Here is a 144,179-nt window from a genome sequence, read left to right as displayed (position 1 = left end):
CGCCACATTAGTAAAGTGTAGTTTCGTTCCAAAAATGTACAGTAGCTCCACTACAGTTTCGTGTAGCTCAATTCCAAAATAGTACATTTGTGTGGAGAATTAGAACTCTGAATCATGAAATGTGCGCCTGTTCACTTTGGCGCGAAAGTGTGTCAACAGTCGTTAATAGGAGGGTGGGCCAGATCATTTGCTACAAGGTACGAGTAAATAATTATACGGTAGTGCATGAGTGGAACATACGAGAGAAATAATCTTGTTTGTCACAATTTTTGCATTTCCGTTGGCTACCTCAACTTTGCCACGTGTGTGAACTAGTATCAAGGTGATGATTAGTAAAAGTTTCTTATGCCCTTCTATAACTATTTGATTCACTTGTAATGAAGTGTATTACATAAAATACTCAGGTTAAACGATTGTGTCTCTGAGAAATCCCTATTTTAAAGCCTGTTGATGAAATGGAGACTTGCTTGATTTTTCCCACCATTTGATAGTAAATGTTTCTTGTGGCCCTATAACTATTTGACATGCTTATAATGGAGTGTGTTACATCAAATATTCGGGTTAAACTGTTATGTCTATGAAAAGTTTCTATTTTAATGCCTATTGATGAAATGGGCACTTGCATAATTTTTCTGCTGTCTGATAGTCAGTGCTTCTTGTGCCCCCACAACTACTTTGATTTAAATACACTGAAGTATGCTACCAAATATTCAGGGTAAACTATTGTATCGCAGAAGGTTGCGATTTCATTGACATTTATTCTGTTGAGATGGAGACTTACGAAATTTTCCTGCAACATGATAGTAAATGGTCTTGCGCCCAATTCAGTTAGGTGTTGTTGTTTCGGAACGCATGATTAAATCAAAATTGCCGTTCACAGTCAAGTAAACCATTTGCTACCAGTCTTTGGCACACGTTTTAATGAAGTTCGAAATAGTTAGCCAGATACTCTTCCGCCCTGAACCAGATCACTTGTAGTGCCTTTTGCTGAACTTGCTCTGTGTGACCTATAATAATTAAATTTAACATCAATAGAAGGCGTGGGTTTAGGTATAATTGTGTCTGCATAAAATTCCACTGACGTCAGGTCTCTGCTCCCCTCTCCCTTTCTATAACTACATGGCGAAAGTAAATCCTGTGACAATAATATTGTCTTGGAACTCTTCCATTTGGTCCGTATTTGCATAGAAAAACAGTAATATCAGAAACTGAGTCTTTCTTGATGCAAAACACCTTGTTATTCTTTTATTTCTTTATTATCCCAAACTAGTTTCGGCGACAAATATCACTATCTTCAGTGGGCTTTTTTCATCTAAAACATGCAGAAAATGGTATGGTTGTACAAACACAGTAAAACATTATTACATTTTTACAAATCGTCTTTTGAAATATAGTTTTATATTGATATTTTTATACTACCTTATTTATCTTTTTTTTCAGCAATTATTGGCGCTGTTTGTGACACATTTTCTGTGCTCTTTTTTTTCTGTTGCCGTCTGTTTACTTAGCAAACATTATGTCATGTGAACGGCTGTTAGTAAACAAATACTAAAAGGTGAACTTCGTATGTCAGCAGTAATACGTGGGGTTGTGGTAGTGTTATGGAAACCAGTTATTTTGGTGTGTATTGAGCTGTTGCTTAGCTATCCGTGTACTCACGTTCGTTCGATAGTATGTGCCTGCTTTTTGCACAGAAAAACAAAACCTTTGCACTTTGCTTCTGCTCCATAATATTACGCCATCTTGCTGTTCGCGTGTGTCGCGAGAGGTGTATCACACGTGGCGAGAAAGGCTATGAAAAACTGTAGCGCGAATTACTACCACTTCTGTTCATTATTTATGTCTCTGTGTGTGATGGGGAAGTGGTTCTTTTGCGTGTGTGTGCTTTCTGTTCTGTGTCTCTCAGAGCACTAAAGAGTGTGTTGTTGCAGAGTGTTGTGATTTCATTTATTACATTTTTCCCTTCGACTATAGTCTTTTGTGTATGGTAATTTTATTCTATTGTTAGTTGTCGGTATAGACTGTTGCTGTTTCTCAGAATGCGTAGATCGTTTTCGATATTAGTGGGGCAATGGTTTTTGTTCATTAGACGTTCTGCAAAAGTTGAATGTGTGCTGTTACTTCTTAGAGCTCTCATGTGCTCTGTGTACTCCGTTCGAAAATTTCTGCTTGTTTGTCCTATGTAGTGGGCCTGACAAGAGCTGCAAGTGAGTTGATATATTCCAGCGTTGCTGAATTTGTCTGAGGTTTTTCTGACTGGTCTTAATCTTTTCTGAACTGTATTTTTTGTTCTGAATGTTATTGGGATCCCTTGCTTTTTAAAAATGTTTCCTATTCAATGCAGACACAGACAACACAGCAGACCACACCACTTCAGAAAAAAAGAGAGAGATGGTACACACTAACATACAATAACAAAATATCACACCTAACTTATACAAACCTCCCTAGAAAATGGAAAACAGGAATTGATAAAATACCCCTTAGATGACAGGTGAACCCCAACAAATTAGTCCCAACCTCAACCGCATGTTGAATCAACAAATGAAAATAATATGAAAATAATTAAAGCTCTATGCTCCCTATCAATCCCTGCATTGGTGCCTTCTGTAGTGGTTACAAAGATTGCGTTACCTGTTGCCTTCAAATTTTTACGTTTTAGTTAAACCCATCCGCTAAAAATCATTAATACCCCAGCAGTAACCCGCAGGGTGCCTGTAATTTAGTGGAGCATATGAGTTTTGTAAAACAGTACTACAGAGGGTAACTTGCAGAAGCATTAGGACATGATAAGCAATTGTAAACATCCTACCAAGTAGAATTTTATCAGTACCATTGGTAGGCGTGTTACGTTGCAAAATATTTGAATCTTGGGTGGGGCAATGACTTACATAGGATGTGACGCCAATGTCTGGTCTGTCACAAATGAATTTTGGATCACACCTAGTTAGACAACTGGAAGTTAGTGTTGCTAGGCTCCACAGTTTGCGTCTAATTTGTATGAGCAGCAGCGATAGCTAGCATTACCTGTACTATAGTATAATTCTCACAAGAATAATCAATAGAACTCCATCTCTCTGCAGCAGTGTGTTTCATAGATGCAGCTCAGGGCTCTACAAATTAGTTATTCTATGTCTATTATTTTAAATTGATCTGCTATCTTGTGGGAATATACCAGGTGGCCCACACAAGCCATCTTCAATTGACTTCAGTTACTCCCAGATACTCCACACGCTGAAACGTTTGCCGATGCAGAACAGGAAAGGAGACTCCACACCAACAGAAAGAAGACCCTGCTAAACGTAAGACCTGTGCCTGAAAATATACGCTTTACAGCTGTAACTGGTCCTATAGCTCGTCGCTAGAAAATTTGCTTGCTGTAGGAAGGGCGCCAAGTTCAATTGCTGGGCTCGAGAAAACTGTCTGTGTAGAAGAATGACTATCCCTGACCAAAACAATAAGTTTAAGTGCCAAAGCATATTAATTATCTGTTTCAAGGCAAATCAACATATGACAGCTAATTTATTAACAACGTATAATCCACCAATTTTTGCTTCACAGTTGGTGATATTACATAAATGATATTATATCTTTGATGGTAATAAAGAACAATGCATATAATGAATATCGGGAAATGATGTTCCTTTAAGCCTGTTTATAGACTGACATATCCTTATAGTTGCATTACACATAACGCAAATGTTCAAATGCATGTTCCCCTTGTGGAGACACTGATGTAAGAGCCTCTCGTTGTTAGTATGTACACCTTTTAACATTTCTGCAGACACTGCAGTACAAGTATGGCGTATTCGTTCTTTTAACACATCTCGATTTTCCGTAACTCCTGGATTTGATGAAAACCCATTAAAAAATATCCATGGGGGCTAAATCAGGCGATCTCGCTGGCCGTCGAATGCAGCCACCACGATCTATGCACATTCTTGAGACATTCCCTACCACACGCTTATTACAGCCAGACAAGTTAGCTGTAGCCGAATATTGTATTGATACATGGCATTCCATTAATTCTTTTTGGGAATCTTTCTTCAAGGAAGCTACAGAGATTAGATTAGCTAATAATTTAATAAATATAGATCGTGGTTTTAATTTGGACAAAGCATGTAATCCAGCTCTTGGGGTAATTAAACTGCAGGTCACACATCGATAAGCGAATCGAATGTCTGTACGCCTTCGCCACAGGCGGCGCATGTGTAAACGTATTTCTCTGCCGCCGACCAGCATCTGTGACTCGCATGCGCAGTACCGCTGCCATGGAGCAAATAAGGCCGCGCTTGGCATCTTGTCGTCAGCCTTGTGACTCACTCTGAGGGTGGCCGGACAACACGCGGCTGAAATATCAGTGGAGTAAATTTTATTTGCGCAGCTGCATATCCGAAATTTAATGGACTATTCATTACGCTGCGACAAGTTGAAAATGCACATTCCCTAACCTCTACAGTAATGGGGTGGTGCACCATCGTGCTGAAACCAGAGAAGTGGGATGTCTTCTAGGAGATGCCTAAGATTCAGCTCATTCTGTAGGAACTGCAAATGCAGCTAAACAGTTCGTCTGGGAGCTAAATAAACTGGTCCAATGATGCAGTCTCCTAGAATGCCGCACCAAACGTTAACATCCGAGTGTGCTTGCACGTGATGTGGCCGTAGCCAACGAGGATTTGCGGAAGCCCAGTAATGTAGATCGTACATTTCGACGATTGTGTCAATGGCGAAATACCATTCATCTTCCCATAAAATCTGCCTGATGTAGTCAGAATTTACAGTTGATTTATCTACGAGACGTCTGTACAACGATATCTGATTTTGGAAATCGTTTCTATGTAGCTATTGGTGTAAATGCAGTTTAAAGGGATGCAATTTTTGTTCCTCCAGAATCCTTTGTACTGAAGATCTCAATCTTTGTTCTAATTACGATGAGAAATGGATACTACTCGACGACATCTAATGACTTTCATAGTATTAACAATAATGACCATAACAGTGTTATTATTATTATTATTATTATTATTATTATTATTATTATTATAGGTAAAAATAAGAATGCATCCTAAATGTAATAGCAAGATAACACTTCCATATATATTACATTGTACTTAATCGTTATTTCCACTTTCAGCATGCTTGCCGTGCTTGGTGTGTGCTCCAGGATACTCAATAATATTACGGGCAACAGCGGGTGCGTCGCAGAGTAGTCTTTCCACAACACATTGTACCTGGGAATCCCCTTTCGGTCCCCAGCTGCATTGCGATGCATCTCCCCATAGATCAGAATCATATCTGTGTAGTCTTCACTTGCATTTGCAGTGCATTTGTTACCTGTTTGGTTGTGAGACCTGACTCAAACTACAAACAGACGGCGAGAAAAACGCATGCAGATGGTGGCACAGTTCGGTGGTGGCTCGCTTGTTTTTGAACTTCCCCTTTGGACAGCAGTGGCAAGGCCACGCTTCTTGCAATAATGCATGTGGAAAGCATAAAACTACAGAGAACGGCACGTGTGGGCCACCTGGTATTTTTTCATTATGGTGGCAACTAGTACAAAATGTAACAAATTAATGAAAATAACAGTCAGACATATGAAGTGGGAATTCTAACGTCAAAACGCCAACCCAAGGTCCCTTTACGACGATTTTATGGTGGTTAGCATCCATTCAGAACAGGAAAGATGTCATCAGGTGTAAATTTATTAAGTCACATTTATAATAAAGTAGGCAAATTAATGGATAAAATAATCGACATTTTTTAAATGAACAGATTTATGATGTTATGAAAAATTTCACAACCAAAGTCAGTGAAATCAGAATAAGAATCGTTAATGTAAATTGCTAGTCTATTGCGCTAAAGCATAACAAAAATATACCTTCAACAGGAGGGAAAGACAAAGGAAAAATTCTTTGTGGGGTTATTAACATCGTCAAACATAAAAAGATGAGCAGGTAGTACAACGTGTTCATGAATATGTACAAGCTGCAACAAGTAGTCGAACTATAGATACTGTAAGAAATGATGATAATTATTATTGTATCCCAAAGAACAATTTGAAGGCATACCAGAGCAAGTATCGACTGATAAACAAAATGTTAATTAATGCTCTGGTGGAGCTGCAAGCTTGCTAGTATGAGTCATGTGACCTAGACTGATTTCATACTGCGAGTCCACCTTCGGAATATCACAATCAGAATGTATATCCACTGCTAGTGGAACTCTGCCAATCACATCGTGTGCAACAATAATTACGAACCAGTTGTAGTTACTTGAGGATTTTGAAGCGTATTGCCCCAGGCATAGACAGATAAGCGAAAAGCCTGCTATGTCATAGGATACATTCAAGGTGATGGAGCCCTATGGCTGACAGCAACAATAGATTCTGTACAACATACGAGGACTTTGAAAAGACAGTCCTTGCAAAGCACTGCCTGAAAGGTGTGGAAGAGAGACTACGAAAAGAGGTGTTCATTCTGGACCCCTTTTCTTTCATCGATAGTCGTCTGCCGGCCGAGGTGGCCGAGAGGTTCTAGGTGCTAGTCTGGAACCGCGCGACCACTACAGTCGCAGGTTCGAATCCTGCCTCAGGCATTGATGTGTGTGATGTCTTTAGGTTAGTTAGGTTTAAGTAATTCTTAGTTCTAAGGGACTGATGGCCTCAGAAGTTAAGAGCCATTTGAACCAATTGATAGTCGCCTAAAGTGGTACTCTGAAAATATTTTAACAAAACACACTACTGGGATGAGCTCACAGTATCATTTGAAGCCTTTCGGACACACTGCCAATTCAGATTAGGGAAAAACTAATATGTACCTCTGAATGAAACCTAGAAAAGTTCATGGCAGTGTTTGATTCAATTGATTTTATTCAAGAGGACTTGAACACCACTCATATAAGATGTTGGGCTGGGTGTGATTAATCGTCATGATTCAGCACAAACAGAAAACCAAAATTCAGAATACACGTAAGTCCAATTAAATATCATAACACAAACAAAGGGAATAGTAACGGAAACAATTTCAGCCAGAAATGTAATGAACAAAAAAGGTAAATAGACGATTTAATCCAGGTTATATGCCAAACAATCTCAACCCGCAGTTACAATATAGCCTAATGCCATAATGAGCAAATCAGAATACTCAGTGGCAATATAACCTCCCCACAGTTATGGAACCGGCAGTTAAGATATTGTCAACGATAACAATCGTTCAATAGAACACAGGCCACTAAACCAGACATGACAGTATCTAGTCCTGGAGTGTCTCTGATAACACTGTTCAATTCTTGAATTATAGTGATGGTATAAATATGAAGGAAGTTCTCTGCTCTCATTTAAATAACAGCAATAAGGAATATTTTTCAGTACGACAATCAGCAATCAAGGCAAAAATACAAGACACTTCTGTGACAATTATTCTGCATGCTGGTGCAGCAGTCAGCATCATTTCTGTCATTTTTTCTGACAAATATCAGAGGGAACAACTGTATCATTTTTTCCATGAATAATTGCAGGATATTTGGAGTTGTGGGCAGCCAATCTAAGAATATGAAGTTACAGATGCACTTAGGAGTTAAAAATATGTAACCATGAACTGCCCATTTCTAGTAACCAAAGGGTTAATAGTTGACTGGATAGTAGACTTTGAGCTTACAAGGAACAAGGACACAAATATTGATATCTCTATGGGCAAGGTTACATTCTTAATGGAGGGTGCCAAAATTATAATTTATTTACTAAGGAAAGAAGGTGGCTGCTGTAAGTACTGAAAAGAATTCTGCATAAAGTGATTGCCAAATCTCAGTGAGAAATCAACAGTGACACTGAACAAATCTAAAAATGACCTTGGATTGAAAGCCCAGGTCCAAACAAAGTAGAGAAACCAGATAATTTGTCTGAAAAAGAAACTAGCTATTCTATCTATTAAACAAATGTATCAAATTCATCTACACAAGAAAATTAAAATACAAGCATAGAGATTGATGTAACTAATTTAAGGAAAATTTGATAGTAATTAAACAAATATATTTCTGTGTTTTAAGGGTAACCTGGAGCGACCAAATGTTATTTTTGTCATTTAGATGTAGCTCCGCTCCGCATAAGACATATTGTGGAAGTTTCTATCCCATCCCATGGTAGTAGAAGAAAGCGGTAGAAGGGGAGATTCAGAGAAAGAAAGGCTGTAAACTAATCGAACCTTCCTACAGTCCAATGAATAAGTAGCGAAAAGACACTCTAAAGAGATGGGCTTTCCACCTATGATTTCTTAATATAACTCTTTATATGTTTCTCCTGAACTGTGCTTAGTATGTGTATTAAGGTAAATAAGAATGTATGTGATATGTATAAGACATATGTATAAGACATAAGTGCTATACTACCTAATTTGTGACAACAATCTTGGATATTTTCTTTTCCTTAGTATTAGAAACATTAGTTATTAAAATTTGAGTTTTTGGTAAATCACATTAATTTTCTTTGTAATAACCTCCCATATGAACGACGTATTTACTCTGACAAAGGGTACTGGAATTTTAAGTTGACAGTTTAACCATCAAGATAATCTGACCTGTAGTCAGAGAAAACTAAGCTTGGTACAGCTGGAGTTAGCTGAGAATGTTGATATATTGGATTCAGCACTTTTGTTTCTCTCCACTTTCCTAATCATTTTTTAGGTTTATGATGAGCGGTTTGGTGTGTGGTTGCAAGGAAAGGTACATGAAACTGATAAAGTAGAAGAACTACTGTAAACTAAATGTCCCTGTTTTCACACTACTGAGCTCATTCTGTAGGTGGTTTGTAGATAATGTATCTGCGTATATGTTAGAAAATTTTATGAAAGAAATGACAAGATAGACAGTTTCTAATGAAGCAGATGTATTGCACAGTATATACATTTATAAGTGCATAAACAAACATGAGCATATTGCATTGTCATGATAAAACAAAGAAATTCAAGTATGCCCAAAAATATCTCTAGCGAACATCTGATCTCTGGAGGACTTCACATGACAATCAGAATGCGAAATAGTATTGTTGTTCCAGAGAAAGCGAGTTATTTAACTGAAGGTTCGTGTCTTAAATTTGTATTGTCTGAAGGGTGCTCAATAACATGCAAAGAATGTAAGATAAATTGTTTAGAATATAATTTAGTGAATGAGCAATAGATTAAAAACCCAGTTGGAAGAATTTATGTAAATTACTTCTCCCAGATCAGATGAATGCAGGGCAGCAGATGATGTCACTTAATTAAAGAGCGCTGTGTATACCTGGAAAGCTGCTATTTTGCATATAATCCTTTCGATTTCAGGTATTTGTGCCTTCTAAATTTTGCTCATATCCAAATAATATTTTTCATGTACATGCACCAACGATTGATGATGCACTGTATTGAGTTCAACCTTGTAATCATACAGGGACACCAACCCATATTCAATCCACATCCATCCCTTTCTGAATTAAAGAATGGCTTCAATGCCAACTTCCCCAGTTCTACACCACCATTGCTCTGTTCATTATTGAGAACATCGATTTGATGCAGTTAAATCAAGTGAACTTTGTTGATTGTGTATATTTATGTATTTTGAGGTGTGATTTAAAATTCATCAACACAATAAAATTAAAATACAAGCACAGAGATTGATGTAACTAATTTAAGGAAAATTTTGATAGTAATTCAAAACTTAACTAGCATTTATATGTATAAATGTACTAACAAGCTGTACTTGATTCACTACATATCGTTTAAAATAAGTCAAGCTATATCTATAGGAGTTTAACATCTTGTCATCTTGACAAGAATTAGCTTGATTCATAGTTTTTCATGCTTTTTTACTCAGACTGTAGGCTGAATGAGGAAGCTTTAATTAAAATTAAGGCTAATAATGAGAGAATGTACAAGCAAACATGATGTCAGTCTTGAGATACTTAGGTAAAAAGTTGTGGTGACACTACACAAATAAGTTGTAACTATGCTTTGAGCAGTAGTAATAGTAATAATAATCCTCTACTTGTTCATGAGTGAAACCTGAGTAAGAAAGTTTTCCTTCGAAAGAATTACTTTTTCGCATCGCTCTTGAACAAAGTATGGTAGCAAATATTAAACTGATTAAGATTTTTGCTCCCTTACAGAGCTTTGTAATATATCATATGATAAAAGTCGCATCACAGACATTATTTAATGGAGAGTAGTTGGAATAGTGCCTGATGTTAGATTTTCTGTGATTGTTAGAGACTTAATGCTTTGCGAAATTACGATTACTCTTCTCTTATGTTCTTACTTTTTGTGAAAAGAAGGTTCACCTAAGAGAGACCTTATTTGAGAGAGAGTAGTAATTGTCTGAATGTGGATGTTAAAAAGGTAAGCACACAAACAGATGGCCTGATTTATTGCAAAGATTCAATTAATTAGGCCTACTCTTGATATAGGTCAAATACACCCTCAATTAAATATTTCCACATATCAGTTGTTGTCAGACATCATTTTAGGGGATCAAAGATAATTAATTACGTTAGACACTAGAAAAATATAATTGTTGATATTCATTGTCAGTTATTATTTTTATTGCAAATGACTCAGGCCTAGTCAACAGTATTGTGACCTGGAGTATTAACAAATCAGAAAGATAAATTAACCCATGATTAAACAATTTATTAGAATCCATAAGTCATTTGTCATAGAAAAAATAAATATTTAAAAATCATTTATGTGTGCAATTTAATTAACAAATTAGTAACATTTGGTTGTTAAATAGGATTTTCATTTAAATACTACTCCACAAGGCTTCAAAAACACACAGTAAAACAACTACTGGTTTAAGCTATTGTTGACGAAGTTCCTTGTCCCCATCAACAAATAGCTGATTTGGTAAAACGTTCAATGTTTGATATAAGTACCATAGCGTAAGATACAACAAAACCTGAAATTAATTATTTTCACATCTATGATGCTTGAATTCTTTTTTGAAAATCTGCAAAAATGCTTTGCTGGCTCAAAAATTGTGCAGAAACCATGATTGTGAACTCTGAAGTACCCCAATGCTTCTTTTGTACCTAGCCTCATGTGGCATGCTGAACAGGCAAGAGAACTCCATATGGAATATGAGAACATCTATGAAACATGTTCTGAGTAAATAGTTAAAAGGCAATGTTTCTGTACTAATATAAAATGAGAACACGTAATATGAGAACATGTGTAAAAACTACTGCCCATATATATTCAAAAAGCAATGTTTGCTTATATACTGTAATTAATAAATTAGGAACATGTGATTCTCGAGGATGAGTTTTATTTCAAATATTATTTTGCAAAACTTAAAAAATGCGGAATAAAATCAACAACTCCTCTGAGGTTGCCATCAACAACATTCATGGCCTTAGACAAGATCAAGCTAAATACTATTTTATATTACATAATTGCTGAATCAGACAATCCATCTGGAGTTATAGCCTTCATCACATCACTACCCTAATGCTATTCATTTTTGTTATCTTTCAGATGGGTAGAAAATATAAAGGGAAGACAGAAAAGCTAAATGGACTGTAGAAGGCAATAAAGACTGTCCATCATTGATCATTGTTCAAAATTGATCAACCACCCACATCATTGACCAATCCAGTGACCATCACTGACCACTGACATTATCATTGATCAGTGAGCATCGCTGACCAGTCTTCTGATCATGACTGGCCACTGATCATCATCATTGTTGACCACTGACCATTGTTGTCCAATAAAATGCTCATCATTGACCACTAACTACCAGCATTGGCCAATGACCAGTCTAGTTGTCATCAATGACCAGTGATGATCATTAGCAACTGACTATCTTTGACCACTGACTGCCACTGGTCAATCCAGTGATCATCATTGACCACTTATCATGAAATAGTTTATTGGGTTTGAGTTATTGGTTATGAGTGCTGTCTTTTGGGTTTCAGGTTATGGAGCTTAACATTTAAGTAGTGTCAATAATCAAGCTGTGGGTATTTTAGTAAGTAATACAAACAATTCTGTAGAGATATGTTGCTAAACTTGCATATTATAATCAGCATTTCAGGTGTGCTTTTTATGTGTGTTTGTATGTGTGTGTTTTTATTAGATTTGATCTTACTTAATAAATGGTTGTAGGAATTACAGTCTATAAACTATTAAAAAGTCTTGACACAATAGTTTTCTTTGTTAAGTACTGAACTTTTGTTCACCCCTTAGTTATCTTTGTAATTTCTAATACATTTTGCAGTAAAAACAGTAACTGTCAATCAGTATCATCGATTATATTTTTCTTGTGTATAATATAGTTCATCATCTTTGTCCGCCTAAAATGGTGCCTGACAACAACTGCTAAATATAAATATTTAATTTTTGTGTGTGTTGTGAGTTACATCAAGAGTAGGCCTAATTTTTTGCATCCTTCCTATAAATCAGACTATCTGTTTGTGTGCTTGTCTGCTTTGTATAGTATTTTAGCTGACACATATATTCTGCAGTTATCAGCCTGGTCAGATCAGTTTAAAACACTGATCCTTTTGGCCTAACTTGTAGTGTCAACTATTAGTTCATCATGTTATCTGTAACTATTTAGTCGTTGAAACAGCATTTTAACACTCAATTTAAAGTTGAAAATTAAGTTTTAAGCTGTAGTTATACAGATCCATGTGTATGTGGAAAACAACATTGCGATATTTGTCACAGATATTGCATTTTCTTCATTGCTGACATATTTCTGCAGACATTTTAGACTTTAAGAGAACACTGTGACAATTGAAAGTATCATAGGTTTCGAAAATAGTTTGATTCTCTGTTGTGTCTGAAATCAAGTGTAGTATCACCTTGAACAATGAACATCTCCAGTTATTACTAATGGCAAGCTTAAAGGGGCAATTGCTTTTAGTTTGTGTTTCTTAAATTTTGTGGGATAGTATTAAAAATATAACTCATTTTCTATAACCATATCATAATATTAATAAGTGAACATCTAAAATTGAATTTCCAGTTTTTATATAGATTATTCAAGGAGGCCAAGGAAACTTACATAGTCTAAAAGTGCTTTGTCACAGATACGCACAAAAAGCTCACATGTGTACATAGCTATTAAAAGAGGTAAAAGGAAGTGGTCATACACACATCAGAAAAGTTATCCTCTGTCTCTCACACTGCAACCTGAAAAACTGATCGAGTAATATACTAGAAGCAATATATGAAAGTAACAACGATTAGTGAAATCTCGTTCTATGGGCTTTTGAGTGTGACAGGTGGTTTGTTTGAAGTGACACACATGTACTGGGCATCTACAATGCCACAACTTCTAAGACGTTTATGTTGGTAGTGGTGGACAATTAAACATAGTTGTAACAAAGCTCTTGGGAGCAACAAGGCAGTACATCAAATCGTTTATTTGTGTCTTTTCTGTTTTCATTTGTGTAATGGTAACTGGAACTAACTTCATGTTCATTTGCCCACTTTACCATACGATTTGAACTAAGTTAGTAACTTTCAATTTCTTCGTTTTGAATAGCTACATTTCTGTTATGCAGAAACTATTCATTTTGAGCTATGCCTTGAAGAACACTAATGGGTTGGATTGAAAGACGAGGAACTATGGAGACACAATTTTTGCATAGTCAAAGCAGTAGGAATAATGTGGACATTGATAATGATAATTCTATTGTTGTTTTAAAAGACATTGAAATCAGCAATGAATGCAATTCTAAGTAATTTTGTGAGTTATAGTTGTGGTTTAACGAATTGCAAGTGCAGATTTTGTAATGCAAAACATTTTGCATTTGACATTACTTTATGTGACACAACAGCATTCACATAGTGTTGCCATAAGAGAAAAGTTAAATTGCTACTTTTAACACAAGATTTATTTTTTAACACACTGTATTATGGATTTACTTCAAATGATTGGGCAATGCAAGAGAAATCAAACAATTATTTAAATAATATTTCTATCTACAAGGTAACATTTGCTATGGCAACTCTGAGGCTAAAATTTCAGATGCAGATTCATGTGTTCATGTGAAATGTATCACTTTAAAGTACACTGAATATTTTTGCATAGATCCAATTAATCATATAAATAAAATTTGAGTTTCCTTACTTTGTACTTATGTTGCATATTCAGAAGTTGTTTCTCAAATAATTGAAAATCCAGGATGGAATGTAACAATGTTATGAGAAGGATAGTTGCTACTCAGCATGTAGTGGAGATGCTGAGTCACAGATAGGCACAACAAAAAGACTCTCACAATTAAAGCTTTTGGCATGGTGCTTCGTCAAAAATAGATACACGTACTCACACACACACACACTTATGCAAATGCAAGTCAAATGACTGAGACAGCAGTCATGTGTGCGTGTGTGTGCGTGCATGTGTGTGTGTGTGTGTGTGTGTGTGTGTGTGTGTGTGTGTGTGTGTGTGTGTGTGTGTGTGTGTGTGTGTTTGTTTGTGTGTGTGTGTGTGTGTGTGTGTGTGTGTGTGTGTGTGTGTGTGTGTGTGTGTGTGTGTGTGTGTGTGTGTGTGTTTGTTTGTTATAAGAATATTGTGCATTACACCAGGTAAGCCATTTGTTGATGAAGAGAAGTGTAGAGTCCCCATACGAAAGGGAAGTGAAACTGTGTAAAAAACCATCAACAAGAATAATTATGATATGTATATGATGTACAGTGTGTTATGTATGAGGAAAATTATGTGATATTTGTAATATGAGAGATGTTTTTGTGTGATAATGATTATCATAGCTATATAATATACCAGAGAATAAAACATGTACTACTGTTATGTTAATTGCAGAAAAACAATTAGTTATTACTATCTGACATTTCCATACGATTCATATTGTTAATATCGCCATTAAAAAACATCAGTCTGCTGTTAGTAGCTGCCTCAGTGATCAGTCAAATGTATAATTAGTAAAGACTGCTGTACAACAGAAGGTGTGTAAAAGTTGCCAATATTTTAACATACGAATTAAAAATATTGTTGTAATTATTTAATGAATATTGATAACATTCCATGTCAAATAATCCAGCCATTTTCAGAATTTAAATCTATTTTCAGCAACAGAAGGAACTGCAGTCACCATCGTTATACTGTACATTTGGAATTATTTCACCTACACAAAAGACACACAACTTGGTGTGAAGAAATTTAAACGTTTCTATCTTCCAGAACTGTAGTACACAAGAATATTATCTTTTCAAATTATTATTTTCAGTTGACTTATTAAAATGGAATAGATAGGCCTTGTCCTGAACTTACATAGGAGCATGGAATCTTGTCTGGAGAATTTGAAGGTGTTTATCAGTTAAAAGCATTTACAGAAGAAAATTAGATTAGTAACATTAGAATTTATTATTTTCGTTGTATTTAGTCAGAGTGATATAAATTATTCATATACAGTTATAGTAGAAGATTTTACTCCTCTCCAATGTGTATATATTGTGCACTATATAAAATATAATTTCCCTCTATCAAGGAAAGACTTTATTTTCATTTCAAGAATTACTCTTATACAGAAGAGATTTTTTATTTATTTTTAATTATTGTTCCGTGGGACCACATTAAAGAGAAGTCTCCATGGTCATGGAACGAGTCGATACATGAAATTATAACACGATTGTAGAAACAGATAAAATGAAATATAAGAAACATATTGAGTTGTAGAGATAATACTAATATTACTAATACTAATAATACTAATATTACTAATACTACTAATATTACTAATACTACTAATAATACTAATATTACTAATACTAATATTCATTTTAATTAAGTTTAAAAATTAGTTTTCAATTAGTAAACTAAAAATTAAATTTTGAGCAGAAACAGGAGAGACAATATAAACTGTCACACAATAATATAGAGCAGAAATAATTGTTTTTTATGACAGTATAGTAATTTATAAATTTATGTTTATATATATATATATATATATATATATATATATATATATATATATATATATATATTGTATTAATTTTGACTTAATTTTTCTTTCACATGCATCCTATGAGCGTTGTTTACTAAGGAAAAGTTTCTTAAATAAAAACTCTGAGAAGAGCTGCATAAAGATTTTGTGAAATAAATAATAAGCAAACATAAGAAAACAAACTGTAGCTAAAAAAATGAGGACCACAGTGCATAACTCATGTTTTCATATAGAATTCTGGAAATGAGGGTATACTAGATTACTTGTGGTGCACAATAAATTTGTAAAATATTTTATTATGTGAATACAAGAGCCTTCCTGTATTTTTTATTGTCATGGTGTGTTTCATGTGCAATTTTACATCAAGTGCAATGACTGGATAGGAGTGTAATAGTCTATAAATCGATATGGTGGAAACTAGTAGAATGGTACAATCAGCAGCTAACTCAGATATTTATTGCAAGGGAATATTCACAACGTAGATAGTGACGAAAATTCACTAGCCACTGCTTTGGCAAATGTACAACTGAATGCATGAGCCATGAGTTTAGGAGAAAGACAGGTATCTGACAGCCAGAAAATGGGAAGTGCAGCTCAGATAGCACCCACTACAGTAGAAGTAGATTCACATCTTGACAGTGTAGGGAATGTACCTGTCTGTTTACCTATTCCTGATCCTTTTGCAGAATTTTTTCATAAACTAGAAGCACACGATAAAGAACGAGAAAGTCAATTAGAACAAAATTTGATTACATGTCATAAAGAACTAGATAGTTGTGCTGGCATTTTCTATTGCCAGCACACCATATAGCATAGAGGTTACGAGAGATCGATCGAGGCCAACGACAAGACTCGTTACAAAAGTGCCGCCAACGCCCTCTCAGCCACCAGTATTTAGGATCGCCGCCAAGGACTGGAGGGCCAGTTTAGCCAGTTTGTTCTAGCCTGTACGCCATGGAGTTCCAGACTTAGCCTGTAACACAGAAACATACAGCACTTAGTAACCTTATACTGAACGTAGCGGACTTCTACTTCAATGGCATTGAGGCTACATGGACTATACAGAAGAGAGCTTGTACAACAGGAAATACAAACTTTAAGTGCAGTAGTTTTTTGTTCATGAATAAATAAGACCTGAGTGGAAACAAGGCCCCGGGAGTAGACAACATTCCTTTTTTTTTTTTTGTTGCTATAACGTGTTTGTATAAACCATGACTACCCCTCCTCCTTCACCCCCTGTCCCCACACCTCAGTCGCAGATGGCAAATGTGGTGGATTTAACACAAGCTTTTCAGTTTCAGAAACAACAAATTGCTGGGTTGATGATGACGGTACAACAACTTCCGGCTGCACAAGCAACGGAAACCGCACAACAGACCGACCGACATGGCCAAGTGCCGCAGTCCAACATACCTACGAGGGTAATCCCAAAAGTAAGGTCTCCTTTTCTTTTATAAGTACATAGACCTGTTTATTTCTACAGTGGTTTACATCAGTTTACAGCTTGAATATTTAGCTATTTTTCGACATAATCACCACTTCTGTCAAAAGAAAATTTCGACGGAGAGCGATTCAGCTCCGACGACGAGGTGAAAGAAGAAGTTCATAACTTTCTGAACAGCACGGCAGCGAGTTGGTATGACATAGGCATGCAAAACCTGCCACAGCGTGTACAAAAGTGCATCAGCTTAGGTGATAGTCACTGGGCGCCAAGTCAGGACTGTAGCGTGGGTGGGTGTCTATGTTCCACTGAAACTGTTGCAAGAGAGCAACGGTTTGCCGAGTGATGTGTGGACGAGGGTTGTCATGGAGAATGTGTACGTAATTGCTCAACATCCCTTTTCTCCGAATATGAATTGCCCGTTTGAGTTTTTCAGAGTCTCGCAGTACCTGTCAGCGTTAATTGTCATGCTAGAGATTCAGTTCCGACGACGAGGTGAAAGAAGAGGTTCATAACTTTTTAAACAGCATGGCGGCGAGCTGGTATCACATGGGCATACGAAAACCGCCGCAGTGTCTACAAAAATGCATCGACAGAAATGGTGATTACGTCGAAAAATAGCTAAATGTTGAAGCTGTAAACTGATGTAAACCATTGTAGAAACAAACAGGTCTATGTACTTATAAAAATATGAGAGACCTTACTTTTGAGATTACCATCGTACGTTCCGGCAATTTAACGACACGGGAGTGAAATGACACGAACACCTGACGCAGTTCCAAGCTCACTGTGCAACTCATTGCCTTCGAGATACTGTGAAGCTACAATACTTCCTTTCGATTGCACCGTCCCCAGTGTTCAAGTTAATACAGAAACTATTTCCAAATGCGTCTCCCAACAAACTCCTTTATCACGAAATAATGCCTGCATTAACCAAGTACTACGACCAGCAAGTTCAAGTAGCTGCAGCCAGATATTAGCTTTTTCGTTTGCAGGAAAAGCCGGGACAGACGTACCGTCAGTGGTATACAGAATTAACGGGAATGACTAGGAAGTGCAAATTTAAATGTAGTTACACCATCTTTCTCAGTGACCTCATGATTCGAGACGCTATAACGTTCGATGTCCCCAATGGTAGAATACGGTAACAGATCCTAAAGTACTCTGACCCTTCACTTCCTCAAATTTTGCAAGTCTTAGATCAATATCATTCGGGTGTCATAGCGGCTGATAAGTTTGACCAGACCCCGGCCAGCCAGTGTCGCCGTGCGGTTCTAGGCGCTTCAGTCTGGAACCGCGTGATATCTACGGTCGCAGGTTCGAATCCTGCCTCGGGCATGGATGTGTGTGATGTCCTTAGGTTAGTTAGATTTAAGTAGTTCTAGGGGACTGATGACCACAGATGTTGAGTCCCATAGTGCTCAGAGGCATTTTTTTTTTTTGTTAAGTCCCATAGTGCTCAGAGCCACTTGAACCATTTTTGAACCAGATCTCGATTTGTCGGTTCGAGTCGCCCCTTGATCGCGGCCGCTCCAAGCAGCCGCAACAGCGAGCGCGTACACAGCCGCACGGACCGCACGTAATCACATTAACAAACCTGTGAAAATAGTGAAGTCTTGTCCCTGCCATAAAAGACAGGAATGCCCGTCACGTAACGCAAAGCATTACACGTGTGGAAAAAAGGGCCATGTTCAAGCAGTTTGTTTGCAATGGAACAAAAACGCCAATGTTACCCGCTCCCCCCACAAAAAAAAAAAAAAAAAAAACCATTGCTAGTGCACTTGGCAGTGAAAGTTGTTTTCCAAAGCTACAACAGGTTCTGACAAAAGTAAGATTACGTTTGTGCATCCTTCCCGCCCTAGTGATGTGCAACGACGTTCTAATAAACTACTGATCTCATTACGCATTGCTGGCTGTCTTGTGAACTTTCAGTTAGACAGAGGTGCTTCAATAACCTTGCATAACCGTGTCACGTACGAACATTTAGGCTCACCACGCCTTTATACACTACTGGCCACTAAAAGTGCTACACCAAGAAGAAATGCAGATGATAAACGGGTAAAAATTGGACAAATATATTATACCAGAACTGACATGTGATTACGTTTCACGCCATTCGGATGCATAGATCCTGAGAAATCAGTACCCAGAACAACCACCTCCGCCTGTAATAACTGTCTTGATACGCCTGGGAATTGCCATTGGATGGCGTGTACAGTTACAGCTGCCCATGCAGCTTCAACACGATATCACAGTCCATCAAGAGTAGTGACGTGTATTGTGACGACCCAGTTGCTCGGCCACCAGTGACCAGACTGTGGTGTACTTACTGTAAGACCTTCGGTACACACACCATCAGATTATCTGACTTGTCGCTCTAACGAAGTAGGCGAGTGTCAGCAATATGTCTCGTGGTCTTATCGTGGCGTGTTTATCTTCTGCCGTTAGGTCAGACGATAGAAATGCCACTTGCACGCTTACAGTAGCAGACTGACTTCGTCGAACTGTTCGTGCAGATCGTTGTTGTCTTGCAAACGTCCCCATATGTTGATCGAGACGTGGTTGCACGATCCGTTACAGCCATGCGCATAAGAAGCCTGTCATCTCGACTGCTAGTGATACGAGGCCGTTGGGATCCAGCACGGCGTTCCGTATTACGCTCCTGAACCCACCGATTCCATATTCTGCTAACAGTCACTGGATCTCGACGAACGCGAGCAGCAATGTCGCGATACGACAAACCGCAATCGCGATAGGCTACAATCCGATCTTTAACAAAGTCGGAAACGTGTTGGTACGCATTTCTCCTCCTTACACGAGGCATCAAAACAACGTTTTACCAGGCAACGCCGGTTAACTGCCGTTTGTGTGTGAGCAATCAGTTGGAAACTTTCCTCATGTCAGCACGTTGCAGGTGTCGCCACCGGCGCCAACCTTGTGTGAATGCTGTGAAAAGCTAATCATTTACATATCACAGCATCTTCTTCCTGTCTGTTAAATTTCCCGTCTGTAGCATGTCATCTTCATGGTGTAGCAATTTTAATGGCCTGTAGGGTACAAATTTCAAACTAGGACAGTGAATTTAAGGGTGCTGAAATTAAGGGACAGTGAGAACATTTTCGGTTTAGATGCCATTGATTTGTTTTGCCTTAGCATCGAAGACAACATACTTTCTATACCGACTTGTGATCTAATACACAGTGTCGCTAGCTTACTCAAAGAATTTCCTGAACTATTTTCGGAATGTATGGGAAAAGCTAATAACTTTGTTGTGCATGTTACATTGAAACACAATGCACAGCCTAACTTTTTTCGCTCTCGCCCCGTTCCAATTGCATTAAGAGACAAAGTAGCCAGTGAACTGAAAGAATTGCAAGATAATGATGTAATTAATCGCATTTAAGCTAGTCAGTGGGCGAGTCCACTAGTTTTGTTGCCTAAGCCTTCCGGTCGCATTCGCTTTTGTGTAGACTTAAAGTCTACACACAGCAGTCTACTCACAGATAGTAAGATAGTAACTGACACCCGTTACCTCGTCCTGAGGAATTCGTGGATAGGCTTGGTGCAGCACGTTACTTCTCTAACATAGGTCTGCGCGATGCCTATGTGGAAATTCCATTGGATGAAGAATCTCGGGAAGTGTTTGCTGTAAATACAAACTTAAGACTGTTCAAGTATTTGCGTTTGCCTTTCGGCTGTGCTTTCGCACCCACCATATTCTCAACGTTACTTGGTACAAAAAAAATGGTTCAAATAGCTCTGAGCACTATGGGACTTAACATGTGAGGTCATCAGCCCCTAGAACTTAGAACTACTTAAACCTAACTAACCTAAGGACATCATACACATCCATGCCCTAGGCAGGATTCGAACCTGCGACCGTGACTATATTGCCGTCTCAGGTCGTATTCCAGAGGAACTCATTGCCAATTTGCCTGCCATTTTTCGAGTGTTGTCAGAACCAGGACTCAAGTGTCGTCTCGAAAAGTATTACTTTTCTCAAACTGAACTACTATACTTAGGTCTTGTGATAAACAGTCACGATGTGCACCCCCTCTAATCCCATTTACTCTCAGTCCGTCAGTTGACTGTTCCTCGCAGTGTGTCTGAACTGCAGTCGGTACTAGGCAAGATGACCCACTACATTCGGTTCATACCGAATACAGCTCGCGTCGCAAAAATGTGCCGTTTGCATGGTCTCGCTTAGTGACAGATGTTTAGTGCATTGTGACCCTGCCAAGTCAGTACTTATGCAAGTTGACACTCTTCCTACAGAATCAGCGCTGTGCTATCATACAGAATTGGTGCAGAAGACAGACCTATTGGTTTTTCCTCAATGTTGTTAACTCATACACAGTGCATTTATTCTCCAATTGAAAAAGCTCTTCCTATTGTGTACGGTGTGGCAAAATTCCATCACCATTTGTACGGTTTCAAGTTCTACACACATAAAAAAAAGTTTTGCATCACCACGATTCCGAGAGTTCCGGAACCTGTGCAGAAAATTGGAATAGAGATTGACATAAACGTCATTTCCGCCCTTTCTTTTTTGCTCATGAAAACCGTACGTGGCATGTTGTACCACCGTACAGCGAAACCTTCAGAGGTGGTGGTCCAGATTGCTGTACACACCGGTACCACTAATACCCAGTAGAACGTCCTCTTGCACTGGCGCATGCCTGTATTCGTCGTGGCATACTATCCACAAGTTCACCAAGGTACAGTTGGTCCAGATTGTCCAACTCCTCAACGGCGATTTGGAGTAGATTCCTCAGAGTGGTTGGTGGGTCCATAAACAGCCCTTTTCAATCTATCCCAGGCTTGTTGGATAGTGTTCATGTCTGGAGAACATGCTGGCCACTCTAGTCGAGCGATGTCGTTATTCTGAACGAAGTACATCTACATCTACATTTATACATCGCAAGCCACCCAACGGTGTGTGGTGAAGGGCACTTTGCGTGCTACTGTCATTACCTCCCTTTCCTGTTCCAGTCGCGTATGGTTCGCGGGAAGAACGACTGTCTGAAAGCCTCCGTGCGCCCTCGAATCTCTCTAATTTTACATTCGTGATCTCCTCGGGAGGTATAAGTAGCGGGAAGTAATATATTCGATACCTCATCCAGAAACGCACTCTCTCGAAACCTGGCGAGCAAGCTACCCCGCGATGCAGAGCGCCTCCCTTGCAGAGTCTGCCACTTGAGTTTGTTAAACATCTCCGTAACGCTCTCACAGTTACCAAATAACCCTGTGACGAAACGCGCCGCTGTTCTTTGGATCTTCTCTATCTCCTACGTCAGCCCGATCTGGTACGTATCCCACACTGATGAGCAATACTCAAGTATAGGTCGAATGAGTGTTTTGTAAGCCACCTCCTTTGTTGATGGACTACATTTTCTAAGGACTCTCCCAATGAATCTCAACCAGGTACCCGCCTTACCAACAATTAATTTTATATGATCATTCCATTTCAAATCGTTCCGCACGCATACTCCCAGATATTTTACAGAAGTAACTGCTACCAGTGTTTGTTCCGCTATCATATAATCATACAATAAAGGATCCTTCTTTCTATGTATTCGCAATACATTACATTTGTCTATGTTAAGGGAGAGTTGCCACTCCCTGCACCAACTGCCTATCCGCTGAAGATCTTCCTGCATTTCGCTACAATTTTCTAATGCTGCAACTAATCTGTACACTACAGCATCATCCGCGAAAAGCCGCATGGAACTTCCGACACTATCTACTAGGTCATTTATATATATTGTGAAAAACAATGGTCCCATAACACTCCCCTGTGGCACGCCAGAGGTTACTTTAAAGTCTGTAGACGTCTCTTCATTGATAACAACATGCTGTTTTCTGTTTGCTAAAAACTCTTCGATCCAGCCACACAGCTGGTCTGATATTCCTTAGGCTCTTACTTTGTTTATCAGGCGACAGGGCGCAACTGTATCGAACGCCTTCCGGAAGTCAAGAAAAATAGCATCTAGCTGAGAGCCTGTATCTAATATTTTCTGGGTCTCGTGAACAAATAAAGCGAGTTTGGTCTCACACGATCGCTGTTTCTGGAATCCATGTTGATTCCTACAGAGCAGATTCTGGGTTTCCAAAAACGACATGATACTCGAGCAAAAAACATGTTCTAAAATTCTACAACAGATCGACGTCAGAGATATAGGTCTATAGTTTTGCGCATCTGCTCGACGACCCTTCTTGAAGACTGGGACTGCCTGTGCTCTTTCCCAATCATTTGGAACCTTCCGTTCCTCTAGAAACTTGCGGTACACGGCTGTTAGAAGGGTGGCAAGTTCTTTCGCGTACTCTGTGTAGAATCGAATTGGTATCCCGTCAGGTCCAGTGGACTTTCTTCTGTTGAGTGATTCTAGTTGCTTTTCTATTCCTTCGACACTTATTTCGATGTCAGCCATTTTTGCGTTTGTGCGAGGATTTAGAGAAGGAACTGCAGTGCGGTCTTCCTCTGTGGTACAGCTTTGGAAAAAGTTGTTTACTATTTCAGCTTTACGCGTGTCATCCTCTGTTTCAGAGCCATCATCATCCCAGAGTGTCCGGATATGCTGTTTCGAGCCACTTACTGATTTAACGTAAGACCAGAATTTCCTAGGATTTTTGGTCAAGTCGGTACATAGAATTTTACTTTCGAATTCACTGAACGCTTCACGCATAGCCCTCCTTACGGTAACTTTGACATCGTTTAGCTTCTGTTTGTGTGAGAGGTTTTGGCTGCGTTTAAACTTGGAGTGAAGCTCTCTTTGCTTTCGCAGCAGTTTCCTAACTTTATTGTTGTACCACTGTGGGTTTTTCCCGTCCCTCACAGTTTTACTCGGCACGTACCTGTCTAAAACGCATTTTACGATTGCCTTGAACTTTTTCCATAAACACTCAACATTGTCAGTGTCGGAACAGAAATTTTCGTTTTGATCTGTTAGGTAGTCTGAAATCTGCCTTCTATTACTCTTGCTAAACAGATAAACCTTCCTCCCTTTTTTATATTCCTATTAACTTCCATATTCAGGCATACTGCAACGGCCTTATGATCACTGATTCCCTGTTCTGCACATACAGAGTCGAAAAGTTCGGGTCTGTTTGTTATCAGTAGGTCCAAGATGTTATCTCCACGAGTCGGTTCTCTGTTTAATTGCTTGAGGTAATTTTCGGATAGTGCACTCAGTATAATGTCACTCAATGCTCTGTCCCTACCTCCCGTCCTAAACATCTGAGTGTCCCAGTCTATATCTGGTAAATTGAAATCTCCACCTAAGACTATAACATGCTGAGAAAATTTATGTGAAATGTATTCCAAATTTTCTCTCAGTTGTTCTGCCACTAATGCTGCGGAATCGGGAGGTAATTCATAAAATGTCCACGGTGGGGGAAGGGGGGTTGTTGACAGCCCTTCCTGGCACAAAGTAACAGTGCGGACGCGATGGAACCATGGTATTGACCGTCTAGGCATGGTGACCTACAGACAATATGAGCCGTGTACCTCCTTCCTAGCGGAATGACTGGAACTGATCGGCTGTCTCACCCGCTCCATCTAATAGGTGCTGCTTATGCATGGTTGTTTACATCTTTGGGCGGGTTTAGTGACATCTCTGAACAATCAAAGGGACTGTTCTCAGTGATAAAATATCCACAGTCAACGCCTCTCTTCAGGAGTTCTGGGAACCGGGGTGATGCAAAAACTTTTTTGATGTGTCGATTTAGTGACAGATCACAAACCTTTGCAGCCCCCGTTTCATCTCTTAAAGCCGGTTCCTACACATGCTCTTCAAAACTTGTAGCTATGAGATTTGTTGCTTTCGCAGTATCAGTATGAAATTCTGCACAGACCTGCAGCTGACCGGCCGGGGTGGCCGAGTGGTTGTAGGCGCTACAGTCTGGAATCGCGCGACCGCTACGGTTGCAGCTTCGAATCCTGCCTCGGGCATGGATGTGTGTGATGTTCTTAGGTTAGTTAGGTTTAAGTTGTTCTAAGTTCCAGGGGACTGATGACCTCATAGTGCTCAGAGCAATTTGAACCATTTGAACCTGCAACAAAGCATGGCAATACAGACGCCCTATCTCGCCTTCCGATTGGCACTGACTCTGATTTTGATGCATCTGCCGCATCTTGTTGCCAAATCGATGCACATGACTCTGAAGTGCTGGAATCTTTTCCCTTGAACTACAGAAAAAATAGCACAAGCCACAGAAGCAGAACCAGACCTCAAGACTTTGTTGCATTTTATTCGCATGTCTTGGCCTTCTTCATTGAACAGTATCCAGAACTCAGTTGTACGCCGATATTTTGCACGCCGACATAGTCTTTCAGTTCAACAAGGTGTGATTCTAGTTCAAAATGACAGTGGACAATCCCGTGTGCTTATTCCAAAGGTGCTGCAAAAGGACCTGCTTCGATCGCTCCAACAAGGACATTGGGAATGTTTTCGTGCTATACAGTTAGCGCCCCAGCCCTGTATTTATCAAGGCATGGACGCCCACATAGACAGGTGAAATGACAGTGTTGCGCATGCACAGGGAACCAATCCGCTCCTCCATAGACGTTTGCAGCTTGATCTAAGACTCAATCGCCCTGGCAACAACTGCACTGACTTTACAGGACCATTTTGAAACGTCGTTGCCTCACAGTGGTAGACTCTTTTAGTAAGTTCTCATTTGCGATGCCTAAAGCGTGTACCAAGTCACGTAGCACCACTCAAGCTTTGTCCTCAATATTTTGCATCGAAGGTTTGCCAGACGTACTTGTGTCGGATAATGGACCACAGTTCACTTCACGTAACTTTGGGCAGTTTTGTGAGCGCAGCGGCATTCGTCATCTAACAAGTGCTCCGTTCCACCCACAGTCCAACAGAGAAGCAGGATGCTTCGTACACACTTCCAAGCAACAGATGGCCAAGATTCGCACCACCCACACATGGGAACAGGCGCTGCAACTCTTTCTCGCCTCGTATCGCTCCCACCCACAAGACAGTCCATCACTAGCGAAACATCTGTATGGCTGGCGCCATCAGACGCTGCTATACCTATCGCAGCATCCGGCGCCACCAATGTTCTGCACGTATTGTTTTGCGTCTTGCAATCTTGTTCTTATCAGGGCGCTGGGAAAGAGTCGAAATCCAGGAGCACATTGGCTCATATATGTACTTAATTGTAAGTCACGATGATTTTCAGTGCCACCATCGGGACTGAATTTGCTCATGTCATTTGCCCCGTGATTCTGCTACTTTTCTTCCCCCAGATTCACGGCTTCACAGAACCACAGAGCCTTCACAGCTGGCTGCTGGTTCCTCCAAGGCACCCCAGAAGGAGCAGATGGGCGATGCACACTCATCCCTTCGTCCCCACTCGCCAACCTCGTGGACCTGGACCTACCACCGCCGTCATCGTCGCCGACATCACCCCAACACACACCCTCTGGCCTGGACGTGTGCCATGGCATCAGGTTTCCAGAGGATGTTTCTGTTGCTTCGCAAGCCTGATGGCGGAGTACAGTCGGGAGTCCGCGGTTGCCCAATCACAGCTGCCGGCCTATCGCGACATCCAGCGTCCTGCCTCCCTCCCCACTGTCTTTTGCAGCCTCATTACAAGACAATGGTGTGGTATTTTGGTGGGGACAAATGTGCTGGCGTACGCTGGCCCAGCACTCCATGCAGCATAGAGGTTATGAGAAATCGATCGAGGCCAGTGACACGACTTGCTACAAACACGCCGCCAACGCTGTCTCAGCCACAAGCATTTAGGATCGTCACCGCAGGCTGGAGAGTCCGTTTAGTTCGAGTCTGTAAGCCGTTGAGTTCCAGCATGTCACTGAGATGGAGCTGCAGACTTAGCCTCTGGCACAGAGACAGGCAACACATAGTAGGAAATTATACTGATCATAGCGGACTTCCACTTAAACAGCACTGAGGCTACATGTAGAAGAGAGGTTGTACCACAGTAAATGGAAACTTTAAGTTAAGGAGCTCTTTGTTTATGAATAAAGATCCCAGTTATTAACTGCATGCAGTTTGTGTTATATAACCATGATACCGCCCACCAGTCAACATCCTCTCCTTGTTACCCATGGTACAGCTCTACTAAGACATCGAGACGACATGAAAGCGGCTAAGAGAATACAACAATCGTCAATTAGAGTAAAAATTAGCTGAATGTGACCAAGCTTTTGAATATAAATGGAGACTTGACAAAAAATACAGAAGATGAAGAAAACATGTGAGGGTATACCAGATGTGGTTCATAAAATAGCCAATGGAATGCAAACAGTGCAGTCTTCACGTGCTGTGATGAAAGACGAAGTGCAGTGCATATCTAGTGGCTCAGAGATACTTGCTGATCAGGTAAAAAAGGTGGAGGAGGAAATGGATCAACAGTTAGAAAATGAAGATACTGAAATAGCTGAACATGTTGACACTCTGGTAACGAAAGCTACGCAGAAAGTCGACAGTGAAACAGTCTTCAGGAATAATAAAAATACTGATTCTATGATCAGTGAAATAAATCAGATCAGAGGTAAATTGGAGACTGAGTTACCATGTTGGCAGACAGATGTCACCAAATGCGTCTGAGCTGGAAAAGGAATTAGGAAGCAGTAGACGAACAGAAGATACTTACATTCCAAGAACTAATTACTTAGCAGATGCAGATCGCTTTCCAGGCGTATCTGAGCATTCAGCTGCGTTCAGTAGTGGGAACACTAGCCTAATACCCCATTTCGCTCAATTTTGTGTATAATCTACCATGCATAGACGAAATCTAACGTGGATTACGTAAAGCGAAGTACTTTTCAACAAAGGGATACAATCAGGTGAAAACGAGAGAGAAAACACAGCCTTCAGTATGTCATATGGCCACTATGAATACAAAAGAACACCAGTTGGATTAAAAACAGCTCCTAGTAAGTTTCAAAAATTAATGATCTCCATATTGACATGGTTACATATTTGAATGAGGTTTTGGAGATAAAGTTAGTGAACTGCTTATAGATGTTGACTCTGACGTTATTGGTATACTGGAGCACCACTTAATAATTAGACAGTTCAGAGGCATCCTTTATCAGGATACAGATTAGCTGGCTGTTTTTCAAGGAGTTCCTTGCTGAGTGAGAGAGTGGCCACTTGTATAGAAAACAGTATTTGATTGGAGTCCATGGACCTATCACATAATAGAAATGAACAGGTATTTGAATGCTGTGCAGAGGCAATTGAATTTAATGAAACTAAACTTCTAACTGTTGTTATTTATTGGTCCCCTAACACCAGATTCAAAGCATTTCTGCTCAGGCTAGAGACCATTATTAGTTCAGTTTATAGAAAATACCAAAAATTAGTTATATGTGGTGACTTCAGTATTAATTTCGTGTAAGATTGTGCAAGAAAAAGGATGTTGGAAGACCTCCCAATTTCATACTATCTGATGCAAACTGTGCTTTTTCTCAACCAAGGTACAAGGGAACAGTAGCACAGTCACAGACAATATTTTTTTCATCCTTCATTACTCGATAGGCATTATTATTAATAATATTAATAATTTGCTTCTGTATGTGAGAATAAAAATACAGATCAGATAATCAATAATATTTCAAAGTATTAAGATTAAACAATATTATTCTCTCACACATTGTCTGGCATGTGAACAATGAAACTGGTGGCTGTGGTCACGCATTTGCTGAGTATTTTCTGCATTACTGTGTGAAATATCAGATTTCTTGCAGTACAATTGTTGTGAAGATTGACTTATGGTTCTTTTATGTTAGGACTTCGTAAATTTCCATCAGGTTGCACACAAACCTCTGCCATGTCGCAGCCACTTACATCATTGCTACACAACTAAAGTGAAAAGAAGTCATAGAGATCAATAAAACACATATTCAAAAAATCACATAAATACATAAATTATGAATAGGCACTTACATATAAACAATAATTGTTGCTTTGCTGTATATTAATATGAATGAGTATGTCGATGCACCTCTTTAAATCTGCCTGTGTTCAGTATTTAACAAAATGTCTGGAGTTATGGAGCAATGACAAAATATGTTCGTACAGAAACAGATTATCTCACCACTCTTAGTGGAGCGAGAAGAGAAAGAGCTGAAATACAATATTAAAGCATTTACTGTTTCTTCACCGCAGCTACATGTTGTTTATCGATAGTGGTTCATATCCTGTGTTGGCAGCGCAAAAAAATTATATTATCGCTCTCGCGTGCAGATCACCCTTTAAATTGCCCCCTAAATTGTGAAGCTGAGGTACTTAATCTGCAGGTGAGCAATTTATTGAATGAAATTTACTGTCAATCGTCATTCCTGTGAGATAGAGATGGTAAAATGTACAAAATGAGGTTTATTTACATGTGAAACATCACATGTAAAACAAAGAAAAATATAAATAAATATTACAAAAAATGAGAAAATCCATAAAATTGTCTTGTATCTAAGTCATTGTGATCATTTCATATCAATAAGAAATAAAAATATTTGCCTTCACTTGGTATAGAGCCTAAGTCATTTGGTATTACAGTCAATCACTTTACTTTCTTTTTAAAATTATTATTCCACAAAAACAGTAACAAAAATAGCTAGTTTACAATGAAATGACATAAATAAGATGACAGGTAATTGCAGTCATAAATTACAGCATTCACTGAATGAGGAATGAAATCCAGTCTTTAGCAGCAGCACACATTTAATGTCTTCACTTTCACCTTGAACTAGTGGCAGTTCAGCATGCACATTTTCTTTTTCTGCAGCCTGAGGTTCCTCATCATCATTTCCCAGACCCAAATTAATCATTCAGTAAATCCTTTATGTGTGTTCCTAAGTATTTTCCAGGGTAAATTACGTTGACAGAAGAGCAATCACAAACAGCAAGTCCCTCACTGCCTTGTTATTTTTTGTCAGTTTCAGCCTACTAAATCCATCCTTATGAAGTTCAAGATCTTCCCTTATAACAAACACCAGATGCTTGCTGTCATGTTCCTGTATCTGCTACACTACTGATTCATTTTTTATTTGTGACCTGCAGGTGAGGCTAGGGTTGGGAAAGCGCTGCGACACAGCTAGTGCTTTGTGGCCTAAACCATCCCCTCTTCACGAGGAATCCATGTGTTGCTAATCTATATACATTCTGTTGAAGACAATTCGGAGCATGTTACCATATTTGTTAGTTTGATTCTGATACTTAAGTGTTTTCTCGAAGTCATGTTCCATATACATCTTGTGTTCAATACGTTCATCACTCCCAGTTTTGTTAAAAATGTAACTTGTTTATTTCCCAATTAACCAAATCATGGAGTTATTTTTTGCCTGAGGGTAGTAACTATCTTCTGGTCTGAAGGAATTGTTATTTGGTACATTGTTTGCGGAAGTTCTTGTTGTTTGAGCAGTTTCCTTTCTGGTCCACCTCCAGTTGAAAATCTGATATCCACATGTGTACCGATGAGGCAAATATCAACTTAGATATTATGGTTCACATTAAATGGACTTTCATGAACAAGCATATGTATTACAAGGTTGCATTACATGTGAAATCTAATATATGAAAAATGAACACATTTACAAATTTAATGGAACTAAACATTAAAAATGAAAGGATCAGAGATTACAGTTCATTTGTGCAATTATTTATGTGTTTCTCTTTCTTATGAATGTTTGTTTCCATCAAAATATGCACAGTAAAATGTGAAGACCCATAGTCATGTTCACAAATATTACAGTTTTCAACATAAGAAATGACAGGTCAGTTTTGTTAAAAAAGTTAATCACTAATATATTTGTTGCTTATTTTGTCGTGGATTTGCACTACTAGAGCGTATATTCACATGGCTGTTAGCACACATAGCTTAATACCACTTGCACTTTTTGTAGATGATTGAATACTTTTGGGAGAAAGATTGGCCCTGAAGTGAGTGGATGGGAATTTCCATATATCTGCTGATGTGGGAGGTGTGGACATATAATGGAATCTCCATGGCAGCATTACTGATGACCATGTCCTTCTTCAGGTGGTATCTAAATAAAAGCCTCTGTTGTACGATTCTCCAAGTTACCTTGCTGTATACAATGTCGTTTTACAATAATTTTATGCATAATAGTTCATAGATTTGATTCACTTGCAGTGATACATAAATATAGTGCAAAATGTTCCAAGAGAGACAGCACATGCTGTGTTTTCATTATAAATATTAAGTCTTTTTTGCAATGGCAGAGAAAAATGGCACAAATAGAAAAACATTCATAAACACAAAATATTCATATTGTCCACTAGTTCAGCTGTATTAGCAGCATTAGTCAAATTCTGATAGCTAGTTATGCTCAGTTACATTCTTCATGTCATAGACTTGGATTTGCATAGCAATGACAGGATAATAACATAGATATATAAATACATACATGCGCAACATAAATATATGGATACAAGAATAAAAGAAATAATAGAGCATACAATGTTATAAAATGCCACAAAAGTAAAGAATATTACATAAATATAAACGTTTTCATTACTGCCACAAGCAGTGTTTATTTACTTTTCCTTCATGAGGCTATAGTTTATATTAACAAAATAGTTACATATTGATACCTTTGCCTCGTACTTCATTCCATGTAATATTTTGGCTTCTGGAAATAAAAGGATTTGCAATATTTGAATGGATTAAATCATGGAGAAGCACTGACATGAAAAATTCAATGACTGGTTAGACACAACATCAAATGTAACATCTGAATTCAGTTCCAAGTGCACATTTACAAAATGAAAACATGAAATATCTCAGTGAAAAAACTGTAGCATATAACAAACTTCAATGACTCTATTATGAAGAGTGTTGTGAAAATGAGTGCCTACTTGGATTGTGTTGTATTTGTACTGTGGTTTGTGTCTAACATAAATTGTGAATATTTGTAAGGTTGTACAGGTGACTTGTCAGGCTGTCGCTAAGTCTAAATATGTTTTTTCTCTCTTTCTTCTCTCAGTCTCGTAATCTGCGGTTATGCTAAGCATGGTGCATGATGTACTGAGCATTTTGGAAGATGTATCCACTTCTTTCTTCTATTTCTGATGCTGATGTTCTCAGCTGCTGAAATGTTATAAATCCTTAAAACTAAGGTTGTCGGTATGTTTCTCTTCTTCTTTTGATCGTCTTCAAGCACTTACCTGCTTGCTGGTAGCTGTTTTACTGTTTGGCATAAAATGTTTTAAGATCTTTATGAGGGTGTAAGGCAAAAGTTCTGTTGGTTCTCGGATTGTGTAACAAATGAGCTCCTGGATGAGATATATCAGTCATTGTGTGTGGAACTTTAAACATCAGATGCCACTTGGCATTTCTTCTCAAAAGTACTACTAGCAAACATAAAAGCGGTATACTTCTTGGAGTCAGATGTGAGAGGTACCTGCCACAACGAATTTGTCAAGTCAAGTGAAGAAAAGTACTTTACACAAAAATCGTTGTAGGTGTTCCTCTAAAATCTCAGGTTGTGTTCTGACTCGTAATGTTATCTGGTTAATAGCTCTGGCATCAAGTGCAAGATATATGTTTCCATTAGATTTTCTCACTATGTGTAACAGACTAGAATAGGGTCTTGTGGATGGCTCTGTAATTCCCCCATGTTAGCATTTGCTTTAACTCATTCCAAACTGCAGATCATAGAGATATAGGTATGTTATAAGACTTATGGAAACATATTTGGTGAGGCTTCACTTCGGTGGTGTATGTGTAAGTTTTGATCACACTGGGGCTTTCTGTGAATACGTTCATATTTTTCACTAGAATATCCTTTAGCTGTGACTCTTCATTGATCGCTTTGCATTCTGAAAGCTTAGAATTAATTTGTGTTAATTCATCTTCACATTCATACTCTGTCATGATGTAGGTGTAGGTGTGCAGTGTTGATCGGTCTCGTGTATCATCTGTAGTTTGTATCCAGTGCCGTGTTTGTCATGTTCAGCTGTTCTTGTGTCTAATTTCGCTCAGGTTTCACAGTCTTCACTTAAATATTGCATATACCATTGGAGAAATCTATAGTGAAGTCTCTCTCTCACAAAAATGTATACCTAAAATACAATTCGTAGATAAGTGTGGAACGACAAGGAATGGCCATTGTGTAGTCCCATTACCTACGGCCAACTTCACAAACACTTGTTTACTTACCCTAGACTTATTATCTAATGCACTGGGTATCTGACACTTCTGAACAGGAAATTTTGGAACTTCGCTCACTTCATTCATCTTCACATAAAAGTTCTGTGGTACTACTCTGACTGCAGCACCTGCTTCAATGACAGTAGTAGTGAGTAATCCTCCTGCTGTACCTGTAGTGGATGATAGCACAATTTGTTTCTTCTTGGATCGACACTGTGAGTTATCACTCATTAGGTCATCAGCCAAGTTTCCTTGTTCGTTGTATCTCAAGAATAGTATGTGTGATTTATGTGGTGTGAATCTGATCGTATTACTGAGTGGTGTGTTACTCATTGGTGTGTCAAATAGTAATTGTGTGTCGAAGCTGCCCCCAAATATTCCTCAGTCACGCCCTGGGTCACACTAATGACTGCATCCAATTAAACTCTCAGGGCGTTAAATTCTTTTTGTCAGTATTAGCTGGAGGTGGCATTTCGCTTTGCATTTCAATTATATTTACTTGTGAGTACTGGCGTCGCTGTTCTCTGGGTTGATTTTGGTGTTGTTGGTGTTGCTGTCGTATATGAGATGGTGTTGGCATGTTTTTTTGTTTGCATAACTGTTCTGTTGTATTGGCTGTGGTGGTGGCTGTCAGTGTTGAGCGTAATGAAATTGCTTTTGCGGATAAAAGTTTTGGTTTTGCATGTGGTTTTGTGGTGCTGTGTAGTTCGTAATTTCCTGTTTGAAAAATGAAATGGGGGATATGGCATCACTGGCCATGAGGCACAGAAGTTTGGCGGCCAAGTGCAAGTCTTATTTCAGTCGACGCCACATTGGGCGACTTGTGCAACGGCGCTGAGGATGAAATGATGATGAGGACCACACATCACCCAGTCCACAAGCGGAGAAAATCTCCAACCCGACGAGGAATCGAACCTGTGCCCACTTGCATAGGATGTAAGCATGTTACCACCCAGCTAAGGAGGCAGACACCTGTTTGAAGATTGTCCATTACAGAAGTCGTTAGCGTTTTGTCTGTATTGGTTATGATTTGTTCTCGGATTGAACCTATTAAGTTTTCGTCTTTTGTAGGGATTGACCCCTTGTGTAAAGTTGTTTTGGTGACTGTAGTTATTTGCATTGTATTGTGGTGGTGACTTTTGGAAATTATTCTGTGTATTTTGAGGCTGCACAAAATAAACGTTTGACTTCGTGCCTGAGTAGGGTTGTCTATCATGCAAGTTCGGCATAGCTGCAACGTAAATATTATGATTTATGTTCTGAGACTGGCGTTGTTGGTTCTCTTCATAGAGTAAAACAGCTTTCTAAAAAGCATTCTGCTTCTCATCAGGGAGATGGACTAATATTTCCTTTATGTGAAATGGCAGTTTGGATTTGAGTTTACAGGTTATGTCACGCGGTGCGACTGATTCGTCGAGGATGTGGATCAGTTGAGATATTTCTCAAACTATCGTCTCAGGTTTCCGTTTTTTGGATTGAAGTGCTCAGGTTCCATTACTTGTTTCCTAACGCGCTTCTGAACAGTCTCTGGCCAACATCTATTCAGGAATGCATTTTTAAATTGCTCATATGTGTTACATTTGTCACTCCTTGTATACTCCGACGGCAGATTCGCTCTGAATGTAATCAACAATGTGGAAAATTTTCTTCTTATCGCTCCAAGAGCAAGGAAAGGCGTTTTTGAATGCTTTGAGGATTATGGCAGTGTGTATGGTATTTTTTCCTGGAATAAAGGCTTGAAACTTTGTGTGTTTAAGCAGGCTACCTTCTTCCTTATAAGCATTGGCTCTACTGCGATCTGAGAATGTGTAGTGTTCTTGTGGGTGTAGTGAATATATATCTTCTGAGCAGTAATTGTAATTGTAATCTGGTGTCATGTGCCAGTTCGGGTCACTGTTCATATTTGGTGCTCCTGTGTGCTGCGATTCGTGACAATAAAATTGTTCACTACCAAATTTTGTGTTTTCGTGTATCAGACTGTTGAGTAGGTGAAGAATAGTATGTTTGTCTGTTCAGATGTGGTATATTGTATTGTGTTGTCGATCACCTGTTTTTGACATATAATCAGTCACTGTGTCTTCCACTAAGGCAGACAAATTCTCATTCAAACATGTATTGAAATTTTTATTTGCTGTGCTGTCCAAGTCCGAAACTGCTCATTGTAGTTTGCGAATCAGTTTCTTTCTGTATAGTGTCATATATAAGTGAATGCACCCTATTGAGTTAACATTCAACATCCTGCACTCTGGTGAGTGTTTCTTCATTTGTATGAGTATTAGTCTTAATCTGAGCAACCCAATTTTCACAGACTGTGACTAGGTCTTTTATCTGTTGTTTGACTACAGTGACATCTGATACAGTCTGATCATGCTGCAAAGTAAGTTCTGAGAATGTCTCCAATAAGTCGTTAACTTTCTTTGTCAAACGAGTGTTCATGTTGTCAAGTAATTGCGTCAGTCTTTCTTTGGGCTTTGTAAGATGGTTTGCATTCTCTTTCACAGAGAAATGTGTTCGTCAATCTTTGTCTGATTTTCATTTAGGATAGAAATTCCTTTCATGATTGTGTTCAATATTGCAATAAAATTTGTGTTATATAATGTTGCTGCCCCCACTGTGTTATTAGCTGATTGGTGCAAACACAGATTTGGTTCGGAATTTCATCTCTTGGAAGTTGACGGCAAGGAAATGAAATTATTTTCTGTCAGAATCTGATTTCGTTCAAATGGTTCAAATGGCTCTGATCACTATTGGACTTAAAATCTTAGGTCATCAGTCCCCTAGAACTTAATTACAACTAAATTCGTCATAACTAAATACGTAAGTGTGAAAACCGTGTGTGTAATTCCTATAATAAAGTCACTGACCCTGTTAATGTGAATAAATGAAAGCACATCTTCACAGCAAAATTTCAGCCTTGCTAGCTTATCGACATGTTATAGGCAATGAAGTGGAATACAGCCATTTTATGTATTGAAAAGAACCTGTTATTTAAGCTGATAACTATTGTCGTACATTCGATGCACTCGTGCATTCTCAGGAAATGAAATAAAATGAAACGAATCTGAATTTTGAATGAATTTAACACTGAATTTAAAGATGGATTGTGCACACTGTAAATTAAATGCAAATACGATTATACTGTGTCTTACTGTAATCTGGAATTTGGATCCACAGATTACAGTTTTGGCCAGGTCTTGATTGTTTTCCAAATAATGCTTGGTAATTCTTCCTCCAGTTGGTGTTCGTTGTCATAGAAAAGTGAACAGTTGGTATAATACATAACAACAAGGTCCTAACATGCAGTCGCCAATCTAAATAATATAAATAACGGTATTAAGAACTTGCTTCTGCATGTGAGGATAATAATATAGATCAGATAATCAATAATATTCAAAGTTTTAAGATTGAACAATATTATTTCCTCACACATTGTCCAGCATGTGAACCATGGCGTTGGTGGCTGAGGTCATATGCTTGCTAAGTATTTTTTGCATTACTGTGTGAAACATCGGACTTTTTTCAGTAAAATTGCCATGAAGATTGACTTACGTTTCTTTTATATTATGACTTTATAATTATAATTATAATTAATTAACTTGCAAAGTGACTTTTCTGTAAAGCATACCACAAGGTGAAGTCTCTGGGACCCCTATGTGTAAACCGAGATTTACGGCATAAAGCGTTTGAGATTTTTAATTTATGCAACATTTATTTTTACAATTATTTAAGCATTGTTTACATGCTTATAGTTTATTTTTTTTGCACTACATAAATCCTTCAGAGTTTTACTATTAGAGTACTGAATTTTACATTCTGAAACATTATGCAATCTCTGTAGATGATAAACTTTCAAATAAAACTAAATTCCAGAGTTTAAATGTGCACATAAAATTTCCGCCCAGTAGGTACAAAATGAAAGTTTGTCAAACTGACATCAATTGCTGGGAACTACATTTTTTGTTATCACCACTCAGAACACATTCGATTTTAAAGTATACTTGAAGTACTCCATTGAAAAGACAGACAAATCCCTATCACAACTTTCCTAAAGTTCTTCCTCTGAATGATTCTCTTGTTCGCTAGCAGAACTGTGATCACTGGATAATGTAAAATCGTCTTTTTCGCTTTTTTTCTAAATCTATATAACTCACATCTTCCTCCATAGTCAGACTAACAGTTTCATAAAACATGAAAACTTCAAAATGACACATTTTTGCCAACAAATTTTGAGCTATACAGTACCGTACTGAAGAAAACAGGTACTATTTTGCGAGGCGCCGTCTAGGAGACTCCAACACAAATCAATAAGATGTGTCAACAATAAACACAGAAGGCGATAACGCAACAGACAAGAAAACATCTATGCTTGGCAATTTAAAGAGGGTAGGGGTAGTATAGAAGCATTCCACCACAACTGACCTTCGAGAGCGAGTTCGAAAACTTTCGCGCCGTCTGAGAGACCATACCTCTTTGAATTAAGGGTTAAAAATACTAAATTGAACAGAAGGCATAGAAATTAATAAAATATATATTCAAGAAATCACATAAATACATAAATTATGAATAGACACTTACATATAAATAATAATTGTTGATTGGCGGTATATTAATGTAAATGAGTACATCGATGTGCCTCTTAAAATCTGCCTATGTTCAGTATATTACAAAATGTCTGGAGTTATGGAGCAATAATAAACTGCATCTATAGAGAAAGAGATTATCTCACCACTCTTAGTAGCATGAGAGGAGAAAAATTTGAAATACAATGCTAAAAAATTTGCTGCTTTTTCACCGCAACTACATATTGTTAATCGATAGCGCTTCATATCCTGTATTTGACAGCGTGAAAAAATTATGTTATCGCTTTTGCATCCAGGTGAGCCCTTAAAGCAATTCCATTAGTAAAAGTGTGAACAGCATTTCAGATCATGATGCAAAATTTTTAACACTAAAAGGTTTTTGTAGTCTAACAAATATTATATATAATTACAAGCTAGACAGATAAGCTAATCCATTGGCAGTAGAGAGTTTTTCAAGCCTCTGTAAGGAACGAGAGTGGCAGGATGTTTATAGTGCCGATAACATGGATGACAATTACAGTGCTTTCCTTAACATATTTCTCATGCTCTTTGAAAGTTACTTTCCCTTAGGACGTTTTAAGCAGGGTACAAGCAGTAAAAGGCAGCCTTGGCGAGGATAACATATAGAAGAAAGTGGGAATTGAATCAAAATGTTAGAAGTAGTCACAACTGAGCTACAGTAGCCCATTACAAACAGTATTGTGAGGCACTTAAAAATATTATTAGGAATGCAAATAATATGTGGTAAACAAATAGAAAAGCTAATTTACAGGATAAAATTAAAACCTTACGCTCAGCCATGAAGGAAGTGTATGATCAGCAAGACAAGGTCAGTGATACAAAGTCAATTCATAGTAAAAATACTTCTGTTAGTGACAAGTCAGTGTATAACAACACTTTCTGAGCATTGCTGGTGAATTAAATAAAGACTTAGACTCTACAGGCAATCATATAACTCTCATGGAAAATGCCTTTCCAAAGCTGACATCTGAAATACACTCCTGGAAATGGAAAAAAGAACACATTGACACCAGTGTGGCAGACCCACCATACTTGCTCCGGACACTGCGAGAGGGCTGTACAAGCAATGATCACACGCACGGCACAGCGGACACACCAGGAACTGCGGTGTTGGCCGTCAAATGGCGCTAGCTGCGCAGCATTTGTGCACCGTCGTCGTCAGTGTCAGCCAGTTTGCCGTGGCATATGGAGCTCCATCGCAGTCTTTAACACTGGTAGCATGCCGCGACAGCGTGGACGTGAACCGTATGTGCAGTTGACGGACTTTGAGCGAGGGCGTATAGTGGGCATGCGGGAGGCCGGGTGGACGTACTGCCGGATTGCTCAACACGTGGGGCGTAGATCTCCACAGTACATCGATGTTGTCGCCAGTGGTCGGCGGAAGGTGCACGTGCCCGTCGACCTGGGACCAGACCGCAGCGACGCATGGATGCACGCCAAGACCGTAGGATCCTACGCAGTGCCGTAGGGGACCGCACCGCCACTTCCCAGCAAATTAGGGACACTGTTGCTCCTGGGGTATCGGCGAGGACCATTCGCAACCGTCTCCATGAAGCTGGGCTATGGTCCCGCACACCATTAGGCCGTCTTCCGCTCACGCCCCAACATCGTGCAGCCCGCCTCCAGTGGTGTCGCGACAGGCGTGAATGGAGGGACGAATGGAGACGTGTCGTCTTCAGCGATGAGAGTCACTTCTGCCTTGGTGACAATGATGGTCGTATGCGTGTTTGGCGCCGTGCAGGTGAGCGCCACAATCAGGACTGCATACGACCGAGGCACACAGGGCCAACACCCGGCATCATGGTGTGGGGAGCGATTTCCTACACTGGCCGTACACCTCTGGTGATCGTCGAGGGGACACTGAATAGTGCATGGTAGATCCAAACCGTCATCGAACCCATCGTTCTACCATTCCTAGACCGGCAAGGGAACTTGCTGTTCCAACAGGACAATGCACGTCCTCATGTATCCCGTGCCACCCAACGTGCTCTAGAAGGTGTAAGTCAACTACCCTGGCCAGCAAGATCTCCAGATCTGTCCCCCATTGAGCATGTTTGGGACTGGATGAAGCGTCGTCTCACGCGGTCTGCACGTCGAGCATGAACGCTGGTCCAACTGAGGCGCCAGGTGGAAATGGCATGGCAAGCCGTTCCACAGGACTACATTCAGCTCTCTACGATCGTCTCCATGCATTGCTGCGAAAGGTGGATATACACTGTACTAGTGCCGACATTGTGCATGCTCTGTTGCCTGTGTCTATGTGCCTGTGGTTCTGTCAGTGTGATCATGTGATGTATCTGACCCCAGGAATGTGTCAATAAAGTTTGTCCTTCCTGGGACAGTGAATTCATGGTGTTCTTATTTCAATTTCCAGGAGTGTACTTCTCTGTAATACAGACAATGGGGAGATTGAGTAAATAATTAAATCATGGGAAACTAAGGACTGTCGTCGATATATGGAGTACCAACAGAATATTAAAATGGTGTGCCGCATGTGTTAGCCCTGTACTTGGCCATATTTGTAATTTTCCCTTTAAGAATGGTCAGTTTCCTTAACGATTAAAATACACAGTAGTAAAGCCACTTTTTAAAAGAGACAACTTTAGACATATATCTATGCTATCAGTGTTTGATAAATTTATACAAAAGGCTGTGTGGAAAGATAATCGATCATTTTATTTCACATAATTTGGTATCAATTGTACAGTTTGGTTTTAGAAGTGGTACAACTGCTGAAAGTGCTATATAATCTTTTCTCTGTAACTAAGGCTTTTGATTGTGTTGATCACAAGATGTTGCTCCAGAAGTTGGGTCATTATGGAATACAGGAAGCAGCTCATAGCTGGTTCGTCTCTTACTTAAATAACAGACAGTATAACATCTTTCTCCACTGTGCTGCGAATGGCTATGATGTGGGGTCTGAGTGGGGGGGGGGGGGGGGATCAGCGCTGGGACAACAAGACCTGTTCCTTATTTATATAAATGATCAACAATCTAGTAATACAGGTGATTCTAAAATATTTGCTGATGGCGCAAGCTTGATTGCGAAGAATGTTGTGTGCAACATTGGCACTGTTTCAAATAGTGCAGATCTTGACGCAAGTTCATGGCCTGTAGAAAATAAACTAACGCTAAATCACAGTAAGACTCAGTTTTTGCAGATTGTAACACACAATTCAACAAAACTCGACATTTCAATTTCACAGCATGTGCATATGATTAGAGAAAATGAACCGTTCAAATATCTAGGTGTTCAGATAGATAGTAAACTGTCATTGGAAGCCCACATTCAGGATCTTATTGAAAGACTTAATGCCATCATTTTTACTATATGAACAACATCTGAAGTCACTGATAGTTTGACATGAAAATTAGTTGCTTTGCTTATTTTCATTCACTTATGATCTACGTTATTGTATTTTGGGGTACCTCTTCCCATTCTCAAAGGATATTTTTGGCTCAGATACAGGAGGTTTGGGCAACACGTGGTGTAAATTCGCTACCCTCTTGTTGAGTGGGTATTCTGACATTGGCCTCTCAATATATATATTCCTCATGTCTTTTCTTGTTAACGATATCAGCTGATTCCCAAGAATCAGCAACTTTCATCTAGTTAATACTAGGCAGAAATCCAATCTGCATTTGGACTGCTGTTCCTTGACTCTTAAGAAGAAAAGTGTGCATCCATTTTCAATAAGGCATCTCAAAAATATAAAAACCTTAGCAGCAATCCACGCGCTTTAAAATCGAAACTGAAAGGTTTCTTCATTGGTCACTCCTTCTATTCTGTCGAGGAGTTCCTTGCAAAATTAATCTGACTCCTGTGTTATATTGTTGATTCCATTTACATAAACTTGTGGCTTGCCTTTTTTGGGTACATAAACATTTTATTTTTTCTGTAATTTCATGTACTGCCAGGTTTCATGACTTTGGAGAATTGGGCCCATGGAACTATACGTGTAAAATAAAAAATAAAACACAGGTGATGGCTCTCCTAGTAAACAAGACAGGGAGCATGACATGAGCGAAGCAAGTTTGTTCGCCAGAAAGGACACAGCGATCCAATGACACATGGCTGAGTGGAATCGAGAAGCTAAGCTGGTCGCCAAGGATTAGTTAGCCATATTAAAACAGTACCATAATTTAACAATAAGAGACAGCCAGGGAATAGGCCACACTTACAAGAGAATCAAAATATTTTACATGTAGGAAGTTATGAAAGTTCATGTTGCAGATTAAATTCGTTGTTGCAAAATTTGTCATAAAAATATGCTGACAGGAAGCCATATAAAGATGCCCTTAACAATCATACCACAACTCGTTTTTGAGAGGTGTGATACAGACATTGTTAGCCCAGTGAATCAGATGCAACAAGGCAGTTAATCAATTTAACTTCCCAAGATTCACTAAAGAAATTTGTTGTTGCTGAACCTACTGAGAAGCAAGATGTAGATACAATAGGAAGGGTATTTGTAAAAAGATACTATTAAAATTTGGAACACCCTCGACATTGGCAAGTGATATGGAGAGTAATGTTGTTAGTGACACAATGAAAAGGGTACGCAAATTAATATATATTGATACAATTCAGAGCACAGCTTATAGCCCTCAGATGAATGAATCACTTGAAAAAGCTCCTAGAAATCTTATAGAAATATTCATACAATATGTAAATCTTGCTCAAATGGACTGTCATACCTAGATCCCATATGCCACTTTTATATACAACTCCTCCTAACTTGACAGGATGTATCACCCATGAATTATTCTTTGAAAGACAGTACAGTACTTCCGACATTTTTCAAATAGATCCTGAAAAACTCTTATAAATTATGATGACTGTGTTACAGAGTGGAAAAAATGATTGTAATGTGTACTTCAGGGTGACAGAGAACGTAATTTAGAATGCAAACAAAGGAGCTAAGAACAACAAAACACAAAACCCCGAATACTTCATGGGGAAATGTTCACGAAAATGGCCAAAAATTTGAAAACGTGTCCTTGGCCTATAGAAAAGTGCATTTCATGCTGATGTGTAGTTTATGGGCATTATCATTTTCCGTTCATTCTAAAATTGAGGTTGAATGTAATGTTGAACAGGGGCCACGAACATTTGTCTGTTTGAAGTGCATCAGAATATGAAATGCATATTTTGTTCTTCTGTTTTTTCCATCGTTAGTTATGGTTCGTTAACACAGGTGTATTCTAGAAGGCACTGACTCCTAGAACCAAAGTACAGGCATGTCTAGAAGGCTACGGTTCAAACGTAATCAATATCTGAAAATATATGAATTTGGAATTTGATACATGTGTAGTTTTGTAGTTATTGGGTGTTGTTTTGTTTCTCTGTGTGTGTTTTATGTGCTACAAATGCAGAGAGTAAAGAAATTTAGTCTTAAACGAAAGTTTTGCGGCAACCAGTTCCAAACACAACCAAATAATACACATAAATTGCTTCAAAGTTCGCCCACAGAAACTATGTCTACAGGCAGATCTTGTAGAAGTAAACTATCGCTTTCTGAATATAATAAAAACAAATGTTCAAATGTGTGTGAAATCTTATGAGACTTAACTGCTAAGGTCATCAGTCCCTTAGCTTACACACTATTTAACCTAAATTATCCTAAGGACGAACACACTTATCCATGCCCGAGGGAGGATTCGAACCTCCACCGGGACCAGCCACACAGCCTAGGACTGCAGTGCTTAAGACCCCTCGGCTAATCCTGCGCGGCATAATAAGAACAACCCTGGTAGTATTGTGGGCAGCAATAACGACAGAAATGTTATTGTGAACCTAAACCTGTGACGAGTGCTGTGAAATGTAAGTACTGCAGTTGTGAAGGTAGTATTGACGTTTCTGAGGACATTTCAGCAAGGAATGGTCTTTCAAGTCGGTTAGAGATAGCCTACAACTCGTGTAAGATTCTCAGTGATACTATGACATTGCCAGTATCTCATTTTCGGCATTACAGTGTAAGTATTCAGCTTGCTTATCCAATGCGATGTATTGGAAGGGGAAGGAGAGCTGTCCAGACCTTTTGTGCAGTAACGGATTTGCCTCCACCTCCACTGAGGTTTGACAGATACACTAAATTAATACATAATGCTTTTGTGGTGTAAGTGAACATTCAGTGAACAGAACAGCAGAAGTAGCAGTAGCCTTGTCTGAGAATACAGACATTGTGGCAGCATTTGATGGATCTTGGCAGAAGAGAGGTCATACTTCTCTGAATGAGTTTGAAACTGCCACATTTATTGAAGCTGGTAAGATACTAGATTATGAATGTCTAACAAAGCACTGCCAGGGTTGTTCAAGTAAATTTATTGGCAGCCATGTTTGTGTAAATAACTTTGGTGGCCCAAGTGGAAACATGGAAACGAAAGGAGCTCTAAACATTTTTAGAAGATCAGAGGTCAGTCATGGTGTGAGATTGTAAAGGACACACAACAGTTGTTAATGACAGACCATATGGGGATACTCTCATAGAAAAGCTGGAATATGTTGGGCATACAAAAAAGGATCGGAGCTCAGCTGAGAAGACTATGTAAAGACTTCAGTGGAAAAAAAAACTGTCATATGGAAAACACATAGGTGGTCCACGTTTTCTTACAAAAAGTGAAATTGATTCTTTGGCTCAGTATTATGGACCAGCAATAAGGAGAAATGTAGGAGATTTGGAGAACTTGAGACGAGTTCTTTGGGCAACATGGTTTCACAGAGTGTCAACAGATGATACCTCACAGAATGGTTAGTGTCCAAAAGGGGAAGATTCGTGGTGCAAGTCCTGGTTGAGCGATGCTACAGGCATACAATATACTCACAAGCATTACTTACTACTTGCTGTAATGGAGGCAATTAGGCCTATATATATAAGGATCTAGCAAATAAAAATCTACTTATGAAATGTACGCATGGTTAAGAGGTTCCATGCCCTCTTTTACATGTCTCCTCTCATTTTCATCAATTTTATTCATGTTCTATGTGATTGCACGGTAGTAGCAGACTGAATAAGGTTATTGTAATGAGAGTATTTGTACTGAGAGCTCAAAAATACTTTTCACTTGATTCCTAAACATGTTGGGTTACTTCCCTGTGTGGCCTGTGCGAGGCGAGCATCGGAGGACGCGGCACATGGCATTACCGGTCGGGGGCTGCACTTCCCTGAATTCTGTGGTGTTCGTACAAAAGGCTTAAGCGTCTGGTGGAACGACTGACGTCGGTCGAGTCTCGCCTATTGCATGCTGGGCGAAACGACCTGCGAGACATCTGTGAGTTTCGTCGCAGTTTATGTGTTTACCGTTTCGGCGCGCCCGGAACAAAGATTCCTGGCACCGATTGACTGCATTGTCGGCATGATTCTGAGAATAGTTGTGGATTGTGCCCTGCTGGATGCGACTGGCTGGCACTGGATGGCCAGTGGTCTAGGCAGGTTCTTTTTGTAGCCAGTCAAATGGCAAGTTCAGTGCTCTCAGCTGAATAGTCGAGGCATAACTGGTCAACGTAAACTGAGGCTAGTTGACGTCATAAAACCCTGATCAAAATTGGAGGGAATGGTCGCTATTGGCGCGAGACAGTGTGGGGGAATTTTGGAATCAGCACTGAATGCTGATTCGCTATTTTCGAGGACAGTAGGGAGTTGAGCAATGCTGGCTTCACTGCTTGCATCGCATCACAGAAGGGGATTCGGGATCTGACCTTCGTCAGAGCCGGACGGTCTCGTCTTCGGAAGAACTTAGAATTCTTGGACAGCCTACGAGGCCAGGGGTTGACACAGAGATGCTGCACGGCAGAAGTCGGCGCCTACATCATCATGACTCTGCCTACCGACGTTCTGCTGCAGATTTCAGTACTGGTGCAGTACTTTGCGGCTCCAGCATTGTAGGACCTTGCTTGTTTCTCCATGTGATCCCGTTTGAGCTCTCACTACTAACTGAGATATTGGCATATAGTCAGGAGATTAATATTTGATTCATTAGGACCTCAAGTCATTATTGTCGATCGTTTGCATCACAGAGAGTAGGAGCCCCTTGTTCTCGAGCCAACTCTTATTCTCATATTATTTCAGTATATCCTGCCCTTTAACCCATTGCTTGTGTCGATAATCATGTACATTTATGTTCTGATGTATAATAAATCTCATTGTAATATTTAATCGGCATATCATTTCGTAGGTATATGCAGAATCCAAATTCGTGTTGTTTATTGTGATAAAGTTCTCTTTTTTCTGAGCAGATTACGATTTTTGTTAAATTATTATGAGCGTGCACTCCTTATTTTACCAACTAGCATGGTCCACCATCATTTCTTAGTTCTTACCATATACTACAATTCCACCATAAGTTATTCCACTAACTGTAGTTACAGCTGACCTTTCACTAATAAAAGTATCTAAACTGTACATTTTTCCCTTAGTAGCTAGTAGGAAATCTGTATCTGCTTCATGCTTGTAGTCTAAATCTTTTTCACCTTATGCTTTTTACAAGCTCCATCAAATGGAATAATATGTTTATCTCATCTAACCAATCTTTCTTCTAGTTTAGAACAAAGAGTACAATAATTATATTCAGATACTTATATAGCAACAAGAACATGAGTAATCAAACAATTTGCTAATCCCTTACTATGTTTCTCTGACTTCCATTACATAATGCTGAACTATTTAAGAAACTTATGAACATGAAATATTTTTAGGTTTAATGAAACTAATAACAATACGTTCAACAATTTAAAATCTGTCTGCATTTTCACATTGACAGTTACTATTTCCAGCCAATTGTTCTCTGTGAATAATCACCAGTCTTTTTATTAATTTTCTAATGCTAACCATTAGAAAATATATCGTTGGTCTTTGGTAACTTTTTAATCAGTCTGTTACTTTTCTTTAACATAGACATCAAATCATTAGAAGTTGATTTTATTCTTATTGCTTTTGGGAAATTACTTCCAACAATTTACTTACAAAATATTTTTATATATTACCTTCAATAGATTTAAATCTGTTTTACTTATTGGCACAATATGCTGCACATAGATCAATTAATACGCTTATATGCTTCCATCAATCAAAAGTATTAAATTTTAGATTGAAGTGGACTATAGTGCATCCAGCTGTCAATGCCTTCATAAGTTACTTCATCCATTGTTAATTTATCTCCATTGAATTCTGTCAATAAGGTACCAATAAATTGAAAAATACCATCAGCTATTAATCCAAACAACATATCTGTATTGTTTAGGTACTTTCATATTTACTCACTCATATTTACATTTTTTAAGTTTTATTTTTTTATCTGTCATCTTTTTACATTCAACCTGTTCTTTACAGTTCTTCAACAGATCCTGTACTTCTCATTCACTTACTGCATGATCATTCTGATATATTGATTGATCTAAAGACGATGGGTTTCTGTTGAATGGTACATGGTGTGTGTGGTATTCTTATATAACTTTAAACATATTTTCATCTAATCTTATAATTTTTCGTTTAATTGCTCTGATTACAATAAATGCAGACTATATATTTCTATGTTTCTCATTGTCTGTTCTTGGTTATTTTTTCTGTGTATGGAAATCTTCTTTTAGCTCTCCTTTTTTCTGCCTAACTCTTTTTGATTTTTTTACAACCTATTGATACAACTTTTAGGGAAAATATGAATAATGTTTAATATTTATGATTACCATTTAGCTTTTACATTGGGAAAAAACGTTTATTTTCTTGTAAGTCCATTGCAACAAAAACAAATTAATCATTCCAACAATTACTACAACTTTTTCAACAAGTCAAATTTGAAATCTCCATCTACAGACATGTACAAATTATGATTTAAATTCATATGATCCAATCAAAAGATGTTCTAAAAATAGTTTTTTCTCTGATTGACTTATTTGTAACATATTAAAATAGAGATAGAAACAATACACTCTTTTCTGTCTTCCTCTAGTAAACTACTCACTAACTATATTGTGGTATTAAAAATGAAATCATCAAATAAAACAACTGAATTATCTTTCATTTCATCTAATGGAATAACTTCATATTTATTTTCTGTAAATATGGTTAATTTACTATACAGTTGATCTTCAACTTTATTTCATTTCTCTTAAAATTTTTGATATATAGATTCATATAAACTTGGATAAAAGCACAAAGTGATTTTTTTCTAGATTAACCATACGAGTACTAAAAGAGAGTTTTAATAATTAGAATTTTTTCCACTTCTACGGTGTGCTATAATCCATTTCCTACTGAATTAGATAATAATTTAGCATGTTTTTGTTTCATTTTATTTTCCTTTACCCTAGTATTTGGTTCCTGAATTGTTTTATCCATTTACTTTTTAGAAATTGTTTACTTTGTAAATGAGGAGACTAATTCTTTTAAAATGAGACTTTAGTTCTGAAAAAAACTAAGAAACGAATTTGAACAATTTACATAGGCTAGAATTAATTTCTCATGTCTTATTCCAAAGTATACATTTCAAAATTATAACCAATGCTGCATTGGAGAGACTATTGTTACCTGTGAAGTTCAATACATTTTAAAAATCTAGAAAATGTTTCACCCAAAGAAATGTAATACAAGTGATAATGCAGAGGTACTTCTAAATATTAGTAATATTCAGAGAGATGTTACAATACAAGAAAGAAGTGTGAAGAACCAGATCCATTAGAAATGCTTGGAGGATTCCTTACCGGTTATAAAGAAATTTGTGTTAAATAACTTTTAATAAATATTTTATAGAGCTCAACTACAGCAGGTAAATAAGCAACTGACACTGAAATTCTTGGAAAACTTGCAAAAAGTACAACATAGCTTTAGAATTACAGAAATTTGTGTTCCAATACTAAACTAACGTCTAGAATGTGTATTTGAATAGAAACCAGAAACACAAAATATCTGTTTACACCCTTCTTTTCCATGATTTACAAAAATATTTTACCAGATTAAGAGATAGAAATAATTTTGAATTAGATGCAACAAATTACTATAGATCAATATGTCTTGGCATGTCTTATTTAGGATTTGTAGTTTTCCAAACAGATAGGAAGAATAATAATCTAAGTGAGTTCACAGTTTGACCATCTTCCACTTCAGGATATTTATATAAGGAGTAGTTCTAATGATATTTTCCCACAAATGTGTAAAAATTGGATCTGCTACATAGGTGTCTGAAGGCATATGATTCATTTAATGAAATCAATCACCAACTGAAAGGAGACATTGATGTGAATCCATGCAATTTTATTCTCACTTATGCTGTTTATGTCGTAAATATAACTTACAGGAAGAATATTTAGCACTTTAGAAAACATCTATGAAACTATATATTGTTTTTAACGATAAGATACCCAAACACACTTTAGGTTTTATAGTCACCTATAGGACAGGACTTTAATTAACGATTTTCAGCATAGGATACTTACTACAAATTATAAAATGGATAAATGACTTGTTCAACTTCTTGTGAAGTACTTTGAGACAGATATATCTGCTAAGCATTACATTTTTTCTGTTTTAAAATTTTAACTATTTTTTATTATTTAGATATTTTTAAAAATATCTGCTTATACATATAGTTGTAACAATTTGAAATTTTGAAATTAGCTGATATTTGGCTCATAAAGGAAGGTGTAAAGCATTACTTTCACCTAGTGTTTTTGGAGGTAGAATAGTTGTTCAAAAATGCTGTCAGAATTGAATTATTTTCCAAAAATAAGAATACTCTTAAAAATTAAATATTTGATGAACCTAAACATACGCAAGCTAACTAGCATGTCAACTGAAGTCTTTCTGTGGTCAAAAGTGTTGAGTGAATTACCTTCAACTGTAGTACCTTGAATTTAAATTGCGCATTCTGTGAATAGTAGTGAGACCCAACATCATATAATAATCTAAAAATTAAGATTTAGTTCTTCATTTTCAATTTTCTCTCAATATATATCGTATTCAATGTTGAGCTGTATCCTGTTTCTGGTTCTTCATTTTCAATTTTCTCTCAATATACATAGTATTCAATGTTGTGTTGTGTCCCGTTTCTGGATTAATCGTTTGAATAATATATCATCATATATTTCCTTTTCTCCCTTTTAGTAATAAATGAATTGTTCCTGAAATTTGTTAAAACAGTCTTGAAGAAGCCTTTTAAACCAGTATCAGAAAATCTAAAACTTTTATAGTGCCAAAATCAGAGTGACAACTATACCAGTTATGCTTTTGATACAGTCGACCACAAGATTCTATTAAATAAATTAGAAGCATTAGGAATAAGAGGGGTAGCTAATGACTGGTTTCGATCATACCTAACAGATAGGGTACAAAGAGTAGAGATAACACATACTTCAAATAGATCTAAACATTTAGTAAAATACTTATCAGAACCAAAACATATTAATATAGGGGTTCCACAAGGTAGCATATTAGGACCAATACTATTCCTGATATACATCAATGACTTTCCCAGTAGTGTTACTCATGGTGAGAAAATTCTCTTCGCTGATGACAGCAATATTATAGTCACTGAGAGAACAAGAGAACTCCTTACCGAGAAAGCAAATGAAACTCTCAAGGAAGTTTACGATTGGTCAATAAGCAACAAATTGACATTAAACATAAAGAAAACTAATGCCATGAACTTCAGTTTGAAGAGGAAAAATGACAATGTTAAATTAAATGTAGATGGCACCTCTATAGACTGTGTAACAAATGCAAAATTTCTAGGAATGAATATTGACTCTCAGCTGAAGTGGTGCGAACACACAAAGGTACTTGCAAACAGAATGTCATCAGCATGTTATGCCCTTAGAATTCTATCATCTGTGTGTAACATGCAGTGTCTTTTAGTTACATATTATTCATATGTACACTCAATTCTTAGCTATGGCATTCTTTTTTGGGGAACAAATCCACAAAATATGAACACAATTTTCAAACTCCAGAAAAGAGCCATAAGAATAATAACCAGAAATAGTAGTCGAGCTCATTGTAAAGATCTGTTCAAAACACTGGGAATTTTAACTGCTCCATGTGAACACATTTACCAGTCAGTTGTACACATCAAAAGTAACATTGGCAATTACTGCACAAACAGCTCTGTCCATGACCATGCAACAAGAGATAGACTCAACTTACATTTACCAAGAAAAAATAAACATAAAACTCAAAACAGCATTTTCTACCAAGGAATAAAACTGTACAATAAATTACCAAAAGAGATTAAAGAAATTTCAAAAATACACTTATTTCAGAAGGCAGCTAAAAAGTACCTGTTATGCAATACATTTTATACATTGAAGGATTACTTAGATAAAGCAGAGTAGGGGTTTGATAAAAAAATGTTATACAAACAAATAATAATAATAATGATGATTATAAAACATCCAATATTCCACATAACACCTTCACTTTATTATTTTTCTTCTTTTTTCCTTTCTAGAGACACTCTCCCCTCAAGCTATGCATAGCACAATACTAACACCTCTTCCTCTTTCTGAGCTCAACATCTCACTTATTATGAAGGGATGCTGACTCAGTTTTTCAGGATAGCAAATGGGAACTTGCAGTACAGAAAATGGCCCAAGGATCACCTGTGTGTGTGTGTGTGTGTGTGTGTGTGTGTGTGTGTGTGTGTGTGTGTGTGTGTATGTAGTGAGTGAAGTGTTATGAAACAATGTGTGTATAGTGTGTGCAGTGACTGATAGTGAAATATGAGTGAATAGTGTGGCATTACATTATTTAATGAGTTATTTGTAAATAAATTATTGTATACCAGGAGTAAAATCTAATGATGGTCTCTAACTAGAAGTCTGTAAATATATGTGTATACGAATTAGCTCTTCCTCTTCCTCTTTCTGAGCTCAACATCTCACTTATTATGAAGGGATGCTGACTCAGTTTTTCAGGATAGCAAATGGGAACTTGCAGTACAGAAAATGGCCCAAGGATCACCTGTGTGTGTGTGTGTGTGTGTGTGTGTGTGTGTGTGTATGTAGTGAGTGAAGTGTTATGAAACAATGTGTGTATAGTGTGTGCAGTGACTGATAGTGAAATATGAGTGAATAGTGTGGCATTACATTATTTAATGAGTTATTTGTAAATAAATTATTGTATACCAGGAGTAAAATCTAATGATTGTCTCTAACTAGAAGTCTGTAAATATATGTGTATACGAATTAGCTTATTGTAAATTGATCTAAGCTTGTAAATACTTTGACATGTCCTATATCCTTGTAAAAAGAGATCTACGGATGAATAAAACTACTACTACCACTACTACATAGGATGATACAAATATTGCTGTTCACTAGAGTGGCAAATTTGGAAAATCATTTCCATCCTCAGTTATGTACAACTTATTGTTACCTTGTGCAGTTCTAGAACCAATGCTCATAAAATTTTCCATCTTTTAGACAAATTAAGAAAGTGTTCTGTTAGAGGCTGTTTCTGTGTCACTCTGATATGCTGAAGGTCTGACACCTGAAACTCCTGGCCTTGAGTTTACTATGCTGTCTGAGCTTGACATCAGGAAGAGGTGTCAACTTTCTAATTCTGAGACTGCTGGAGCCAACTGTAAAAAGAAATTTGATAGTATTTAGATGTCAAATATAAAGTTAGTATACTTATTAAGGGTATATGTAAATGTGGTTAAAAGATGTTAAATCATATACCGGCTTTTATAACATGCAAATTTGGAAAGAATAGTAGGTCCATCCATGTAATTGAATTATGTTGATGTGTTAACTGGTCTAGTTTTCTTTTTTCATTTTACTTTGTACATATTTGGTAACATTCGTTGTGTTTTTATAAACTAATTGATATTAGTAATATTTTATAGTCTGTATTTTAGTTCAGATTCATTCAGAAAATAGCTTGTTAATCTCTCAAGTTTGATTTATTTTTAACATACTTTAATATTTTACTTCAATTTGTGATTATTTCATTCAGACATGTTTGAGTATCTTCAGGTTTTCAAAAAAGTTTGTGATTTTGAAGAAAAATGAGGATGTTAACACAATTCTGAAAGAAATTTAGAAAAAGTCGACAGTAGTTCAAAAGTCCAATAATAAATCTACTTCTATCTGATTCATAATATACTGAAATCTAGTAGCTTGCAGCTTTACTACCCAAATAGACGACAGTCTGAGTTGCCAAGCGACCTACCAAAATTTGCTCCCCATAAAGTGGTCCATCAAGATGTTTACCTTTGATTTCTAACAGCTACATATCACAATTGTACACTATGAAGTTGGTTTTAACCATATATTTCATTTTTTATGGAAATTTTAGTTTTCAAATGAAACATTATTTAGCAGTTTGTAAAGTTTCTGTCGTTATAAATTGGTATATCTTCCCAGTCTTCACATGTTTTTGACACTGCAATTTACACAACGATTTAATTAACTTTTAAAAGTTCTGATACTGGTTTCTTTAAGTGATGCAAGAAATATAAGGTTTCTTATCTTCTATACAAATAACACAGCTGTAAAACTGTCGAGTATGTCTGTCTGTTTCTTTAAACACGCTAATCATCAAAAGACTAAACAAATTTTCATAGGCTTTTCACGTATAACTTGAGCAAAGTTTGGAGTAAAGTATAAGCCTTATTTCATCAAAATCGGACTTCAGAAAAAAAGATATCGGAATATAATGCGTCTCAGGAAAACATATTTACCCTTTGAAGAAGCTGTTTACACTCTCATGTTTGAACTGTATCATATTTGTGAAACAGGATAATAAGTTATAAAGTCATTAATACAATACTTACACAATCCTCAGTAGGTTTACTTCATATTTCCATGCTAATACTATTAAATGGGAAAGTAACTCTGTTTGTTATTTTTTCATAGCTAAACTTGTAAACTTGTTTGGATGAAATTTGGCATGGTGATATCTTGTACCATGAGGAAGGCATAGACCCCTTTAGAACAATCGATACATAAGAGTGAGAAATAGGAAATGGAACATCTGTCTTTTGCATCAGTCAACAGAAACTATATTAAGAAGTTATTAAATCTGTTGGATAATGTCTATGTTGCATGGTGTATAGTTACTACAATAGGACGATTCATAGATGTCCCTCTACTCAGCAGCACCCACCACCACTCATCATAACGTAGTGCGAGTGGAGTCACAGGTCTGTAATATACCTCTTGGCTCCTAGAACAGTTATTATAAAGATATCTCAGTTTCAAAAAAATATTGGTATTTTGGTTGTATATTCTGATCCTTCGACAAGTTCTGAGGCCTCAATGAATGGTCTTGTTTTATTTTCAGCACCAGTATTTCTTTTAAGCTTATGTACACTGAGATGACAAAAGTCATACGATAGCGAGATGCATATATACAGATTGTGGTATATCACATACAGAAGGTATAAAAGAGCAGTGCTATGGTAGAGCTTTGGTTCATGTGAAAATGTTTCTGAAGTGATTGTTGCCACAAGACGGGAATTAACAGACTTTGAATGTGGAATGTTAGTTGGAGCTAGATGTGTGTTAAATTTCCACTCTGGAAATCATTTTGTAATTCAGTATTCCGAGATTCAAAGTATCTAGAGTGGAACGAGAATAGCACATTTCAGACATCACTTCTTGCTTCAGTGGTTGATGGCCTTCATTTAACGACGGAGAGCAGTGGCGTTTGTATAGAGTTGTCATTGCGAACATACACGCAATATTGCATCGAATTAGCACAGAAATGTGTGGGACTTTTGGTGAACGTACCCATTAGGGCAGTGTGGCTAAATGTGGCGTTAAAGGGCTGTGGCAGCAGACCAGCGAAGCGAGTGCCTCTTCTGGGCTTGTGACCATATCGGTTGGCCCTAGACGACGGGAAAAGTGTGGCCTAGTCAGATGAGTCCCTATCTCAGGTGTTAAAAGCAGATGGAAGGTTTCGAGGGTGTGCAGACCCCACGAAGCGCTCGGCCCATACAGTCAACATGGCACTGTGCAAGCTGATGGTGGCTCTGTAATGGTGTAAACTGTGTTTACAAGGAATGGACTGGGTCCTCTGAATGTTCTCCTACTTGGAGACCATTGGCAGCCACTCATGGACGTCATGTTTCCAAACAACAATGGCATTTTTATCGATGACAATGTGCTTTGTCACCAGGCCACAATTGTTCGCAATTGCTTTGAAGAACTTGCTGAACAATTCGAGTGAATGGTTTGGCCACCCAGATTGCTCAACATGAATCCCATTGAACACTTATGCAACATAATTGGGAGGACAGTTTGTGCACAAAATCCTGCACAACAACACTTTCTCATGTATGGACGGCTGTTGAGGCAGAATCGCTCAATATTTCTGTAGGGTGTGAGGTAATGGGAGAGTTGTGGCGCCCTGGAAATATTATATGTTAAGAGTTGAGGCGGCCACACAGGATGCTCAGCGGGCACAGGCCACTGGGCAGACCGAACATTTGGTGCCGGACGTTGGCTGAAGCAAGAGGGGTCCAGCGGCCATGTGGTTGAGAATTCCATGTTGACACTGTAATGAGGACAGTGCTTTGTGTCGATGAAGGAGATTTCTATGCCGGGAGCGTCAAAGATGGTGCACTTTGTGAAACCTTAATGGCAGACATTTCACAGTTCATGTAGAAAATTAATAGTAGCCAGGGGAATGACAATACCTCAAAAAGATACATGTACATTACCATTATCTACATGACGATTCTGATGGTGTAATCAGATTTGTAATATCTTTATTAGTTTAAAGTTTGATATCTGACTGTAAATTAGACAAGTAACACCCAGCAGCGAATTTCCAAAATGTGAACACTTCATCTGATTTCGTCGATAGATGTTTCTTTAGAAAGATATTAGTGTAAACCTTAACTTTTAAATTTTCAATCCTAAGTCATAGGGTGCATAGTTGAGGGCCACCACACCATCACAACATTCATTCCATTTGTTTGAAAGCCCGCAAGGGGACTTCCAACTACCTGAGTCCATACCATATCAAGCTGTACTATGCAGTCTGACACAACATTAAGATGTATCCCATGATTTTTGTCACATCAGTGTCTGCACTGTCTAAGTGCCACAACAAGATCACAGTTTATAATCTGAAATTACCGAAAAAAAGAATTTTTGCTGTAGTACAAGGGAAATCGTGAACAGCGAATGGTTGAAGATGGCAGTTGCTGTACTTTTTAAGAAGCCTTTATGTTAATGTATGAACCCAACTAGTGCAGTCCACTTTAAATGAAAACGTTTATTTATAACAATCAAATGTTTGTAATTAGCATAAGTTAGTTGTAACTTTTTAAAAGACAACATTGTCACCTTCAATTATTAAATTTATTTATCATTAATATTCACTATTGGAAACAGCTTTTGGCCATTTCAGAGATGAACACATCAAAACTGCAAAAACCAGAGTGTACATAGAGAATTGTAACATTTTTCTTACATAGTGCCTTTCAAATGACTGTTACATGACAAAATGATACATTAATCACATTTAGTGCCTTCCTACAAGTAAATACTTAAAATGTCATACAAGTACACATGTCATATGGTGCTGTCTGATATGTTCAATTTTAACATGTGCTAAACCACAAAATATAAGTGATACCTAGTTTTAGAATGCAATTGTCATTTATTTGGATCTATGTACGTGAGGTGAAACAACTCTGCATGTGCACTCTGTTTTTACAGTTTCATTATGTTCGATTTGATAAGGTCTGAAAGCTGACATTTCAATTGTGTATATAAAAAATAAATGGTTTCATTAATCAAACTTGACATGAAGTATTAAATTTGTCAAATAATGACCTGAAGACCTGTTGCCGTTAAGAAAACGGGGATTCTTGGTGGAACAATGCAGTGTTTGTCGTTGAATCAGTAGAAATTGTTTATTCTGCAGACAATTCGCTCTCTTAAAACATTATCATACACTGTCATCTGAATCTGAATGCCACCAGTTCTTGAGTTGTCTTTGAAGACAGATTTGGAAAACTAAATTCCCTGCTTCAGCTCGGAACTCATAGTTGTGCTACTAAAGCCATCACTTCTTACTTAAATACTTTTGGATGGAGATAAGGGGTGGGAATGATATTTGGCAGGAGTTACACCATGATCTTCCTTCATAGGAGCTCATGATGTTTGGGAAATTTGTAGATTTTGGTTTCATTGAAAATAATCTACATCAAAAAGACAGAAAAAAACAAGAGACGGTTTGTGTCTTCCAGAGAGGTTTTTCAGATAAACTAGTTGAAGTATAAGGAAATGTAATGCATCTAGGAAAATGTAACAGCTGAGGGAAGCACATATGATAACCTCCTTAGCACACTCGAACTACATGTGTCTGATAGTTTTGATGTGATACCCTTGAGGAAGAAGAACGTTGTGCAGATGTAGAAAAATGTAAAGTGTAGTAGTCTAATGAAACCATTCAGAGCAGATAACAGCAAAATGAAGAGTCCTCCTGTGAGGTTGCAGCAGTCTCGTTTGTGGGGCAGTTTAGCAGCTGCAGAAAAAGTTGTATTCAATGTGCCAAGTCACAAGTTTGGTAAAGCTTGTTTTAGCTAGGTTACAGAAAACCTAGAGCAAATACTATGTGCTGATAGATGTGGGACCTGGAAACAGCCTAGTTAAAAAATAAATTACTGTGCAGAATGTAACCCAGACAAAACAGAAGCAGCTACTCCACGAAAATGTGAGTTTCACTTATGTCCAGCAGCACCATGACTAGCTCTAACAAGGGGAAGACTTCAAAGATGGCCAACAGATTTGTCTCATATTTGGCAGGTCACTTGTGTACAGTCTGAAATTAAGAACTGTATCACAGGTTCTTTTGAAGTGTGATGTGGCAGAGGGACGAAATCACTTGATCTGACATCTGTAGAAGATGTGGTCACAGCATTGCAGGAGGGATTCAGCGGTAGTATGTAAACATATTCAACACAAAGAATTGCTCAAATATTGGTTATGCCTGTGACCATGGAGTATAAAATGCTACAAAATGTCCTGCATTAGCACCCATACAAAATCACCCTTGTTTGGGAGTTGCTTTGTGCTGAACTGCCAGCAAGACAAACAAACACATGTTCGTTCTGGAATTTCTTGATCATATGGAAGTGTACAATAAATGTCCGTGGAACATTTTGTGAACAGGCAAAGCACATTTACATTTCAAAGGATGTGTCAATAAGCAGAACTGCAGAATATAGGCACCGGAAAATCTGCACACATACGAACTGGTACCACTTCATATTGCAAAGGTGACTGTCTGGTGTGGGTTGGCAGCATCATTTGTCATAAAGCCAGAGTTTTTCCGAGGGAATGAATTGTGCAGGTTCTTTTACAAGTACTTCACAGGTAAATGCTATGAGAGTCTTTTGCACAACAACATCATTCCAGCCCTTCAACTGCATGCATGTGTGGGTAGGATCACTTCTATGCCAGATGGCTCTCCTCTGCACATTGCACAGCCGGTGAAGCGACTGCTGCAGAGGCGTTTATTTCGAAAATGCTAAAATTATCAGCCATTTCCCTAAAACTGGCCATCCAGATTACCTGATCTTAATCTATGTGACTTCTGGCTGTGCAGCTATCTGAAAGATGTTGTATTCAGTGCTCCAGTTGTGAATGCAGTTGAATTGCAGGCACATACTGCAAAATGCATTCTGAGCATGATCCTCAGGACAGTCTGATCTGTTGTGGGACATCCTATTTCCCTATTCAAAACTCTTGGCAGAAAACTGAGGACAGCATATTGAACATGTCTTGTGCCAGTCTCATGATAGTTAAAACACATGTCATTTTGGTTTATATGCCGTTTTTGTTCACAGGATAGTTAAAAACCTGGGTAATTTTGCTTTTTAAGCGGTTTTTGGCCTCAGGATACTTAAAAAACTATTTTCATATCTGATGTGTTAAGACCCTGCTGTGGTGGATGGGTTTATGTCACAGTGCCACAACTGTCGACTGTCAAACTTGTGCAGTGATGCACATTGAACAGTACAGATGTGCAATGTGCAACTCAAAACATATAACCGTTGTATTGCGACTCATCTGGTGTTTGTAACTGACCCCACTTACTCTAAAACGTTTACAAAGCTATCCATTGGTAAAATCTTGGTCTGTCTTTTTGATACATAATGTATCAGCTTGCATTAATGACATGCTGTTCAAATGTGCAGTCATTCAGAACAATGGTTCACTTTCTACAGTTTTGAAATTAGAACTTTCGTCATGAACATCCTGTACATTTACAGCAAATTTTTATTTATTGATGTGCAAATATATGGCTATTATTTGTAAGTATGTTCCCAGAACACTCTTAAGACAACATCAACGTTCAATAGGCATGCCTCCATAATCTCCTGCTCTTCAACTTTTGAAGAGGATTAGTGAATGGCGCTTTATGACTGGATTATTTCAGTTGGTCTGACACTTGCAGATTTGTGATTGTTAGTGTTAGTCAAACATTATTGATCTACATGATAAATATTATTTGTGAATACCTTTCAGTTTCATTTTCTGATTTATTCATTTTGTTGAAAACTTACTAAATTTTATAACATGAGAATACAATTACAGATCATGAGGACTACAAACAATTGTATTAACGATGTCATCTACACTTTCTATATATCATGTTAATTATCTGTAAAAATATGTAATGGAATATTATTAGCCATATAAGCTTTGTTAAATTTAGTGTATTTTCTGTCACAGTTCCTTCTTAGGATGTGACACATCTTCAGATTCACAGAAAGAATTACAAATAAAAGTGGCTATTTTACAATGTTACATCCCATTCTTAGAAACAAATCTTCTGAAGTCCATAATGTTGTGGGACTGTGGGAATAGACTTCATAGAGGCCCTGTCTGAATAGAAAGAGAGAACATTAGTTAGCAAATCTAGTAGCATGGTGCATGCAGGGGGCCTCCATCCCAAAAAAGCAGAGCTCTGTGTTTTGGGATCAGATGACACTTTTTAGGCTAAATGCAGAAAGGCAGTGTAATTCCAATTAACTATTTAGCAATAAAGGACAATGATACATATTTCAGAGTGACTGAAAATAAAGTAAGTGACTTGTTACTTTACTCAGAAGATCTCTAAAATTGGAAATAAATTATTATAATTTCTCTGTCTGAGAGCCACGTTGGAACAGGGATAGAATATTGGCATAATTCTCTCCCATCTTTCCAACTATGCTCACTCCTTCCCTCTCTCTGTATTCCAACATCTTTCTCTCCCTCTCCCTCTCTCCCTTGCCCCCCCCCCCCCTCTCTCTCTCTCTCTCTCTCTGTGTGTGTGTGTGTGTGTGTGTGTGTGAATGTGTGTTTGTGTGTTATATCTACAATTTTTCAAGTTTTATAAGTTTATATTCACTTGGAGGCTCTTGCATTTAGATTGGGATACATTACATTGCAGTCATTAAGTCCAAATCATAATAAACAACAAGTCAAATAAATAAATTTATAACTTTCTTTACATAAACGAATGTATTCTGGTTCAAATAAACAATAGGCACTATAAAGCAAGGAAATGTTAAAGACTCTAAAACATATACGAAAGTAAGCAATATTAAAGAATGTTTTAAAAGAGTTGTAGTAGATTCAATAGATTTCTCAAAAATGAAACATCAATTGGACAAAACTAGCTTAATGACAAAACTGTTATATTCTGCATAACATGTTGCACAAAAGCTCAGTAGACCGTAAAAATTTGCAACACATATAGCAATAACTTTTCATCACGTAAAACAGAGAGCAGATCCCCAACAAAGTTGCGAACTACCCTTTCACCGGCAAGCCAGAGGTACTACTCCAAAATGAAGTGTCCCATCTAAAGGTAAATGAGAAGGCCTTAGTTTCTCTTTATTTTTAACCACATTTTCATCTTATAGCTTTAAGCAAAGATACTGAAGGTCGAGTTATTACGACTGATTTATTTCACTAACACATCTTCTTTTGTGATCTTAAAAATTAAGATGATGGCACTGTTTCAAGGCATAGAAATTTGGACACTAATATTTTGAATTACACACTGAAACAAAATTAAGGCATTAGTTTCTCACCTTCCAGCAACAGAGTTTAAGAAAAATACAGAGAAGGTCTGTAGAACAGGACTCAAATTCATTAATTTATTTTACACAAACAAACAAAAACACTAAAGTTCAGCTGTAGGTGACTTGACTTCTGGAGATGTAGGTGCCACCACATGTGCATATAATTTTGTTTTAAAAAACACATGAAATCACTGATTATTAAACAAAACTATTTTTGTATAGACACTTCTAATCAGAGCCTGGTCTAACTTCTTGCTGTGGAGGCTGACTTCATCATGTAGCCTTATTTTACAATATTCAACGAGTACAGCTTTCTTTCAATTGATGAATGTGATTATCAAGGGGAGAACTTGTAACCTCCCAACAGAAAAAATATGTATAAAATGATATATGTATATATAATTTCTATATTTTTATTTAAAACATTCACATAACCTTTCAATAATTAACTGACTGTGAATCTAAACTGGTAAATTTGGACGTCAGCAGTGCTGCGTCATGGCCCTGAAAGATCATTCTGGATAAATTGAAAATTCTTACCTCAATGAAGTCACCAGATAACGCGTATATATCTGCTCCTATAAGAATTTTTTCTGGCACAGCACAGTGAAATTCTGGCCACTAGATTTGTCATGTATAAAAAGAAACAACTGATTTTTCTTTTCGATAATCGTGATGGCCATGGATTGCAGATGTTAGTAAATTCTTTAAGTTCAGATGAATGATTGTCAAAAAGTTAATTTTATAAAAAAAGATTATTATTAAATTATTTTTCTTAAAACATTTACATGGGACTTGATATAACACTAGTACAAATTTAGGTGTAACAAATTAAATATGCACACTGCCGTTTTTACCTCGTACTACATTGCTCAGGCACGACAGGCCCAACTGCCCGATGACAAACCACCACCACTACTGCCCACACTGCTCCTACTGCAGCTGACACTGCTCTCTGGTCTGCAGTTCTATTATAGCTTACATTTCACAGGCAGCACGTGAGCAATCCATCGAAATTATATCTGCTTGAGTGCACTAGCAATAAATTCCATAGTCATGGACCTCTTACAAACTGTTTGGGCCTTGGTTATTCAACTGAAAGAACAAAATTCCTTATGTCTATTGGCCCATTTTGCACAAATAAACATGATCATTCGATATAACAGCTAAGCCAATTCTGTTTTTTTTGTTCAAGATTCCAGTACAAGAAATTTTAGGACATGGAGAAATTTGTCAAATGAGTCATTTCAGTCTTTTGATCAGTTTCCTAGCCAGATTCAAAGTGTATGAAACAGATGCGACTCTTCAGGCTTACCCGGCAGATATGTTGTAAATAGTCTTCACGGGTGTGCCACCGGATGACACAGTGCAAATCCCACAATATTTCTTCTGAGCAACTGTCCGACATCATCAGGTATGAGTCAGGATGAGGTATGTAAACATAGTCGTTACTTATCACCATGGTAGAGCAATTAGCGTTAATAGATGTAGCAGTCCGAATGTGTACCAAAAATTCCTTGGAAGCAGCTTCAGACTGTTGGATTGACAATCTGCTCCTCTACGACTTATCACAGCATTAAAAAACACTTCCTCCAGTACAAACATCCTTCAAGGTGCAGATCTGCTTCTGACAGCATCATACATAACTAAAGATAAATGTAAACTGTTGAGTGTATCTAGAATATCTGTTCTTGTTGAGTGAACCAGGTAAGTTCCCTCAGGAAATTCTTCTAATATAAACTGGCAATCTTTTACTTTCTTTCAATACCTGCATCACTAACTATCAAGGTATCGTTGTGACTGCAGACGAATTAAAGCAGAAGTTCTTTATATGTTCTGCTGGTTTATTCATTGTAAATCTGGAACCATTGGCGTCTTTTCTTTCTTTGAAAGTGACTTTCTGCCAACTTCATACATGTTATTTACATGTCACTATGTAGTACAAATACCACTTAAGGAGCTTCCCCAACGCTAAACAAGTGTGCTGGTTGTATGAAGTATGTTCTAATTTGTCCAAAAAATTACAAGTATGCTGTACTTTCCTTCTTTGAAAGTGAGAACCTGTCAAATACATACTAGTTATTTATGTAGCGACAGTACTGCAAAAAGTACTGAAGGATGAGGTCCTGGTTGTGTGAAGAATGTTCTAATATACACGAAAAATTACAATTCATTGCCAGGGAAGTAAATCTCTTACGCCAGGGAAGTAAACTTCTTCCTTTGCTCTTGAAAGTAACTGAAATAGCTAGAAAAACACCAGCAGAATTGGCTGAGCGGTTCTAGGCTCTACAGTCCGGAACTGCGCGACCGTTACGGTCGCAGGTTCGAATCCTGTCTTCAAATTAAGTACATATGCAGTCGAAATGTATTCTAGTAATGCAATAGCCCTCAGCAGTTCGTTTTACTTAAGTAGACCACGATTTCCATATGAAACGCTCTTTATTATGTCTTTTTCGTGAACTCCACATCCCATTCAAGTAAAGATGCCTCAGGCATGGATGTGTGTGATATCCTTAGGTTAGTTAGGTTTAAGTAGTTCTTGGTTCTAGGGGACTGATGGCATTTGAAGTTAAGTCCCATAGTGCTCAGAGCCATTTGAACGAGCAGAATTATGCCTGCACCATTACTAGAATACATTTCGACTGCATATGTACTTAATTTGAAGACGTTCTTGTTTGGAAAAGCAGTCTCATAAATTAAAGAGCTTGTAAATTTTCTTTTATACATTATAGACAGCTGACAGTGAAACTAAGTAGCCTTTTAGTTTTTCTCACATGTGTAAGTCCTGTTTACGTATTTTTTTGTTTTGGCGATGAGTGATAGTTTCTTTTTACCAGATAATCAATATTTTTTGAAAATTCACTCCCATTTCCTTATTTCATGCTCAATTTGTAAATGATTGACAATGAAAAAGTCACAAAAGCTGTCAGAAACATGAAGATGAATATTAAAATTTTTCGGGATGGCAGGATGCGGACTAATAATACCTCCTCGTGCACTTTTATTGGAGTTACCCACTACACCGCAGCGGTGACAAGTTTTGTATGACTGTGTTCTATCTCATACTTCTACTGAAACCTTTAAATGCTGGTAACTCATTATTTGACATCCAATATCAATAAAGTGTATCTTTTAGAGAGATCCTCAAAGTGCTAGCATTTTGAAACAGCATTTATTTACAGGACATAAGTTATAAGTTGGTTGTAACATAAAACACACAAAATACGAGCTTGACGAGATCCAATATGGGCTCATGCAGTTGCTTCAGCCAAAATATATCTTTGGAAGTAGCACAGCCACAGTTCCTCTCGTGACGTAGATACAAGTAAAGGGATATATAATCCTTAACTCTATGTTGGTAATGCAAGTAAAAGGTAAAAAATTAAAAAAGCTGTAATATCAAAATTAGAATCAGAAAACAAATAGTGTAATTGTACATATCTGATAGTAATATCAGTGTTAATTTCAACTGCAAACGATCTACTGTGGAGCCCATTAAACAGCTTCCTGGATTTTTGTCATGCAAATACTTGTCATATTTGTTGATACAGAGTTAATTTTTCTGTGGTTTCATGAAACAGTTATTTCCTTCTACAATTTAAGATGAGTTAGTACTTGGTTATTGGCCCTTAGCTTTGAGTATTCCAGTCGCAGAAATTATTCACACTGCCACTGAGGTTGCTCTGGAGGACGATGAAGGCTCCACGAATTCTTCTGAGTAGTTCGTCTACAGATCTCTACCATGCAATAGTCCTCAGCAGTTCGTGTTACGGAAGTAGACCACGATTTCCATATGAAACGCCCTTTATTATGTCTTTTTCGTGAAGTCAACATCCCATTCAAGTAACGATGCCTCATGTTTTTGACGGGAAATAGAATTAATAAACGTAAAGAGTAATACGACAGCAATATTCCCTACCAATATAGTTTCTTACTCTTGAAACTGCAACAAAAACGTATATACGTGGGAGGTTTTATCCTAGGGAGCAGTTGTTATTCAGTTTGATATGAAACTGCTTGTTATTCACTTTATATGTTTAATTTTTTTCTTGAAGACTTATATGATATTTGATTACCCTGAGATTTTGTTTGTGTTCTATTCCTTCTTATAATTAGCTGTTTCATTTTGTGAAACCCTTTGTATATAACGGACGATGATATGTGGAATGCGTAACAGAACTAATAGTTATTCTTTTTCGATCTAATAATAACTTTCATTAGTTGGTCCAGTATATCCTAAACGTAAATTATAACAGAGATGTTAACCTCTTACTGCTGAAAAGTAATGTCTTTGGCGAAGCGGAGTGTTTCTGCTACCTGCGACCTAAAATCGATTTAGCTTGGGAGAAAGCTGAAACAATGAAATGTGTGTCAACGAGGAGGTTAGTGACAGCTGTGTGTTTTGATGGGTGTGTTAGTGTGTGGTTTATGTCCGTCGTCCGTCTCCAGTTTAGGACTGGAGGAAGGTAAGTTATATTAATAGAAAACATCCGGCTTGGATTTGCATTACATTTAAATAAGTAACATTTATATTTAGATGAACGGCGTAAATATAGCTCCCCCTTTCGTAACTTGCCTTTAAACCGTGCCCGACTTTCCGTGTTGGTATACAGTGTTCAGTAGTAATTGTGTACACGTTTTACAATGCCATGAAAATTTCGTGAAATGGATGAGGTCTGTTGACGGTTCACGTACGCAGGCTGTTTACGTCGCTGTTCTTAGCGTTCGCCATCCACACAGTTGTTTATTTAGTGTTCAACTTGGTATAACTCTTTAAAAAAAAAGTTTGTTTACTTGACCTCACAAATGTTTTTCAGATGAGGGAGCGTCTAGGTTCAGCTGATAGTGGGAGTAAGAAGCTGAGTCTTGCATATTTACATCAATGCAAAAGCAAAAGACAAATGGACAGGGCAAGAAATGGAGCCCGATATTTTCGAAATCCACCGCAGCCTCATATGTGTGTGCAAGATTTTATTCATGTATGTTATCTTCTCTTTGTAGTGTCTGCATCCGGATATGTTTTTGATAATGTGTGAGTATTCTAATTAACTGTTTGTTTTTCATTAGGGTTCTGATCGACCATGTTATATTAATGTTATGTCTTGGGTGAAAATTGTGATGCCACATAACACAGAAGATTCTATACCTTTATATGGAGGTATGCGAATTCTTCCTGGGTCTTCCAGCCAGAGAGCGCAAAAGAAGCAACCTCTCATATTTGCTGTTATGGCAAATCCTGAGATTCTTAAAATAAGTGGAAAGTCTGCAAAGAATTTATCGGTATGTAATACTTACTGTGTGTGTGTGTGTGTGTGTGTGTGTGTGTGTGTGTGTGTGTGTGTGTGTTTGTTTGTTTTATTTCTCTTGCCCACAAGGCTAGCTGTCTTTGATGTTTGTTTGTTTGTGATGGAAGTGAGATTTGTTGTTGTTGTTGTTGTTGTGATTGTCCTCTTCTGATAAACTGCTGCTTGCTGAGAGAATATTTCATAGGCTGATGTACCTAAAATTTATATTTGTAGTGTAAAAGTATTTGTATGGTTGAAAAGACCAGAAAGACAGAGTGGAAGAGAAATGTGGGTTATATCAAATATTTCCATCTGAATATGTCAACAAGGAATCTGATGCATATTTTTGTTTCGCATGGTCTTTAAAGTGCTGTGCAGGTGTAGGATGAAAAAGTTTCCTCAGTCAAGAGAATTGTTCAATTCTAGTAATTGCCTGTGACCAGTGAAGTAACATTAATGTCCACTGTGATGTCACCTTTTGGTCAGTATTTTCACGATTTTGTTGTTAGTTAATGGAACCAGTTAATTTGAAATTGAAGTATCTGGTTGTGGTGATAAACTGATCTGTAGCTTATCCCATTTGAAAAAATCTCCTCTGGTATCCCATTATATTCCCCATTTTTATGATGACATTTGTCCCATATTTTCTACGTCTGTAGTCTCAGCCGATTACTAGTATTAAGTATTCTTTGTTATTTGTTAGCTCTCTCTTTGTATTTTTTTTTTTTTTTTTTTTTTTTTTAAAAACAGAGGAGGTAGTAGGACACTGTTGCCGAATTTTGTGACCAAACTTTATGAGCCATGGCCAATATAGTTAAACTGCAAAGACCAAATTTGAAGTGGAGTTATTCAGTTTCCATAAATTATAACTACTGGAATCTCCACCAATGCTCTAAGTCCAGAATGAAATTTTCACTCTGTAGTGGAGTGTGCTCTGGTATGAAACTACCCGGCACATTAAAACTGTGTGCAGTATGGAGACTCGAACTCAGGAGCCCCAAATTGGAGTCTTGGTACTGCACACAGTTTTAATCTGCCAGGAAGTTTCAATGCTATAAGTGTTTATTTAGGAGTTGACTGATACACACATTACATATTTCCCAAGTATATTCATCCATCCATCCATTCATTCATACATAGTGTTCTGTGAATCCCATGATGGATAGCCTTCTAGAATGTTTACACATGACAGAAGCTGCAATTGCTGAGTACCCCTGCACAGTATGTTAACAAGAAATTATTACCATTGCTAATATACTCATACTGATTAGTATGTGAATTACTCCTAAATCACACTACATATCTGTAATAAGAGAAAAACAACTACATTGAAATAAAGTCAGTGCTTTTTCTCTGGCATTACTCAGCTGCTGTTTTATCTAATGCTTCAAGTAAAACATGCAATTCACATACATCACTGTCGGATGTCTACATATACAGACAGTATCAAGACCTTTTCAAAGAAAACATCAGAGTTGGAGGGTTCTTATATCCTCGAGTCCAAATATTCTGAAAAATTGTATGAGGAGTGTCTGATAAGGTATTCTCATGCTTCATTTTAGGAATATTTTTATTATTAATTTGCTGTGTTCAGTCACAGTATTTTATTTTCTTGTTTTAGCTCAAAATGTTTTGGAACCACGACTCCGTTGTCAAGGACTGCAAAGACATTTGTGGGTGTTACTTCTTCTTCAGTTTCATTTGAGTATAAAATGCTCTTTGTCTGTATTGTTGAAAACTTCATTCACACTAGGTGTTCAAATGACCTAACATGTTTATGGATTTCTACATGTTACCTTGTTTGACATGGAAGTGCTCTACTGATGTAGGACAACAACGCTTTGTGTCCAAATGAAACAGATGTAACACTTGAAAAAATGAAATTGTAGTCCTAGAAAATGGTGTTGTAGCTCCAAAAGTCGTGAACTGAAACAAAGGAATAAAATATTGTAACTGAATGTGGTGTAACAGTACAAAAATGTCCATGACCTATCACTTCCAGTAATGGGCTGGCCCAAACAAAATATCCGTTATACTTATCCTTTGTTTTTCAGTATCACATAAACTCCATCCACAGACCCTTACAGGCATATCAGTGCCAACCACCCACCATGCAGTCATTGCTGAGGGGTCATTGGGTGCAGTATTGAGGGAAATGGGGTTAGCATGCTGCTCTCCTTGCCATTGTTCGTTTTTGTGACCTGGAGTCACTGCTGTTCACTCAAGTAGCTTTTCAGTTGGCCTAACGAGGCTGAGTACACCTCTTTCCGGTCCTCCCACAAGGAAAAAATGTCTGGCAGTTACAAGGCATCTAACCCGGACGCTTCACATTGTCATCATTCGCACTGACCACTCAGATATAAGGGTGGACTTTTCTATACTTGGGTGATATTGATGTCTACCAGCAATCTGTTTTATACTTAAGCACTGGAGTATAAAACTCTATTATTAACCATAGATAGGTATACATAGTCTGTATAGATATTAGTTTTACTTCTAGTGTTATGGTTGTGAATTACTGGTATCATCCTGTATCACTTTTGTCATTAACCACAAATACCATTAGGGGGTGTATGTATTGGTATGTATGCATAAAAGATCCCTATGTTCCTGAAAATGCTCCTAAAGGATGTTGAATTACCAACTTTACATGATACTTTCATCAAACACTTGTCTGCAATGCATACTTTTTGACCCTAGCTGCATTACCCCAGAAGGTTATGCCATAGGACAGTATTGAGTGAAAGTGTGCAAAGGTTCTAGCAAATTTGTCTGTAGGTCAATACAGTGAGAGTTGTTTCTAGGTGCAAAGAAGCTAGAACTTAGCTTTTTGGTTAATTTGACCACATGCTGTTACCATGTCAGTTATAATCAATCTGGATGCCTAGTAACTTCGCACAAGCAGTATTATACAATATATGGCCATTGATCTCTACTTCTGGTATCTGTAAGGGTAAGCCATTGTTACTTGTTTGGAATTGGAAAATATGAGTTTTTATTAGACTAAGGGTTATGCTATTACCTGTGAACCAGTTGTAACCCTGTTACATTATTCACCTGCACGCGTGTGGTCCTTTATTGATATATACCCTACTTGTTTCATCAGCAAATGTCACATTTCGTAAAGAATCCTCCTAGGTCTCAGATAAATCATTTATATAGGTGAAGAGAAGGAGCAGGCCAAGCATAGAACCTTGCAGGATACCACATCTAATTTGTCACCCCCTTTGAATTTAGTCTTACTCCTGTCACAGGAGAGTGCCTTTAATGTCATAAGTGTTTTGCTTTGGTAGTAGAACTTCATGCCTATGCAGTCAAAGATCTTTGGAATATTATAGAAAATACCAACAGGGTGATTTTCCTCTTTTAGCTACCCCAGAATATTTGAGTTCATGAGATTAAATGTAGCTTTCTTGAAAGGGAAGCCTGTACAGAAACCAACTGCTCTGAAAAACATTATTGTCAGAAAGATGGTTCAATATTCTGTAGTGAGGCGTCCCTATAACTTTTGACAATTCGGGAAGAAGGAAGATCGGTATATAATTAGATATCAGTTGCATACCTCTACTTTTATAAACAAGTGTTACTACTATGTGCTTCAATTGTTCAAAAAATATACATCGGCTTATTTGCTGTTTACAAAATTAATTCAAGGTGGCACTGCCAAACTTGGACAACATCTGTAGTATTTTTGTGAAATATGAGCCAGGAGAATCACTGCTTGTGGTGACTTTTAACACCTTTATGGTCTGTTTAACATGTGATTTGGTAGAGTTAATGTCTGGTGGTGGATCATGCTGTGGCTGTCTAAGTGGATCTTCCTATTGTGGTCTATTTTTGTCCTTCACGTTCAGCTACTGTTACAAAGAATTCCTTGAATTTGCTGGCCTATGATTTGAATCTGTTTTGGGGTACTGTCATCAGAGAGTTGGATATCATTTGCTTTACCGAGCTTATTTGTTTCATGTCAGTAATGGTGCAAATTAGTCTTGCCCTTTTTTTGTGTATTGCCTTCTTTAACAGTATAATAGCATGTGTGTTTTAATTGGACGGTGAAGAATTTTGCCATAGTGCTTGCAATTCACGTCAAAATCTTGATTAGCCTAGAGCTAGTGTTCTGCATTGAATAAAGCTGTCTCTTCTTAGAGCAAGATATTTTGATCTTGGAAGTTTGCTGCTCCTCTTCTGTAATTGTGACCCACTATACAGGAAAACTGAATCCGTAGTACTGAAGGAATATTTTTTGGAAAGAAATTTAATTTGTTACATACTTTGTGTCCTTGGTAACATCTTGCCATTTTGTACCCTGTAAATCCCCTCTGAAAAGTGTAGCTCAGTCAGCATTTTTCAAATCTGTGAAAATTTACCTTTCAGTTGATGTGGTGCACTATAGCTGCCATTTGACTGTGACTGTCAGATAAACCATGTATTATATTTTTCATAACAGACAACTGTATTGAAAAACAAATGATCAAATCTTGTTGGATTATGTTTATCAATTCTCATTTGGGATGTGATTGTGGGTATTAAAGCAAATATGCTGCCATTGATCAGTACCGTCTTAGATGAAATAATGATTCAAATCTCTGCATACAGTCGGTTCCCAGTTACTTCTGTTGAGTCTTGCTGGTACTGTCTCCAGCTGCTTAATGAAGTTAAAAACATTTTATTTTGAGTCCCTGTCCTCTTAGCCACAAACAATCCAGAGCTGATAGATAGCATCATGACTGATACAGGGATTGGTGATCACAAGGACCTTGTAGCTAGGCTCAATACCGTTTCTTCCAAATCTACCAGAAACAAACGCAAAATAATTTTATTTAAAAAAGCAGATAAAGTGTCACTAGAAGCCTTCCTAAGAGACAATCTCCATTCCTCCCGAACTGACTATGTAGATGTAGACAAGATGTGACTCAAATTCAAAGATATAATAGGAACAGCAATTGAGAGATTCATACCTCATAAATTGATAAGAGATGGCATTGATCCCCCGTGGTACACAAAACAGGTCCGAACTCTGTTGCAGAGGCAACGGAAAAAGCATACGAAGTTCAGAAGAATGCGAAATCCCGAAGATTGGCTAAAATTTACAGACGCGCGAAATTTGGCACAGACTTCAATGCGAGATGCCTTTAATAGGTTCCACAACGAAGCATTGTCTCTAAATTTGGTAGAAAATCTGAAGAAATTATGCTCGTGTGTAAAGTACACAAGCGGCAAGACGCAGTCAATACCTTTGCTGTGCAGTGCTGATGGTACTGTTACCGACGACTGTGTTGCTAAAGTGGAGTTACTGAACACAGTTTTCCGAAATTCCTTCACCAGGGAAGACGAATTGAATATTCCAGAATTTGAAACACGAACAGCTGCTATCATGAGTTTCTTAGAAGTAGATACCTTAGGGGGTTGCGAAGCAACTCAAATCGCTTGATATGGGCAAGTCTTCAGGACCAGATTGTATGCCGATTAGGTTCCTTTCAGGTTAAGCTGATACAATAGCTCCATACTTAGCAGTCATATACAGCCGCTCGCTCACCAATAGATCTGTACCTATAGATTGGAAAATTGCGCCGGTCGCACCAGTGTTTAAGAAGGGTAGTAGGAGTAATCCATCTAACTACAGACCTATATCATTGACGTCGGTTTGCAGTAGGGTTTTGGAACATATACTGTATTCAAACATTATGAACCACCTCGAAGGGAACGATTTATTGATACGTAATCAGCATGGTTTCAGAAAACATCGTTATTGTGCAACACAGCTAGCTTTTTATTCGACAGGAGACCTCAAGTTGATTCCGTATTTCTAGATTTCTGGAAAGCTTTTGACACCGTTCCTCACAACTACTTTTAATCAAGCTGCGGGCCTGTGGGGTATTGTCTCAGTTTTGCGACTGGATTCGTGATTTCCTGTCAGGAAGGTCGCAGTTTGTAGTAATAGACGGCAAATCATCGAGTAAAACTAAAGTGATATCAGGTGTTCCCCAGGGAAGTGTCCTGGGACCTCTGCTGTTCCTGATCTATATAAATGACCTGGGTGACAATCTGAGCAGTTCTCTTAGGTTGTTCGCAGATGATGCTGTAATTTACTATCTAGTAAGGTCATCCGAAGACCAGTATCAGTTGCAAAGCGATTTAGAAAATATTGCTGTATGGTGTGGCAGGTGGCAGTTGATGCTAAATAACGAAAAGTGTGAGGTGAGCCACATGAGTTCCAAAAGAAATCCGTTGGAATTCGATTACTCGATAAATAGTACAATTCTCAAGGCTGTCAATTCAACTAAGTACCTGGGTGATAAAATTACGAACAACTTCAGTTGGAAAGACCACATAGATAATATTGTGGGGAAGGCGAGCCAAACATTGCATTTCATTGGCAGGACACTTAGAAGATGCAACAAGTCCACTAAAGAGACAGCTTACACTACACCCATTCGTCCTCTGTTAGAATATTGCTGCACGGTGTGGGATCCTTACCAGGTGGGATTGACGGAGGACATCGAAAGGGTGCAAAAAAAGGGCAGCTCGTTTTGTATTATCACGTAATGGGGGATAGAGTGTGGCAGATATGATATGCGAATTGGGATGGAAGTCATTACAGCAAAGACGTTTTTCGTCGCAGCGAGATCTATTTACGAAATTTCAGTCACCAACTTTCTCTTCTGAATGCGAAAATATTTTGTTGAGCCCAACCTACATAGGTAGGAATGATCATCAAAATAAAATAAGAGAAAGCAGAGCTTGAACAGAAAGGCTTAGGTGTTCGTTTTTCCCACGCGTTGTTCGGGACTGGAATGGTAGAGAGATAGTTTGATTGTGGTTCGATGAACCCTTTTCCAAGCACTTAAATGTGAATTTCAGAGTAACCACGTAGATGTAAATGCAACAGAAGAAAAATTTTCTGGAGAAAACTGTAAAATTATGAAATGTAATTGCTGGCCATTACCCCTAGAAACACCAATACGGGCAAAAATTGCCATTACATTTTTATTTTTTAAAAATGTCATGGCAAATATCCTATGTTTTTGGGTCTTTTTCTATTTGTCTGTTACGTTATAATACAATGTGCTGTATGTTTCTGTGGTTAAATTTTTATAATTCCATGTACAAAATAGGAATTTTACGCCCAAGGGCACATTTTGCCCGGGGTTGGTACTCCATGAGACCATAATTCTTATTATCTTACCTACAACCACCAAGCATCGACAAAATTTGCCCGTACATTTTTCTTTCTTTTATTCAGTTGGCAAACTCAAACATGAGTTTTACAGTGGTTTGTTGAGCGTCTAATTGTTGAGTTTCACTTTCATCGTCGATTTTAGACTTGCCGTTATTACTATTAGCAGTTTGTCACAGTAGAGCGACCCCTTTATTGTAAAGTGGATTTTGTAAGATAAGTTAAAGAGCCTTGAATGACGCAGAAGTTCTTGCAGAACTGTTACTCAACGACGAATTATCAGATTTAAGTGATTTTGAGTCACATCATGCAGAAGCGAAAGACAATGAAGAAGAAACAAACCATGCAAGTAACGTTCCAAATAAATATGTTACAATTTCTGGCAAAGTGTATCTTGCAGAAGCTCCGAGGCATAGTAAATGGGATTTTGGTAACAAAGTCCGTGAACATCGAGGAATAACCAGTGATGGGAAAGTTACAAGCATATGTGAATTGTTTAAAAAAATTTTCACTCCTGAATTAGTACAGAAAATACAGGGTGATTCAAAAAGAATACCACAACTTTAAAAATGTGTATTTAATGAAAGAAACGTAATATAACCTTCTGTTATACATCATTACAAAGAGTATTTAAAAAGGTTTTTTTTTTTTTCACTCAAAAACAAGTTCAGAGATGTTCAATATGGCCCCCTCCAGACACTCGAGCAATATCAACCCGATACTCCAACTCATTCCACACTCTCTGTAGCATATCAGACGTAACAGTTTGGATAGCTGCTGTTATTTCTCGTTTCAAATCATCAATGGTGGCTGGGAGAGGTGGCCGAAACACCATATCCTTAACATACCCCCATAAGAAAAAATCGCAGGGCGTAAGATCGGGGCTTCTTGGAGGCCAGTGATGAAGTACTCTATCACGGGCTGCCTGGCGGCCGATCCATCGCCTCGGGTAGTTGACGTTCAGGTAGTTACGGACAGATAAGTGCCAATGTGGTGGCGCTCCATCCTGCTGAAATATGAATTGTTGTGCTTCTTGTTCGAGCTGAGGTAACAGCCAATTCTCTAACATCTCCAGATACTGTAGTCCAGTTACAGTAGCACCTTCGAAGAAAAAGGGACCAAAAACTTTATTGGCTGAAATGGCACAGAAAACGTTCACCTTAGGCGAGTCACATTCATACTGAGTTGTTTCCCGCGGATTCTCAGTTCCCCATATACAGACATTGTGACGGTTGACTTTCCTGATAGTGTGGAAAGTTGCTTCATCATCGTCGATTCACTTCTGCCATACTCAATAACACAAAAAGCTTTCTGTTGAGCGGTCGCCATCTTAGCATCAACTGACGCTGACGCCTAGTCAACAGCGCCTCAAGCGAACAAACGTACAACTAAATGAAACTTTATAGCTCCGTTAATTCGCCGACAGATAGTGTTTAGCTCTGCCTTTTGTCATTGCAGAGTTTTAAATTCCTAAAGTTGTGGTATTCTTTTTGAATCACCCTGTACTTGACCATACAAATGAAGTAGCTGAAAGAGAAAACGTATCTCCCATTAGCGATTCTGAAATATATGCATTGATGGGAATTTTAATTCTAATGGGAGTTTACCAGGACACCAATATTTCTTTATTTGATTTATGGTCAAATTTATTGGGAAGAGCGATTTATAGAGGAGCTATGGGTAAGACCAGAGCACATCAGCTATTGAAAATTCTTCACTTTGATGATAAAGACACCAGATCAGAAAGATGTGTACATGATAAATTTGCGCCGCTGCATGAAGTATTTGAAGTATTGAATGGAATATTCCCACGTACTTCAGAAGTGGATCTGACAATACAATCGATGAAATGTGTCTTTTCAGAGGTCATTGTCCTTCAAAAGTTTTCCTCAAAGACAAACCTGGAAAATATGGAATATTAGTCAGAATGCTTTGTAGTGCAACTGAACAATACATAATAAAAATGGAAGTGTATGCTGGAAAAGACAGTAGACCTGCTAGTGAACGAGGTCCTCTAGAGATTGTGAAGAGACTGGTAGAGCCAATAAAGAATACATGCTACAATGTCACAACTGACAGCTTCTACACTTCTGTGGAGTTGGCAGACATTCTCTATCAAGACTACAAACTTACACTGGTTGGGACACTCAAATCAAACAGAAAACATGTACTGCAGGAACTTAAGACAAAAGCAGGCAGAGAGCTGTATTCCTCCAAATTCACATTCACAGACCCATATTCTAAGAAGCCACCAGAAACAATTGTATTTCACATCACAAAGGAAAAACCAAAGAAAAATCTGTTGATGTTGTCTACACAACATCGTAATGCTGGAGTAGAAGTTGATATACCAGAAAAGAAAACACACGTAAACCTGTACTATGATTCCACTAAGGAAGGAGTGGATGCCGTAGATCAAATGGTTAGGACATACTCTACAAAAAGGGTTACAAGAAGATGGCCACTGACAATGTTCTACAGCCTACTTGATATAGCTGCAGTTAACTCATACACACTGTTCAAGATGAATGTGCCTAAATGGAATGAAGGGAAACCAATCACCGGAGAACTGTATGTCCATGAATTAAGCCACGAACTTTCGAAACCATACGTAGAAGAGCGAGCCATGGATTTGAAAGGACTCCAGTTGCCTATTATTTGCGTGATGGGAGAGATCTTAGGAAAGAAACTAGAGGTAAACAAAATTACTGCAAATGAAAAACCTACTAGGAAAGCAAGGTGCTACTTATGCTTGAAGAATGCAAGTAACCAGAGAGCAAGAGACAGCATCACAAGAACCAAGTTAAAATGTGGAAACTGTGGGCACCATCTGTGTAAGACTCATTCAGAATCAACCATTTTGTGAGCAGGAGGTAAATGTCATCTGTAAGTGAAAATATTCTCTCCAAGTGAAAAGTGTTTCCCGAGAGTTTTCAATGTACAATAACATGTATTTTAGCAACTGTTTTTATTTCTGTTTTTGAAACTTTTTCTAATTGACAAAGCTGTATTATTCAGTTAATAGATCAAAGATTGCATAGAAACTTTACGCAAACTTTCATTGACCAAGATTTCACCATTCTTTGTTGTTATATTCACCCCATTAGTGTTAAAAAATTAGGCTTTCAATTATGTTGAGCAGATAAAAAGAAATTATTCAGGTAGTGAAGGGAGGTGAAAATTTAATAGTCATGGGTGACTGGAATTCGACAGTAGGAAAAGGAAGAGAAGGAAACATAGTAGGTGAATATGGATTGGGGCTAAGAAATGAAAGAGGAAGCTGCCTGGTAGAATTTTGCACAGAGCGTAACTTAATCATAGCTAACACTTGGTTCAAGAATCATGAAAGAAGGTTGTATACATGGAAGAACCCTGGAGATACTAAAAGGTATCAGATAGAATATATAATGGCAAGACAGAGATTTAGGAACCAGGTTTTTAAATTCTAAAACATTTCCAGGTGCAGATGTGGACTCTGACCACAATCTATTGGTTATGAACTGTAGATTAATACTGAAGAAACTGCAAAAAGATGGGAATTTAAGGAGATGGGACCTGGATAAGCTGAAAGAACCAGAGGTTGTACAGAGTTTCAGGGAGAGCATAAGGGAACAATTGACGGGAATGGGGGAAAGAAATACAGAAGAAGAGGGCTGAAATAGTGAAGGCAGCAGAGGATCAAGTAGGTAAAAAGATTAGGGCTAGTAGAAATCCTTGGGTAACAGAAGAGATACTGAATTTAATTAATGAAAGGAGAAAATACAAAAATGAAGTAAATGAAGCAGGCAAAAAGGAATAAACACTTTTCAAAAATGAGATCGACAGGAAGTGCAAAATGGCTAAGCAGGGATGGCTAGAGGACAAATGAAAGGATGTAGAGGCTTATCTCTAGAGGGGTTAGATAGATACTGCGTACAGGAAAATTAAAGAGACCTTTGGAGGAAAGAGAACCACTTGCATGAATGTCAAGAGCTTAGATGGAAACCCAGTTCTAAGGAAAGAAGGGAAAGCAGAAAGGTGGAAGGAGTCTATAGAGGGTCTACACAAGGGCGATGTTCTTGAGGACAATATTGTGGAAATGGAAGAGGATATAGATGAAGATGAAATGGGAGATATGATACTGCGTGAAGAGTTTGACAGAACACTGAAAGACCTAAGTCGAAACAAGGCCCCGGGAGTAGACAACATTCCATTCGAACTAATGACAGCGTTGGGAGAGCCACTCCTGACAAAACTCTACCATCTAGTGAGCAAGATGTATGAGACAGGCGAAATTCCCTCAGACTTCAAGAAGAATATAATAATTCCAATCCCAAAGAAAGCAGGTGTTGACAGATGTGAAAATTACTGAAGTATCAGTTTAGTAAGTCACAGCTGTAAAATACTAACGTGAATTCTTTACAGCCGAAAGGAAAAACTGGTAGAAGCCGACCTCGGGGAAGATCAGTTTGGATTCTGTAGAAATGTTGGAACACATGAGGCAATACTGGCCCTACGACTTACCTTAGAAGAGATATTAAGGAAAGGCAAACCTACATTTCTAGCATTTGTAGACTTAGAGAAAGCTTTTGACAATGTTGACTGGAATACTCTTCTTTCAAATTCTGGAAATGGCACAGGTAAAATACAGGGAGTGAAAGGCTATTTACAATTTGTACAGAAACCAGATGGCAGTTATTAGAGTCGAGGGACATGAAAGGGAAGCAGTGCTTGCGAAGGGAGTGAGACAGGGTTGTATCCTCTCCCCGATGTTATTCAATCTGTATATTGAGCAAGCAGTAAAGGAAACAAAAGAAAAGTTTGGAGTAGGTATTAAAATCCATGGGGAAGAAATAAAAACTTAGAGGTTTGCGGATGACATTGTAATTCTGTCGGAGACAGCAAAGGACTTGGAAGAGCAGTTGAACGGAATGGACAGTGTCTTGAAAGGAGGGTATAAGATGAACATCAACATAAGCAAAACAAGGATAATGGAATGTAGTCGAATTAAGTCGGGTGATGCTGAGGGAATTAGATTAGGAAATGAGACACTTAAAGTAGTAAAGGAGTTTTGCTATTTGGGGAGCAAAATAACTGATGATAGTCGAAGTAGAGAGGTTATAATATGTAGACTGGCAATGGCTAGGCAAGTGTTTCTGACAAAGAGAAATTTTTTAACAATGAGTATAGATTTAAGTGTCAGGATGTCATTTCTGAAAGTATTGGTATGGAGTGTAGCCATGTATGGAAGTGAAACATGGACAATAAATAGTTTGGACAAGAAGAGAATAGAAGCTTTCAAAATGTGGTGCTACAGAAGAATGCTGAAGATTAGTTGGGTAGATCACATAACTAATGAGGAGGTATTGAATAGAATTGGGGAGAAGAGGAGTTTGTGGCACAACTTGACTAGAAGAAGGGATCGGTTGGTAGGACATGTTCCGAGGCATCAAGGGATCACCAATTTAGTACTGGAGGGCAGGGTGGAGGGTAAAAATCGTAGGGGGAGACCAAGAGACGAATACACTAAGCAGATTCAGAAGGATGTAGACTGTAGTAGGTACTGAGAGATGAAGAAGCTTGCACAGGATAGAGTAACATGGAGAGCTGCATCAAACCAGTCTCAGGACTGAAGGCCGCAACAACAACAACATTATGTTGTCACTATTTCCTGTTAAACTAATATCTCAATGGAACAGAATTACATAAAAGAAATACATATTACAACAAATTACAAGATTTACAACTTATTGTAACACGGGCAAAATTTGCCCTTGCTTGGTGCTCCGTGTTACCTAAAATACCTTTGTGTTTCTAGGGTTACTTACCTTCAGGTGAAATATCAGTATTTTTGATAGACATGTATAAAAGTTTTTGGAGCCGAGAATTCCATCTGTGGGGAGGAGAGAGCGATGGATCTGGAAAGGTTAAAAAAGAAGGGCAGATCACTCAGACTCCAAGGTTAGAGTGATAAAGTGACACACCTGTAGCAAGAATTGGGAGAAAAATGTTGGAAAAGGGGGTTGAGTGTCACAATAACTTTTTGCTCGCCATCATTATTGTCTCTCTCTCTCTCTCTCTCTCTCTCTCTCTCTCTCTCTCTCTCTCTCTCTGTGTGTGTGTGTGTGTGTGTGTGTGTGTGTGTGTGTGTGTGTGTGTCACCTCCTTCCCACTATCCGTTTCTCCCCTCCTTGTAGAAGATACTTTTAGTCCAAAAAACTGGATAGTTATGTAGAAAAATGTGTGTATCAGCAGTACTACTGTTTCTCCTGAAGATAAGTACTTTCAAATAATTTAATAGGACTATTGTCTTACATGTTCCCTAGTCTCTTACTGTAGTGCAGCACCCAGAAAACTGTTCAGTGCAATACTTATTTAAGTCTATAGTCTCAGCCTTTATTCCACATTTTGTGTATGAAAGTACTTTCTCTTTCCTCTTGTTATCCCTACAATAACATGTCACTAGCTTGTATCCAAGTAGTTGCATTAGTTCAGTTACTATGACTACCAAATGATGTTCTGTTGTGCATAGCATGTCTATAGAAATACCTTTAGATTTTTCTATTTCTTATAGTGATGTGGAATTTTTATCTTCTGATTTTAACAAACTTCTTATGTTTTGTAGAAAAGTGCTAATGTATTGTGATATTTAGCCTTTACACTGTCAGAGCTGCTTTTTTCCCCTGATTGTTGCATCTGGGTCCATAATAGGCTATTTCCTCGCGTTAAAAATATCATTCTGATTAATATAGCACTTAAATAGCATGATCAGTGTTTATGTAATTAAAGTTCAAAAATCATCGAACACCAAGTTTCAGGCACATGAACGAAACACTCTGTTATTAGCTGAAGCTCTGGTGACATCTCAGACTAGGAGTAAGACAAAGCTATACATATGTGCTTGCAGAAGTAACGAGGATTTTACATAGTCTTTCTCCATACAGTTTGACTATTTAGTGATGGAAAATGTAGTTAAACTCTTAAGTAACATTAGAAAGGAACTTTGTGAATACTGATAGTGGGGACCTTGTGAAAGTTGATGCACTTATGCTCCACCCCTTTAGAGCGGTGATATGTGTTACAGAGAAATTCTCTTCCCTGCTCCCTGCAACATCATTAAATTCACTCAAAACTAAGGAGTGGTAGGACTTTTGCAAATGAGTTTGTATATTATAACTACACTCCTGGAAATAGAAAAAAGAACACATTGATACCGGTGTGTCAGACCCACCATACTTGCTCCGGACACTGCGAGAGGGCTGTACAAGCAATGATCACACGCACGGCACAGCGGACACACCAGGAACCGTGGTGTTGGCCGTCAAATGGCGCTAGCTGCGCAGCATTTGTGCACCGCCGCCGTCAGTGTCAGCCAGTTTGCCGTGGCATACGGAGCTCCATCGCAGTCTTTAACACTGGTAGCATGCCGCGACAGCGTGGACGTGAACCGTATGTGCAGTTGACGGACTTTGAGCGAGGGCGTATAGTGGGCATGCGGGAGACCCGGTGGACGTACCGCTGAATTGCTCAACACGTGGGGCGTGAGGTCTCCACAGTACATCGATGTTGTCACCAGTGGTCGGCGGAAGGTGCACGTGCCTGTCGACCTGGGACCGGACCGCAGTGACGCACGGATGCATGCCAAGACCATAGGATCCTACACAGTGCCGTAGGGGACCGCACCGCCACTTCCCAGCAAATTAGGGACACTGTTGCTGCCGGGGTATCGGCGAGGACTATTCGCAACCGTCTCCATGAAGCTGGGCTACGGTCCCGCACACCGTTAGGCCGTCTTCCGCTCACGCCCCAACATCGTGCAGCCCGCCTCCAGTGGTGTCGCGACAGGCGTGAATGGAGGGACGAATGGAGACGTGTCGTCTTCAGCGATGAGAGTCACTTCTGCCTTGGTGCCAATGATGGTCGTATGTGTGTTTGGCGCCGTGCAGGTGAGTGGCACAATCAGGACTGCAAACGACTGAGGCACACAGGGCCAAGTAGACAGCAGGGAATAAGCATTAATACACATGTTTCCGATCATGTTGGGAATTTTGGACTTCTGAAGATGAGAGGACTGTAGAGTTGCTTGACAAATAGGTTAATATGTTCAATCAGGTTGGATTTGAATTACCAACCTATAGATATAATCTTATAAAATTCTTCAGTTTGTGCTCTGTCACCTGAGCTACCAAATTACATGCATGATATAGCAACAATTTTCACTGAGAGTTTTATTTCCTTGTAACAGTCGTAAACCATATCTCAAAGGTAGATTGATGTTAATGCAATGCATGTTTAATTAAGTTAGTGAACTTGTGCATTGACGTGGTGTCAGTTTGCCAGTACAGGCGACCATATTTTTGGAATCTTCTCAGTCTCTGGAAAAGTCAAAACAATTTTTCACCAGTTTTTATTTACATATTTGTACAATGTGGTACTACACAACATTTGTGAACCAATTTCCAAAACGTAAATTCCAAAACAAGACATCATTGTGAATTGGCGTTATAACAGTAGGTACAACGAGTTAGTCAGTGACGTCACAGGCATCACGTGACTCGAATAGTGTTTTAGCGGACCTTCAAATTATTTAAATTTCATTTCCATTTTTATAAAAGAATACTAAAATTTAAAAAAAGCATGTTAGGTGTTACATATTACTAACAATAACGTAACACTTTTTTTTCAAGCTCTTGTTTTCTATAGATTGTTGGTTTCAAATGAGGCATTATAACGAATGCATCCTCAAATGTAAATCGCATATACATTATAGTGTAGCATTTGTTACTGTATTGAAAAGCTGAATAACACTGTAACAACATTATGAGAAAGATAGTTGTTACCATATAGCGGAGATGCTGAATCAGAGATAGGCATACCTAAAAGACTCTTGCAGTCTCAGATTACTGAAACCACACTTGAACCATGAAGTCGATGTTTGTGGATCTAAGGTCAAATTTGATGTTTTATGTGCAACAACCTGACAGCATGCACCTGCTTTCAGGAAAATTATGCTTTTGTGTCTGGTGAAAATATTGCATTAGAGTATGGACACTGAATAATCATAGTCTTATGTAAAAACTATCATTGTATCTTATAAGAGCACAACAGCATTGTTTTCGTAGTCTACAAGAAGTGGAAGTAATAACTTTTTGAAGTGAAGATTGTTTTACTGTGTTAAATCACGCGTCAGTGGTAATATGAGGGCTGTTTCGCACAGGAAAAAAGTGTTCATTTACTAGGATGAGTAGTTAGATTTCCAAAGATTAATGCACATATTGGATAGAAATAACACAATGCAGAAATTAAAGTCTTGTTGCAATGCAAAACTCTGTAAGAGAGCTGAAGACTTCTAGAGAAAGCTGTAATGCCCAAAAGAACAGCCAAGGAGGAAATAAGGAGGAAACAGCGTGGAAAATAACTGCTGTTATGAAGTTCAGTCAGTGTCAAATAGGTATTTTGGTGTGCCACAGTCTTTGATGACATATTGGTATGATAGAAATATGATATGATACCTCAGAGAGGCAGAAGAAATCCACATTAGTGGGTAGTTGAATTCCATACATGACTAAACAATTATGCTATTGTGGTGATGTTTACACGTTTATGTTGCATGACGATCATAACTTGACATTTACACAGAAGTAAATGAACCTAATAACACAGAAGCAGTCCAAAACTAACATTACTGGTGAGAAAATTTATATGGTACATTATTTGAATTAACTGATCCCTTAGATACTGCTTCGCTGGCTCACAACCAAACTGTCACCTTTCAGTCTAAACTGGAACTCAGGCTGTGCTACAGATCAGTATACCACCACATCTAAGATTCAATGTTCCCATTTATTGACTTCTCCAACCCGCAACCAAATTGCTATCTTACAACCTAATCTGTACCTCGTGCTACTCTACAAATCAATTTGTCACTACAACCTGCATTCCAAAAATAGCTTTGACACAAATAAAATATTGTCAGTTTTCTATTCTCTTCTTATTTGCAAATGTGTGGTTGATATCAAACGCCACAACACCGTAAAGTAATAGGAGGAAGCCAACATCCAGGTTCAGTTGAATCCATTATTTTAGTCGAAGTATAATCAATTTTCAGACCAGTCAGTTTCCAAATAATTTATTTCCACTGCAGGTTAATGGTTATATGCACTATGGGCTGACAGCTTTGTTCGCTTTTATTCCATTAATATGTATTTCTTCTTCTGTTCCCTCTTCAACTTCTTTTAGGACTGCCCGAGGTAGTTTTTGTGTAAAGTCACCTTGCCAGATTCCTATTTCGATATTGAATTTTCCATTGTTCTGAGTAAGTGTAATAATAGCTGCAGTATTGATGTACATGTTCTTCAATGTACAAATCCAGTTCAAAGCAAATACTTGTGTCTCAATGGCTATTTGTATAAAGTTTCTCTTAATTGATTCGGATTGGGAATTTGTACTCAATTCGTGGTTCTGTAGATATGTACACAATTTACAAATGATCCATTTGTAATGCCAGCCTGTTTGCATAATTAAAATTAAATGCTTTTGTGTGTGGATAACGAAAATTTCAGTGAATAAGTTCATGAGTAGAAAGCTGACTATACTGGAGATATTTTTGTTTCCTTTTGGATGTCCATGTGCCATTATTAGGCACATTTCTCATTTTACTTATTTTTTAAGGTGGATAAATGCCATCTCTCTTCTTGTCATGAAAAGAACAGTTGATATAAATTTCTAAAGAAAACAGGCTAGAAATTGCATAATTGTTTCCCAGGTATGTTCATGTTTTCAGATTGAGGGACAGATGTTGTTGAAGAACAGGCCGTTTGTAGTCTGTGCAACAAATCATGTTCAAGGAAGGACTTAGTTATTTGAAATGAACAGAGTAGTTTTTTTTCCCCTGACAAAAAAAAGTTACAGATGTTTTCATCACTGTGAGAGAGACTCAAGACATTAAAGATATATGAATTAGTGCTTGGGTATCAAGCCTAGAATGGCCATGTGAGAACAATATATCCCATTACTATCCTTTGTTGTTCCGCACATTCAGAAAGTAAGTGTATGAGCTTTTTTTTTTTAGAAAAAGTTTATTTGAAAAGAAATTACAGTGTATTGTTGATACACCTGCTGGCTATCTTTGCACATAATGGACATCGTGTTCAGTTCATGTGGTGAGCCATGGCACAAGCTTCTTTATGTCTCTCTCAAAGAACTCTCCTGCCAACTCCTTCTCCTACTTCAACATCTCTCTCCGTACCTGCTCATTGGTTGAACATTTAATTCTATTCATGTGTGCCTTCAAGGAGGTGAATAAATTCTAATCTAAAGGCCATGGGAATATGAGAGGGATGAGGGATTCTCACCTTCCGATTCATCACTCAAGAAACTTGCAGGCACTATTGACCTGATTTTTCTTATGCTATTCTGTCAGCTGTTTCGGGACCGATATTGTGCACCGTTTCTGGTATCCCAGCATTTCTATTAGTGTCTTGCACAAAAGAGTTTTGCAGAGTTGTGGAAACATACAGAAATTTCATTGACTATCAGTCAGTGGTCTTCAGATCAGTTCCTTCCATTTTTTGAACCAAATCATCACTCAGAATGGAAGGTCTCTTCCACAACTCTGTTCATCATGAACATTTGTTTTGCCTCCACTAAACTCACTACACCACATAAACACACTTGTTCTGTTCATAACAACTTGACCATAAACTGTTTTGACTCTCTCAAGTAATTTTGTAGATGTTATTGCTTTTGTGAGTAAGAAGCAGATCATGGCATGTTGCTCGCACTTGGCAGGCTTTCTTATCAGCGTCTTCCATGTAACTGGACACTACAACGTGAGTTTATGTACTGCCCTTTATGGTTGTAGTACACTTACTTTCTGAATGTTTCTCGTAGTTACAGTATCAGGAGGCTGAACTCACTTCAATGATATAAGTAAGTAGGTTCTCATGGTCAGAGTCGATTCCATTAAAATCCTTCCAAGTTTCCTTTGGTGCTAAATCCACAAATAATCTCCCATGAAACTCCTCTCTCTGTTCAATCACACAAAAGTATTATTTTGGGTGATCAGTGAAACTAACATGTTACTGATTAAGGCAGTCCCCTCTGCGGGTTTGGGGGTAAGAATAGGCCCGCAGTATTCCTGCCTGTTGTAAGAGGCGACTAAAAGGAGTCTCAAAAGTTTCAGCCTTATGTGATGGTCTCCTCTTGGGTTTGACCTCCATCTTTCGAAATTCTTCCGAAGAGCGAGCCAATTGGGGAAGGGCACTTTACATGGTGCACTACATCCGCCTTGCATTCAGATCTTTAGCTGGCTTTCTCGTCATTGCAATGCTGTCCCACTCGTTTTCCATCTTGTGGGCAAGGATACATCCCTGGGTGCGATTACCATGCTGCACTGTGCAGTGTTGCTTTTTGCTGCGACGATGACCTTGGACATTTTTGCACCTAAGATCCAGCATGGTAGCTAGTCCGTTGTGTGGGGCCACCATGTACCCTGTTGTTTGTAGCTCCCTGACAACACAGGGATCGCTCTGCTGATGCCTGCGCCATTAACTCCCCACGTATGCCAAGGAGTAGATGTCTGTCTTCCTGGGGCATCGGGACTCCTGGAAATGGCCATCCTGCCAGGTGGCCCTTGCTGAGGTTGGGTGGCACCCGTGAGGAGGGCCCTTGGTCGGAGTATGTGGCATCAGGGCGGATTACCCGCAATGAAGTGTGGTAGATCATCTCTCGCTGGTGGCCAGCCACCAGCAGTCTCTAAGTGTTCTCGGGCTCAATTTAACGCTCAGAAATACAATCCAAAAATGTTCCCCTCCCTGGCCACACCATGGGAGGAGCGTAAGTCTCAGAATGGCAGGGACAGTTATTGGCCCTGGTTCCTAGTTTGTACGAGATCTGATGGGGAGTCTTTTATGCCCACAAAGCCTCAGTTCTTTGTAGAGCATTTAGAGGACAAGTTTGGGGAGGTGGTGGGCTTGTCCAAAATGCGCTCTGGGTCAGTTTTGATAAAAACAGCATCCTCTGCCCAGTCATGCAGGTTACTTGCTTGTGACAAGTTGGGGGATGTTAACATTACCATCACCACATAAGAGTTTAAATATGGTCCAGGGTATTATTTTCCATAGGGACCTACTTTTGCAGTCTGATGACGAGCTGTGCCTCAGCTTAGTGTGTCGAGGAGTTCATTTCGTCCAGCGCGTTCATTGGGGTCAGAGGGATAATCAGGTTGCTACTGGTGCCTTCATCTTGGCCTTCGAGGGTGATATATTACCAGAAAAGGTCAAGGTGATAGTCTACTGTTGTGACGTCAAGCCATATATCGCTCTCCCAATGCGGTGCTTTAAGTGCTGGAAGTTCGGCCATATATCTTCCCGTTGTACTTCCAGCCTCACCTGTCGAGATTGCGGACGCCCATCACATCCCAATACTTCATGTGACACGCCTCCCATCTGTGTCAACTGCGGAGAGCATCATTCACCTTGCTGGCCAGACTGCAGGATCTTGCAGAAAGAGTGCAAAATCATGGAATATAAGACCCTGGACTGACTGACCTATACTGAGGCTAGGAGGAAATATGAACAACTACATCCTGTGCGAATGACTTCCTCCTATGCCGCTGCAATGACAACTGTTTTAGCACCATCTCCCTGCGCTGCCTACCTTGGGAGCAACACCCCCCCAAATGTTGGAGACATCTGTCCCCGCTTCTAAGCAGGAGAAGCATCACCCTTCTTCAGCTTCTCTTACTTGAAAGGGGTCCCTTGGGTCCCTCCTTTCCCTGGTTTCCACAAGTGGGAAGGCTGACGCCCGACAGTGGCATAAGGGCCCACAACCAGCTGGTCGTAGGGCTTCACGATCCTCCTCCGTCCCGGAGTCTGAATCAGTGAAGCCCTCCCAGCCAGTGAAACCAAAGAAGCAGTGTGAGAAATCCAAGTGGAAGACCTCTAAGGCCAAGGAAGTTGCAGTGGCACCCACCCTACCACAACCTTCGAGCTCTACGTCTTAGGATGAGGTGGAGATCCTGGCATCTGCTGAGGACCTTGATCTTGCCGGTCCCTCAGACACCATGGATAGCACTTGTACAGGTGCTCAATCGGTGGCAGCAGGTGATTCAGCGGCGTAATCTGCCTCCCCAGTCCCTTCACACCTTTCTCAGCCATGGACAATACCATCCTCCTGTGGAACTGCAGCGGTTTCTTCCGCCATCTAGCTGAGCTCCGACAACTTCTCAGCCTTCGCCCTTTCCTCTGTATTGCTCTTCAAGAAACTTGGTTTCTGGCAATGAGAACACCTGTCCTCCGTGGCTATCGGGGTTATTGTAGGAACCGGGCAGCTTATGAAAGGGTATCTGGTGGTGTCTGCATCTATGTCTTTCACTCCCTTCACAGCGAGTCCCTCTGCAAACACCTTTAGAGGCTGTCGCTGTTTGGGTGTGGACACGATAGGTTGCTACTGTCTGCAGTCTTTATCTTCCACCGGATGGTGATGTCCTGCAGCATGTCCTGGCTGCGCTAATAGCCCAACTGCTGCCACCTTTCCTGTTACTGGACGACTTCAACACCCATAACACTCTGTGGGGTGGGTCAGTGGCAACAGGTCAAGGCGCCACCATTGAGAATGTATTGACACATCTCGACCTTTCCATTTTAAATGATGGTGCCTTCACACATTTCAGTGTGGCACATGGCACGTACTCCGCCATCGACCTTTTGATCTGCAGCCCTAGCCTCTTACTATTTGTCCAATGGAGTGTGCATGATGACCTGAGTGGTAGTGACCACTTTCCGATCTTTCTGTCACTGCCACAGCGTCACTCTTCTGGGTCCCCTTGCAGATGGACTATGAATAAGGCTGACTGGGACTTGTTCTCCTCCACTGCCACCATTGAGCCTCTTTTTAATGATGCCATTGATGTGGTGGTTCACTCGGTCATCACCGGCATCATTACTGCTGCAGAATCTGCCAATCCCCGTTCTTCTGGGTCCCCTCGGTGGAGGATTGTGCCTTGGTGGTCGTCTGTGATCGCCGAGGCGATTAAAGATAGCAGGTGTGTGCTCCAGCATTACAAGCGGCATCCCTCATTAGAAAACCTCACCACCTTTAAATGGCTCCGTGTGCAGGCCTGACGCATCATTCACCAACACAAGCGGGAGTGCTGGGAACGGTATGTCTCCACCATCGGCCTGCATCTCTCTCCATTGCAGGTTTGGGCTAAGATTCGTAGGCGCCTCTATGGCTATCGGACCCCTGTCAGCGTCCCTGCCCTCTCACTGAATGGAGCAGTTTGTACTGACTCCGACATAATTGCAAACCACTTAACAGGCCATTTTGCTCTCAGTTCCGCTTCTGTGTATTATCCACTGGCCTTCCACTCCGTTAAAGAGCGGTTGGAACTTTGGAGCTTTTCCTTTCACACCCGCCATCCTGATTCCTACACTGTTCCATTCAGTGAGTGGGAATTATACAGTGCCCTAGCCACTTGCCCTGATACAGCTCCCGAGCCAGATCGCATCCACTGTCAGATGCTGAAACATCTCTCAGTGGACTGCCAGTGACGCCTCCTTGACCTGTACAACCGTATCTGGGTCGAGGGTGAGTTTCCATCGCAATGATGGGAAAGCATTGTTATCCCCATTTTGAAACCTTTCAAGAACCCACTGGAGGTGGACAGCTACTGCCTCATTAGTCTCACCATCATTCTTTGCAAGTTGCTCGAACACATGGTGAGCCAGTGCTCGAGTTGGGTACTCGAGTCTCGGGGCCTTCTGGCTCTGTCTCAGTGTGGGTTTTGTAAAGGCCACTCTGCCACCGACAATCTGGTGAGCCTGGAGTCAGCCATCCGTATGGCCTTTGCCCGCCATCAGCACCTCATCGCTGTCTGTTTTGACATCCGGAAGGCGTACGATACAACATGGTGCCATCACATCCTCTCTACGCTTCATGGTTGGGGTCTTCGGGGTCCACTGCCGATTTTCATACAGAATTTTCTGTTGTGTCGTACCTTCTGCATGCAAGTCGCGGCCTCCCATAGTTCCCCCCAAGTTCAGGAGAATGGGGTACCACAGGGGTCTGTCTTCTGTCTTAAGCGTCTGCCTGTTTTTAATTTCAATTAATGGGCTCGCTGCAGTGGTGGGAACGTCTGTCTCAGCTTCCTTGTATACTGTTGACTTCTGCCTCTACTATAGCTCCATTGGTATTGCAGCTGCTGAATGTCTGTAAGGCGCAGTCATGGGCTGTAGCGCATGGCTTCCAGTTTTTGGCTGCCAAGACCTGCGTTCTGCATTTCTGCTGGCAACGCACGGTTCACCCTGAGCCATGGCTTTATCTTGCCGGCGAACTTCTTGCTGTGGTGGAGACACATCAGTTTTTAGGTGTGCTTTTTGATGCCCAGTTGACTTGGCTCCCACATATTTGGCAGCTTAAACAGATGTTTGGCGGCACCTTTTGCTCTACGATGCTTGAGACACACCAGCTGGGACGCCGACCGATCTACCCTCTTACAGCTCTAAAAGGTGTTAATCAAGTCCCGTCTGGATTATGGGAGCCTGGCTTATGGTTCAGCATCCCTTTCTGCGTTGCGGGTACTGGACCCAATCCTTCACAGAGGGATCAGACTTGCCACTGGAGCTTTCCGGACCAGCCCTGTGAACAGCATACCTGTGGAGGCAGCTGTCCCTCCACTGTGGTTACAGCACCAACGTTTACTGGCCACTTATGCTACACATGTTTGTAGCTTCCCCGGGCATCCTAATTATCATCTCCTCTTTCCTGAGTCGGTCGTCCATCTCCCAGAACGTCGGGCCCGGTCATATTGTATGATTGTGGTTTGCGTCAGAGAGCTTCTGTCCGGGCTTGGGGTTTTCCCTCTTTCACCTCCTTTCTGGGGTCCCCTGCGTACACCCCATGGTGTGTGCCCTGCCCTTGCCTTCGTCTCGAATTGGCACAGGGCCTGAAGGACTCAGTACATCCGGAGGCATTTCGCTGCCACTTTCTTTACATCCTTGCCACTTATTGGGTCTCTGGCGTTGTTTACACTGACGGTTCATTGGGTGCTGGTCATGTCGGTTGTGCTCTAAATCTAGGGGACCATTATGAACAACGCTCATTGCCAGCTGGCTACAGTGTTTCCACTGCTGAGCTGGTCGCCATCTTTTGTGCCCTAGAGTATACCCGCTCCCGCTCAGGTGACGAGCTATCAACCAGTGCATCCCTTGCTCTCATCTGGTGATGGCTGTCCAGGAGTCCCTCCATACTCTTGCCCGTTGCGGCCACTCTGTGGTCTTTGTGTGGACCCCTGGTCATGTTGGCATCCTGGGCAATGAACATGTTGACTGCCTGGCCCAACAGGCCACCAGTGAACCAACTCTGGACATTGGTATTCCGGAGGCTGATTTGCGAGCAGTCTTTTGCGCTTTGGGACACTGAATGGCGCGATCTGACCACACCCAATAAACTCCGTGCTATCAAGGAGATGACGACTGTGTGGCGATCATCCATGCGAGCCACTCTCAGGGACTCTGTTGTCCTTTGTCGGCTCAGCATTGGCCACACCTGGCTGATGCACAGATATTTACTGAGCCGTGAGGACCCGCCTCTGTGTCACTGCGGGGCAGCTTTGACGGTGGCCGACATTTTGTTGGCCTGTCCCCTTTTAGCTGTGCTCAGGCAGACATTTGCGCTGCCTGATAGGTTCCCTGCCCTTTTTACAGATGACACTGCCATGTCAGGCTTGGTTTTGCGTTTTATTCGGGCAGGGGGCTTTTATCACTTAATCTAAGTGTTTGTCTTTTTTTGTGTTGAGTCTGGCCTTTGGCCTATGGTTTTAGACTGAGTTTTTAATGTGTTTCTCAGTGATTGGCTTTGCCTTTTTTGTCTCTATGGTCGGCCAACCACTGTCACACTCTGTGTGATTTTAATTCCTTTTGTCTGGTCACTGTCTGAATCTTTCTTGTCCTGTGTCGTCTGTCGTCTTCTCCATTGTTCATTTTTTATTCTGTGTGTGTGTTCACAATTTTGGAAAAAGGGACCGATGACCGTAGCAGTCTGGTCCCTTCAATCCCACAAACCAACCAACCATTAAGGCAGTACAAATATGGAAAATGTGGAGAAAACTTGCACAGAAAGAGAAAGGTTACTGGAAAAACAAAGGACTGTAAGGACTCAAGATGCAGTAAATGTGAATGATCATTACGGTTTTTCCTATTTTATTAGCTAAGTTAAGCACAAAATTAATTTTTGAAGAAACACTCTTGGCCCACACACTTTATTCATACTGTAACTTTCTGATAGGTTTGATGCAGCCTGCCATGAATTTCTCTGTTGTCCCATGCTCTTTGTCTTGGTTATTTGTTGGCGGTATCCCAATCTCTGTCTTCCCCTGCAGTTTTTACCCTCTACAGTTCCTTCTATTACAATCATTTCACCTAATTTACAGTGTCCTTCTGTGTCACATCTCAAATACTGTGATTCTCTTCTTTTCTGAATTTCCCACAGCCTTTGACTGATTTCCACTCAGTGCTCTGCTTCAAATGTATGTTGTTGTTGTCTTCAGTCCTGAGACTGGTTTGATGCAGCTCTCCATGCTACTCTATCCTGTGCAAGCTGCTTCATCTCCCAGTACCTACTACAACCTACATCCTTCTGAATCTGCTTAGTGTACTCATCTCTCGGTCTCCCTCTACGATTTTTACCCTCCACGCTGCCCTCCAATGCTAAATTTGTGATCCCTTGATGCCTCAAAACATGTCCTACCAACCGATCCCTTCTTCTGGTCAAGTTGTGCCACAAACTTCTCTTCTCCCCAATCCTATTCAATACCTCCTCATTAGTTACGTGATCTATCCACCTTATCTTCAGTATTCTTCTGTAGCACCACATTTCGAAAGCTTCTATTCTCTTCTTGTCCAAACTAGTTATCGTCCATGTTTCACTTCCATACATGGCTACACTCCAAACAAATACTTTCAGAAACGACTTCCTGATACATAAATCTATATTTGATGTTAACAAATTTCTCTTCTTCAGAAACGCTTTCCTTGCCATTGCCAGTCTACATTTTATATCCTCTCTACTTCGACCGTCATCAGTTATTTTACTTCCTAAATAGCAAAACTCCTTTACTACCTTAAGTGTCTCATTTTCTAATCTAATTCCCTCAGCATCACCCAAATTAATTTGACTACATTCCATTATCCTCGTTTTGCTTTTGTTAATGTTCATCTTATATCCTCCTTTCAAGACACTGTCCATTCCGTTCAACTGCTCTTCCAAGTCCTTTGCCGTCTCTGATAGAATTACAATGTCATCGGCGAACCTCAAAGTTTTTACTTCGTCTCCATGAATTTTAATACCTACTCCAAATTTTTCTTTTGTTTCCTTTACTGCTTGCTCAATATACAGATTGAATAACATCGGGGAGAGACTACAACCCTGTCTCACTCCTTTCCCAACCACTGCTTCCCTTTCATGCCCCTCGACTCTTATGACTGCCATCTGGTTTCTGTATAAATTATAAATAGCCTTTCGCTCCCTGTATTTTACCCCTGCCACCTTTAGAATTGGAAAAAGAGTATTCCAGTCAACATTGTCAAAAGCTTTCTCTAAGTCTACAAATGCTAGAAACGTAGGTTTGCCTTTTCTTAATCTTTCTTCTAAGATAAGTCGTAAGGTCAGTATTGCCTCACGTGTTCCAACATTTCGACGGAATCCAAACTGATCCTCCCCGAGGTCTGCATCTACCAGTTTTTCCATTCGTCTGTAAAGAATTCGCGTTAGTATTTTGCAGCCGTGGCTTATTAAACTGATAGTTCGGTAATTTTCACATCTGTCAGCACCTGCATTCTTTGGGATTGGAATTATTATATTCTTCTTGAAGTCTGAGGGTATTTCGCCTGTCTCATACATCTTGCTCACCAGCTGGTAGAGTTTTGTCAGGACTGGTTGTCCCAAGGCCGTCAGTAGTTCTAATGGAATGTTGTCTACTCCGGGGGCCTTGTTTCGACTCAGGTCTTTCAGTGCTCTGTCAAACTCTTCACGCAGTATCGTATCTCCCATTTCGTCTTCATCTACATCCTCTTCCATTTCCATAATATTGTCCTCAAGTACATCGCCCTTGTATAAACCTTCTATATACTCCTTCCACCTTTCTGCCTTCCCTTCTTTGCTTAGAACTGGGCTGCCATCTGAGCTCTTGATATTCATACATTTGGTTCTCTTCTCTCCAAAGGTCTCTTTAATTTTCCTGTAGGCAGTATCTATCTTACCCCTAGTGAGATAAGCTTCTACATCCTTACATTTGTCCTCTAGCCATCCCTGTTTAGCCATTTTGCACTTCCTGTCGATCTCATTTTTGAGACATTTGTATTCCTTTTTACCTGCTTCATTTACTGCATTTTTATATTTTCTCCTTTCATCAATTAAATTCAATATTTCTTCTGTTACCCAAGGATTTCTAGCAGCCCTCGTCTTTGTACCTACTTTATCCTCTGCTGCCTTCACTACTACATCCCTCAGAGCTACCCATTCTTCTTCTGCTGTATTTCTTTCCCCTATTCCTGTCAATTGTTCCCTTATGGTCTCCCTGAAACTCTGTACAACCTCTGGTTCTTTCAGTTTATCCAGGTCCCATCTCCTTAATTTCCCACATTTTTGCAGTTTCTTCAGTTTTAATCTACAGGTCATAACCAATAGATTGTGGTTAGAGTCCACATCTGCCTCTGGAAATGTCTTACAACTTAAAACCTGGTTCCTAAATCTCTGTCTTACCATTATATAATCTATCTGATACCTTTTAGTATCTCCAGGGTTCTTCCACGTATACAACCTTCTTTCATGATTCTTAAACCAAGTGTTAGCTATGATTAAGCTGTGCTCTGTGCAAAATTCTACTAGGCGGCTTCCTCTTTCGTTTCTTAGCCCCAATCCATATTCACCTACTATGTTTCCTTCTCTCCCTTTTCCTACACTCGAATTCCAGTCACCCATTACTATTAAATTTTCGTCTCCCTTCACTATCTGAATAATTTCTTTTATTTCATCGTACATTTCTTCAATTTCTTCATCATCTGCAGAGCTAGTTGGCATATAAACTTGTACTACTGTAGTAGGTGTTGGCTTCGTATCTATCTTGGCCACAATAATGCGTTCACTATGCTGTTTGTAGTAGCTTACCCGCATTCCTATTTTCCTATTCATTATTAAACCTACTCCTGCATTACCTCTATTTGACTTTGTGTTTATAACCCTGTAGTCACCTGACCAGAAGTCTTGTTCCTCCTGCCACCGAACTTCACTAATTCCCACTATATCTAACTTTAACCTATCCATTTCCCTTTTTAAATTTTCTAACCTACCTGCCCGATTAAGGGATCTGACATTCCACGCTCCGATCCGTAGAACGCCAAGTTTCTTTCTCCTGATAACGACATCCTCCTGAGTAGTCCCCGCCCGGAGATCCGAATGGGGGACTATTTTACCTCCGGAATATTTTACCCAAGAGGATGCCATCATCATTTAATCATACAGTAAAGCTGCATGTCCTCGGGAAAAATTACGGCTGTAGTTTCCCCTTGCTTTCAGCCGTTCGCAGTACCAGCGCAGCAAGGCCGTTTTGGTTAATGTTGCAAGGTCAGATCAGTCAATCATCCAGACTGTTGCCCCTGCAACTACGGAAAAGGCTGCTGCCCCTCTTCAGGAACCACACGTTTGTCTGGCCTCTCAACAGATACCTCTCCGTTGTGGTTGCACCTACGGTATGGCCATCTGTATCGCTGAGGCACGCAAGCCTCCTCACCAACGGCAAGGTCCATGGTTCATGGGGGGAGGTTCAAATGTATATTCTCAGAAATTTTGTTGTAATATTAAGACCAGTGTATGATGCTAGCAGACATCTCTTGACCAGGAATGCCCTCTTTGTCTGTACTAGTCTGCTTTTTATGTTGTCTTTACTTTGTCTGTCGTTTTATTTAGCTTCCAATATAGCAGAATTCTAAAGTTTCACCTGCCTCATGGTCAATAATTTTAATGTCAGGTTTATTGGAAAACTCACTTCTACCACTCCTTATTAATTCCATATTCCTTCAGTTTACTCTCAATCAATAGTCTGTGCTCTTTAGACTGATCATTCCATTCAGTGAATCCTGCAGTTTATCCCCACTTTGACTAGGGATAAAAATGTCTGCAATGACTCTTATCACTGATAGCCTTTCACCTCTTTCTTTTATTTTCATCATTGATTCTTTGATGCGTAGATAGGACAGTTGGGACAGAAATCTCTATCATATGCCCTTTTTAATCTGAGCATTTTGTTCTTGATCTTCCATTCTTATGGTGTCCTCTTGGTTTTGTGCATATTATGTATGAACGGTATTATTGTATATGTGGATGTAAACCATTAACCTATCATCATAAATTTACAGTAATATATTCAGACACATTCAGATAGCAGTGAAGTTGCCATTACAATTAGACTCTGCAACAAAGTAAAGTAATAATCGTTCTTGCTTTTAAAGACCCACAATTAAAAAAAATGTTATTTGTCAAATCAGCATTTGTATAAGTTGTGTATGAGAACTTCATAACCTTTATTGACTGGGGATTTGTATCCTAAGAAGCAAGAAGGCATTTGCTTTTTATGAGAGGAGTAACTATAACTTTTGACATATTTCCCCAAGGAGAAAAAGATAGCTAGTTAGATACTTGTGTACTTTAAGATTTTACCAGTGTGTGCTATGCTCTAATAACAGATGAGAATGCGATGGGATAAAGTATCTAACACAGCCTTTTTCAAAGCAAAAATTGTGAAATCTTATTTTAAGACAAGGAGGTTTACATGTCAAAATATCAGTGGTTTTTGACATACTTCTGGGCTTCAACTGAAAGCCAGTATGGTGCCTCGCAACTTTGCACCGAAGGGAGATGGTGAGCATGTGGTGTAGGTGGCGTTCTGCCAGCTAATTGGTTAACATTCAAACGCACATTCAGAATATCGTGTCTAATAATGTTCCAAATAGTTCTCTCCTTATTCCTGGAGTGTGTTTTATTTTTTGAGCTCATTACAAGAGTTTGCTTTTTTAATGAAAGTGACAAAATTCTAGGATAATGGTGTTAGCTGATTTTCATGTCCAGAGTATTGCTGTTTCTCTGAATTATGAGTGGTAACCCGCTCCTTATCGTTGCTCCTGTTCAATTATACCGTTATTTGTTTTAGGGGCCAAGAAGGCTCAAAGGGGAGACGTTTTAATAAATAATCAAAAGGTTCCAGCAACACTATCTGCTTCATATATTTCTGCTCAGTGTTCTTGCTGTAATTACTCTCCTAACTCTGATCAAGTCATTGTTTATGACTCAGCAATAAAATAGTTTTTTTCTTTGATCTTTGTTTTCAACCTTTGTCCATTATGGTCCCAAAGCTGTACTCGTCAACTCTGTGTGATTGTCAGTCTTTGGTAAAGCCTCCACAAACAGTGATTCTAGTTAATTGTGCATATCCATATTAAAATTGTTTATAGCGGCTTTATGAAGCCTGATATACTCCCTGCGGGTGGCATGTAGATTGTCAGTACAACAAGCTTGTGTGTTTCCTACCCACTGTTGTGGCATAGCATTCAACGATTTGTTCAGTACATCATTCGTTAATCAGAAAGGCCTGGGACTTAACATTTTTTGCATATAAGGCACTCTGCTTTTCTTCTTATTGATTTTGCAGAGCAATTATATGAACTTATATTCATGAAGGTGAATCTGATCTGCACTGGAAATCTGTTGCAAATTCCATCTATCCTTTCATTTGTGTGTAGTATGAAAACAAAGGAAAGGCAATCACTCAGCTATAGTGGATCAATGCATGGACCACAGTAATGCATAACATGAAACTGCATTCACACTATCTTTCGAGTGCTAGCTCTTTTTCCAGCAATAGTACACACATTTACATGTTGTTCCATACAAGAAACTCAATTATTGTTACATATTTCATTTGTTTGAATGGATATATTTAATTCTTCCGTTTTGTTTATGAAGCTTCTGTAGTTTGTTATTTCTTTAATGTCCTTGATTTTACCCAAGCTGCTGTATTTTGTTGGTCTAGTAGCTATGTCAACTTCAGCTATATTTTGGGTGAACTTACTATAAAAAGACTAGTGAACACATTGGAAACTAGTGGGATGTGATGGACTGGCTGCTAGTGGTATTTAGCTGTGTAAGTAGTCTCTCATGAGAATCATTTAGATACAAACCATGCCATGTATGATGCACCTGTGAAAGTGGTGATGCATCAGTCAGGACCATGTCAGGTGTCAGAACTCACCTTTATCAGAACCAACCAGATTATAGCTGATCAGGTTTGTAGCAAACAGTTCCAGTCATAATCTCACGAAAACTCATAATATGTGATTTCCTATAAGGAAACATGACCTGCTAGCACCAGAAATGGTCAAATAGAAAATGAAACATCACATGTAAATTACCTTATGATCCAACTGAATAAGAGGGTAAGATGGAATCAACACAAAAGTAAATTAATCAAGAAGCCATGTTCAGAATGTTTACCTCTTAGAAGTATATCTCATTGGGCTGTGTTATTTTGTATATTTTCACTTCTTGTTACCATATGGAATTTTCTTCTGGGGAAGTGCACCAAAGGTAATTAAAGTATTTATTCGTAGGTGCAGGCAGTAATAATATTATGTAAGATATTAAAAAAAATTCTTGCAGAGGCCTTTTTTTAAGGATCTTGGAATTCTTACACAGTCCTTTCACTCATTAATGGTTTTCGTTACTGACAGTAAAAATCAGTTTCAGGTGAACAATGATTTTCCAATTGCAGTACCATACAAACAAATAAGTTCCATGTAGCCTCTGACTCTTTGTTTAAGATTCAGAGTGGAATTTGTACCTGGTGCAAGGCATTCAGCAATCTGTCTAAATTGCATGTAGAATCTTAGTCTCCTTTCAGCATAATTCAAGAGCTTGTTTTTTTTGTGTCTTGCCAGAACCATATTAAATTAATTACTCTGTGGTAGCAGCAGCAATCAGTGTATTTTGAACAGTCTGGGTAGTGTTGAATTGGTTCAAAATTGTGGTGACCAGAGTAATGTACGCTAGGCTCTTCACCTGTACCTGCAAAAATATACCTATGAATAGTAAATCAACTGGTTGAGTTATAAAGTATTCCATGTTTGGCAGGAGCAGCAATTTTAAAATTATAAACCTGTGAAGTTTTGTTCCCTTACTATATGAGTTGATTGTGCATCAGGTACTGTCCTCAATACCTACTTTCTGATCTTGGTGTCTTCTGTTGAGGTGTTTCGTTAAAACAAGGGGGAAGTGATAAGGAAAATGTCATTATTTGACTCAAAATTGTAAAAATAAACAGATCCGGTGTGTACTGACAGTGTCTCTCAAATGGGGCAGAGCCTATGTAGCAGTACAGTGAGCCAAATCATATTTGCAAATCCTTTGTAGACTGACACATATCCCCATCTCCCCACTACTGGATGTGTACTATGAGGGTGAGGCAAATGAAAACAAGACAGGTAGAAAAAAGTAAATAAATGGTTAATTATTTCAAAAGTAATTACCAAAACTGTCAATACATTTAATCCAGTGTGAGGTAAGGCAGTCAGTACCTTCAGGGAAAAATGTTGGCAGTTGCCTACTCTGACAGTCACATCCCCACAGTTCAGATAATCAAAATGATGAAATTAAAGTTCCAGCAATAACACTTCTTTGTCTGAACTACCAGACATGTAAATGTAAATCGTTAAACATTGGGAAATGGTGCTCTAGAATAACTGTTCCAAAGCTGGTTTCTTGCATCAATTAAAAAATAACAATAATACTCATCTGGATTATTTGATGAAAGTCGTGGCTCAGCTTCTTGTCCAATACATGATGGGATATTATTTTGCTAGAGGCCAAGGTTTTACAGGTTCCCAAAAAGATATTGATTTGTTCAAAATAAATAATCATAGTATATCATCAAATTTGATGCACCCAACAGTTCGCTACTCACCAGTAACGTATAAAAGACTGGATATGGCAGGTCACTCTCAAAATAAACTCTGGTTTTGAGATTGACAGATTTGTATTTTTTCTTATAACTGATGAATCACAAAAATTAACATTTATGCTACTCATAGTTTTGACGATAGTCAGTTAAATGAGATGAATTTCTCTTCATCTTACATAAAAACATGTTTTAGTCCACCCTTACCACCACAGTTCTCTCCCGTGACTCTATCACGGTTTTCTATGTGAAACTAAACAGACACATCACTGCTCATTGAAGCAAAGAACCAGTGATGTATTTTTTCCCAGTGAGCCTAACTTCACATTTACCAAGAAAATGTGTAAGGTGTAAACAAATTTTAAAGAAGGATCTTAAACATAACGTTATAAAGAAGTTTTGTGATCGAATGATGCTAAATGCATAAATACTTGCCAGGTACTGATGAAAGAAACAGTTGGAATATTACAGGATAATTAACATGAAAGAAATTGTTTTCCAAATTAACACAGAAAAATTTAAAAAGAAGGAAGGAATTTCAAATAAATGTCTTCGGGCATTATATTGATCTCAAAAACTCTCTTCATGAACAAACGAGATGCAGCTTTTGAAGAATCATCTAGTGGAAAAAGAATGGAATCAGGGAGTTCATCAAACCGAAAATGTATCAACTGGTATTGAACAGAAGTATCAGTAGTACAAATTTGCTATACTACAGGACCATGATTGTACTTGGGATGAACCTCTTCATCTGAAGCAAATCAATGGCCACAAATGTCTTTCTTCAGGGCTCCAAAAATATGGAAATGGGGAGGTATTGCGACTATATGGAGGATGTGTAAGAGCGTCCAAGTGAAACTACTACAGCATATTCGAAACAACAGGTATGCCAGCTCCTGGAAAGTCTTTGACTGCAAGGGCCCACTGCTCATTGACTTTCTGGAACACGGTGCCACAATTAACACACAGCAGTACGTGGACATTTCACAAAAATTGAAGTGTGCTGTCAAAGCTAAATGCCCAGGAATGTTGACACATGGCATCATTCTGTGTCTTCCTGCCCACTTGTTACCTAGGTTGATTCTACTACATCGTAGAAGTTTTGCAGGGAAGCCGTGAAACATTTTTCATACAGTCCTCATCTCTTACCATGTGATTTTCATTTTTTAGGAGCCTGGAGAAATATGTGGGTGGTCACCAATTTCCTTCAGATGGAGAAATGCACACCTGTGTACAACAATGGTTCCATAGGCAAGTGCTAACATTATTCCAGGAAGCCCTTGACCATTTTGTCTCATTGCTGGATAAATGTGTTAACAGTTATGGTGATTACTTTCAAAATAATAAACATGTTATGTACTTTTCCATCTGACTCATTTTCATTTTACTACCTTGGTGCCAATTTCAGCCAAAAAATAGTGATCCCATTGTGTCCGCTTAAAGAGAAACACAAACAGTAACTGGAACTATCGTAAATAAATCTAGTCATATCAGTATGGTGAAGGCCTTTCAAGTCCTATTGGCTTTCACTTTATTTCCTGTAGAAGATTATTCCTTAGTGTGTAGTTTTTTCTGTAAGTATATAGATTTTTTATGGTGTGCCACTATCAGAGCACGCTATTTAACAACTCTTTCATGTTCTGAACAGAAACAATCTTCCATTTCAGGTAGAAATCAGATTACCAATAAGAATTTTTGGCTTGATTGTGGATTTCTTAATGCAACATTAAGAGTGTGAAATTCCATAATGTTACAGTGTTACTATTCGTACAGTCATTGCTATTTAACCTACAGCACTGTATTAGATGTTTGGTAAATTTTAGTTTCCGTTATTGTGGAAAAATTGTATAAAGAATATGATCACTAATCATCCACACTGCCTGAAAAAAAGGTACACCACCCTCCTAAGGACTGTGTTCAGTAGTACCAGGTTACAATATGTGCATATGAGGGACTGTAATGCTGGCAATTCATTCGTCACAATCATCGGTGGTCAGATGGTGCTCAGGAGACCTGTCTGTGCGCCGTATGCTTTGACTCTTACGGACAGTAACTTTGCTGTGTTTACAGGTGAACAGCATTTGCAACATTAATTCTAGGGTACAACCATGCCACACTGATGTGTAATTACTCCTGTTGGACAGCTTCAGCTGTTTGAACAGGGTCGCATTGTGGACCTGCAGGATATATTGATGAATTGCTGCTCTTGTTGAACACAATGTATCCATGGTGTGGCACTGCTTTGAACAGTAGTTTATGGAACCCTGACACACCTATAGACCAGGTTCCGGATGTCTGTGTAGTATAGACACACATTGTGTGAACCACAGTGGCCAACCAAATATCACCCAGGGATGAAATATGGCCACATGTTGCACCTAACTGTGTCGTCAGAGGTCACTGGGAACTGTCTGCTTGCAGCAGGATTAAGACCATCTGTGCCCTGGATGCATTACCACGGTCACCAGAGCAATGCCCAGCATGGATAAACTTTGGTGCCATGCGAGACTCGACTGGAGGGAGGAATGATGCTCTGTTGTCTTTAGCGATGGGAGCAGGTTCTGTCTGTGAGTGAATGAGGAATATACATGTGTATGACTTGGACATGGTGAACTGCCTACCGGAGCACATTCACGCATGACACAGAGGTACCATCCCAGCCTTCACGTTGTGATGAGGTGTCAGTTACAACATAACAATCACATTTCGTGTTTCTGCAGGGTAAAGTAACCAATTCCTGCTAGATTGCACAGGCTGTTATTCACATGCTACTGCCATTTCTTTGAAGGAAAGATGGTCTGTTTTTCTTAGCATGAAATGCACAACCACATACAGCTGCTGTGTCACGATGTGCTCTTCGTGGTGTACAACAACTGCTGTGATCATCAAGCTTATAAGATATCTCTTGTCAGTTGAACATGTATGGGATATGATAATGTAGGAACTTAATAGTTCTCCAATGCCTGCAGAAACAATTGTCACATCGCAACAAAAGGTGCAAGCTGCTTTGGACAGTGTATCACCTATTGTTGCCTTCAGAGGGGTTACACTGTGTATTGACCCAACTGTTTGAACTCACTTTAGTGTGACATATTTCAATTGGTCTGAATGTATCATATTTGTTGTCGTCTTCAGTTTGAAGGCTGGTTTGATGCAGCTCTCCATGCTACTATATCCTGTGTGAGCCTCATCATCTCCGAATAACTACTGCAACTTACATCCTTCCAAATCTGCTTATTGCATTATCTCTTGGTCTCCCTCTACAATTTTTACCCCACACACTTCTCCCCAGTACCAAATTAGCGGTACTGGAATGTGTCCCTGTCAGCTGATCCCTTCTTCTAGTTAGGTTGTGCCACAAATCTCTTTCGTTGTCAGTTCTATTCGGTACCTCCTTATTAGTTACATGATCTACCCACCTCACCTTCACCATCCTTCTGTAACACCACATTTCAAAAGTTTGTTTCTCTTTTTGTCTAAATTGTTTATCATTCATGTTTCACTCCATACAAATGCTTTCAGATAAGATCTAACACTTAAATCTGTATTCAGTGTTAACAAGTTTGTTTTCTTCAGAAACAATTTCATGCCATTGCCAGTCTACATTTTATATCCTCTCTATTTTGGCCAACATCTGTTCTTCTGCTGCCCAAATAACAAAACTTGTCTGCTATTTTAAGTGTCTCATTTCCTACTCTTATTCCCTCGGCATTGCCTGATTTAATTCCTGTGCATTCCATTAGTCTTTCACTGTTTTTGTTTATGTTCATTTTATGTCCTCCTCTAAAACACTGTCTATTCTGTTCAACTGCTCTTCCAAGTCCTCTACTGTGTTTGACAGAATTACAGTCATCAGCTACCCTCAATTTTTTATTTCTCCTCCCTGAACTTTAATACCTACTCCAAATATGTCTTTGGTTTCCTTTACTGCTTGCACACTGCAGAGGCTGAATAACGTCAGGGGGAAGCTACAACTCTGTTTCATTCCCTTCTCAACCACTGCTTCCGTTTCATGGTCCTCGACTGTTATAACTGCCGTCTAGCTACTGTACAAGTTGTAAATAGCCTTTTGCCCCCTGTATTTACCCCAACTACCTTCAGAACTTCAAAGAGAGTATTCCAGTCAACAACGTCAAAAGCTTTCTCTAAGTCCATAAATGCTATAAGCATAGGTTTGCCTTTCCTTAACCTACTTTCTAAGGTAAGTTGTGTTCCAACATTTCTCTGGAATCCAAACTGATCTTCCATGAGATTGGCTTCTACCAGTTTTTCCAGTCTTCTATAAAGAATTCATGTTAGTATTTTGCTCTCATGATTTATTAAACTAATAGTTCAGTAATGTTCACACTGTCAGCACCTGCTTTCCTTGGAATTGGAATTATTACATTCTTCTTGAAGTCTGAGGGTATTTTGCCTCTCTAATACATCATGGAAGAATTTGTCATGGCAGGTTCTCCCAAGGCTGTCAGTTGTTCTGACACAATGTTGTCTACTCCATGGACCTTATTTCAACCTATGTCTTTCAGAGCACTGTCAAATTTTTGCAGTATCATATCTCCCATATCATCACCATCTACATCCTCTTCCATTTCTATAATGCCTTCAAGTACATCTCCCTCATATACATCCTGTATATACTCCTCCCAACTTCTGCCTTTCAGCTTTGGCTTATTTGCTTAGGACTGGTTTTCCATTCAAGCTCTTGATATTCATACGTCTTGAGTTTTTTTTCTCCAAAGACCTCTTTAATTTTCTTACTTTTAGTATCTGTCTTTTTCCTAGTGTTACGTGCTTCTAAATTCTTATATTTACCCTCTAGCCATTTCTGCTTAGCCATTTTGAGCTTCCTGTCAATCTCATTTTGTAAATATTTGCATTCTTTTTTGCTAGCTTCATTTGCTGCATTTTTGTTTTCTTCTTTCATCAATTAAATCCTATACCTCCTGTATTACTCAACGATTTCTGTTTGGCCATGTCTTTTTCTGATTTGATCCTCTGCTGTCTTCACTATCTTACCTCTCAAAGCTATCCATTTGTCTTCTACTGTATTCCTATCTCCTGTCCTAGTTAACCATTGTCTGATGCTCCCTCTCAAACTCTCAACAACCTCTGGTTCTTTCAACCCATCTCCATAATTTCCTACCTTTTTACAGTTTCTTTAGCTGTAATCTAAAATTCACAAGCAATAAATTGTGGTTAGAAGTAACATGTGCCCTTGAAACATCTTCCAATTTAAAACTTGGTTCTGAAATCCTGTCTTACCATTACATAACCAAATCTGAAATATTCTGGTGCTTCCAAGTGTCTTCCATGTGACCAAGTGTTCACTTTGATTAAATAATGCTCTGTGCAAAATTCTACCAGGTAGCTCCCTCTTTTCTTCCTTTCCCCAGTCCATATTCACCTACAATTTTCTCCTTCACTTGCCTTTCCTTCTCTCGCTTTCCAGTCCTCAATCACAATTAAATTTTTGTCTCCCTTAACAGTCTGAATAATTTCTCTTGCCTCATCAAACTTTTTTTCAATCTCTTCTTCATCTGTGGAGCTAGTTGGCATATAAACTTGTACTACTGTGGTGGGTGTTGGCCTTGTGTGTGTCTTGGCTACAATGATGTGTCCATTATTCAGTTAATAGTAGCTTACTCGCATTACTTATAACTCTGTATGCACGTGACTAGAAGTACTGTTCCTCGTGCCACCATACTTCTCTAAACACATCAGATGAATTTGCAATTACGAATAATGACTATGATCAGCTGTGGAATAACGACAATGAAAATTTGTGCCAGACTGAGACTTGAACCCTGATTTCCTGCTTATTGTGAACGGTTGCCTTACCATTGTTGTCATTCCGTTCTACAGCTGATGGTAGTAATTATTTGCAATTGCGAATTCATCTGATGTGTTTAGTAATGGCTCTGGTTGCCGCAGTGCATCGTCATCAAAATAACACCGGCTTTGCAATATCATATTTATCTGCCATTACCGGGCATGCAACTTTCAAACACATCTGATCAGTGTGGGAATACACAAAATGGATGTGTGTGTACAGATTGTAGATGTATGGTTGATGACATTAGGAAATTTGGGTCTGGCCATGAGTCGTGCATGGATAGCCAAATGGTAAGGCAACTGCTCGCAATAAGTGGGAAATCTGGGTTTGAGTCCCAGTCCAGCACAAATTTTCGTTGTCGTCATTCCATTCTACAGCTGATTGTAGTCATTATTCGCAATTGCAAATTCATCTGATGTGTTTAGTAACAGCTGTGGTCGCCACAGTGCATCGTCATCAGAAAAACACCGTCACTGCAATATTATATGCTTCACTAATTCCCACTATATCTAATTTCAACGTATTCATTTCCATTTTTAAATTTTCTATCTTATTTGTGCGATTAAAGGATATAACATTCCGCACTCCAATCTGCAGAATACCAATTTCTTTCTCCTGATTAGACATCCTCCTCAGTAGTCCCCACCTGGAGATCCGAATGTGGGACTATTTTACCTCCAGAATATTTTACTGGAGAGGATGCCATTGGGAAAAATTAAGATTGTAGTTTCACCTGGAATTCAGCTGTTCACAGTACCAGCACAGCAAGGTCGTTTTGGTTGATGTTACAAGGCCAGATCAGTCAATCATCCAGACTGTTGCCCCTACAACAACTGGAAAAGCTGCTGCCCCTGTTCAGAAACCTCACATACACTCCTACTACAATAAACTACCTGTCACCTCACTTGTCAGTAAAATGACCTTGTTCTTGAGGGTGTTGCATTTTTTCACTGGCAGTGTACAATCATATTTCTATTTTTCCAAATAACATTAGTGGAGTACTTTCATGTGATTTAATTGCAGTTCTTATGTGTAAATTAATTTCTTACTATTGATACTTAAGCATCAGTGCTATGCAGCCTTACATACAAAATATCATCATGCAATAAAATTACTAAATCTGTGAAGTAAACATTTGTAGTGGTTCACTAGTTCACGAGCCATTCCTTGATGAAGACTCTCATTGTTTAAAAACATTATACGTGGATATTTAAAACAATTTTAATGTATCATTTATTTTCAATCTGAGTTGTACTTTTTTGTTTTAAATATCAGTACAGTTGCTGTCCTCTCATGAAGAATATGTTGGTTATAGTATGGGTGAGAAACCCTGCTCTTTGTGATGAATAATGTGTGCTTGCATTATTTTGTGCCTGTGTGTAATAGAAAGTTGTCAATTTTGAATTCATTTATTAATTTGTTCAACAGGATCGTGATGGTCTCATTGAAGTAATGCTGGATTTTGTCGAGGCTATGAATCCAGACATTAGGTTCAAACGGCAATTCTCTGTACTGAAGGACAGAGATCTGACTGGAGAACTGAAAGACATTTGGCTGGCAGTACATATGATGAGAGAGCGGGAGAGAATGGAAGGTGTGAAAGGACGTGATGTTGTAGGACCTGAGGGTGAATGGTTGCAGGTTGCATATGAGACAGAAGTGACATTAACTGAAGATAGCCCAAGTGCAACCGCAGAACCAGCTGTACATTCTCGAGAGAATCCCACAAGAGAGACTCTTGCAGCTGAACAAGTTTCCAACGAAGAATGGTTGTATGTTTCTCGTGAAAATGAATGTGCAAGTGGAAGACATTTGGAGGCTGCATCATCAACATATGGGAGCAAGTCTAGACACAGAGATGCTGACAAAAATATTGCTAACTCTCCACCACCGAAAGTAAAACAAATAGAGAACTGTCATACTGGGATGAATGAAAAATTAACTGACTGTTTCTCAGGTGTTGATGCCACACGGCAGGTGCCCAACAGTTCTAGAACTACTGTGTGTAACTCATCCGAATCTCAGGGCTCGCACCATACATCGAATGTTGTTCCTCAGAATACACATCAGGGCTTAAGCAATAAGAAATCTGAGTTTGAAGCGTCAGCGACTAATGCTCACAGTTACAAACCTAATGAATCTCCAACAAATGTAATTCACCTTGATCATGATTATAATTTAGTTAAGCCTTTTAAAGTGGAAGATCGTAATGAGAAAAGATCTTGTAAGAATGGGCAGAAGCGTGATCATCTGGTACATGAAAAAAAGAAAAGTTCAACAGAGAAGGTGCCACTATCTGAGCGTGGTGATTCAGATAAACATAAAATATGTGCAAAAACTGCAGATGGAAGTGCTAGTCTCCATACACAGTCAGATACTACTGAGAAGTTGTGTTCAGGGAACCCCACAGACTGTAGTTCTGTTATTAAATCTAAAATTTCAAAACATGAATCACCTACAAACACAGAAAGAAATGAACATTCAAAAGAGAATTTGTGTACGGGTACAGTGACTGTTTCAGTTCCATAGTTGAAATTAAGACAGGAAGTTTCATAGTTAGCAGTATGATACAATTGCCTTTTTTTAATCAGTATTTGTGCTTTAGAAGAATATCACCAGACAAATATGAAACCTACATGTTGTTAGAGCTGTGCTTTTTGTAATTATGTATATAAAATTTTAAATTTATATGTATTTGCTTTTGAAATAATGTTTACAGGTGGGTGGTAACATGTTTATAACCTTTCTAATTAGTCAGTGCTGATCTACACCTGTTGTTGGTGTTTCAGTGTCTATGACAGCATTTATTCATTAATACTACTCAGAAGATAAAATAGGAATAATCCATGCTGAATCCTACCTTCCAGCTTTAATGACAATTAAGTTCATGTTAGTGGAAAAATAGATCATCTAGCAGTTAGTGTGTCAACTTTATTTGCACCATCACATTCACAATACCAGCAGATGAAGGTCTGATATTGTAGCTGTTACTAGCTCTTAAGTGTAATGTTGCACTGTCATTTGTATGTTGTTCGCTTATAAATTTCATCAAGGAGGAATTATATTATCAAATGTGCTTGGTCCCAATATAAATGATGAACTTTGTCATCAAATGTGTGATAAATCACTCTGATGGCAGGTTATGTAGAACAGTATTGTGCACTAACATGAGTTGTATTCTGTGAACAGAAACCTGATACTGACAGTGAATTGTGCTTGTTTCATAGAGAATTGTTAATATAGGCTGCATTAGAGTTAAGACTGTGTAACTGTTTGTTTCTTGACTTGAGCTTAGCTGGAGACATTTTGTTACTACAATGGTAATAAAAATTCAGTTATGTTATTCATTCTGGTAATACAGAAGACAGTCCCATTTTTGGGAAAAGATGGCCCTCTTGACTCTCACAAATTAATTTTTGCTATCATTAAGGGACATTTGATTAACTTGAACAGAGCATAGGATGGATGGCTATTATTCAAGATGTTATATTATTTGAGCATTTTTGTTGTGTTTCCAGGACTTTAAAATTGATCAGTAGTTGGTTTTCATGAAAATGGGTAATAGTGCTTCATATTTGTGGCTGTTGTAAGATTAGGCGTTGATGCCCCATTGATGTGTGATAATTGAGGATGGAGAAATTTGAGGGGCAAGGGTGAATTAATCTCGGTACACAGATTACATGAAAAGAAATAGTTTCTGATGTACTCCAGTTGGTCATGGGATGTGAAACTGATGATTATAGTTTGTCTGATATTTAAAAAAAACTAATATTGTTACTTTAGATGATAACATGTTGACTAATGGGAATATAAAATCTTTGAGCCACAGATACTGTGAACACCAGTCCACTTTATTCTCTCTTTGGTAAGATATAGCATGAAGATTCCATCTCTAACAGTAGGTAAAATATATAACTTGATAACCATAGTCTAAGACGTGTGGGTGCTTCTTCTCATGACACATCAGATGTGGCATAATGCTATGGCATATTCTCTCACATGTAAACACTATATTCCAATTTGGAAAGTTTAGATATTTGTGTGCAGTTAAAATAGATGTTAGTGTCACAATACATTCGGGTTTCTGAAACACTGAGAAGTAATAGAGGTGTGAATCTTTTTGCCCACCGTGAGGTGTACATTCACTATGTGGGTAGACTGTGACAAGTTAAAACGAGAGGAATAGAGAGTAGCTACATTAAGTTGGAAGCTGAAGTGAGACCATGACATGTGGTTGAGTGCTTCAGTTGGTAAGAGCACTGCTTGTGATACACACACATCAGGGTTAATATTTACATAGCAAGCTGTTTTTAACTGCTCACATTCTGTGTGTGTCTGTTAAGGGATGTTAAGGGTATTACTTAGATTTCCTGTATGTTGAAATTGATGGCTATGCAGAGATTTCACCATGTTTAGTTTACAAAAAAAGTAAAATCAAATGTGTGCTTGTATGTACCTTAACATATGTAAGAGAGGTACCCAACTGCTCATTGAGAGTTGTTTGACTGTCTCTGGCGTCTCTGAGTCTTTAATGTACCGTACTGAAATAAAGTTAGTATTAACTTGATTTTTCATCACGGAATTAATATGCATAAAAACTACAGTTTTATGCAGAGTTCAAATATTTTGGTGTTGTGTTCTGCATTATGTTACAGAGTTCGTAAAAGCATTGTAGGATGTGAGAGTCCTGTTTCCACAAATATTTGGCAAAAGCTGAAACTGTGCTGAACTGAGTAATCCAGAGACGTACTATTTATAGGATGTGCTTGTTAAATTGCCGCACACAAATGAGCCTTACAAAACAATTCAGTGCATCAGCTTATCACTGGCTACTCTCCATTTCCCCCAAACTCCTTAGGGGGTCTTCCTTTATTGGCCTGGGGCTGTCAACTGCAGCGAGATTCTGTGGTGAAGTCACTTTCTCCACTATATCCATTTTTCTCAAGCTGCTGGATGTGGAAATGGGCAGTCTGTGGCAAACTGAAGCTTTTTGTAGATACGTGAAGTTCATTAGGGTGACCCAATTAGAAGAGTCTTGTGCAGGTTCAAGATTAATTTGAATACACAGTTGTAACTTGTCATACATGACCTATTCAAAATTCCCACTACCAAGTGTAAAATAATTCCATCAGTTTTAATTTCATCATTAAAGGTATACAGGCACAGCTGTTTTTTCCTAAATTCTTTGAAGTGTACAAAGTAATAACATGTTTACTTGCCACCATTAGCAATTCATTACTATGTATGTGTTTTGATTGCACCCAACTAAATTTAAATCTTATGTAGATTGTTATTTCATACATTTTTAATTACTGGAGAGAGTGGTAAATTAGTGCAGACTTATGATACCAGGCAATTTTTAAACTGAGTTAAGAGTAAATGTCACAAGAAAATGTTAGGAACTGAAATAGTTTTACTGTCCAATTGAAAACTTCAGGTGCCTCAGCCAATACTAGTACTGAGCTGTGTAGAATTACAATCTTTACATAGAGGATTGAGTGAAATAGAGTATCGATGCTAACTGTTCTCAACTACTAGTCCTCCACTATACCCTCCCCTTATACCAGCACACCTCACAAGCACATGTATTTGACATTTCAGGTTATTGTCAAAGGAAGTCTTAGAATCTGAGTGTTAGATGAATTGCTTTTAGGCCACTTTTGTTCAGTAATTGGGGCAATAATTTTTATGAGACATCTTTGTGTGAAGAGGGATGATTATGTTATGAGAATTTGTTCGGTTTCTGCATCCGATATAGTCCTCGAATTAATAAGAACTATTATTGTTGAACTGTTTTATTAACATTTATGGAAAGATTTTGTTGTTACTATATTGCCTAATATTTGTATGGTAGATTATGAATTTGTCCTGTTGCTACTGTGTGTTTACTTTTAATAACTCATTGTTTTGGTTCCCTTCAAAATATCTGTTATTTTTTTATGATGGTTGCTCTTACCTTCCCCCTCCCCCCCCCCCCCCCCCCCCCCCCAACCACCACCACAAGCACCTTCAAAGTGTATCCTACTCGTAATTTACTAATAAGCTAATGTATTAAAATAATTGACCACATAGTATGGTTCATATTAAGAGCAAACTTTTTTTGCCCTCTTGTTTCACAGCATCCAAGAGTATGAACATTGTTATTATTTGTAATAATAATTTTGAGTTCTTTAAACGTTACTGCTTTTATATGTTGCTTACACTCTACATTTCCATTCTCATTGCATCCTTTCTCCCAAATATCAACATTGCTAATACTAAAAATAAATCTTATTGTGCCTACGTAATGATATAATGATATCCTGTTACATCCCACATTAGCCCCGCTGCCATTTACAAGTTCTGAGTATGCCAATAGATGTTCAGTCACTATCTAGTTTTGTAACATGCATATCTACTTTGTGCTTATGTTCATCATGCTGCACCCACAATAAGGAAGAAAACATTCTCTGTTTTGCCTGCCACTTCACTCACCATTCTCATTTATCATTTAAAGCCTATCGGTTTTCATCTGTAATCTTAGACATGACTCCCCCTCCCGCAATGGAAAGATATCATCTGCAGCCAGATCATGCCTACTTTTAATGATTTTTTATTTATTTTAAATTTTGTATGCTAGGTTTTAGTATTTCCCCACTGTTTCATCCTTTCTTTTAGGATTGGGACTAGTAGCAATGGATTTATCAGTATAGTAGTGTTGTTTATAGTAGTGAAAATTTTGCTCTTCAGCAAAAAATTCTGAAATCAACTCTCCTTCAGATACTGATGAGTGTATGTTCATCATTTTTGTATCATTCATTTCCAATATCTTATGAGGGAAGAGGTTTGTATTATTTACAGATAGAGCCAAAATTTGTCAGGAAGATTTTTCCTCACGTATTGTGGGACAGTAACCCACTGTGAAGAAGAATAAGAAACTACTGAAAGACTACATTAAATAGAATTAACAGCAGATTTCTGTTGATTTCATTTCTTTGTACCCTTGAATGAGTAGTTAGTAGTTTTATAAGTAGATAAATGAGTGTGCATAATGCTGACTTTCTGGATTTTCTGAACAGCCCCCACTGCATGCTATGTTGAAGTGATTCAGGTGTGTCACTTTGTTTGATTCCACAGTATTGAATATCTCCAATATGTTATCAGTTGGCTGACTTGTGTTCGAGGAGTATAACTAGGTTTGCACATTCACACTGTCGTCAATCTGTGAGTTTTCTCCATAGTGGAGAGTTCTTATGTTACATTAAATATATGTCAATAACCATAATGTGTTGTGGTGATTACACTTGTAGACAGCAGTTTCAGTCGTCTGATCATCTTACCTTCTCTGTTGAAGTCAAACAGTGTCTAGACCTAAGTTCAATGTGAATACTGTTCATCTTAATGTAACCAGTTTTTCTTCAGGAGCTTATTATCTGATTTATTCATCAGTTGATATGTTTGGAGCCAGAAAAACATGAATATTTTTACTTTTCATTAGCAAAAACTGTTGTATGCTGTGAAGCTTTATTTTCCTATGTATTAAGCATTGAAGTGGCTTTTTAGGAAGCAACCCTATTTACTGTATCCCCTGTAAGGGGAATCTGAATGGAGTCAAATCTTCCTCTAAGGCCCTAAAGGCAATGTGTATGCCCAATTTGTATTGATGTATAATGAGCAGATGTGTAACAAATGGTGACAATAACAGAACATACATTGGAACTATTCGAGTTGACATCTCATTTTTTAAGATAATCCATAAAGAATCTAGGAATGCTGGACATTTAATAAAGTGTGAAACAATAGGTAGAGATTAACTTCTTGTAATATCTGTGTCTTGTAATATCTGTGTGCAGCCTGTGTGATATGTTTAAAGGGCATCATTTTCTGCTTATGGCTGTAGAAGTTTTTATTATGGTATTACTGTTTCAGCATTATGGCATTGTCATGTATCCATAAAGTGTAAAATGATGTCTTTTAAATAGGTAGAAAGCTAGTAGACGCATGCTATTGTAGAATAAATTAAAAATATTTTTCCTCTCGTCATTAATATAGTTATTCCTCTCCTGAAAGATTTGTTTATGTACCCACACAGTACTTTATACTTTCATTGTTAAATCTTGTTAATCATTTCCAGTTTGTAATTTCAAAACTTTATCCAGCTCAATAACAGTTTCATTTGAAATGTGATACAATGTGACAATTTAGACATCTTTCCACATTGGTTATAAGTTTGGATTGTTTTACAGCTGAATGATACGTAAAATATCTAAGTGAATGGGAACTTTGTTTATATTGCATTGTATCATACCCTGGAAAATAAACATAAATAAGTTACTTTTTAAATTAGAGATAAGTCTCCAAAATGTTTACTTGACACAACTAGATGTTAATGTTTGTTAAAAATCTTAAATGTTTGAAGTGTCTTAAAGTCACAAGAGTTTAGAAGTGTGTCTAGACAATGTGAAATTGCTGGAGGAATATTTTGCAGTTCTCATTTGAGTTTGAGGAATAATTTTTTGATAGGTACAAAAAAAAATTGCCTTTTTAAACTTCTCTTACTCAATTACGACAGCATAAAACATGATTTTTGTTACTGATTGGAAATTTAAACACTTTTGTGGATTCTGGGAAGCTCTTGTATGATTCCTTAAGATAGCTTTTCATCATCTCATTAATTGAGTGTTAATATGTCTGCATTCATCGACATTAAAATAACAAACGGATTTTGAATGACAGTGTGCTTGAGACAGTTTGATGAGCTCCAGAGATTTATGGTAGTTGTGTAAATTATTGGAAACTGTTTGCAAATAACCATTATTTCCACCTCTTAAATGATGTCATTTTGAATTTTTGTGAAGCCAGTCCCACCAACGAAAGGCAATTATAACACAATACTGGCCAATCTAAAAGCTAATATATAGTTCAAGATAATTGTTTTCATATTAGCTGATCATCTGCAGTCATTATAAGAGTAAGTTATAGTATTAAGTTATAAATCTTAGAATTGCTGAATGTGTTAGCCTTCTTATAAATGGACATAGTCTTGTGAATGTTAAATAGCTTTGAAGGAGTAATGTAGCACTCAGTAGATCTGTCTCGCTGTTACCTTATTAGAATTTTCTGTGCAGAAATGATGATGATACCATTTGATATACTCTGATCTCAGTGTGAAGTAACAACTTGTATATTTACTTTACTAGCTATGAGTAAGTTCAGTGAACAAAACAGGCCTTATGTTGGTTTCCACTGTTTTGCTTTCCTAAGGGGGAGCTAGGTACTTGCCAGATAAACAGTTATTGACTTTAAGAACATTTGAAAGTTTGTATAAGATGATGTATAATGTTTCAGTGAAAATGTGACAGGTGTTTACGTTGAAGATATGGTAATTGGATTTCTCATGGTTTTTTATGAACTTCGTATGAATTTTTGCTTTGTAATGATTTTACTTGACATGTGTTGTTGTAACAGAGTTCTATAAACCAACAACTGTGCTAGAACTATTGGATTTTTTAAAAAATATGTATATAATACTCAGTATTTGTAAGTTCTATATTTTTGAATTTTTTTCATGTTAGACTAGTATGCTGTATTGCATTGGAGTTGCAATGTGATTGGGCAATAACGTCCTGTGCTTGTTTCGGAAACATAATTCGTTGCATGCACTGCAGAATTTTTTTAAGGCTAGTGATCCACAGTGACATGGTAGATGCAAATTTACAATTTGTAATGATCTCACAAATTCATATGATTTGGTGAATAAAAATATTAAACTTTTGTATTAATTAAATTGAGTACTAAAACTCCTTCCTAATTATGTACTGTAGAACATGTGATATTATTGTAATCATTTTGCTTTGCATATGTCGTGTTACTTTTAATGAGATCGTTGTTTTATTTTTGTTGAAAAATAATTGAACGTGCAATATGTTAGACTAGTGTTGATATTGCTATTCTTACACCATTTGTTGAAACATTAACAGTTTACACTTAATTTTTTCGTTTTATAAGAAACAAATCTTTTATTGTTCACATCTGATAAGGCGCTATGTGAAAGATTTAATAGTGCTTACATGTTAAACTGATGTTCCATCCCATTAGTGCCTAGCTTGGGAGGATCTCTTAGGTGATTGATATCTAATCACAAGGTTTTTATCACCTCCTTTATCTGTCAGCTTAAGTGGGATTCCATTGTGCTGTACATTTTGTATCATTAACATTGCCTTTGTGCAACATCAATACTGCCATAATGATTTAAAATAAGACTCTTGCTCAAACTAATTGTGAGAGTCACTTTTTTGTAGGTACCAATACATGTACACTGGAAACTAACAAATTGCAGGGGAGCTCGCAGATTTCTGGCAAAAGTCTTTTCAGCTACACTACATCCATTGTTTCAAATTAATATAGTTCAAAGGTCTCCAGGTTTCAATTTTGTGTTGTACTGAACATTTGAGAGACTATCTGTATTATTTAATTTATTTTACAGTATTCCACCTTTCTAACATAGCATTATTTTCTTGTGCCTTTGCCAACTACTGAATTTACACTTACTTTCTCAGTTGCTCATTTTTCTACAGCTAATTGTCTTATGGTAATTAATGCAGCTTCTGACTGTTCAGATTTTTAGATCACTCTGTCATTCCTAACTTGTTCTGTTCAACATGTCATGTTTGACCTGAAGTTCTGAGTAACTATCCAACTATTCTCTTCTGTCATTGTAAAGGCACTTTCCTCCAATGCTTTTTCTCTTTTTAAACAGTCAAATCCACCTCAGGATTTAAAGACCATGAATTTATAAGCAGCTTTTTATTTATTGGTCGACTGTCTGTTACGAAAACTTCATTCTGTGATATCTCTTGAAATGTGTTTCTGTATTTACCTTTTCATAGTTTTTTGTCATTCCATCTTTATTTTTCTCAACATTGTAGTCACATAAACATTCCATCACACACACACACACACACACACACACACACACACACACACAATTTTGTAATGATTTTTTTCCTTGTTCATAACCAATAGCTCTTAAGAAAAGAAAATTTAGTTTCTACTTTTTTGTCCTCTGTAGGTGGATTGTATTTATTAGCTGCTTAACCCATTTTTGTCTCATGGAAAGCTTTTATTCAAAATTGAAATAAATGCAGTAAACCCTTTTAATTTTCTTAAACTGTGTACTAGTTCTTTTTCTACATCCCCCAAAAAATGAAAATCAGCAGTAACATGATATTTCATACTGTAATGGAAGATGTATATACATGGTGGTGAGCCCAAAAAACAAACACAATTTGGAAAATTGGTGCTGGTGTGTTTCTGTGTTCACTTCAGTTTTGCTTTTACCAACTTTTTATTCATACCTGTGTGTGTTATTGGTGCCCATGAGCTTCTTTGAACACATCATTGGTACAAATTTGCATGGGCATGTTGGAAGGGCAATGTGTGAACATGGTGCCCTCTTCATTCAGGAAGTCATGATATTCTCCTCAACTGGTCATGCTGTTTGAAACTTGTCACCTTTTTTCTTTTTCTTCACTGGTGTAGGTGAACAATAGACAATTCTGATAATTGGCTACAGTAGTAATGGATGACCTGCGCATTGTCGGTAAAACATTTGTGTGAGTGTAAGGATCTGTGTTCATTCGTTTGAAGACTTCACTTGCAGTGTGGAGTACTCTGGGAACTTGACATAGTTTGTTTTAGGGCTTGAATATTTGCGTTCTTTCTTAGTGCACAGTGTTCTTATTCTCACTGTTCCTGTGTTAATTTCCTGCTCTACATTGAGTACACTGAAATTTCAAGTACACTGGTGTCCTTTCATGATTTTGTGTGCGGCGCTGATGGGGCCTGAGCTATTGCAGCCCATTCTTCTTTCCCTGGCTCATTTGCTTCACCCTGCCTTCTCTCCCTATTCTCACTCACTCCCCGTTGCCCCCTCCTTCCCCTCTCTTGGTGTTCTGATTTATATCAACCTGGCTATCCGCCTGATCCACTTGGTTCCCTGTATTACTTACCATTTTGTTCCTTCTGCCTGTTCTTTCATCCTTATAGACATTTAGGTCCTTCCTCGAGGTTTGACCTCCACTTCTAAATGTTCTGTTTTTAGTGTGAGCCTTTTGGGGAAGAACTCCCTCCCTAGCATCTACTGTGGATTCTTCTCCCCCCCCCCCCCTTCCTTCCCCTTTCCCTTCCCCACCGGCATATTTTAGTTACCCTCCATGACTGGGGCCTCCATGGCCCCCTTCTGATTTTTATCCACAAATTTTTGTCTCACCGGCTCTCCCAGGCTTGAGTTGGCATTTCACTCAATGCTCCTCAGATTCAGGAGAACGGTATCCCACAGGGTTCTGTGCTAAGTGTCCCACTCATAGCCATCAATGGGCTTGTAACCTCTGTTGGGCCTGTGGTTACCCCAATGTTGTACGTTGATGATTTTTGCATCTGGTGCAGCTCCCACTCAGTATCATTTGCTGAGTGCCAGAGGTGCCATTCGACAGGCCTGTGTGTGGGCCATCTCCCATTGTTTCCAGTTTCCTCCCTTCAAAATACGGGTTATGCATTTTTGTCATTGACCCATAGTATACCCCAATGTGGAACTTTATTTAGACGACCAGCTGCTTGATGTTGTAGCACAGTCCCGTTACTTGGACCTTATTTTTAATAAAAAGCTGACATGGCTGTCTGATATTTTCCACCTAAAGACTACATGCATGTGGAAACTTAAGGCTCTCCACCTCCTGGCCCACACATCTTGTGGTGCAGACTTTACTGTTCTCTGGTCTCATCCAGACTAGATTATGGTAGTCAGGTTTATGGCTTCACAGCTCCTTCCGCTCTTCAACTGTTCGACCCTGTTCACCATTGTTGGGTGTGTCTAGCCATTGGTGCCCTTCACCCTAGTCCTGTTGACAGTCTTCTCACAGAAACAGGGATTCTCCCTCTACCAATACGACAGAACCAACTCCTGGTTTCTTAATGCAATCACCATTCGCCGATTCCCTGACCATCACATGTACTCTGTCCTCTTTGCTAATGAGGGATGTCTCCCACCTAACCGCCAATGGGTGGGATTGCCGGTTGCCATGCACCTCACTTCCCTCTTGTCTGTATCTCCATCTCCATTCACTGGAATGCACCCCATGTATTTCCTCTCACACTCCTCCTTGGATGGTGCCTAGACTACGGATTAGGACCAGACTATTCCAGGGTCCTAAGCTTACTGTCGCTCCTGTGTTTTTCCGGTGTCTTATATGTGCCATCCATGCAGAGTTCCAGAGTGCCACCATCTTCTACAATGATAATTCTAAGACAGTCGATAAGGTGGGATAAGCTTTCATGTCTCCTACTGGTTTCTAACACCGTTTATTGCCAGAATCATGTACTGTGTTCACAGCAGAGCTTCTAGCCATTCACAGAGCCCTCCGTTTGGTTTCGCAGGCCTCTCTCCACACTGTTTTAATTTTTTCCAACTCAATGAGCGGACTGCAGGCTGTTGACTGCTGCTACTGTCATCACCCTTTGGTCTCTGTTATCCATGACCCTCCCTCTGTCCATGGCCGTGCCACCTACTCAGTTGTCGTTCTCTGGGTACCAAGTCATCTGGGTATCCCAGAAAATGAACTGGCTTACCATTTGGCTAGAGCAGCAGATACTTACCCCTGTTCCCTTTCATGATTCCAGGTGCGGATATGCAAATCTACGCCGAATCTCTCTTTGCCCATAATTGGTGTGCTACTGCTCATTGTAACAAACTCCGCAATCAAGGAGTCTACTGCAGTTTGGCTCTTCCTTCCACTGCTCTCGGAAGGAGTCTACTGTTTTATGTCATCTACGAATCGGTCATACCAGGCTCACGCACTGTGTACTCATGTGTAACCATTTACCTCCACAATGTGGTTGTGGAGCCAGACTGACAGTATCCCATATATTGGTGGAATGACCCTTTCTTTTGGCCCTTCATGCTAAGTATAGTTAGTCTTCCAGATCCCTTAATTTTAATATTGGCAGATGATTCATGGATGGCTAAACTGAGCCTCAGTTTCCTCTTTGAAAGTGATATTTTTATTTCCAGATACAAGGTTTTGCTTCACTCTTGGTGCAAGGGCAAGGAGATTGTGGTTGGGACCTTTCTCCATGTCTTTATAGTCTGGGACCCCACGACTACGCCTCCATGGAAAACCACTTCTTTTTTTTCTAGTTTTTAGATTTGGTTTCACCTTTTATGCCTTTTACTGTGTGTGTTTTAACTTCATTATTTTATAATTTGACTCCCCTGATGGGATCCATCCACTTTTAGTGGACCCTCTTTCTTCTTTGAGTAACTTCAGAATCACGGGACTGATGACCTCGCCATTTGGTCCCATAAACCCTCTCAATTAATCAATCTGTTTCACTGTCGTTACGTTTTTTTGTTGGTGTTTCTATTTTGTCACAAACTATTCACAAGTATCTCTTTGCCAATACCTTTCCTGCAGTTTGTTTGTATTGTTGTTCTACAAAGCTTATAATATTTACAGATAAACATAAACTTTGCATTGACTTATTTGTACTTTCATTCTCCTAAAATTTCTCAGCTTGTTGCTTTGGATTTGCAGGTAATAGCAGTTTCAAAAATAACTTTTAGTGGACTACTTTCCATTTCTTAGATTTTACTGGTGTGAAAGTAAATGTTTAAGATGCTTGGGATGGTGGCTGAATTAAATTTGATGCCACAAGCAGTAAAAGATACTTCATTGTAACATATACAGTGTTGCTTGGAAGGAACACTGGGTCATTCAGAATACGGTGATTCTAAATAAAACGGTTTTAGTCAGATAGTTATTCACAAAGTGAAGCATTTTAATAGTCAAGGCCTGAAGGAGTGGATTTCAATGACATTCAATCCTTCAGAATTGAGGTTTCGATTTCATTAAGTAGCTTGGTACATACATTATTTGGGACTGTTTCCATTTTGCGACTGATTTCTCCTTCCTTCTTGTTCAACTAAGTATGAGCTTTTTCTCTAATGCTTTTGACTCAAGTAAAGTGTTAAATGTGTATGATGGTGTAACAACCACCACTGCACTACAGGCTACAAATCCTGGATACTGTAGCTGTCTTTCGTCGTATTTATCTATGTGCCATGATACTGAGAAAGGTGTAAGTTCAGAAGCTGGGCTGCACTGGTCAACTCCCCGTTCATGTGACCATCTACTGCCTAACACCAACTCTACGTGGTGAACCTTCATGTGTTTGTTAAGCGGTTGTCATTAGTGATAATATTGCTTGTTTGTTATCCAGAATATTCATCTTGAATACTTTAAAATTATCATCAAAATATTTTATTCCACATAAACTTCGAACATAATTTTAAAATGACATTGCAGAATTCCAAACCAACTAGTTATGCAAGAGACATCGTCATCAAAAAGTCACAGCTTAACACTGTATGAAGTTTAAAGAAGATTCCTTGACATCAAATGCAAGTTCTTTTTGTTGTAGCATTTATCACATACACATGCATTGATTTTAAATTTTCCATACGTCCCCAATTACAAAAATCAAGTCTCTTACATTATTAAGCATACTGTCTATCCAAAGTCATACCATGGAGTAAAGGTTTCAGTGCACAGTAAATACTTTCCTGGAGTTCAAAGCTTGTCCTTTGGCCCAAACACTCTTTGTGACATCATGAGAACTTTTCTGATCATTACTTTGCAAAATTATATCATGAATGATTCAGCTACTTAGCAGGGTGGATTTTAGCTAAAGGCAGGTGTGAACCAATGAGAATGCCAGTGGGTGAGAAGCAAGCCATTCATTCTACAGTAATATCACTTCCAGGTTAAAAAGCAATTGTTCAACAAATTGTGGTAGTTGCCCTGATCTCAGAAAATGGTTATGACCGTAGACCCATGTAGAATAAAGAAGCTAGGTGCAATGAGACAGACACATGGCGCATTACTGGCAGTTAAGAATTTCTTCAGTGAACACTTTTTTTTTTAGGGAGTACCTGATTTCAAGACGGCAGAATTGCTGTAATGGCAGCTGGTCAGTAGCTGCAACTTTCAAAGCCAAGCATACAGTTACTCAAAGTGTTCCTAACAGTTTAACAGTGGCAGGTTAAGTAGGTGGATGTTAGCTGGAAGAGATTTGATCAGAGAAATACACTTTGCAACATTCATTCAAGTGAGAGCAAACTGTGTTAGAATCTATAGTGTTTGAATTTGGGTAACTTTCTAAGCTTGATATCTGCTAAACTTTATCAGATTTTCACCTTACTGGGAATGCTTAAGATACTGCAAAGCATCAGTTGTGACTTCTTAACCTTTACTGAAACTTTTTTGAAAATTTAAGTGCATGGGGAGTTTATCTGGGTTCAATGATGAGTAGTTTCTTCACTGCCAGTAGTACGATTTGTTTGCTTACAGAGATAATGTGCCCAGTAAAGGCCAGAAGCACATGGACATCATCACACGCATGATTTTGCATGGCTGAGAGAGAAACATATAATTAAAAGTGTATTATTTTCTTGCAGTATAACAATTCCAGCCTCTTCAACACAATAATCAATATTTTTTTATCCCTTGAAACCACACTCCTTTTTTGTTTTGTTTCTTTTGTAACTTTAAAATCATTGTCTCCCAAATGCTGCTACACTTTAATATGCAGAGAACGGCTCTGTCATTTTTTCATTATTCACTTTGGGAAACCAGCAAATTGTCAGGCAAAATCAATGTTATAGGAAGGCTTCTCAAGGACTCCAAAACCAACTCTTATTAAATTGAAATGCCAAAATATTTTATCAGCTGAAGAAATGTTCTGATGAAACAATAAAATTTAGGTAGAAGGTTTAAGTAACGTAGTGTGGAAAGAGCATTCTTTTCACATAACAGTTTGCAATGCCTGTTATTAATGAGAGAGCTTACAAGTTAAGGTACTCACCACAGAATGGAGAATTCGAGCAGCATTATCAATTCAGCATGTAGCCTACCCATTACCTGTACAAATGTAACCTTGATAGCTGCACTTCTGTAAAAATTGTTGAAATTTTGGTGTTGAAAGGCTATTGTCGGTAATGTAAGCTCCATCAATATTACACTTCAGACACTTTAATTGCTGAATGAACTAACGTTTATGGTCATCTCAAGTCTCATAAAGATGAATTAGACACACATAAATGGATTGCCACATACTGCAGTGATGTCTTGCCATATTACACTGAAGATCCAAAGAAACTGGTACACCTGCCTAACATCATGTAGGGCCTCAACAAGCTCACAGAAGTGCCACAACATGATGTGGCTTTGACTCAACTAATGTCTGAAGTTGTGCTGGAGGGAACTGACACCATGGATCCTGCAGGGCTGTCCATAAATCCGTAAGAGTACAAGAAATTAGAGATCTCTTCTGAACAGCATGTTGCAAGGCATCCCAGAAATGCTCAGAAATGTTTACTTTTGGGGAGTTTGGTGTCCAGCAGGAGTGTTTAAACTCAGAAATGTGTTCACGGAGCCACACTCTAGAAATTCTGGATGTGTGGGATATCGCATTGTCCTTCTGACATTGCCCAAGTCTTTGGAATGCACAATGGACATAATGGATGCAGGTGGTCAGACAGGATGCTTACATTCATGTCAGCTTTCAGATCCATATCTAGACGTATCAGGGGTCCCATATCAGTCCAGCTGCATACTTTCCACACCATTACAGAGCCTCCACCAACTTGAACAGTCCACTGCTGACATATTGGTTCCATGGGTTCATTAGGTGGTCTCCATAACTGTACATGTCCGTCCATTCGATACAGTTTCAAATGAGACTCACCCGCCCAGGCAACCTGTTTCCAATCATCAACAGTGCTATGTTGGTGTTGACAGGCCCAGGCGAGGCGCAAACCTTTGTGTCATGCAGTCATGAAAGGTACATGAGTGGTCTTTGGCTCCAAAAGCCCATATCAATGATGTTTCGTTGAATGGTTCATGTGCTGACACTTGTTGATGGCCCAGCATTGAAATCTGCAGCAATTTGCATAAGGGTTGCACTTCTGTTTCGTCAAACGATTTTCTTCAGACGTCATAGGTTCTTGCGGGATCTTTTTCAGGCAGCAGTGGTGATGGAGATTTGATGTTTTACCGGATTCCTGATATTCATGGTACACTCATGAAATGGTCATACAGGAAAACGCCAACTTCATGCTGTGTCCCATCACTAGTGCACCAACTATAAAACCATGTTCAAACTAACTTACATCTTGATAACCTGCCATTGTTGTAGCAGTAACTCATCTAACAAGTGTGCCAGACCACAGGAGTCTTATAGGTGTAGCTGACCGCAGTGCCATGTTTACATATTTTAGTATTTGAATATGCATGCCTTTACCAGTTTCTTTGGCACTTCAGTGTATTTAAGTGCAGTAATGTAATATAATGTACAATCACAACTGTTCATGTGTGGTAAAGAAATAATTAATATAGGTACTGAATTACACTCGTAAGACACTGCCTTTTATAACTGAGAGTGAAATCGGTATGAAGAAAATTTTCACAGTTTGCATTAATTATTCTTGAAGTTTTATGCTGTCTATGTTAATAATTACAAGTTCACTGCCAATCACACAGGTCAACGAAGGAAACTTATTCTTATGTTTTTAGGGTGGGAAATCCAAATATGATACTTAAAAAACTGTATTGCCCACCATTTCTTCACATTTTACAGTTACATTTATTAAATTAAGCGATTTTTTAAAGAATTTAGCAGCTGTTATATAGTTAAAATAATTTAAAAAGGAAGTGTAATGAATGTGGATGATGTTGGTAGCACTGGTGTAAAACATTTGCTGCCAACAAAAAGGTCGATTCTGTTTTTGTGTTAACAGATGGTGTTTTGTTTACTGTCAACCTAACCTCACTTTCCAGTTTCCTGTACATGTGCTTAGTACAATGTCTAATCATGGTTGTAAAAACTATTGACAGTTTTTGTTATCAGAATGAGATTTTCACTCTGCAGCGGAGTGTGCGCTGATATGAAACTTCCTGGCAGATTAAAACTGTGTGTCCGACCGAGACTCGAACTCGGGACCTTTGCCTTTCGCGGGCAAGTGCTCTACTAACTGAGCTACCGAAGCACGACTCACGCCCGGTACTCACAGCTTTACTTCTGCCAGTATCCGTCTCCTACCTTCCAAACTTTACAGAAGCTCTTCTGCAAACCTTGCAGAACTAGCACTCCTGAAAGAAAGGATACTGGGGAGACATAGCTTAGCGAGTCTCGGTCGGGCATACAGTTTTAATATGCCAGGAAGTTTCATATCAGCACACACTCCGCTGCAGAGTGAAAATCTCATTCTGGAAACATCCTCCAGGCTGTGGCTAAGCCATGTCTTCACAGTATCCTTTCTTTCAGGAGTGCTAGTTCTGGAAGGTTCGCAGAAGGGCTTCTGTAAAGTTTGGAAGGTAGGAGACGGATACTGGCAGAAGTAAAGCTATGAGTACCGGGCGTGAGTCGTGCTTCAGTAGCTCAGTTGGTAGAGCACTTGACGGCGAAAGGCAAAGGTCCCGAGTTCGAGTCTCGGTCGGGCACACAGTTTTAATCTGCCAGGAAGTTTCAGTTTTTGTTATATTTGTGGTGAACTTGTGATTGAAAAACACGAAAGAAACATTAGAGACTTTGTGAAAAAGGTTTACCTATTATACTTTGGATCTAAACTTGTTTATCAAGGTAAATCTTGGCTGCCGCATAAGGTATGTTATATGGTGTGTTGAAGATCTCAAAAATGGTCCAAAAAGGAGGAAAAAAGCCTTTAGATTTGCTGTTCCTATGATATGGAGAGAGCCAAGAAATCATTCCAATGATTGCTACTTTTGTAGTGTTTATATTACTGGTCATAATTCGAAAAATAAGAAGGTAATAAGCTACCCTAACCTTCCGTCCGTGATCTGACGAGCAGGGCATGGTGTACATTTGCCAGCTCCCGAACCACCAGATGATTTAAATTATATTCCAACAAAAGTATTTTCTGATATACAATCTGATTTAGATGAACCAAATGATGATGAGTTCCATTGTAATACAGAAAGTCTAGAGCGCAAATTGTGTACTCAGACCGAGCGTATCGATTTGGCTAGGGATCTGGGCTTAACGGAAGAAAAATCTGAATTTCTTGGCTCTAGATTAAAAGAAAAGAACTTATTGGCAGTTGAAACTAGCACATACATGTATAGAAAGAGAGCAGCAATTTTCCAAGTTTTTTCAACAAGGTTATTTAGTGTATTGCTCAGAGATTCCCGGTCTGATGAATGAGTTTGGTATTGAATACAAAAAGGAAGATTGCAGGCTGTTTACTGATTCATCCAAAACTAGTTTAAAGGCTGTTTTGTTACACAGTGGTAATATGTATGCATCTATATCTGTTAGACATGGTGTACATATGAAAGAAAGCTATGAAAACCTAGAAAAGTGCTAAATAAAACAGGTTATTCTGTTCATGGTTGGATGATATGTGGTGATCTAAAAGTAACATGAATGCTCCTTGAACAGCAAGGTGGCTTTGCCAAACTTCCATCTTTTGTGTGTGAATGGGACTGTAGGGCTAGGGATCGACACCAGTTCATAAAGAATTGGCCTTTGAGGGAGTCTTTAAAACCTGGTGAGAATAACATTCTGCACAGAAATCTTGTAGATTCAAAAACATACTTATACCAACTCTAAATATAAAGTTAGGCCTAATGAAATAGTGTGTCAATGGTTTGCCTAAAGATGGACCATGTTTTAAGTACTCCTGCCGAAAGTTTCCACACCTTTTGGAAGCTAAACAAAAGAAGGTGTCTTTGTTGGACCTGACATTAGAAAATTGATGTTGACTTTGAATCCATAATTACCTTAAATGAGAAAGGAGCTAGGGTATCAATCAAGCAAGTTGTTACAGAGTTCTTAGGACATGAAAAAGACCCAGAATATGTTTCTATTATAGCTACAATGTTAAAGAAGTTTAAAACTTTAGGATGTTTAATGAGACTGAAAGTTCACTTTTTGAACAGTCACCTTGACTATTGTCCGGACAATGTGGTATGGGAGATGTTAGTGAGGAGGAAGGAGAGCATTTTCAGCAGGACATTAAAGCGATGGAAAAAACGCTACCAAGGCCACTGGAGCACCCAACATGATGGAGGGGAGGGGGGGCGCTATTGTTGGTCACTTCACCGAGAAGTTCAGCAAGTGACTCATCATAGAAAAAGCTACGCAAGAAGCTTCAAAGAAAAAAAGAGAGAGAAAATACAAACCAACTCCAGCTGACAAGTGAAACCTCTATTGACTCATATCATTGTTTTAAGTAGCTTACTGTAAATACAAACTATGCTTATGTTGTAACAAAGCAATTCATTAATTTCCCCATTTATCGTATAGCATAGGAATTTTATACTATTTAGTAAAAATCATATTGCTCGAAAACTATGGGTGATACAAAATAAACTAAGGCTAGATTTGGATTCAGCTCTTAAAGATCAGCTATCAAATAAAAAAAAAGTTTTAAAAAAATTTCATTGGCTTGTGACATTATGTATTTAAGACAGTCACTCAATAAACTTCTGTGCACAAAATTTAGATAAAAGGTGATATATTTTCTGACTTGTATCTTATACTAACTCATCTGCATATTTTGTATGTCTCAACAGATTGAGCTTAAAATAGCTTTCAACATGTTCCTTTTATAAGTCTTCGATAATCTGAATTTGTCTGTTTTTATTTGCTGGATTTTCATAAATTGCAATTAGAGACTTACATTTCCGGGTAACTGAATAGTAGGTGGAGATTTGTTTTAACAAGGACTTTCAGTTCTAGCCAATAAGTTCTGTTGCATTATGCTGTTTAATTTACCTAAATATGGGAGTCATATTTATGGGTTTCCTTATCATTGTTCATATGTGTTTGTCAAAGAAGGGTTAATTGCAAAGTATCAGTAATTTCAGATTTCATTCTCATTATCGTTGTTCCTATGTGAAGTCGTATGAATGATGATAACAAAACCAAAAGTTAATGATATTTTGTAATTAACAAACTGAGTAACCCATTTACCTGATAATCAAAGGAATGTAACAGATAATAAAATTAAGCCAGATAAGTCTTGAGTCAATATTTGAAATTTTTGGGTGTAAATGCCATATAAATGGCAGTACTAAAGATATCGCAAAAATACTAATTTTTTAAATTTTTTATTATTTATTTATTTATTTATTTATTTGCCAAAACTGGCCATAAACCTGCAATACAAAGATACTCAAACTGGTCAAAACATTCAAGTACAGAATCACATAATATAGAAGAAAACCATATTTCATTATCAAACGTTTGTTGCTGAAGAAATTACGTATCAAAAGAAAACATATTAAAAAGTCTATTCAATCTTTCTTTATAATAAAAGGAAGGAATTTCCCATCTTCCAGTCACTTCGCTACTTGTTGGACACCAATACACTTTTCACTGTTGCACTTAGCTGAAGATGGGTCCATGACTTTTTCAGGTACAGATGGTCGTCCCATGTCCTCGAATTTCACCAGTGTCCTTGAATCCTTCATCACTGCACATGGAAAGTAAAACAAAACATCTTAATTTGGTATACAAATAATTTTTACAACTAAACTCGTAAACTATTTCATTTTAATTACATGTTCATTGCATAACATGATATACACACACATATTTCTTGAAGTATCACAGTTGTATACTACAACTAAATCCGAAATGATGGGAACTGTTTCATGCACTCCTGCACTTTAAGTTAAATCCCTATCTCACTTCATTGAACTCAAAAGAATTCAGTCAAATTTGCAAAATGATGGTTAGTATTCCTCATAACATCATTCTCATTAATGTCAAATCCGGTCAACATATTCAAATTTTGTCACCATATTCAAATTTTGTCACCATTTTGTTTAATTATTGTCACTTAATTAGCAAAACCTCAGTCCTTTTACTGATGCTCATTCTTATTGGAAACATAAATAGTAACAACAAGAAAATTGGATATGCAACAGGACATTTGTAGTACCTCATAAAAGTACAGTGTCTCTGTCTTATTCAATTTGTTTCTATCCACTGTCATTTATTGTATACAAAATTACTACCTGCTGCCTAAATCATAAAAGATGGCCCATTGCACATAAACCATATGTGTCTGTACACAGTTAGTATTTAGTGTGTCCTTGCTATTTCTGTAATTTACTTTCACTGTAATTAGTTAATTCGAAGAGCGCATTCACGATATTACCTTAGTGCAAAGTCAGGCTTCCTTACTATTTGTTCTGTATCCAATGTATTTCTCTTTACTTCTTGTAATGACTTCATCAGATGTACTTTCTCACAAATGCTGTAATTTCGTCTCATTTTTTATTAGTGGTTGAAAACCAACCTTCATCTATCACATTTTGCCAAATCAGTGCGAAACAAAACAGAATTTCTGTTTATTTGACTCTTGCCTTACACTAGTGCACTGACCATTTTGTGTCCAGTGAACACAAAAACGTTCAACACTAACAATTACTGCTTGTACATTTATGTGGAATGTTACCTTTTGCAAACTACTGAATCCAGCATTACATCTAAAAATTCTTTCCACCAGCACATCCTGTGGGCCCCTTGCAGGTCTGGGGGTTAGAATAGGCCTGAGGTATTCTTGCCTGTTGTACAAGGCAACTAAAAGGAGTCACACACATTTCAGCCTTTATGTGATGGTCCCTTGTAGGGTTTGACCTCCATTCTTCAAAATTTTCCCAAAGAGTGAGCCAATTGGGGAAGGGCGCCTTACAAGGTGCATCGTGCATTGAGATCCTTAGCCCACTTTCTCGTCGTCGCATTGCAGTCCTGCCCATTCTCCATCTCTTGCACGAGGACACCTTCCTGGGCGCATTTTCCACCAATATGCAGTGTCAATTTCTGCGTCAATGATGACTTGGTCTTCTTTGCACCTGATATCCAGCATGGTAGGCAGTCCATTGTCTTGGGGCAACCATGTACTCTGTTGGTTGTAGCCCCCTGACCACACAGGGATTGCTCTGCTGATGCCTGCACCATTAACTCCCCACGTATGCCAAGGGGTAGATGCCCATCTCCCTGGGGCATTGGGACTCCCGGCAATGGTCATCCTGCCAGGTGGCCTTTGGCAAAGGATGGCAGCGGATATTATTCGCTCTGGTACCTTGTATGTTCGAGAGCTGATGGGGAATCTTTCATGACAATGAAGCCTCAGTTTTTTGTTGTGCATTTAGAGGGCAAGGTCGGGGGGTGGAGGGCTTGTCCAGAATGAGATCTGTGTCAGTCTTGATCAAAACAGCATCCTCTGCCCAGTCATGGGAGTTACTCGATTGTGACAAGCTGGGGAATGTTCTGTAACTACCACACCCCATAACAGCTTAAATATGGTCCAGAGTATCGTATTTCACAGAGACCTGCTTTTTCAGTCTGACGATGAGCTTCACGCCAGTTTAGAGAGGCGAGATGTACATTTCATCTGGCGTGTCCACTGCCATCCAAAGGATAATCAGGTTGTCACCAGTGCCTTCATCTTGGCCCTTGATGGTGATATATTGCCCGAGAAGGTCAAGGTGATGGTCTACCGGTGTAATGTAAAGCCCTATATCCCTCCCCCGATGTGGTGCTTTAAGTGCTGGAAGTTTGGTCATATGTCTTCCTGCTGTACTTCCAATGTCACATGCTGATGCCAAGATTGCGGACACCCATCACCCATCACATCCCAATACTCCATGTGCCCCACCTCCCGTCTGTGTCAACTGCAGAGGGCACCATTTGCCTTGCTTGCCTGACTGCAGGATTCTCCAAAAAGAAAGGAAATCATGGAGTACAAGACCCTGGACTGAGGCTAAGAGAAAATTTGAATGCCTGCATCCTGTGGGTGTGACATCGACTTACTCCACCGCTACAACAGTTCTGGCACCATCAGATCCGCCAACCCTGGTCACCTCTCAGCACCGGAAAACTACACCTGCCCCTTGGTGGGGGGCATTTCCCTCCTTGTTGCTCCTGCACCACCTACTTTGGGAGCAACATCCCCCTCCTCCCCCAACCAATGGGGATGTCCATCCCCACTTCTAAGACAGAGAAGTGTAAGTCTTATTCAGCTTCTCTCGATAGGAAGGGGTCCCTTGGGTCACTCCCTTCCCAGGTTTCTTCTAGTGGGAAAGACTACACCCGTCAGCTGGTCGTAGGGCTTCATGGTCATTCTCAGTCCCGGAGACTGAGATAGTGAAGTCCTCCCAGCCAGGGAAACCCAAGGAGCAGCGAGAGAAATCCAAAAAGAAAGGCCCTAAGACCAAGGAAATTGTGGTGGCACCCACACGACTGCTACCTACAAGCTGTGTGGCTGATGATGTGGTGGAGATTTTGGCATCCGCTCATTGAATGTTCCATGCCTTCCCAGTCTCATGTTGTCATACTCCAGTGAAACGGCAGCAGTTTTTTCCACCGCCTGGCTGAGCTACGGCAACTGTTAAGCTTTACACCGCCTATCTGCATTGCTGGAAACCTGGTTCCCAGCAATGCGGACCCCTGCCCTCCGCAGCTATAAGGGATATTACAGAAACTGTAGTGACGATAATCAAGTGGCAGGTGGAGTTTGCGTTTATGTCCTAAACTCGGTCTGTAGTGAACATGTGCCCCTTCAAACCCCTCTTGAAACTGTGGCTGTCAGAATAAGGATGACGTAGGAAATATGAGGCGTGTTTTTTAAGTAAGTACCATTTTGAAATTAAAAAAAAAGACGCTCTAAGATATCTCAATAATTTTATTGTTACATGAAAGCCTGTACCTTAATCTGTGCACTGACGCCATTACAGTCTGATTCTTCCTTGTTTACATTGTGTACCGAGTGTTTACGATGCCTCCAATAATTGTGAGTCCCACCGACTGTGAAGTATGGGCTGTTATAAGATTTCTTAGTGCTAAAGGCCTAAAAGTGATCGATATTCATCATGAGATCTGTGCAGTCTACAGAGAAAACATTATGAGTGATGGAATGGTAAGAAATTGGGTGAGAGCATTTAAAGATGGCCGCACACATGTGAATGATGAACAACGGAGTGGGCGTCCTTCGGTCGTTAATGAAAGTTTGGTGTAGGAAGTGGACAATAAGGTGAGAGAAAACAGACACTATACGATTTCCTCTTTGTGGGATGACTTTCCCAATGTTTCTTGTAGTGTTTTGTATGGCATTGTGAGCGAGCACTTGAATTACCGAAAATTGTGCGCACATTGGATACTGAAAATGTTGATGGATGTGCACAAAACCAAACGTTTAGACAGAGCATTGACTTTCCTTGGGTGATAACACAATGACGGTGCTGATTTATAAGCCAAATTGTTGCAGGTGATGAAACATGGATGGCCTACGTCACACCAGAATCAAAGCAACAGTCCCAAGGGCATCGTTTTACTGCAAGACAATGCCCGTCCGCATGTGGCGAAGCAGACCAAAGATCTCATCACATCTTTTCGATGGGAAACTCTAGATCATCCTCCGTACAGCCCCGATCTTGTGCCAAGTGACTACCATCTGTTCCTGCACGTGAAGAAACATCTGGGCGGTCAACGTCTTCAAGACGATGACGAAGTCAAAACAGTGGTGATGCAGTGGTTAACAAGTCAGGCAGCAGACTTCTATGAGGAGGGTATTCAAAAACTGGTACAAGATTGTGACAAGTGCCTCAAAATTGACGGAAATTATGTAGAAAAGTAGATTAAGATACAGGCTTTCATGTAAAAATAAAATTATTGAGACATCGTAGCACGTCTTTTTTTAAATTTCAAAACAGTACTTACTTAAAAAACACGCCTCATAACTGTCTGCAATGTATGTCTTCCTCCAGATGGTGCACTACCCCTTGAATGTATTAGCTGCACTGATCGATTAACTCCCTAAACCTTTCATACTTCTGGAAGATTTTAATGTCCATAACCCCTTGTGGAGTGGTACCGTGCTTACTGGCCGAGGCAGAAATGTCGAAACATTACTGTCGCAATTCGACCTCTGCCTGTTCAATACTGGGGCCAAAATACATTTCAGTGTGACTCATGGTAGTTACTCGACCATTGATTCATCAATTTGTAGCCCAGGACTTCTCCCATCTATCCACTGGAGAGCACACGATCACCTGTGTGGTAGTTATCACTTCCCCATCTTCCTGTCACTGCCTCAGCATCAGGCGCACGGACACCTGCCCAGATGGGCTTTAAACAAGGCAGACTGGGGAGCTTTCACCTCTGCTGTGACTGCTGAATCTCCCCCACACGGTAACATCAATGTGATAGTTGAGCAGGTGACCAGCACAATTGTTTCTGCAGCAGAAAACGCAATCTGCCTGAGGCGTAAGGCAGTCCCTTGGTGGTTGCCGGAAGTCGCTGAAGCAATTAAGGAGCAGCATAAGTGGCACTCTTCCTTGGAGCAACTCATAGCCTATAAATGGCTCTGTGTCCATGTTAGCTACCCCCCACTCCGGCCCTTTCGCTCACTCAAACGGCGGCTGGAAAGGAACGTCCTTTCATTCACCACACGCTACAGTGAATCGTATAATGCCCCATTTACAGAGTGGGGGCTCCTCAGTGCCCTTGCACATTGCCCCAACACAGCTCCTGGTCCTGATTGCATCCACAGCCAGATGATTAACCATCTCTCATCTGACTAAAAATAACATCTTGTCATCATCTTCAACCGGATATGGTGCGCAATGGTTTCTTTCCATCGCAATGGCCAGAGAGCACCATCATTCCGGTGCTCAAACCTGGTAAAAACCCATTTGATATGGATAGCTACTGACGCATTGGCCTCACCAACGTTCTTTGTAAGCTGCTGGATCATATGGTATGTCGGCGGTTCAGGTGGGTCCTGGAGTCACGTGGCTTGCTGGCTCCATGTCAGGGCGGCAGCTGCCAGGGTCGCTCTACCACTGATAATCTTGTGTCCCTGGAGTCTGCCATCCGAACAGCCTTTTCCAAGATGACAACATCTGATTGCTGTATATTTTGACTTACATAAAGCATACGACACATCTTGGCGACATCGTATCCTTGCCACATTGTATGAGTGGGGTCTCTGGGGACCACTCCCAATTTTTATCCAAAACTTCCTGTCGCTCCGTACCTTCCATGTCCGAGTTGGTGACTCCCATAGTTCCATCCATATCCAGAAGAATGGATTCCTGCAGGGCTCTGTATTGAGTGTCTCTCTATTTTTAGTGGCCATTAATAGTCTAGCAGCAGCTGCTGGGCCCTCTGTCTCATCTTCTCTATATGCAGACGACTTCTGCATTTCGTACTGCTGCTCCAGTACTGTTGTTGCTGAGCGACACAGGCGCAGTCTTGGGCTCTAGCCCACAGCTTCCAGTTTTCAGTGCAAAGTCGTGTGTCATGCACTTCTTTCGGCATCGTACCATTCATCCGGAACCCACACCTTACCTTAATGACGATCCACTCACAGTAGTGGAGACATATAACTTCCTAGGACTGGTTTTTGATGCTCGATTGACTTTTCTCCCTCATCTTCGTCAGCTTAAGCAGAAGGGCTGGCAGCACGTTAATGCCCTCCGTTGCCTGACCAATACCAATTGGGCTGCAGATCGCTCTACGTTGTTGCAGCTCTACAGAGCCTTGTCCAATTCCGAGTTGAGTATGGGAGTGTGGTTTATGGTTCAGCAGCGCCTTCATCATTGCATTTACTTGACCCTGAGAACCACTGTAGGGTCCGATTAGTGACAGGAGCTTTTAGGATGAGTCCAGTGACCAGTCTACAAGTGGAGGCTGGTGTCCCTCCACAACAGATCAGACGTGCACAACTGCTCACCAGTTTACATAGCATACATTCATAGTTCCCCTGAGCATCCAAATCACTGTCTCCTTTTTGCGCCCGCAGCAGTCCATCTCCTGCATCAGTGGACCAGATCGGGGCTAATGATCAGTTCGCATGCAGTACCTTTCTCTCCGAACTTGTGTCCTTCCCTTTGCCACGTCTACATGCAGTCCGTTCATGTACGCCTTGATGGTGTACGCCTCAGCCACAGCTTCATCTACACCTTTCGCACAGTGCCTAAGGTCTCCATTAACCCTGTCACTTTCCGCTGTCACTTCTTCTCGATTCTTGGCATGTTCCGGGGCTCTGAAGTGGCTGATGGTCACATAGGCTTCGCATATGTTCATTGAGGACATACTGAGCAGCCCTCCTTGTTAGTTGGGTGCAGTGTTTTCACTGCAGAGCTGGTGGCCATATCTTGTGCTCTTGAATACGTCTGCTCATGCCCTGGAAAATCATTTCTCCTCTGTACTGACTCATTGAGCAGCCTGCAACCTACCGACCAATGCTACTCTCGCAAGCCTCTGGTAGCATCCATTCAGGAGTCCATCTATGCTCTGGAACAGTCCTGCAATTCCATGGTGTTTGTGTGGACCCCAGGACACATCAGAATCCACGGCAACGAACTTGCTGACAGGCTGGCCAAACAGGCTACGCAGAAACCGCTTCTGGAGATAGGCGTCTCCGAAGCTGACCTGCATTCTGTCTTACACCACAGGGTTTTCCGGTTTTGGGAGATGGAACAGCATAACAACACGCAGAGCAAATTGCGTGTCATTAAGGAGACTATGAATGTGTGGAAATCTTCCATGCAGGCCTCTCGCAGGGAACTAGTTGTCCTCTGTCGGCTCCGCATTGGCCATATGTGGCTAATGTATGGTTACCTACTCCATCGCGAGTACCCACCTCATTGTTGCTGTGGCTCCCAAATGACAGTCGTCCACCTCATGCTGGACTGCTCTCTTTTAGCTGCTTTGCGGCAGACTTTAACTTTCCCAGCACCCTGCCTTTGGTGTTGGGTGACAATGCCTCCACAGCAGCTTTAGTTTTACATTTTATTCGTGAGAGTGGTTTTACTGCATGTTCTTTGTCCCTCTGTGTTCTCCACACTAGCACTATTAGGGTGGAGGTTATAATGTGTTGCAGAGTGGCTGGCTTTCCCTATGTATTCTCGTGGTTGGCCAGCCACTGTAACCTGCTTTCATGTTTTACTCTCTTCTGTTTCCAGAGTCTGTGTTGTTTTCTTGCCTCTTTTGTTCCTTTTAGTGTCTGTTGCCTTTCCTTAGTTCTTGTGGCTTCTACTTTCTTTCTGTTTTGTGCTATATGTTTTGTCCGTTTTATTCGAGCATTGTTTTATTAGGAACAAAGAACTGATGACCTCATAGTTTGGTCCCTTCTCCCACCTTTAAACCACCCAACCAGCCACATCCTATGGTACTTTCTCCTTTCCAGTTCTACTATCAGTTAATGTTAACATTACACAAGCTACCCAGAAATACAGTTAAGCTTCTATTCATTCTCATTTTTTTCTTATATGGGTCATAAATTTCACTGCACTTTTACTACCAAGACACATTCTGTTTCAATCTTAATTAGTTTACATCCAGTTATCTGTGATTTATCCACTTGCTGACCACTACCATGTACAGTCAAACAAATGATTACATTTTCAGAAAAATTGGATGGTTTATTCAAGAGAAAGTGCTTCAAAACTATGCAAACAGCTATTCAGCTTCGTGTTGATAACTGGATTTGTTGGATGTCCTTAGGGATATCATGCCAGATTCTGCCCAATTGATGTTCTAGGTCGTCAAAATCGTGAGCTAGTTGGAGGGCCCTACCCATAAGGCTCCAAATATTCTCAGTTATGGAGAGATCCAGTGACATTGCTGGCCAAGGTTGGGTTTGGCAAGTATAAAAACAAGCAGTAGAAACTCTTGTCAGTGCAGGTAATCATTTTCTTGCTGAAACGTAAGCTCAGGATGACTTGCCATGAAGGGCAACAAAACGGTGTGTACAATGCTGTCGACACACCGCTGTGCTATAAGGGTGCCACAGATCACAGCCAAAGGGATCCTGTAATGAAAAGAAACGGCACTCCAGATCATCACTTGGTAGTTGTCAGGTCATATGACAGGTGACAAGTAGCTAGACCACCATTGTCTGGGTCATCTCCTGACACATCTTCGCTGGTCTACGGGACTTGATTTGAAGCAGGACTCATCATTGAAGACAGTTCTACTCCAGTTAATGAGTTCTGAGGCCAAAGATATGTCTACAGATGCCTCAGACAGAAGTGGAATGCCAGCCTGACTGTCATTTACTATATGGCCTGACAGCCAGGGATGATGGTGTGGGATGCCATTTCTTTTTGGGGCAGGGCCCTCCAACCACCTTAGGTTCTAACATACCAGCTGGACAGAGTTTGGCATAATATCCCTCCTCAGGAGGACAGCCAAAACCTCTTGTAAACCAACATCAAGCCAAATAAGTGCTTGAATAAGGGTGAGAGTTGGACCTATACGTTACTGACTTACTCAGTTTGTGAAGTTCTTTCCCTTGAATAAATTACCCAGTTTTTCTGAAATTATAGTTATTTGTCTGTTTGTACATGTATGTCACACCTACCAATTTCTGTTCCATTTAGATAATCCCTTCATGGCGCGAACCTCTTTTTTTCCATGGGAGTGTATTTCAGTATCCTTACCTGCATCAATATTTACATCTACGTTCTTTGTAACAACCCCCATTTTTTCAGTATTGACAATGTTGAGTGCTTTACTTTTAATAGCAGTTTGGAGCACAAAGAAAGACACTTAATTTGCTTTGCTTTCTTCAGTTGTTTGTAATTTTGTCAGCATCCTGACATACCTTCCTGTAATCTTCTGTACACTGAGTAGTTACAAACAATTCCTCCCCACTAATTTGATCTATCATTGTGCCTACTTCATTCTGAATTATAGGATTTGAACTACAAGAAACACTTTTACTCAGCACAACATGATCTACTTTCTTAACGAACCCCATTACTAATGTTTACTTTAATATGCTCAGAAATTACAGTACAGATATTTACAAATGACTGTTTCCTGTATCTTGCAAGTGTGAGTGCCAACAGGAGCAACTCCTAGTTTAAATGACCTAATACAGAGTTACAATTATTTTCAATATATCTCCTTGAGAATTTCTTCTACCACTTATATTTCAATTTGGACCATAGTCCATTCATTTATTCCTAGGACCACCATGGTTCCAAATCCACTCTATTCATCCTATCTATTACATAATAAACTGTCATTGAATGGTTCCTATGTTATGAGTTCCTCCCATTTTCTTTTACTGAGGGCTTGGCTCTTTTTTTCTCATCATATAGTTCACAATATCAGTAATATTATTCTTAGGAGCAGGCATAAGCAAATTTCTAATTCTCTGTGGAAGTTTGTTTTCCAACCCCATAGTTATTGTCTCACTGCACAGTTCTTTTTCTAAATACTTCAATTTGTTAATACAAAACTGACATAGACCCTTAACAGTACCTCTCCTATGATTATATCTGTTACCTACTGAAAATTCACTCAAAATTCTTTGTTGTTCATTTTTGGACCTACATTCTTTTAAAAATTATTTGTGAAACTCTTCCCATGAACTACAAGATACTGCAGCTACAGATGCCCATCCATAAACATCAGACTTCAAAAATCCTCTTACAAAAGAGATTTTCGCTTTCTCAACTTTAAGGCAAATCACTAAGTATCCCAACAGATTCCATTCTCTTTTTCACTTAGTTTCCAAACTCTGTTATTGGATAAAACATTCTCGGTTTTCAAGCCGCGTCAATTCGAATAAAATCCTTGAGCTTTCGATGACCATCTCTGCCATCGTCGTCAGGAGTGTCGTCAGGAGTTCACTGACTGCTGGGGCTGCTAAGATTTCTCACTTATATGTGCGTCATTCCTATATAAATGAGAAACCATAGCAGCCCTGGCAGTCAGTGAACTCCCAACGATGATGGTGGAGATAAGTCATCAAAAACTAGAGGAGTTTATTCGAATTGATGTGGCTTGAAAACCGAGAATGTTTTCTTCATGTATGCTGTTGCGAAAGACTCAGAGGACACAAACTCTGTTATTGTTATCCATACAAGCACTGCTAACATTATTCAGTTTCACTTTTCTATCCATTCTTACTTCCTTTATCTTGTCCTCACAAGGAATGTCCAAATACAATTACTTTCTTACTTTGTTTAGTAAGATTAATTGATTACACTAATTTCTCTCTCTCTCTCTGTCTTTCACATCACCTTTTAAACTATCAGTATCTTCTTTAGTATACATTTTTGATTTCAAACTAACCACATTTGAAACAACTGATGCCATTTTTCGGATCACTCATTTCTCCTGTTGTTTCATTAACTGCACCAGTAATGAATTAATGTCCTGATTTCTCAGCTTATCTTGCATTTCCTGATTTGCATCACAAGCTTCTTGCGTAATATTAACTTGTTCCACCAATTCGGTCCTGTTCACTACTTCATTCACACTACAGTGAGCAGTGGATGAAGCCCTAGACATTTTGTTCACGATTTGGCTGTCATCAAGTTCATCATATAAAGATGAGTCTAACCTGCTAAATCCACTCCTATCTTCAGGCTCAGCTTTACTGTTTTATGTTCATCTACCAAGTGAAACTCCTCTATTATCTCCATAAAAACACTATTTTGCTCAAGTCCATCCTCAGTGATTACTCCTTGTCCACCACCCAACACACTGTTTTTAATCTCACTGTCACACATTTTTATAAAATAATTAAATGTCGATTTACCTTGATAATGTTCCTCAGCTGTCACAGCTGCTGTTATGTCATCTGTTGGCTGCTAGAGCTTGAAATCTCTATGCTGGCTCAGCTTTTCTTATTGTTTACAGCCAGTCATGATGTGACATTAGCTGAACTCATGCTGTCAGTCATGGACCCACATGTTGATGGACTGCTTGTACAAGATGGTTGTGTATGTGTATGTCTGTGTATGTGCGGATGGATATGTGTGTGTGTGTGTGCGCGAGTGTACACCTGTCCTTTTTACCCCCAAAGGGAAGTCTTTCTGCTCCCGGGATTGGAATGACTCCTTTCCCTCTCCCTTAAAACCCTTATCCTTTCGTCTTTCCCTCTCCTTCCCTCTTTCCTGAAGAAGCAACCGCCGGTTGCGAAAGCTAGAAATTCTGTGTGTGTGTTTTATTTATTGTGCCTATCTACCGGCGCTTTCCCGCTTGGTAAGTCTTGGAATCTGTGTTTTTAATATATTTTTCCCATGTGGAAGTTTCTTTCTATTTTATTAAGTTTCTTTCTATTTTATTTAGAGGTTCTCAGGACTCTACAGAAATGGTATCAGTTTAAAAGGGTGCACAAAACCTTGCTGAAGCTGAAGACAAGTTCAGTCAAATATTATGCTAAGGACCTAATGGTGTTCAGAAAGGACAGATTAAAGACAGTTGGTGTTGAAGTGTACGAGGGTCAGTCAAAAAGTAATGCCTCCTATTTTTTTTTTCTACGTTTAATTGTCAGGAAATTTAAATTCAATTACATAGGTTGAAAACCACAACATTGAGGATCATTTTGTCATTTTTCAATGTAATCTCCGCCCATCTCTACAGTTTTGGTCCATCTTTGAACAAGGGCATGTATCCCAGCACGGTAAAAATCACAGCTCTGCTTCCTAAGCCATTGACGCACGGATGTTTTGACGGCGGCCTCATCTTCAAAATGAATCCCACGATGAGCTTCTTTTAGTGGCCCGAACAGATGGAAGTCTGATGGTGCCAGGTCAGGGCTGTATGGGGGATGAGGCAAAACTTCCCATCCAATTTTGACAATCTCGTCAGAGGTGTGACGACTGGTGTGTGGTCTTGCATTGTCATGCAAAAGAAGAACATCTGCCATTGATTTTGTTGGGCGAACTCGCTGAAGACGTGCTTTAAGTTTTTTGAGGGTTGTGACGTATTGAACAGAATTTATTGTGCATCCCTGCTCCAAAAAATCAACCAGAATCACACCCTCTGTATCCCAGAAAACTGTTGCCATAACTTTCCCTGCCGATCGCACAGTTTTGAATTTTTTCTTCCTCAGCGAGCTTGTGTGACGCCACTCCATTGACTGCCTCTTTGATTCGGGTTCAAAAAAATGCACCCATGTTTCGTCCCCGGTCACAATTTTTTTCAGAAACTCATCTCCCTCCAAACGGAAGCGCTGCAAGTGTTGGGAGGCTATTGTTTTCCTTGCCTCTTTATTCTGATCGGTTAACATTCTTGGAACCCACCGTGCACAAACTTTTGAGTACCCCAATTGTTTAATAATCGTGATCACACTGCCTTTACTAAGAGAAATAATGCGACACACTTCATCTGCAGTCACCCGACGATCACCACGAATGATGTCATCAACTTGCTGAATGTTGTGTGGGGTCACTGCACTCACTGGCCTGCCGCTCCGCTTTTCGTCAGTCAACGGTGTTTGCCCTTCAGCTTCCTTACAACGACGAACCCATCGTCTAACAGTGCTGACATCCACTGTCACAACACCATACACCTTCTTCAGTCTTTCATGAATGCGTATGGGCGTTTCACCTTCTGCATTCAAGAATTCAATCACACAACGATGTCTCAAACGAACATCGATGTCGGCCATCTTACAAACTTCTGCTGTGCTGCCACCTGTTGACACGGAAAGTTAATACTGCAGTGGATTGCAGAAGAAGGTTTGAGGAATGGCGCCAAATTCAAATTTTTCACTTAACTTAATTTTTTTAAGTAGAAAAAAAAATGGGAGGCATTACTTTTTGACCGACCCTTGTATATTGCTGCCAAAAATAGTTGACCTTGTAATGAAACTGAAGTAAATAGTTCCTTTGAGGCTATACTTCACAACCAGAATAAACTAATAATAATTAAATGGACACCCTAACTGCAAAGAGGCATTGATATACTTCATTGGGGATATGTTGAAAATGTGTGCCCCAACTGAGACTCGAACCTGGGATCTCCTGCTGGCAGACGCTCTATCCATCTGAGCCATCAAGAGCACAGAGGATAGTGCGCCTGCAGGGACTTATCCCTTGCATGCTCACTCATTACTCATTGCAGATTAATCAACCAAGTCCCGTACGAGTTCAGGCATAGCTTGTGCGTTCGCACAAGAAGGTCAATGGCCAGGAAGCCATATTTTGACTATATGTGATGGTAGTATCTGTTCCCGAAAGAACAGTTGCTGTTGGTGACCGTTCAGCTTTGCTAGAATGAAATGATAATTAAATGGACACCCTAGCTGCAAAGAGGTGTTGATATACTTCATTGGGGACATGTTGAAAATGTGTGCCCTGACCGGAACTCGAACCGGGGATCTCCTGCTTACATGGCAGATGCTCTATCCCTCTGAGCCACCGAGAGCACAGAGGATAGTGCACCTGCAGGGACTTACCCCTTGCACAATCCCCGTGAGACCCACATTCCCAACATGTCCACACTACTACATTCGTAGTGCACCTAATACATGTTTGCCCATCATACTCATTACTCATGGCAGATTAATCTACCAAGTCCCGTAAGAGTTCAGGCATAGTGTGTGGGTCTCATGGGGAGCTTGCAAGGGGTAAGTCCCTGCAGGCGCACTATCCTCTGTGCTCCCGGTCGCTCAGAGGGATAGAGCGTCTGCCATGTAAGCAGGAGATCCAGGGTTTGAGTCCCACTCGGGGCACACATTTTCAACATGTCCCCAATAAAGTATATCAATGCCTCTTTGCAGCTAGGGTGTCCATTTAATTATCATTTCATTCTAGCAAAGCTGCATGGTCACCAATCGTAACTGTTCTTTCGGGAACAGATACTGTTGTCATATATCATTAATAATAATTGATTCCCTTTAATGACCCACTGACTTATATGATATAGTTGCTGAACAGTTCAAAGAAAATGTGAGCCTCATTCTAAATAGGTACCCCACTCATACAATTAGAGTTAATGGTGACTTCAATCTACCCTCAATATGTCACCGAAAATAAATGTTTTAAGTCAGTTGTAGGCATAAAATGTCATCAGAAATCATCCTGAATGTATCCTCTGAACTTTATTATTGACAGTTAGTTTAGGAGCCTACTTGACATGTAAACAGATGTGAGAACGTACTTGACCTCTTAGCAGCAAATAAAACTGAGTGTATAGGAAGCATCAGGATCGCTGCATGGATTAGTGGCTATAAGGTTACTGTAGCAAAACTGAATATTAGCAAGTCTGAATACTATAATATCCAGATCCAACAAAAATAACCACAAAATATATCTGTTAAAAAAAAGATAAAAATTCACTTGACACTTTTCTAAGAGAGAGTTTCTACTCCTTCCAATCTGACTATCTAAGCATAGAGTAGATATAGTCTAAATTTAAAGAAATACTGATGACAGCAATTGGGAGATATATACCAAATAAATTAATAGGAGATGGTACAGATTGGCTACAGTACACAAAACAAGTCATAACACTGTTGTGGAAGCAATGAAAACAGCATATCAAATTTAAAAGAACTAAAAATCTACAAGATTTGTGATCTACTGAAGACCAAAACTTACTGCAGACTTCAATTTAAGATGGTTTAATAGTTTCCACAATGAAAGCTTTTCTTGAAATCTGGCAGAAAATCCAAAGATAGTCTGGCCATATGTAAAGTACACCAGCGGCAAGACATGATCAATACCTTCAATGCATGATAGCAATGGCAATGTTACTGATGCCAGTGTCACTAAAGCAGAGTTACTAAACACAATTTTCTGAAGCTCCTTCACCAAAGAAGATGATGTGAATATTTCAGGATTCAAAGAAGAACAGTTGCCAATATGAGTAACTCAGTAGTAGATATCCTTGGTGCAGCACAGCATTTTAAATCACTAAATAAAGGCAAGGCCTCCTGTCCAAATAGATTCCTTCCAGCATATGCTGGTACAACATCTCCATACATAGTAATAATATACAACTGTTCATTCAGTGAAATATCTGTACCACGGACTGGAAAAATTGCCTAGCTCATACGAATAGTCAAGAAAGGAAATAGAAGTAATCCACTGAATTACAGACCCATACCACTAATGTCGATTTGTTGTAGGAATAAAAATAGCCAAAATGAATTCAGAAAATATCTTTCTTGTGAAACACAACTAGCTTTATTCACATGAGGTAATGAGTGCTGTTGACTGGGGATCTAAAATTGAATCCATATTTTTAGATTTTCAGAAGGCTTTTGAATACCATTCATCGCAAGTGACTTCTAATGAAATTGTATGCCTGTGGAGTATCATCTCAGTTGCACAACTGGACTCTTGATTTCCTGTCAGAAAGGTCACAGTCTGTAGTAACTGACAGAACGTCATCAAGTAAAACAGAAACGATATCTGGTATTCCCCAAGGAAGTGTTACAGTGGATCTGCTGTTTATGATCTATATAAACAATTTAGGAGACAATCTGAGCATCCTTCTAAGACTGCTTGCAGATGGTGCTGTCATTTATCATCTGTTAAAGTAACCAGATGATGAAAACACATTGTAAAATGATTTATACAAGAGATGTGTACAGTGCAAAAAGTGGCAATTGACTCTGAATAGCAAAAAGTCTGAGGTTACCCACATGAGTACTAAACAAAATCCATTAAATTTCAGTTACATGATAAATCACAAAAATATAAAGACTGTGAATTCAATAAAATACTTAGGGATTATGGAACAGACTTTAAATTGCTGTAAGACTGCTCTTTTTTTTTTTTTCTCCACCGTTTCTTGTCATGACATATCTCGGAATCATTCCATCATCTTATGACCATAGAGTACATATGTACAACATGACTTTGACATATGAATTGTGTATTTTCAAAACTAGAAGTTATACCTGTTACGTT

At 39.0% G+C, this 144,179-nt stretch overlaps 1 protein-coding gene across 1 annotated transcript; it reads left to right on the top strand.

Annotated features, from left to right (window-relative positions):
• Nucleotides 1-65,453: 65,453 nt before the first annotated feature.
• Nucleotides 65,454-112,061, top strand: LOC126336240 (uncharacterized). The gene is made up of 4 exons (XM_049999733.1): nucleotides 65,454-65,631; nucleotides 65,983-66,144; nucleotides 66,233-66,445; nucleotides 106,873-112,061. Exons 2-4 carry the CDS (start codon nucleotides 65,983-65,985, stop codon nucleotides 107,971-107,973), a joined length of 1,476 nt encoding a protein of 491 aa, XP_049855690.1. The 5' UTR covers nucleotides 65,454-65,631; the 3' UTR covers nucleotides 107,974-112,061.
• Nucleotides 112,062-144,179: the final 32,118 nt, after the last annotated feature.

This window comes from Schistocerca gregaria, chromosome 1 (genome assembly GCF_023897955.1).
Source record: "Schistocerca gregaria isolate iqSchGreg1 chromosome 1, iqSchGreg1.2, whole genome shotgun sequence".
Classification (NCBI taxonomy): domain Eukaryota; kingdom Metazoa; phylum Arthropoda; class Insecta; order Orthoptera; family Acrididae; genus Schistocerca; species Schistocerca gregaria.
Note: the sequence above shows the minus strand (reverse complement) of the source record. Positions and strands in the feature narration are given on the sequence as shown.

What these genes read in the sequence shown, in the direction of transcription:
- LOC126336240 (XM_049999733.1), top strand. Translation starts at nt 65,983, where the DNA reads ATGAGGGAGCGTCTAGGTTCAGCTGATAGTGGGAGTAAGAAGCTGAGT. An exon ending in GTGTGCAAGATTTTATTCAT is followed by an intron (nt 66,145 to 66,232) that starts GTATGTTATCTT and finishes GTTTTTCATTAG; the next exon opens with GGTTCTGATCGACCATGTTA. An exon ending in AGTCTGCAAAGAATTTATCG is followed by an intron (nt 66,446 to 106,872) that starts GTATGTAATACT and finishes TTTGTTCAACAG; the next exon opens with GATCGTGATGGTCTCATTGA.